At 47.6% G+C, this 144,179-nt stretch overlaps 3 protein-coding genes and 1 pseudogene across 3 annotated transcripts; 2 read left to right on the top strand and 2 right to left on the bottom strand.

Annotated features, from left to right (window-relative positions):
- The first annotated feature begins 688 nt into the window (after positions 1–688).
- On the top strand, positions 689–3,944 carry LOC149337772 (uncharacterized; annotated as a pseudogene).
- A 10,995-nt stretch (positions 3,945–14,939) lies between these two features.
- LOC149337771 (uncharacterized) lies at positions 14,940–44,267 on the top strand. The gene is made up of 4 exons (XM_089554516.1): positions 14,940–14,944; positions 15,025–15,145; positions 41,260–41,541; positions 44,097–44,267. Exons 1-4 carry the CDS (start codon positions 14,940–14,942, stop codon positions 44,265–44,267), a joined length of 579 nt encoding a protein of 192 aa, XP_089410642.1.
- Positions 44,268–65,229: 20,962 nt separating this feature from the next.
- Positions 65,230–109,628, bottom strand: LOC149337770 (uncharacterized). Its single transcript, XM_089554945.1, has 6 exons — positions 109,505–109,628; positions 85,292–85,398; positions 83,769–83,840; positions 72,823–72,891; positions 72,676–72,729; positions 65,230–65,316 (listed from the first exon to the last, which is right to left on the bottom strand). The coding sequence occupies exons 1-6, from the start codon at positions 109,599–109,601 to the stop codon at positions 65,230–65,232; spliced, it is 486 nt and encodes a 161-aa protein (XP_089411071.1). The 5' UTR covers positions 109,602–109,628.
- A 28,287-nt stretch (positions 109,629–137,915) lies between these two features.
- On the bottom strand, positions 137,916–138,797 carry LOC149337769 (uncharacterized). Its single transcript, XM_089554515.1, has one exon. The coding sequence runs from the start codon at positions 138,786–138,788 to the stop codon at positions 137,916–137,918; it is 873 nt and encodes a 290-aa protein (XP_089410641.1). The 5' UTR covers positions 138,789–138,797.
- Between the last annotated feature and the right edge of the window lie 5,382 nt (positions 138,798–144,179).

Here is a 144,179-nt window from a genome sequence, read left to right as displayed (position 1 = left end):
TTCTATCAAGGCGGAAGCCTTTAATGCCTCATAGTTGTGAGCAGGAGTTGACAGAAATGTCACGCTTTTCAATTGGTCGAAATGGTTGTGGCGTCACTGTGCGCGAATTTCAAACGGGGCGAATTGTACTATGGCTAGTAACCATGCAACCAATTAAAGGGATGGTATAGTGATGCTCCAAGTGAGACTGAGTTTAGTTAATTAGTTATTTCTCCAATTAGCCTAATTAATCTTTCTAGACAGACAAGATAAATAAATAAAACCGAGTAAGAAATTGGTCGAGTTGTGGAATCGAACCAGGGTCTCCGGAGTGCGAGACGAGCCAACATCCTCTAAAAACTCTTAAGGCCTCTCCAGGCCCTCCTTTCCACACGTGCTACGTCACGCCAAGTGTCCGGCGGTCCGGCTGCTCGCCGAGCGCGGCTCCGCTCGGTTGTCTCCCTCGATGTGCTCGCGCTTGCCCGGTCAAGCACAGACACGAACGCAGTATTGCAGTGAGCGTCTAGCTGCTGCCAGAGTCTTTCAGTCTGGTGTTGATTTCATTTGTTTTCGGTCCTCGCATGACTGTATCGGTTCCGTGTGGCCGTTCCTTGTGTGGCGTGCGTACCAGTGCTAGCTCACGAATGGAAAGCTCGCCTGGAGTTAATCGCTGAATGCCTGCCGTGTCGTGAGTGCAACTTCATGAAACATGGGCCGGTTCTGTGTTCCCGGGTGCCGCGGAAACTACCAGAATGGCCCGAAAGTACGTGTTTATTGCTTCCCAAGAGACGAAGCACGAAGCAAATCTTGGTTGCGAGCCATTCCACGGAAGGATTTCACACCTACAGTGCATTCGAGGGTAAGACTGAAATATTGCTTAGTAGGCGCTCGTAATTATCTTAGTTGTGAGCTTTCGTGATTGTTAAAGGCTGTGACTCCTGGAAAGGCATGCTGGCTTTATAGGCAATGATAGCACTTTAACTTATGTATTAATTATCGAGGAAGCATTTATTTCTGTGGATGTCCATTAGGCTTGCGATGCATTTGGTCAGGGATGTGAATATTTTCGCTGCCGAAGCTCAGACGAACGTCATTCTCATGTTTTAGCTCGTACAACTTGATGTTTGTCCTTCTTAGTATAAGTTTTCCTGTTTTGGCCTCCGCGCTGCTATTTTTTCTTGTTTGTGTGGCAAATGTGTAAAAGCTGTGCACTGTTACTTTTTCCTTAGTGTTTTACTTAGTGTTTTAGGCAATGGAGAGTCATGGCGAATGGCATTGCGTCATTTTCTCGTGCAGGTGTGTGAACAGCACTTCCACGCATGCGACTTCATTACGACGTTGTCTCACCAAGATGAATTGACAGGGAAGACAATAGAGGTGAAGCGTGATAGACTGCAGCTGAAGAATGATGCCGTGCCTTCTGTGTTTGCAAACTGTCCAAAATACTTGTCCTCAACGCCAGGACGGAGTGAATCGCCAGAGACAAAAAAAGCAAGAAGGGAAAACGCTGCTTTGCAGGAGGCTATGTGGAAGTCACTTGTGTCTAATGAACTTGAACAGAAAAAAAAACAAAGTTTCATCTTACGAAGACTTCAAACCTAAGCTGCCTGCGATCTGCAACACGAAATTCTGGACCGTTTCTTTCGATGAGCAGTGCGTTAGGTTCCTTCTCATCGAGAATGATCCTTCACCGAATGTGGAATGCGCCTTCGTAGTTCTCCCTGATCTGTCACTTTCTGTTTTCCTGAACGGAGAGAAGCTTCTGTCGCTTCCTTCGGGCAGGATTCTGCCAATTCAAGTATGTGACATCTCCAGCCTGTCCTTGCTGCTAGAGGAACTCGAGAAAGGCTTGTGCAACATACCTGAGGTGACGAAAGCGTCGAAACATACTAAAGTATTGCAGTTTGCCAGTTCACTGCTTGCAGACCTCATTGAGGACAGTGATACGATGAAAGAGCACTCTGCTTTGCTGAAATTTCTGGTTAAGTAGATAGATCTTCTCCTTGCGAAACAGCCTGTGTATAGCGCAGAGCTACTGGTATTCGCCAGTATTCTGAATTCAATTTCTCCTCACGCATATCACTTCACGAGAGCTGCATCAAGAATCATTCTGCCCCATCCTTCAACACTGCGCCGTGTCTGCTCAAATTACAAAGCTGACCCTCTTCTGGAGCAAAATCAACCGCATTCTCTCTCCTACATCCGAGAACGAGTCAAATCAATGAAAGACCACGAGACGACAGTGACCCTGATGATATATGAGATCCACATAAAACCATACTTCGACTACAAAGGGGGCACAATCGTAGGATAGTCTGCACATTCCACGGAACCAGCGACAACAGCCCATGTGTTCATGGTACAGTCACTCCTTTCTGCAAACAAGGATGTCATTCACATATTACCTGTGAGCAAACTGAGCGCAGAAATTTTGCACGAGCATGCTAAAAACATAATCATTAATGTTGATAAAATGGGGCTTAAAATTATCGCTGTGATAACCGACAACACTGCTCTGAACCGCAAGATGATGTGATTTGCTGCAAGTCCTCAGGTGAGCATTGTCTATCCCCATCCAGCCGATAACGCTCGCCCTCTTTTCTACGTGGTCGATCCTGTGCATCTGTTGAAGTGCATCAGGAACAATTGGATTAACCAGAAAAACCTTCGAACATGCCTCTATTTCCCTGAAATGGACTTGAGTGGAGCAATGCCTGAAGGGCATTGAAAGCTGCTTTTCGTATGAAAGCTGCTCCTTTCGCAGATGTGCGGCAGCTTTATTCTTCAGAGAAGAGGTCCCTTGTGAAGGCTGCTTACAGACTGAACGCAAAAGCCGTGAATACAACCGCAATGGAGCGGCAAAATGTAAAGCTCGTTCTCGACGTCATTTACCAGTTTGTGTCTAATTGCCTCAGAACACATGGTTCCGCATTCAAGATTCCTCAAGCTGAGTCGACCGCTCTCTTCATTGACATCATCCTCAAATGGTGGCAAATAGTCAATGTTAGGACCCCTTGCAAAGGCCAGAGGCTAAGGGACAGCATGCAAGACCCTGTAAGGTCTGTTGATGACACACAGTTAGCTTTCCTGAGTGGCATTGTCGACTGGTTGGACGCTTGGGCGAGAATCAACATCACCAGTGGCTCGTTGACGAAAGAGACACACAGTTCTTTGCGATTGACATGCTATTCCCTGGTAGAACTCTCGCGCTACTGCTTAGAAGAGCTTCACTTCAAGTACGTGCTGGTGGGCAAATTTCAGACGGATGCGCTAAAAGACCGGTTCGGCCGCTACCGCCAGCTGGCAGGATCACAGTACCACATTTCCGTGCGTCAGCTCTACGAATGTGAAAAGAAGCTTCGTCTTCAAAAACGTTTGACATTTCCATGTGAGGAAACAGAATGTGAAGACGTAAGTGAGGATCCTGTGGCGTGCAACTTTTCTGTGGCTGTCGGCGACGACGATATTACACGCGCCCACTCTGACATGGATGTTATTGTTTCTATTGCAGGATATGCTGCTCATGCTGCTTTAAAGAAGCTTTCACGTTCTGCTTGCTTCAGCACACTGGTCATTGAAAATCGAGAGATCGAAGCGGAAAACACTGCCATGATAGCTAACCTGTCAAGAGGAGGGCTGAAGTTTCCAGAGCCATGCACAGTTCACATGGTACTGATGACAAAATTACTTGCAGAGAAGTTGTCTTTCGGAGCAAACGCGGAAGATTTCCTCTCATGTAGGAATCAACGTGGTGTCGTGATTTCACAGACGATTTCCCTCCTGAAGATCATGACATTGAGAGATGTGAAAATGGCCACACTGCACAAAATCTCCTGCTCTTGGTGGTTCGCGTTGCAACCAACGTTGTTTTAAACAACTTTTGCAAACTGAGAAATTACGCCATACAAGACAATGCGCATAAGAAGGCTGCAGCCCGGAAAGCAGCAACGCTTAAAAAGAAGTAAGTTTTATTCCCGAAGCAATAAAAATGCTTTGCGAACACTTCATTGCTGGTGTCTCGTCGTTTGTTATTGTAGGAGTCAGACTAGCTGTACAAATACTCTTCAACAGGGCAACTTTATTGTGAGTATCATTATACCTGTGTGTGGAAGTTTTAAGCAAAACATAATACATAATAAAACTATCACAATGCGCAGTAGACAGTGTTGTTTTTTTTAACGTTCACAAACTTCTACTTTAAAAACTAGATATATGCATGTGCGGTCTGTGCAGATGGGTGTCACTGCACGGTAGACATCACGTACGTGACAGAGCGTAATGATTAGATGATTAATTGAAATTAACTAATCAATTTTTTATTATAATGACTAATATTATATTATGAAATTGGCGGCCGTATGCTAAATTCTTTGTTATAAAAAACGATTAGAAGCTCGGACGTCCTTGACAATAAGGTGTTGTGCAATAACAAAAATATATAAAGGTGATCAATGATAGCCTAAGGCGCGCACAAACTCGCGCATTTCTTTTCTACAGCAACGACAAAAATAAAAATGAAGGAATCACTTATAACTCAGCTAGCAACTTCTTAGCAGCTACGTGCGGCAGTACCCGAATAGTGCAGACGGGCGCGGCCGCGGCGCGCGGCCCCGCTGAAATCGCGGAGCACAGCGCCGGCACGGTCCCTTGGCGTGACGTCACGCGGCTGGTGGAGAGGCCTTAGTGTATTGAGAGGGTGTTGGACGAGCACGCTAACTACTACGCCATGCCAGCTCGATGGTTTGGAGTTAACAAAGGCGTGTCTAATGATACATATGTATCAGCAGCGCGAACACCACACAGGAAGAAGAAGGTAAAGAGGGCTGAACTTCCAACTTTTATTTGAGCAAAAACTGAACCCGCACTTTTATACACATACCAGGTAAAATACCACCAGGGGGGTAATCAAGGCGCGCAATCGAATTGGGACCAACACAATGTCCAGGGCATCAATATGATAACTACTATCGCACTATACAAAGACTTCCATGAAATGAAGCACAAATGACATGCGGAAAAACAAGACAATGTAAAAACAGGGTTGAGTGTGCGCAAATGGAAAAATGGAAAAACGGATTTGAGGGCGCGAATTTTGCTAAAAGCAAAAAAAAAACATGAGAAGGCGAGACACGGTAAAAACGTAAGCGATGCGAAGGGATGAGCGCCAACAATTAACACGGCTAGAACGAAAATGCAGTGTGCCCCTAAAAACCAGGTAAAATCAGGTAAAACCAGAGAGCAAGATGATTTCTTTTTCCGATAATGACATGGAAGGGGTGCTTACGCAACCTTCCTTGAGCCCTGAGATGTAGGTAGCTTCAATGATTTCGCGTGTTAGTTGGTTTTTATGTTTCTTTAAGACGGTTGCTTTCTTAAAATGAGGAATGCACTTCTTTTGGCTATCACATGCGCTGCAATGGGCGGGCAGGTTCCTCAACGGCGCCCCAGAAAGGTTAAAGGGTCAGTCTACTGAATTTTATCGACCATATTTTCTTTGCGGCAACCGATAGCTCTTTACTGAAATTACCGTTTAGCCAGCTGTGGTGCCAAGGAGTGCGGTAGAACATTTTAAAATAGAATTTATTAATGTGGTAACACATCTGTATGAGATGGTAGTCTCATCTGGCAACCATCTGGATTTCCGCCGCGCGGCGACAAACATGGCGGCACCCGTCGAAGCCGGACCTCTCGCTTCGGACTGAATTCTCGTTGTTGCTGCCTTTTTCAGTGCGTTCACTGGCCATAAATGGGGCGCCTGTCTTTCGCTTCGTCTCATCTCGCCTATAAGAAAACATATAAGAGATAAATTTGCTTTATTTTAATAATTAGAGTGACGATTCTGCTGCTCCTAGGCTTAAGTGGAGAGTCGGTTTGTTTACAGCAATGGTTCCCGTACTGACGACCAGATGGCGCCACTATAGGCTGAGTTTATTTTTGCGTCTCTGCTAGCATACGCTGAACTAAAAATGGGGATGTGCCTGCGTTTTGCGTACGTGTAACTATAAATATTCATGTGATTTACAGAAAAAGCGAGCGGTACGCCTTCTACAGTTTACTAGAACAAAACGTGCGTTTCTCTGACATTGGGGCATACAAATGGTACGTAGTATATTCACTTATGCTTCTACAAAAAAAGACTACCACTTTCTTGAACAAAATGAACGTTTGGGGTCGCCACCATGCTTTTTTACGCGACTTTTAACGCCGAAATAAAATATAAATTCCTGCCTAAACCGGGCGCAGACCCCTCGTTATTGATGTTATAGGGTGCCAACTACCAGAATATGCCATTATTTATACACTCATCTCGGTGAGTGACCCTTTAATGGAACATAGGAACGATCTAACTGGGGCGCCGTTGAGGAACCTGCCCGCCCATTGCAGCGCATGTGATAGCCAAAAGAAGTGCATTCCTCATTTTAAGAAAGCAACCGTCTTAAAGAAACATAAAAACCAACTAACACGCGAAATCATTGAAGCTACCTACATCTCAGGGCTCAAGGAAGGTTGCGTAAGCACCCCTTCCATCTCATTATCTGAAAAAGAAATCATTTTTCTCTCTGGTTTTACCTGATTTTACCTGGTTTTTAGGGGCACACTGCATTTTCGTTCTAGCCGTGTTAATTGTTGGCGCTCATCCCTTCGCATCGCTTACGTTTTTACCGTGTCTCGCCTTCTCATGTTTTTTTTTTTTTTGCTTTTAGCAAAATTCGCGCCCTCAAATCCGTTTTTCCATTTTTCCATTTGCGCACACTCAACCCTGTTTTTACATTGTCTTGTTTTTCCGCATGTCATTCGTGCTTCATTTCAGGGAAGTCTTTGTATAGTGCGATAGTAGTTATCATTTTGATGCCCTGGACATCGTGTTGGTCCCAATTCGGTTGCGCGCCTTGATTACCCCCCCTGGTGGGATTTTACCTGGTATGTGTATAAAAGTGCGGGTTCAGTTTTTGCTCAAATAAAAGTTGGAAGTTCAGCGTTCTTTACCTTCTACTCCTTCTTCTTCCTGTGTGGTGTTCGCGCTGCTGATACATATGGATCGCAACCAAATAGCCCGACAGATGGTGTTATTGGTGTCTAATGAATACGGTGTCTTCGTTCAATCTCGTCTTTCTCCCTTCCCTTACGGCGAGGCTCAGGTGTCCACCGAGATATGCGGCCCAGATACATTTTCTTTCCTCAAAAACCAGTTTACCGACGAGCAAGGCGTAAGCCGAATGGGCGATGGCGTTCTGTGAATTCCCTGGCAGCGTTGCAAGACGCTGTCGCGTTCCACTCAGAGGCGAAGCTTAACATATCAACCACACATCAATGACACAAGCAGCAACACCGCGCCTAAGGCTTTCGCCTCACCGTACTTTAGGTCAACAAAGTGCCCCCCTGAATTTTTGTTTCTTAATTAATCTACTGAATTACCGTAATTATCTGATGCTTTAATTAAAGACCGATTGATTGTTCTCATTATACAATCTTTTATCTCAATAAACCAATTTGTTTTTTGTTTTTCAAATTTGGCACCGTGATTGCTTTCCCGCCCACTGACTACATCGCCTTCCACCCTATTCAACCGTCCAATGGTTTTTGCTGATAATTAACAAATTAATCTGTGTTAATCAAACTTTTCGTACGTTTGATTATCGCTCACCAAATACATTTGAATTCATTTAAAAATATATTTTCACTCCTTTGGCTACTTTCCTTTTGTTTTGCCGTCCACGACTGTTTTTCTGTCCACTCACTATATCGACGTCCGCGCATTTTGACGTTTTTTTGTCATTTCGGCTGTAATTAATAAATAATCATCCTATCGATACATTTTTTTTGCGCACCATCCTCACACCGTCCTCTATGGATAAAAGCATTTGTTTGATGCCAATTCTTCTGAGAACGTCACAACTGCTGCGGGCACGTTATCTGGGCAAGTTCTTTGGACCCGTCTTGGTGACACGGCCCTGCCGACATAGCCTAGAAATGCTTTCGCTTTAATCACACACTAAAACGTTCAAAGAATAAAAAGAAAAGGCTCTATCGCCTCGTTAGACAAACTAACCTGTCTCAAGCATGGAAAAAGTACCGCTCCATTTATTAACTTTTTCACTCCGAAGCTGTAAAAAGTAAGCGATCATTCTTTGCAACTTTAGTCGCTGATATGTGGCTTAATAAAACTCGTCGATTGAGGAAGTTACTCTGTGCCTCATGATGGTTTGTTCGCGGCTGTTAGAGAACAACTGGAAGAATACGGGGAAGTAAAGTTTCAAAATGAAGTGGGGCTCACAGTAGAGAACTTTCTAGAACTCTTAGTGTTCTATCTTAATTCCACAGCTGTTTGTTTCGAAGAAAATTTTTTTGTGCAAAAACAAGGAATCTGTATAGGGTCGTCAGTTGCTCCAGTTTTGTGTGAAATTTTTCTGGCTTCATTTAATCGACGACTTGAATCCAGTTTGTGCGGAACAGCGGTCTCATGCATTTTTAGATACGTTGACGATTATCTTGTTCTTCTTGATGTACCGGCCCAGTGTGAATCAGATTCGCATATCGAAAATGTACTGACCGCTTTTAACTCGAAGTCAACGGCCCTGAAGTTCACGCATGAAAAGGCAGATCATGATTGTATACAGTTCTTGGATTTACAGATTTCCTTTACCAACAACCACGTCTGTTGGATGTATAAACCTCGCTCAAAGAAGTCTCTGTTAGCCTACGATAGCGCCCACTCCAAATTAGTAAAACGAGGAATATTTTCTCTTTGCATTAGGTCGGCCCTAGAAAAATCTTGTCCACACAAGATCAGTGAAAGCTTCCAGTATCAAATCAGAAGAGTTATGTCAGCAGGTTACCCATTGCAACTGGTCACCAGTGTGTCTGAAAGCCTCCTTCAAAAAATGAAGAAACCGGGCTACAAGCGTGACATTGGAAACAAACCTGTGCAGGTCATACCTTACCTGCATGGGTTTTCGCACAATTTGAAAAAAAGTGGCTTCCAGGCACGGAGTGCGGCTTGTTTTTTCAGCCCCCTGCAAACTGGCAAGCATATGTCCGATGGTGTCAGGAAAGCGGGTCAAAAAGGCCTGCACTGTCAAACATCAAACAGTGTTCACAAAATGCACCACTAATGTGGTATACGAGATCCCTTTGACGTGTGGCAAAGTATATGTGGGGCAAACGGGACAGTGTTTCAATGAGCGTGCTCGACAGCACAATGTGACCCTAAAAAGCAAGACGGGAAGCAATCTAGCTTTACATTGTAGCAGGTGTAAAGATTGTTGTCCGAAATTTCAAGAGACCAGGTTTCTAGCCAGGGCAAAAGAAAAAATCGAAAGAGAAGTCATTGAGGCTTTTTATATTCATCAAAGAAAAGACAACTGCGTTAGCACGCCTTCTGTTCTCCTCACCAGAAACGAACTAGCTTTTTTGGACGGTTTCGTTTAGATGCTATTTGTAAAGTCCGCTTCCTTCCTTCAATCGGTTTCATGATTATTAATATCTTAGCTGTGGCTCTTATCCTTATTTATAATCGTTCAACCTGTGCTTTCGTTCACACTCGGATGAGTTATCGACATGCTTTTTACAATAGCGACCTCCCTATGACTTGCTGTGCTGTGTTGTTGTGTTGTTATCACTCGTCCACCACCGCATTTGTTTTTTAGTTCACGCACCCTCATGTAGCTCAGCGGCTATAAAAGAGCGCCTGGTTTCCTTTCTGTTATTAAAGTTGGAAGTTGCGCCTCTTTCCTGTTCTGTGTTTTTCCTTCCTGTTTCGTCCTGTTTTGGCGTACGACATTCTTTCAAGACGATGTACCAACTAACCCGTCAAAACGTTCTACCTCAGACTGTCACGCTACACGTCTACAGAAAAACTCATGGCTCTGGGATTACATAACACCTTTGAGGAGCTACGAGAGGCGCAGCTTGAGTCGCAAAACTCAGGCTGTTGCAAACAACGACTGGAAGAGCGCTCCTGCAGAGGCTCGGAAAGCGCGAGCAGATGCGAGAAATGTCGAGGACGGCAACGATCCCCGAAGAGCTTCGCAAGACCCTCAAGGTAGCTCCAATACCAAAAAACATGGATCCCAACCTCCATCGAGGCAGAAGAGAAGCGAGGGCCGAATTCATTGAGAAAACATACGCTCCTCAAGCCACGACCGTGTATACAGACGCTTCTTGGAGAGGAGATACCAAAATTGCTGTAGCGGCGGTGGTCGATTCGTCTTTACGTGAAATGACCAGCGCGTCTCTCGGAGGCTGCACAGCTGCAGAGTCCGAGGAAGTAGCCGTTGCTCTAGCGGTGGCGGAGGGCTATAGAACCGGGCGGTCACTAACAATACTCACGGACTCTCAAACAGCCTGTCGAAATTACATGAATGGCAGGATAGGTCGTCACGCGCGCCGTATACTCCTTGCAGCGAGCGACAGAATTAAAAACCAGGAAGAACAAAACGACAAGATCCCACACAAAATTGTGTGGGTACCGGGGCACACGGGGGTGGCAGGGAACCAAGAGGCCGACAGGATAGCTCGAGGATACATTACTTTCCGAGCATCCGACGAGACCGCAGAACTCGCGCCAGCACCCAGGGAATATTCGGCCATACTAAAAAACTATAGAGGCAGAAGAATGCGATATCCCCCGCCGCACAAATCTCTCAGCAGAGAGGAAGCTGTCACTTGGAGACAATTACAAACAGGCTCTTTCCCAAACCTACATATACTAAACAAAATGCACCCTACGATATACACGGACAAATGTCCCTGGTGCGACGAAAAACCTACTCTATACCACATCACATGGGCCTGCCAAAACATACACGTGGTCCCCAAAATACACAACCCGAGTGCGGAGCAGTGGGAGACTCTGCTGTCCAGCGACCGCTGTGAAGACCAACAAGGTCTGGTACAGCGAGCTCAACGGGCGGCAGTGGCCAGCGGAGCCCTGGACTCATGGCAACCGACCACTGATTAGAGGCGGACGACTTCGACAGAGAAGGCTCCTGGGGGTAGAACCAAGACGTCTCTGAAGATGCCCCCAAACCGCAGAAAAAACCATTAGTGTAAATAAAGTTTTCCCTTCCTTCCTTCCTTCCTTCCTTCCTTCCTTCCTTCCTTCCTTCCTTCCTTCCTTCCTTCCTTCCTTCCTTCCTTCCTTCCTTCCTTCCTTCCTTCCTTCCTTCCTTCCTTCCTTCCTTCCTTCCTTCCTTCCTTCCTTCCTTCCTTCCTTCCTTCCCTCCTTCCTTCCTTCCTTCCTTCCTTCCCGCGTTGTTCTCTTTCCCTTGATCTCGCCTCAGGCGGCGGAGAGGTGGCTAAGTGACTGATCACTGTCGTTCGGCCACAGCTCCGCCGCGGTTCTCCAAGGGCTTCTGCAATTGGCGCCTATTGGCGTGATTTAAGGACTTTCTTGGGCGGCCGCGCGCCGCGCGACCGTCTGAGCGGTGGCGCCAGAGAGAGAAATTTCCAGAAAGAGATTCCTCCGAGACAGCGTAAGGTTCGTCGGCGGACTGTTTGTCCGTGCCGTCCTTTGCCGTTCGGACCAGTTGCTACTCGAGCTCACCAGCACGTGTCCTCTGACCTGCATCGGCTCGAGCCTGTCTAGCGGGGTCCAGCGACCTCCGACAGGCGTACCTTGCGTTGATTGGCCACTCTCTCTCTCAAACGGCCCAACGGTCGACACCAGAGAGAGATCACAGCACTGCTGCGGGGACATCCTCCTGCAGCGGTGTACTAGCGGCGAGCATTGCTCTGGTCGCATCTTGCGCGAAGCGGAGCCTTGCCCCTCGAGCGCCCCCGGGGACGGGGTGAATGATGAGTGTGTGTGTGTGTGGGTACCTGCTGGTGGAAGACGTCAATAAACGTTTCGTTTGTGAACTGGAGGCCTATTTATTTGCGGCGAATCGCTCTCCTCTTTGCGGAGGTTGAGTGCGTCGCATCGGTGCCCAAGAGTCCGTGCGGTGACGGCTGAACGGAGCCCTTGCCTGTCGCGAAGCCCGACCCGCGGTGGTTGGTGGCCTATGCCCACTGAGAAGCTCAGAACATAAAACTCGATCTGTGATAATCATGTGTTTGTGCGTGCGTGACTGTTGAATATGCTTGATAGCACCTTTCACCCTTTTTTTTCCTGTTCCTCTCTTTTTCTCCCTCTTACTTCACCCTGACCAGGAGTTGCATGCTAGCCTAATAACCAGGCAGACCTCTCCTTTATTCATGAAAGTCTCAGTCTGTCGCGCGCGGAATTTGTGAATAATAGAAACGGTAAAATTAACATCACCTGCTGGAATCGATATTAATAAGAAAGTATTTAAAAACACTAAACGAATTGCCAGTGTCATTCTGTCGCATATCTTTGAACAGTAGCTTTCGTCTGGAGTGGTGCCGCTAGAGTGAAACAGGTAAGAGCATTGCAGTCCCCGAAAAAGGATCTTCGACATCTTGTATTGACTACCGGCCAATGTTAATTACAAGTGTATGTTCTTTAGAGGCGGAGCATGTCATCTTTTCTCAAATCATGAGGTTCCTTCTGTCTAATAACTTCTTTCATCCAAGTCAGCTAAGAAGTTATCTGTGATACACGAATTACACTTTTTATAAACGACATCAATTCCTAATTTGACCTTAACATACCTGCAGATTAACTGTTTTCAGACTTGGAAAAAGCTTTGGTAAGCTTCCTTATATCTTTTTTAAAACTTTCACAAATAAACTTTAACCTCTTAGTCCGCTACGGGTGACGGAGCTTTAGACCGGCCGTCATCAGTGTTTCTACAAATCGCCACTGCTGCTCTTTGTCCCCTGTGATTTGTAGTCTATCTCAGCGTTCCGTTGTTGGCCCTCTTCTCTTCTTAATTTACAATACTGATCTCCCTAATGATACAACTTCTAAGATACGCGTATTTCCTGATGATGGTGCTATTTATCTACCCGTTAGCAATAGCTCAGAAGTTCTTATTTCACAACGGGACTTCCAAACAGCATAAAAGTGGCGTAATACACGCGTAATACACGGAGTAATTTTTGGAGTAATTTTCGACCAGCACTTACTGTGGAATGACCAGTCAGATTATTTATGCAGTAAAGTATCGCGGTCAGTGGGCATAATAAACAGACTGAATGCTTGTACCTGTCAGATGGAAACTACAGCTATACTACTCTTTAGTTCACTCCTATATACATTACGGCCTACCTGTGTGGGAAACAACAACACTTACTAATATAGCAAAATTATTTGCGCTGCAAAGAAGGGCTATCCGAGCAGTATTCAACCTTACACTCAGCCAAGACACAGGGGAGGTTTTTAGAAAACACAAGTTACTTAAAATACAAACAATGTATGACAAAAAACTGGCTATATACATAAAGAATCAAATAAAATACAGTAAAGAAACGTTTCAGAACACATATCTGCACATGCCTGGACTATATAACTTCCGAACAGCTAATTTCCATGTTTCAGAGTCCCGTACAAATTATGGCCACCAAATGTTGACATTTATGATACCGCGAGTTATAAATGCTTACGCCCCGCTACTTTCTATGGCAATGGAAAAACGAAGTGACCAAAGCTATAAAAGAGCCGTGCATGATATGCTACTTTCGTGACAGTGCTGTATAAGTAAACACCGTTGTATCTTTTTTGGCATCAAATCTGTATATTACTGCCAATTTAATTTTAACCTGCGTTTTTTTTTCTGTTCGAAGTCGGTTGCTGTCAAATGCTTTGAATGTTTGTTTTAATTTGTTGTTTGTTTTTGTATAGGAGGGCAGGCCTTAGTCAGGTGTTGTTTAACGCCTTTTGCCTGCTCGTCCTTGGTTTACGTATGCATTGTAAACCAAAAATAAACCAATAAACCAATAATATCTTTAAATGTGGATGAAACCTCAGTATTATCTTTTCACCGCTGCCTCTCTTTCCGCAGCACGTTTTATTTTTCGCAGCCCCTTCTTAATCTGGTGTCATTGCGCTTAAATGTAATGAGAACCTTCCCCGACTGGAAATAAGACAGAAAATAGCGAGATTCATTCTCTATCATAAGTTCTTTCATGTTCCAATTTCTAACATGTCGTATCACCACGCTCAGCGTCTTTCATCCCGGACCAGTAGTTCAAAATCAATATGCCCCACGCATGCGCGCACATCGCCGCATCTTTACTCCTTTTTTCCACGCACAGCGAAAGACTGGCATCACCTGCCTGAAGAATCAGTGCACCATTCCAATACGACAAACGCCAGAACAAAAATCTAACACCTACTCTGAAGCCCCCCCCCCCGCCCCCTTTTGATGCAATACCCTTACCCAGGGGCATATAAGGAATAAGTATACAAACAAATAAATACATCAATAAATAAATTTATTAACCGCTAGTGACTCAAACAGCATTGTTAAGCTATAGCCTCAATGGATGAGGTTCTAAAGTTAAAAAATGTCAGGTTCAGTTTCGAGTAACGGCTTGTCCGAAGCCAGATTCTCACCTCCATACGCGGCGTCACATGTCTGACCGCCGCCTTGGTCAGTTGCTCCGCAGCCGCTGGGGACTGGGGGCCATTGGGGTAGTCATACAGGAGGTTGTGGCTCAGTACTACACCACAGTGGCGAAATCATGTTCTGGTGATAGAGTGCATTGTTGGTGCTTGTCACCAAGATCAGGCCCCTGGCCTAGTTAAGCAGTTCCACTGACACGCAGAATTTTGGATTTTTAGTCCTGCAGAGAATTTCGCGGCAGGGGTATTCGAGCCCCGGTGCTACTGCACGCGAGGCGGATGGTATATACCTTTACGTCATCGCTGCATTCCTTTGTGGTTGGTTCCCACAGTGCAATAGTGTGATTCTGACGACGACAATGACAGAACAGATTGATATGCAACAATCGGGCGAGAGTATTTTCTATCGTTCTTTCGTTAATAATTGCTGTGTTATTGCTCTTTTTCTACATTGAGCTATGCTCCAACTTGCCTCGTAGCTTGTTTCACTGCAATGGCGTTAGTAATTTTATTATACTCCTGCCTCCTGGCAAAGCATCTTGGCAGGTGTCTTAATCGCTGCCCTATCTGTCACGCAGGGTGAAGCTGCTGGTGTTGGTGACGCACAATGCACAGGACATGGGGATTTCTAACTGCGCATCGCTGCCTGTCAGCTCGTGGTATGAAAGCGTCTACCAGGATCCCACAAGGCCTGCGCTGGTAAATGCGCCCTCTGATGCACTTCTCAGGCTACTGGGACGCTTGATTAAACATTTAAATTTGACCAGTGTGCTTGGAAGGAAAGTTTACATGAAACAATGGCGCGACAAGTACACTGAGACTGTAGAGCGCTAGGTTCTACACTAGGCAACAGCACACACAAAGGAGCAATACGAGACACGAGCGATAACTTAACTGAGTCTGAGTATGCACGGCTAACTAGAAAATTAATTTAAAAAAATCCCCTGTGCCCCTTGGTTTCAGTGGCTGTTGGCTTCTCTCATATTTATAACGAGCCCCTCCTTCCCCTTTCCTTGTCTGCTTAATTGCTTAACGAGGGCCTCGGTTCTGGCAGCCTTGATGCCTTAGGAAGCATAAGAGTGTTCTCACACAGCTTCCACCCCCGCCGTTCTGATGACGTTCTACGTCACATCAGCGGTAACTTAGGACGTGCTACGTCCGCCGCTTAAGAGCGTGGGTGGCGCTGGTGAACACTCCCAAGGTTTGGTTATTTGTAAACATAGATACCCCCGAAAGCAGAAGGTTTGACAGCCGTCGCCGTAGCTCAGCGGTAGAGCACCGGACGCGTAATTCGGCGGTCGTGGGTTCGGATCCCACCGGCGGCATGTGGTTGTTTTTTCTTCTCATTTTCTAATCAATTAGCTTTAAGCGATAACATATTCAGTAATATCATAAATTGATCAACACCACAAAATATAAAATTAATTAAAAAAAATCCCCGGTGCCCCTTGGTTTCAGTGGCTGTTGGCTTCTCTCATATTTATAACGAGCCCCTCATTCCCCTTTCCTTGTCTGCTTAATTGCTTAACGAGGGCCTCGGTTCTGGCAGCCTTGATGCCTTAGGAAGCATAAGAGTGTTCTCACACAGCTTCCACCCTCGCCGTTCTGATGACGTTCTACGTCACACCAGCGGTAACTCAGGACGTTCTACGTCCGCCGCTTTTGAACGTGGGTGGCGCTGACGAACACTCTCAAGGTTAGGTTACTTGTAAACATAAATACCCCCGAAAGCAGAAGAATTGACAGCCGTCGCCGTAGCTCAGAGGTAGAGCACCGGACGCGTAATTCGGAGGTCGTGGGTTCGGATCCCACCGGCGGCAGGTGGTTGTTTTTTCTTCTGCTTTTCTAATCAGTTATCTTTAAACGATAACATATTCAGTGGAACGAAGCGACTATGTCGGGCTGAGTGGGCCGGCTTCCGAAAAGTTTCTATCGCTAACGTGAGGAACTACGCTTCAAACCAGCGAGCGGTTTTATTAATAAACCTACGTGCACGTGGCGAAACATTGCGCGCTTCACTACACAATTAAAAAAATTCTTGCCCCTTCATGAAGAGCAACCGAAAGGTTCTTTTACCGCGCACTACCTTTCTGGCCAGTCGAAAATGCCTCTGTAAATGCGCGACGTTCTTGACAGCTGCGACCTCTTTAGCGCAGGAAGTGAGATCTGATTTTCTTACAGCTCTAGCTGTTACTAAGACGTATGAAAGCTGAAGCACCGTCGCCCCATCCGAGTTAGTCGTGTGACGTGTCATGTCAGGAAACATGGAACAACGGAACGACAAGTGCGACGTCACATTTGGTGGAAGAATATTTCTGCAGAAGGATGGGCAGTTATGTTTCGCTACTGTCACGCCGTTGCATCTCGTTTTGCCGAAAGAAATAAATATGAACAGCGGTGCTGACCAACAGCTGTCGCAGAGTTCAGCGTCGCAGCCACCGAGGTGGAGTATTAATTCGGAAGCCTTTAATGCCTCATCGTTGTAAGCAGAAGTTGTCGACAGAAATGTCACGCTTTTCAATTGGTCGAAACGGTCGTGACGTCACAGTGCGCGAATTTCAAAAGGGGCCAGTTGTACTTTGGCTACTAACCATGCAACCAATTAAAGGGATCGTATAGTGATGCTTTAAGTTTGTGGGACTTACTTAACCAGCTAGCTTAATTAACCTTTCTAGTCAGACCAGATCAACAAATAAAACCGAATAAGAAATTGGCCGAGCTCAGGAATCGAACCCCGGTCTCCGGAGTGTGAGACGAGCACGCTACCACTCCGCCATGCCAGCTCGATGGTTTGGAATGAACAAAGGCGTTTCTAGTGAATACGGTGTCTTCGTTCACTCCCATCTTCCTCCCTTCCCGTTATGGCGAGGTTTAGGTGTCCACCGAAGGAAGGGAAGGGAAAACTTTATTTACAGTAATGGTTCTTCTGCGGTTTGGGGGCTTCTTCAGAGACGTCTTGGTTCTACCCCCAGGAGCCTTCTCTGTCGAAGTCGTCCGCCTCTAACCAGTGGTCGGTTGCCCTCAGTCCAGGGCTCCGCTGGCCACTGCCGTACGTTGAGCTCGCTGTACCAGACCTTGTTGGTCTTCGCAGCGGTCGCTGGACAGCAGAGTCTCCCACTGCTCCGCACTCGGGTTTTGTATTTTGGGGACCACGTCTATGTTTTGGCAGGCCCATGTGATGTGGTATAGTGTAGGTTTTTCGTCGCACCAGGGACATTTGTTCGTGTATATCGTAGGGTGCATTTTGTTTAGTATATGTAGGTTTGGGAAAGAGCCTGTTTGTAATTGTCTCCAAGTGACAGCTTCCTCTCTGCTGAGAGATTTGTGCGGTGGGGGATATCGCATTCTTCTGCCTCTATAGTTTTGTAGTATGGCCGAGTATTCCCTGGGTGCTGGCGCGAGTTCCGCGGTCTCGTCGGAAGCTCGGAAAGTAATGTATCCTCGAGCTATCCTGTCGGCCTCTCGGTTCCCTGCAACCCCCGTGTGCCCCGGTACCCACACAATTTTGTGTAGGATCTTGTCGTTTTGTTCTTCCCGGTTTTTAATTCTGTCACTCGCTGCGAGGAGTATACGGAGCGCGTGACGACCTATCCTGCCATTCATGTAATTTCGGCAGGCTGTTTGAGAGTCCGTAAGTATTGTTAGTGACCGCCCGGTTCTATAGCCCTCCGCCACCGCTAGAGCAACGGCTACTTCCTCGGACTCTGCAGCTGTGCAGCCTCGGAGAGACGCGCTGGTCATTTCGCGTAAAGACGAATCGACCACCGCCGCTACAGCGATTTTGGTATCTCCTCCTCTCCAAGACGCGTCTGTATACACGGTCGTGGCTTGAGGAGCGTATGTTTTCTCGATGAATTCGGCCCTCGCTTCTCTTCTGCCTCGATGGAGGTTGGGATCCATGTTTTTTGGTATTGGCGCTACCTTGAGGGTCTTGCGAAGCTCGTCGGGGATCGTTGCCGTCCTCGACATTTCTCGCATCTGCTCGCGGTATCCGAGCCTCTGCAGGAGCGCTCTACCTGTCGTTGTTTGCAACAGCCTGAGTTTTTGCGACTCATGCTGCGCCTCTCGTAGCTCCTCAAAGGTGTTGTGTAATCCCAGGGCCATGAGTTTTTCTGTAGACGTGTTGCGTGGTAGTCGGAGCGCTGTCTTATACGCTTTGCGTAGCAGGGCATCCGCTTGTTGTATTTCATTTTTGTTGAGGCACTGGTAGGGTAGGCTGTATGTGATTCGACTAACTACTAGGCTTCTGACTAGTTTTAGTGTGTCTTCCTCACGCATGCCATGTCGCCTGTTGGTGATGCGGGTGATCATGCGTGCGACTTGTAGCGTTGTTGCTTTCAGTAGGGTAAAAGTGTGAGTACTGCGCTGGTTGGATTGAACCCACATGCCCAAAATTCTTATTGTTGTCTTTTCGGGTATGGGCGTCCCATCTAGGTAGACGTTGAGTTTTAGGTCCTCGTTGGTTGGGACAGTCCGGTTTTGCTTGCCTCTCCAGACTCTCAGCAGTTCCGATTTATCGGTCGAGCATGCGAGTCCTCTTTCTGCGAGGTATTGCTCTACACAAGAGGCCGCTTGCTGTAGCCTTTGTTCCTTCTCTCCGAGACAGCCCGTGTTTGTCCAGACTGTTATATCGTCAGCATACATTGCATGCCTGATGCCTTCGATGTTCTCTAGTTTTCGAGCTAGGCCTATCATAGCTATGTTGAAGAGTAGGGGTGAGATAACTGACCCTTGGGGTGTTCCTTTGTTTGGAGTGCGAATTTTTTCCGATCGAAGGTCTCCTATGCCGATGGTGGCAGTTCTAACGGACAGGAAGGCTTTGACGAAGCCGTGGATTCTGCGTCCGCAATCCAGGTTGTCTAGGCCCGTAAGGATCGCTTCGTGGCTGACGTTATCGAATGCCCCCTTGATGTCCAGGGCCATTATGACATTTTCTCCCGTCCGAGGTACGTTTCGCAGGACATCTTCTTGTATTTGGAGGAGAACGTCCTGCGTCGAGAGCTTCGCTCTGAAGCCGAACATGGTATGTGGTACACAGTCGTTGTCTTCCATGTAATTTTGCAGTCTGAAAGTTACAACCCGTTCGTAAAGCTTGCCAAGGCACGACGTGAGTGATATAGGCCTGAGGTTTTCAATTTGTAGCTTTTTACCAGGTTTAGGTATCATTATTACTTCGGCGTGTTTCCAATCTTCGGGAACCGTCTCCGCCTCCCAATGTTTGTTAAGAAAGGTGACGAGCTCTTTTATGAGGTCGTCGCTCAGGTTGCGGATTAAGGCGTTGTCGATTCTGTCCGCTCCGGCTGCCGTGTTTCTGGTGGTGTTTCTTATGGCCGCGTAAACTTCTTCCACAGTTATGGGGCGGTCGAGTTTCTCGTTTTCGGCTCCTCGATACGTTCCTTGGTATCGCGGGGGGTTGTGATCGCCGAAACATTTTTCTCGTGCCTTCTCCAGTAGGGCGATGTCTGATCCCTCGAAGGAGTGGATGAACCGGTGGATGGCTTTATTGTTCTCTGATTTTATTTTGGTCGGATCGATTAGTGCTCTTAAGAGATTCCAGGTTCTGGCCGTGCCTAGAGTTCCCCTAAGTGAGTCGCTGAGTTGTTTCCAATTTTGTTTCGCGAGTTGCATCGCGTATTCTTCCGCCTTTGCCGTAATTTCTGCTATCTTTAGTTTTAGTTTCCTGTTGTGTTTTTGCTTCCGCCATCTTTTGGTGAGACTGCGTCTCGCTTCCCATAGTCTGAGGAGGTGGGCGTCTACTTCAGGCGTTGCTGTCGTTCTCCTTAAACTTTTTGTGCATCGTTGTCGCGTTTCTCTCAGCATGCCGCTCCATTCCTCCAGTGATTGGATACCGCCTTCAGATTTGTTGCAAGCCCCACGAAACGCGTTCCAGTCAGTGATTTTCGCCTGTCCAATCTGGCGTCTTATGGTGTCGGATGCTATTCGTGTCCGGAGGATAAAGTGATCGCTGCCTAGATTTTCCATCATGTTTTCCCACTGTGACTCCCTGCTGTTCCTTACGAAGGTGAGGTCCGGGCATGTGTCCGTGCTCACGCTATTCCCGATTCTCGTGGGGGTCGCAGGATCTGTGATTAGACTGCAGCCAAAGTATTCCGCTACTTCCACTAATGTCCTTCCCTTGATGTCTTGTTTCTGGTATCCCCAACTCCTGTCCATGGCGTTGAAATCTCCTACGATGATGAGTGCATTTTCTTTGGCCAGCTTGTGCGCTCCATAAAACAGTTCGAAGAGTTTGGCTTTTCTTTGTCTCGGCGGGCTGTACACGTTCAGTAAGAACGTGCTGCGTCCCTTTCGCTTTTTCGGAATAAGTTCAACAAGCGCGTGTTCAACGTCGGTGTCGGCGATGGTATCGTGCCTGATGGCGGTAATGGTTTTGCTGACTAGGACGGCCGCTTTACCTTCGTTTTGACTCTCGTAAACCTCGTACCCTTGTAAGGTCGGCTTGATTCCGGTCTCTTGGAGCGCAATTACATCAGGAGGTGTGAGTTGTGTGTTTATATATTGTTTTAAGAGGGCCTGCTTTTTGCGGTAGCCTCTGCAGTTCCATTGCCAAATATCTAAGTATTCTTGTTCTTGAAGATACGTATTGATCATGTTTACGCGTTACTGCTGTTGCCTTGTTCGCTTGCGAAAGCTGTTAGAGCTGGACGGTTGTACGCCCTTTCCCTAATGTTTTCGGTATGTTTTTGTTTTCGAAAAGCGCTTCTCATCTCTGAGATTTGCCCTTGGAATTGTACTTGCATCTGTTGCATTTGCGATTGGATTTGCTGCATCATATCCTGCATCATCTGCTGCATCATCTGTTGCATTCGTGTTTCAAGGTCTCCTTCGTTCGATGCCTGTGGTTGTCGTTTTGGAAGGGCTCTAGTCATGTCGAGTTCCCGCTGTTGTTCCTTTAGTGTTTTTGTGAGTTCCTCAACTTTGCGTTCGAGCTCGTTTTGTTTGATTCGAGCCAGTTCTAGATCGCGTCTGAGCGCATCGCTGTTCGCGTCCTTCGGTTCTGTGACACGACTGTCTTTGTTGTTTGTGTTGTTTATGTCACTACCCTTTCCTACCGAGTGCGAAGCAGTGGTAGAAGCCCAGCTCACCTTGCCGCCGCCTGTCTGGGAAAGCTTCTTCTTTTTCTTTTTCTCTTGTTTCTCCCCCTCCTGTGGGCCGGCTGGTGGTAGAGGCGGGAAGGAGTTGGACCTCGATCGGCTCCTCGATGTGTCTCCCTCTGAGCTGAGCCATCGCTTGGGTGGTCGCCCGCGTTGGTCGCTCCGTCCTCTTCCTCCTGTGGGTTTTGGCCTTGCTTTTTTCAATCTCTCTCGGCACTCCTTGGATCCGGTCCGGTGTGCCTCGCCACAGATTATGCACTTGGGCGCGCACTCGTGGTCGTCGGGCGGGTTTGAAACTCCGCACAGTCCGCACACAATAATGTTCGGTGTGGGGCAGACGTCGGAGCGGTGTCCTTGCTGGAAGCAGACGTAACACACTTGCCTAGTGGGGCGGTACTGGTAGCATGGTACTTCTCCTCCGTAATATATGACGAATTTCGGCAAGACCGGGCCGTCGAACGTGAGCACTGCCGTCTTGGATTTTCCGAGCATCCTTGCCTGAAGTATGGTCACTCCTTGAGTTCTGACTCGTAAGTGTGCTTTGAGTTCTTCAGGAGGGGTACCTGGGTCTACACCGTGGATCACGCCGCGCAGGACGTCTTCCGGTGCTGCCACGTAAGCGTTTACATCATAAGTCTTTCCGTCGAATTTGAGACGGGTAATGTGCCGCACTAGCTGGGCCGTTTGCTCGTGCGGGGTGCTAACGATAATGATATTGGATCCGGTGCGAAGCCTTACAAGTAGGTCATCGTCCTTGCATTGCTGGCCGCACGCCATGACAATGGAGCGCGCTACTTGGTGGGTGGTGAGGGACTTCACCATGAGTCCTTTCTTAGGTCGAATAATGATCTTGTAGTCGCTTCTGGGGAGTGGCGGCATTCTTCGCCTAGGCCTGCTCTGCTCCCTTGATCCATTGTTGTTGCAGCCGGTCGCATCACCCGGTAATTTTCCATCTTGAGGTTTGGCGGCCGGGCCCGTTCCCGTGCCTTTGCGTTCTTTTCGCCTTTGAAGTTTTCTCTGGCGCTTGGATTGTGCAAGCTCCCAGCTGGCATCGTTGTTGTACCCGGCTGGCCTCGACGAGGAGTCGGACGGGATCTCGTCCTCACTTCCGAAGTCGGCGTCTCCGAAGTCGCCTTCATCCATCGATATGAGAGACAGATACATTTCCTTTCCTCAAAAACCAATTTTCCGACGAGCAAGGCGTAGAACCTTTCCTCAAAAAGCGTTGCATTCAAAGGGCAACGCATCGCGCCGAACGGGTGGTGGCGTTCCGTGGGCTGCCTGCAGCGCTACAACACGCGGTCGCGTTCCACTCCTAAAGGCAAAGATTAAGCGTCATTAATTGGCAGTTAATTAATGCACCAACAGAATGTGAAGTGAACAATCGCGTAGCAGGATGCAGCACTCAGGCTTTCGCCTTTTACCACTTTAGCCGCTAAAGTTCCTCGTAATTTTAAATAGTTTTTAGGCGCAAAAAACAGACGAGAGACATAGGAAGGTAACAGGATGAAGCGCCAATCTTCCTACGTGTCTCGTCTGTTTTTTGCTCCTAACAACTATTTAATTAAGAACCAAAACCAACTAGCCCAGCAGCAAGTGCTCTTAGAGGTGGAGTAAATGGCAAATTGTTAAAAGAAAAAGCCAAGAAAACATGGCCGCCGCGATTACCCGTCTGCTCGGCTTACACGTTCCTGCAAGCTGGAGAAAATTCAGTTACGACCACAGATACGCACATCACGAGCTGTTTCGCACTGTTAAAAATTTTGCACCCTCGATGGTGCAAGGTGCATTTTTGTGTCTATAACTCGCACCCTTGCACCCTACGAGAGGGTACAAAGTTTGGTTCTGAAACCCGTGAAGTGGGATGGGGTAGCTACAATTGCACCGTTTTCCGACTGCTTCAGTTTCCTATGCCTTGACGGCGTTGAGGGGCGCTGGTGAATATTTTTTTTTTTTGCACGCACTCTTCGATGGAAGCTGAACAAATATGTGCGAAGAGAAATGCGCTCGGACGGGACAGAGAAATCAGACACAAACGAAGCGCTGACTAGTGATCCAGTGTATATATTGGCGTTCCGTGGTATGTATATTGGCGTCATGGTGAAGAGGACCACGAAGATTTCCGGGGAAGAAGTGCACGGCTCGTGATTTTCTCTCAGCCGTTCTTGCTGCATGCAACTCCTTTGGTGTTCGTTCTTGACTCACCCGCAAGGATATTTAGCTACCCAACATTAGTGGAGGTGCTGGATGCGCCTTTCATGTACCGGATGCGCCCTACAAGCCGGGAATCGAGCCCAGGACGCACCTCCACGGTAGAGACACCAGTTAATCAAGCCAGTCACCGACTGAAATGCCTGCCTCGCTAATTCGGACCTCTCCCTAACCGCAAGGTAACCAGAAGCTTCGGCGTTGAGACATTGAATCCGCCAGCATTATTAACGCCATTTCTGCTTCATCACCCGCGGAACCCACCTCGTTCCCACTTCTTGTAACATCAAAACTCCGCAGACTGGTTCCAGAAGTTCGACCGGGTGGCCGTCATCAATGAGTGGGATGCTGACTCTAAGCTGCGCCTTGTCTAGTTCGCGCTCAAAGACTCTGCGAAAACATGGTTGGAAAATTGCGAATCCATCCTACACGCATCAGACATATTCACGGCGGGATTACTGTGCAGTTTCAGCAGCGTATTTCGCAAGGGAAATGCCTAACTGCTTCTCCCGAACCGCATCCAACATTCAAACGTTGAAGAGATGAAATGGCTCTTTCCCTGGCGCGGACCCGGGCATGTCGGAAGACAAAGAAGTGCATTTTACTGATGAGGGGTGTGAAAGAACAGCTATAAGCGCTCCTGTTCCCAACAGTTCACCGCCTGTGTCTTGGCCACTCCTCCGTAGTGGGTACGTGCCATTTTATTTGAGGCTGACCAGCCAATGTTCGCTGGCCTAGTGCGACGTCCTCGGCGACAGCAGTAGACTTCGTCAACGAAGCGGCCACAATCGAAAAGTCTCTTGACATGCGAGCCCGGCAGTACCAGCGCGCAACTGTATCAACGATCGCCGCCAGTGCTGAGGGGACTGCGACCCTTCGGCAGAATCGCTGCGTGTGCTTATACAGGCCGTAGTACGGGAAGAGGTGGCGAAGTACGGGCCGACTGCTGCGCAGCCACAGGTCGCTCCGTTTTTTGATGCTGTACTTGAAGAAATACAGCAGGTACTTGGCGTTTGGCCCCTCGTCCCAGCCACTCCACCGCCCCAGGCCTTCAGTTACACCACCGTCGCAAGCCGTTATGGGCCACCGCCAAGCCCTCGCTGCGAGCGGCGAGTTCTTCAGAAACTTCTAATCAGAAAGTCGTGCAGCGCCGGCGTCCTCGATGAACTGACATGTGGCTAACCGCAGACCGCCGGCCGTTGTGCTACTACTGCGGCAAAGCTGGCATATCTGTCGCCGCTGCCGTGCAAGAAACTCGCTCTTCGAGGATACCCTTTCGATGCACGGCGTCCGCTGCCTAGTCAGAGGGCGCGGGAGATCGCGGATTACATTGTACAGTCCGTTCCCGGCCCCAGCCGCTTCTCCTGATCCCCCTCGTCTCGCCAGTACTGCTCTCCTGGGCAGGAAAGCGCATCCCTATGTCACCGTAGGGTAAACTAGACGCAGCAGCCTCTGCAGGTACAGCTTCCCTACGATGAAAAGTAAAAGGTCCTCCAGCGCTGCAAGACCATTCTCCGCTACTGCCGCAAAGGAAGAAGCTCCAGACTACTCCGCAACCAATCAATCAAATCTTTATTTCAGTTTGTACACGCAAACTGGGGATGGTGAGAAAAAAGCAGTGAATGATACACCGCTTGACGGGTCTCACCATCCTTACAAGTCAGCAGTTGGCACGAAGCAAAAAGAGAGAGAGAAAAAAAAACACTGTTGAAAAGAGGATACAAGTGCGCTTATGAAGAACAATGTATTATAGGAAACAGATATCTAGCAATTGGCAGTAATAATTATAATAAAAGACAGTGAGGTTATTACACAGAGTGGCATAGTACACCCAGACGCTTCGCATCACTGTAGCACAGATTGCTGAAGAAAGCTTTTCCGGATGGCAAAGACAAAATATTCACTTAGTCACTGAATGAGGTATTGAGGAACTTTGGCACAATATACCTTAACATACAGAATCCATAGTTAGTTCTGCATTTTGGTAGTACAAACCTACATTGCAATCGGATGTCGTACGATGATTGGCGATATGTCATTGGCACAATCTGTCGATCAGACGCCACGACGACTCGATAATCTTCGCCGTCACCTCGACAACAATCGCCGACACAGCCCCCTTTGACGCACAAAAGCGGAGACCGAACACTAAAGCCACCATCGAAGCATGACGCCTCCCACTACGGACCTACAAATCAGTCGACCGTACCGAACTTACCGCCCTTGTAGACACTGGCGCCGTCTATTGAGTTCTTAGAGGGGCAATTTGCCGCGACGCTCATGCATTTTATAACCAGTTGAGATGGTCCGCGGATACGTGCCGCTGGCGGGCATTTGTTTCAGCCCACGGGTATGTGCACGTCATATATCTCGCCACAAGGGGCAACCTTCCTGGCAACGTTCGTCGTTTTAGCGCAGTGCTCCCGTGATGTTATCCTCGGTATGCGGTTGCTAACGGATATGGCGCATGGGCCTGCAAACGAAGTCTGTCAGGTTTTTGGCTGAGAATGCTCTCCGATTCAACAGCACACTACACACTGCACTACACATTCTTCACGAGCACGTGAGCGTGCCGCCACGCTCTAGAGCCACGGTTACTGTCGGTACAATGGCGCTCAGTGCAACAGAAGCTGTCGTCGAGAGCAAGCAGGTTTTGGTTCCAAAAAGAGGCATTGCTGCTGCCTGGCCAGTTCCCCTCGCTGATGGGAAGATTGATGTCTTGCTTACCAACTTCAGCAATGAACACCAGCAAAGCATAAGGACGTCTAACTCCATAGACAGAATAGAACGCGTAGAGCTGTCGAAGTTAATAAATAAGCACAAGGTAGCCGACATCAGGAAGTTAAACATGGAGAAAATCGAGTATCCTCTAAAGAGCGGAGGCAGCCTAAAAGCAGTGAAGAGAAAACTGGGCATATGTAAAAACCAGATGTATGCGATAAGAGACAAAGAGGGTAATTTCATTACCAATATGGTCAGGATAGTTAAAGCAACCGAAGAGTTTTACAAAAATTTATGCAGTAGCGATGGAAATCAGAATGTTACTGACAGAAGCAGTAAAGCACAGCGATGGGACATCCCTCCAGTAACAAAGAAGAAAGTAAAGAAAGCCTTAGGAGCAAGGCAAAATGTGAAAGCAACTGGGGAGGATCAGATAACAGCAGATTTCTTGAAAGATGGAGGAGAGATTGGGCTCGAAAAACTAGCCACCCTGTATACGCAATGCCTTGTGACCTCGAGCGTAACTAGAGCTTCGAAAAAATGCTAACATAATCTTAATTCATAAGAAAGGAGAGGTCAAGGAATTTAAGAATTACAGACCGCACAGACCTTGTCGGCAACAGACAGTAGTCTGTTGCCGACAAGGTATTTACTAAGCAAATCGCTAAAAGGGTCAAGGCAGCCTTAGACTTCGAACAACCAAATGATCAGGCAGGCTTTCGTGAAGGATACTCGACAATAGGCCATGCTCAGGCTATCAATCAGGTGATAGAGAAATGCGCAGAATATAACCAGTTGCTATATAGCGTTCATTGATTACGAGAAAGCATTCGACTCAGTAGAAACGTCAGCAGTCATGCAGGCACTGCGGAATCAGGGTGTAGAAGAGTTTTATGTGAAAATATTGGAAGATATTTAAAACGATTGCACAGCTACCATAGTTCTCCATAAAGTCAGCAAAAAAATTCTAATAAGGAAAGGTGTCTGGCAGGGAGACACGATCTCGCCTATGCTATTCGCTGCCTGTTTACAGGAGGTATTTCAGGGCCTCAAATATGAACAGTTGAGGATAAGCGTTAATAGAGAATAACTAAGTAATCTGCGATTCGCTGATGACATTGCCTTGCTAAGTCACTCAGGACATGAACTGCAAAGCATGATCAATGAATTAGAAAAGCAGGGCAGACCGATGGGGCTAAATATTAACATGCAGAAAAACAAAGTAATATTGAACAGTATAGCAAGAGAACAGGAGTTCGCAATTGATGGCGCGGTGCTGGAAGTAGAAAAAGAATATGTGTATTTAGGGCAGGTAGTGACAGCTGATCCGGCTCATGAGAGGGAAATAGCTGGAAGAGCAAGAACGGGGTGGAGCGCATATGGCAGGTTCTCTCAGATCATGAATGGCAGTTTACCAATATCCCTCAAGAGAAAAGTATACAACAGTTCTATCTTACCGGTAGTCACCTATGGGGCAGAAACGTGGAGGCTAACAAAGAGGCTTCAGCTTAAGTTAAGGACAACGCAGTGAGCTATGGAAAGAAGAATGATAGGTTTAACGTTTGGAGCAAGGAAGCGGGCGCAGTGGGTGAGAGAACAGACGCTGGTAAATGACATCAGTTGAAATCCCTCTTTTCGGCTGCGCCAGTTGAAATCCTCTCTTAAGATCTCGTAGAGGGAAATGGGGTTGAAGATGATTGTTGTAGGATTCTTGACGTCTTGGAGATTCGAATTGCTCAATCACATTGCAAGAGGACACTTCTGGAGAGGTTAACTTTTTTTAACAATTAAAAGCACAAAGAAAGATACAAGCAAGGAGAAAACATATTTACAGTTGACTGGCTCACGAGTAGTTCTACGTGACGAAACCAGCCCTCGGTCCTGCCGAAACAGCGGGTTTTAAACGCTATGTCCTCGCCCTCGGTGAGGAGAATAACCAATCAGGTACTGTACAAACATCCACCCAATAACTTATTGGAGAAAGGAAAACACAACCAATCAATGATTGCGAAAAGAAGGTAGCTTATCGCGAAACCGCATACATATCGTATGTGCACTTTCCACCATCACGATTTTGCTTTCCTGCTGCGATCTTCGCGAACACTCTCACTTTCCCAACGTCCGGTTGCCCCAAGTTCAAGGAAAGCCACTTCAACCCATCTGTTTCTCATCGTCGCTCCTCATGCCTGCAGCTAGCGTGACAATATGTCAAAGCACGCCGCTGCAGACATTGCACAAAAAGCCACGCACTGTGACGCGGGTCAGCCTCGCCGTAAACACGTGCACACAGGGTGCGACCTAACGACTTCATCCATGAGGGGAGTTTGACCTTTGGCGACGCCAGAAACACAATAGAAAGCTTAAAGCTCGAATTGCCGAGCGTACCCAGAAAGCGGCAGAGTACGCGGCCCAACTCGCCGACTCCAACTGGTTAGATAGATGCAACACGGCCGCGCGACAAATGTCCAGCCGAAACACGTGGCGTCTCTTTCGAGCCCTAATCGACCCAACCCAAACACGAACCGAAACACAAAAACATTTGCTGCGAGCCCTGCACGCTTTTCCTGGCAACACGACTCAACTGGCACAGAAACTTCGGGACCAGTATCTGTGTACAGCCCAAGACCCCCGTGGATCTGCGTACTCTTATGCAGGCAGAGAGAACACGGAGCTGGATCAACCTTTCTAGCTCCATGATCTGCGGGCGGCTCTCGCCAAAATGAAACGGAGCACTGCGCCAGGACGGGATAAGGTCACCGTCAAGCTTTTGTCGAACCTGCCCGACTTGGCATACCAGTTCCTCCTGGAATACGTCATTGCGATTTGGCGCGGGGACACCCCCCTGCCAATCGAGTGGAAAACGGCTTTGGTCACTTTTATTCCTAAAGCTGGCAAACCAATTGACACAGATAACCTCCGCCCCATCTCTCTCACCTCATGTGTGGGCAAACTAATGGAGACGATGGTGCGGGATCGGTTTTCTACATATCTTGAACACAAACAAGTCTTTGCGAGCACCATGTTCGGATTCCGCCCACACAGATCCGCACAGGATGTCCTCCTGCAACTCTATCGGGAAGTCCTTGACCCCCTCGAATGCCCCCATAATGGCCGGGTAGTACTCGCCTTGGATCTTAAAGGGGCATTTGACAATGTAGCACATGAGATCATACTCACTAACCTAAGTCACACCGACTGTGGCCTCAACACATTCCAATACATAAGCCAATTTTTAATGGATCGTCAATCCTACATTCGAATTCAAGATAGAGACCATGGTCCTTACCTACTCGGCACGCGGGGAACCCCTCAAGGCGCGGTACTTTCCCCGCTGCTCTTCAATCTGGCCATGATGCACCTGCCGGCCCAGCTGAGTGGTGTCGCCGGCGTGCAGCACGCCCTGTACGCCGATGACATCACTCTGTGGGCCACGCAGGGCAGCACAGGAGACATTGAAACCAGCCTGCAAACAGCGGCGACGATAGGAGACCGCTACGCCCGCCGCTGTGGTCTTCAATGTTCCCCTCAAAAATCGGAATTTGTGCACCTCCGCCCCTCACAGAAGTGCACAACTAAAATATCTCTCTCTCTTGAGAGTGGTCCCATACGCGAAAGTGATGAGATACGGGTACTAGGACTCTACATCCACAAACACAGGCGGCCAGACACTACATTGGCAAAACTCCGTAAGGTGGGGGACCAGGTGGGCCGCATGGTCCGCCGGGTTTCCAACAAACGCGGAGGGTTACGAAGTAAGGATGCCTTGCGGCTGGCAAACGCCTTCGTAAGAAGTCGAATTCTCTATTCGACTCCTTATCTCCACCTACGGAGACAAGAGGAGGACGCCCTTGAGGTCATCCTTCGCAAAATTGTTAAACGTGCCCTTGACCACCCCATCACTACTTCAAACAGCCGGCTTATGGCTCTTGTGGTGGTGAATACTTTCCGGGAGCTCCTGGAGGCGCACCTTACAAACCAGTACACGCGCTTGTCGCTAACGGAGTCGGGTCGCCGCCTTCTTGCTCGACTCCATATCCAACACACCCCTCCAATGGAAGACAGGTTTCGCATCCCGGAACTGTGGAGACGTGCCCTCCACGTGCGGCCTCTTCCAGCAAACATGTCACATGAAGACCATATTGGTCGGCGCCTGGCACGAGCGGAAGCGCTAGCCCGATATTATGGCAACAAAACAGGTGTATACTACGTGGACGCCTCCGGCCCTCACCACGGGGGATAGTACACGGGCGCGGTAGTTCACAACAGCAACACAGTTAACGACCTAACTTTCAGAGCCCGCAGTGCAACACAAGCAGAAGAGGTCGCGATCGCTCTCGCGGCCTCACATTCCAATTCAAAATACATAATCACCGACTCGCGAGGGGCCTGTCGGAACGTCGAACAAGGCTGCACTCCCTTCTTAGCCTATCGAATATACCAAAATTGCATACGGGATACGGACCCCGCACACCGATACCTCATATGGGCCCCTGCTCATCTGGGGTTGGCAGGAAACGAGGCAGCAGACGCAGCCGCCCGCGCGCTCTCTCACCGGGCTGTTTTCTCCTCCCCATCCGATCAGGAACCCGATTTTAATCCGGTATATACATTCAAAGATATTACAACATATTATCAAAATTGTCATCGCCTTTACCCTAGCCCATGTAAAGGCCTGAAGAAGGCGGATGAGCGGCTCCTTCTCCGCCCTCTCACCCCCCCTTGTATTCCCCCTTGTATTCGCCTTCTCACCAATACACTGCTGTGCCCGGCAGCGCTAAAACATTTTGACCCCTCCATTAGCGGCAGCTGCCCACACTGTAGTGCAGTGTCTTCTGACACCTATCACATGGTGTGGGCCTGCCCCTCCAACCCCGCTATTCCCCCCATCCCCAACCCAACCCGGGAGGACTGGGAGGCGACCCTGCTCGGCTGCCACGACTTACAGGCCCAACAAGCCTTAGTCGGGCGAGCCCGGGCGGCGGCAACCGCCACTGGGGTCCCATACTAGGGACCTCCACCTAGTGTTTGTAAGGATCGGTCCCTTACGGGCTGATCCAAACATACCTCCTGTTCATTCGTAATAAATGTTTTCACCACCACCACCACCCCCATCTCCCGCTGGGTTGACTGACCCCTTTCTGTGCGGTTGTGTGGAGGGCCCAAGAAAAAGAAAGTAATGGGCATTCCACTATCGCGAACCGGATGCGGCAAAACAAAATACAGCACCGCGAACTTCACTACATCCTAGTTGAAATCAAGAGGAATAAGTGGGCTTGGGCGCTGGTCCTTAAGGGTAACGGAGTGGATTTCAAGAGAAGGCAAGCGTAGCAGGGGGCGGCAGAAAGTTTGGTGGGTGGATGAGATTACAAAATTTGCGGGAATACGGCGGCCGCAACTCGCGAAAGAAAGAGTTAATTGGAGAGACATGAGAGGGGCCTTTGCCCTGCAGTGGGTGTAGTCAGGCTGAAACTGATGATGATGACCAGCACCTGAATAAGGGGAGAACTTGAAGCCATCAATGAAACTGCGTGCGCGCATGCCAGCGCGCCGCTAATTGCTTTTGACGCATCTACCGACCTGAACTACGACTTGAATCCGAACCTGTCTCACAAGCGTCAACAACTCCGTACCCTGCTCAACAGCTATCGTAACTCCTTTGCGTCGTGGGCACACGTCATACGCGCACATCTTGCAAGGCACCGCATTGCTGCATATGGCACTGCTCGGCCTCTTCTCCAATCGCCATATTGCGTTTCCCCTGAGAAGCGCACCGCTATCAGAGCTCACGATCAGCAACTGTTGGTTAGCAACCTCGACCGCCCATCTCGAAGCCCGTGGATAACCCTGTGGTCCTTGTAAAGGAAAAAAGTTGGGACATTGCGGTTTTGCGTTGAACTATCCACTGAACAACGACACAAAAAAAAGTTGTTTAAACTCTACGCCGAATCGACGACGCCTTGGATCGCCTCTGCGATGCCAGATATTTCTCTTCCGTGGACTTCAAGGCGGGGTATTGGCAAATCGAGTCGACGAGATGGACCACGAGAAGACGGCTTTTACCACACCAGACCGATTATATGAATTCCAGGTCAAGCCTTTCGGTATTTGCTCCGCACTAGCCACTTTTCATACTCATGGACAACATTCTCGGCGATCTGAAGTGGCACACTCTTCTGATATACCTGGATGACGTGATTGCCTTGGCCCAAATTTCAAGGAGCACCTTCGTCGCCTCGACGAAGGCTTATGTGCCGTTCACCAGGAGAATCTCGCAGGACCGGGCATTTCAGGAACTTCAGCGTCACCTTCAGACCAGACACTGCTCTTTCTGGAGGATTTTGAAGAAAATTCCGACAGAGAGGTACACATCGCTGCGAGCAATTTTGGTATGGGTGCTATTCCGGTTCAGGTGCAGAAGAGACAACAACGTGTGATCGCCTACGCAAGTCGAGCTTTGTCCAAGACGGAAGCCAATCAGCCTACCACGTAAAAAGTATGTCTCGCCATCGTATGGGCAAATTCGTAGTTTCGTCCGTACCTTACGGGAGGCGTTTCAAAGTCGTGACCTACCATCACGCGGTTTGTTGGTAGCCAGCCTCGGGAATCCCTCGGTGCTCCTCACAAGAGTGAACCTACGGCTTCAGGAAGTAATTACCATGACGTACCAGTGCGGCGGTAAACATTTACACCCCGACTGCCTTTCCCGCGCACCCAACTCCGCAAGCCACGGTTGACGACGGCACCTTTGTGAACGCTCTAAGCTCCAGCGACTCCGCTGACCAACAGCGCACTGACCTGGATATCCGAGGCGTACTTGACTTTCTTCAAGATGCCCGCGCTGCGCTCCCTAACGCTTTCAGACGCGCTTTGTCTTCACTCTGCCTCTGCGACGGCGTTCTTGCTAAGAAAATTGAAGAAGCGTAGCTTGTTGGGCCAGTTGGTGCATGGTATGTAGAAAACCAGCGAAAAGGACGCATTCACGAGGAGGAGAAGTACACAGGACAACGCTGGAAACACAACTGAAAATTCTTTACTTGGTAGATCGCCAACATCAGAACAGGGCGCACATGCGCGAGAGCACCACAAACGCTATGAAAACAGCAAACACAAAACTGATTAGGCGAGTGAAGATTGCATGTGGCAACCTATGTCCCATTCATGAAAGTGTACTCTTTTTCCGTGAACTTAACAGAGCTGTCGCTGACGCATTCAGTTCCTAACTGCTTGATGTTAAAAGCTTCTAAGATTTCTCGTTCTATCTGTGTTTTACCGCGGCCGATGATTTTGACATTGCTAAGAAAAATTTTGCCTCGAACAGCCCATTCCACCCCCGTCCAGTTCATTCCAATAAATTGGTATGGACTTACTTGATCCGTTCTCTACATCAGCCTCTGGAAACAAGGTAATCACAAGAGATTACCTGAAGCGCTACGCGTAAACGGGAGCTCTCCCCAGTGGCACCTCCATCGAGATCGCCAAATTCTTCGTTCATCACATTGTCTTGCGGGACGGCGCACCAGAGGCTCTGATTACAGACCGAGGGCCTGCCTTTTCCACTGAGCTCATGTAACTCATGTAACACATTCTAGTACTGATTCGCATAGGGCACCGCGGGACGATCCCGTACCACCCGCACACAAACGGACAAAAGGAACGTCTCAACAAGACATTTGCATACACACTGGCGACGTACGTAGACGATGTCTTACCTTATGTCACGTTCCCGCACAATACCGCCGTCCAAGAAACTAACAACATGACACCATTCTCTCTAGTTTAAGGACGCACGTTGGGGACACTCGACACTATGCTTCCCGATTTAGACGACCACATAAGTGTCGACAATGCCGCTTTTCTCCAACACGCCGGAAAAGCCCGCCAGCTAGCAAGGGTACGAATTCGAGATGAGCAAGGCCGGGATGCGCACCGCTACAACCTGCGCCGACAAGATGCCGAATTTCTGGAAGGCGATCTTGTCTGGGTTTGGTACCCGTTGTGATGCCTTGGTCTGAGCGAAAAACTCCTACGCCGTTATTTGGGTCCCTACAGAGGCCTTCGTCATGTCGCTGAACTCAACTATGAGGTTTTTCTTCACTAGACACCCGAACCCCGACTATGTGGTCCACCTCAAATATCGCCACGCCAAGACGCATTCACCTTGTGCCAGTGAAAGTATTCGTAGCATCGGGTCGATTGTTCCTGAACGGGGGCTAATGCCGCCAGTCCTGATGAGGACAACGAAGATGTCCGAGGAAGAAGTGCGCGGCTCGTGTTTTTCTTTCGGCCTTTCTTCTGAATGTTGCGGTCCCTAGTTTCTGAGGCTTCGTCCTTGACTCACCCGCGAGGAAATTTACCTACGTGACAATATATACACCGTGCCGAGAAGAGAGGATGATGCGAAAACAAGCAGTAAAAATACACAAGAGAGCAAGGCAACATTCATTGACATGCAAGCTACGCCAGCTGAATTTGACGGAGCGTGATAGATGAAGAGTTTACGCAGTATTCGTTTTATTCTTTAATCATAAGTGCTTCAAAAAGCTCCCTCTCCCTTTGGACACAGAATCTGTTTAGGAACTTGGAAGATTCATATAACGGACTACATTTGGGTTTGACACGTTCTTCGCAAACGAGGCAGTGATCATGGAAGTTATCTCGATTGAATTCTTTTATCTAGTTCGCATTCTAAGCCGATCATTCATGCAACTTCATGTATGACTAACACTGCAGAAAACGCATGGCGAGGGAATACAGAACACAACTTCACTGTAAATCGACATGCATGCTTCTGACACTTGCGCCTACAGTTTTCACTGGCATTCACTCGGCTGCGTAGGCCAGAAAGTTACTCAGGGGCCGAGAACACGCCTCCACTTCGACTTTCTGCACGGTTTTTTTTTAATGCTGTGGGAGAGCAGCTGTATATGCGGGATGATCGACAAAGGGGAAGGAAATGACGGAATGATTGCTCAGAAAATCAGGTGACGAAAATCACAAGACAGTTACTAAGGGGTAACGCGAATGTTTCAGCATTAGCTGTGGTGTGACGAAACAATTGGCTGTGGCTTAGCTAAGGTTAAGCCTCGATATCTCCAAGCGAAAAGCTGCGGCAAGGCGGAGGAGGAGCCGCGCGTGTGGTGAATGTGGTGCTGTCTTAGAAGGTTGCTTTAGAGACATGTACTGTGGCGTGCATTCCTCTCGGGTGTACACCAAGATATGAGAGACAGGCATTCGCTTTCCTTAAAAGCAATTTTCATTTCATTTCATTTTCCTTAAGGCCCTTACGGCACGGTTCTGGTATCCACCGAGATATGAGAGATGCAGGAGTCGTTTCCTTTTCTTAAAACGAATTCTCTTTTCATTGTCCTTTCCTTACGGCGCGGTTCGGGTGGCCACCGAGATATGCGAGGTTCCTCACGGACTGCTTGTCTTTTCTTTATTTTTATTTGTGCAGCGTGTGACGTCACTCCTCTCGGGTGTACACCAAGATATGAGAGACAGACATTCGCTTTCCTTAAAAGCAATTTTCATTTCATATCGTTTTCTTTAAGGCGCTTACAGCGCAGTTCTGATATCCACCGAGATATGAGAGAAGCAGGAGTCGTTTCCTTTTCTTAAAACGAATTCTCTTTTCATTTTCTTTTCCTTACGGCGCGGTTCGGGTGTCCACCGAGATATGAGGTTCCTCACGCACTGCTTGTCGTTTCTTTATTTTTTTATTCGTGCTGCGTGTGACGTCACTCCATTCGGGTGTACACCAACATATGAGACACAGGCATTTCCTTTCCTTAAAACCAATTTTCATTTCATTTCCTTAAGGCCCCTACGGCGCGGTTCAAGGTATCCACCGAGATATGAGAGAGACAGGCGTCGTTTCCTTTCCTTAAAACCAATTTTCTTTTGATGAAAGCGGCGCTGTCTCTTTCCAAAATGCTGCTGGTATCACGGTAGATACTTTTTTAGCCCTTTTACAATTTTATCTTAGTAGCACTTTTATCTCTTTTGACGAGCAACCTTACTTGCAAAAGAAAGGCATCTGCATCGGCTCTTGCATAGCCCCTATACCTTGCAACATCTTTTTATCATTTATCGATCGCTCTTTACACGATCGTTTTAACCATACTAACAATGACAAGGTCCTTAAAGTTTTCCGTTATGTGGACGACTTTTTAATTGTTTTAAACAAGCAACAGACTCAGTCGACTGAGACAATGGCGAATAGTATTTTAGATGATTTTAGAAAACTGGGTAAAGGGCTAACTTTTACTTTTGAACTACCTAATAACGGCATGCGTCAGTTTTGAGATTTAAAGCTAAAGTTTTTAGATGGACACGTTTGCTGGGATTATTCCCCTCGTGCTCAAAAGGGCCTCGACATATAATTCTGTCCACTTAAAGGTTGTGAAGAGGGGCATCGCAACCCTCTGCTTGGAGTCCTCCTTCCGGAAATCGTGCGTGCATGAGATGCATGCTAGTTTTAAACAATCAATTGGACAGGCTTTTTGAAGCCGGCTTCCCTGAGTCGGTCCTGCTCCCTGTGGCAGAAACGCTCCTGAAGAAGATGAAGGCTGGCGCTTGCAGAAATGAACCGGCGGGAAATGAGAGGCCTGTTGTGGTACCTTACATCCACAAAGTCACTCACGGCCTGAAGAAAGTGGCAAACCGGTTTAAAGTAGCGGTTGCATTCTCTGCCCCCCGCAAGCTTGCGCAGCTCAGCCGTCGCATAACTTGCGAAAGCCAAAAGATCGGCTGCCAGAAGAGGCATGGCCAGCGTTTCCTGAAGTGTGCCACCAACGCTGTCTACGAAATTCCGTTGTCCTGCGGAAAATACTATATTGGACAGACGGGGCGATGCGTGAATGACCGACTTAGGGAACACGCAAAGGATATTGAAAGTAATGAAGGCCAGCGAATTGTTGAGCACTGTAGGGCTTACAAAAATTGCAAACCACGGTTCTGCGAGGTGAGAATTTTGGGCAGAGGTAGACATCAGACGGCTCTAGAATTTCTAGAAGCCTTTCATATAAAAAAATGCGGATCTGAGCTGTGTTAGTGGCACTTCTGTTTTTCTGTATCTAGCTGAGCAAAAATTTTTGTCGCGCCTACTGTGAAAGATTGATGCATGGTATAGCTGGGTGCCTTGTGGTGGTGGTGAAAAACATTTATAGTGCAATAAATATTTACAGAGAGGTGATTGGGGTAGGCCCTATTGGCCCTATCCCCTAACAATACTAAGTGGAGCCCCTATTCCGGGGCCCCATTGGCAAGCAACGCCGCCCGCGTCCGGTGAACCAAGGCCTTTTGGGTCTTTAGGTCCTGACAGCCGAGCAGGGCCGCCTCCCAGTCCTCTCAGGTGGGGTTGGGGTTGGGGGGGATAGATGGGTTGGATTGACACGCCCAAACCATGTGGAAGGTGTCAGCCACCTCCCCACAGAACTGGCACGTGCCATCAAAGGATTCGTTGAAATGTTTAAGTACCGCCGGGCACAGTACAGTGTTAGTAAGAATTTTGATGAGGAGGCGCTCGTCAGCGCGATCCAGTCCCTTACAAGGGGCCGGGTAGTGCCGGTGCTCCTCCTTGTAGTAATCGGTGATGTGTTTGAATGTAAGGGCCAGATTGTAAGGGCCGTATACCACACCCTGTGGTGTGGGCCGGCAACGTCGACGTAATACACATGTTGTTCGTTACCATAGTATCGCGCCAACGCTTCCGCGCGCGCCTGGCGACGACCGCTATGGTCTTCTCTGGACATGTTGCGGGGAAGGGGTCGGACCCGGAGGGCGCGTCTCCAGGGTTCTGGCACTCTCTCCCTTTCCTCATTATGGTAGTCATTTTTGATGTGTAGCCGGTCCAAGAGGCGGTGACCGGACGTGGTCTGTGCAAGACGCGTGTATTGGTTGACTAAGTGGGCTTCTCGAAGCTCCCGGAATGTGTTTACCACGCCCAAGGCCAGAAGTCGCTGGTTGGACGTGGTGACCGGGAGGTCGAGAGCCCGCTTGATGACTTTCCGGTGGATGACCTCCAGTTGGTCATCATCATGTATGCGCAAGTGCGAGTAGGGGGTTGAGTAGAGGATTCTACTCGTCACGAAAGCATGGGCAAGCCGCTGTGCATCCTTGCTTCGTAATCCGCTCCGCTTGTTGGAGACCCGGCGGACCATGCGGCCCACCTGGTCTCCCACTGTGCGAAGTTTGGCTAGGGTAGTGTCGACCCTGCGTTGATGGTGTATGAAGAGACCAAGGACGCGGATCTCTTTGGACTCCCGGATCGGTCCCGAGGGGAGACTGATGCAAAGCGGAGTTGTGTCCCGAGTGGAGGGACGTATGTGCACAAATTCTGATTTAGATGGGGCGCACTGGAGTCCGCAGTAGGACGCGTAGTCGTCGACTAGGGTCGCCGCTGCTTGCAGGCAGGATTCCATGTGGCCCAGGTTACCTTGCGTGGCCCAGATTGTAATGTCATCCGCATAAAGAGCGTGATGTATCCCGGGCAAAGAAGACAATTTGGAGGGAAGATGAAGCATTGCCAAATTGAAGAGGAGGGGGTGCCTTGTACGCGTGCGCATGCGCTGGGAGGGCTATATATTTCGTATGCTGTCGCCTGATTAAAGAGTTGGAGTAAGCGCACGTGTTGTCGTCTTTCTTGTGTTGTGTTTCGTTGTTGCCCTAAAAATCCTTTATTATGTCTGGAAACCAACTAGCTCAGCAGTTAACCCTCTTAAATTTTCTTTTCATTTTTCTTCCCTTACGGCGCGGTTCGGGTGTCCACCGTGACGTCACGCAGTTCGCGCAGGCGCACCTATGGCTTTTTCTGACGACGGGGCGCCGCCTGCTAAACCGCTTACACATCCAACACGACTGCACTCCAGAGGAGGCGGAGCGTATCCCAGTACTGTGGCGCCATATTCTCTGGGTCCCCCCGCTCCCCCGTAACATCGACACCGACATGCACGTAAACAGGCGACAAGCGCGGGCTCGGGCTTTTGAGAGACAACACGGCTCCCGACCCGGTGTATATTATGTAGACGTAGCAGGCCCATCGCCCACGGGATTTTACACGGCCGCTGTGGTTCACCAAGAAATGCACGTTGATGGACTCTCTTTTCGAGCCCCGAATTCAATGCGAGCCGAGGAAGTAGCGATAGCGCTTGCTGCCGCCCACGCCAATTCGAGAATCATCATTACGGACTCCCGAAAAGCATGTGATCATTACTTGGCAGGGGAGATGTCCCCCTTAGCTGCTTGTATTCTAAGACGGACTGCCATTGATCCAATACCCAAAAGAATCATTTGGGCTCCTGGCCACCAGGGCTTACGAGGTAATGAGGCCGCTGACACGGCTGCCCGAGCGCTTACTCACCGGGCTCCTCATCCCAGCTCTTCTGGCTCGGAGACTAACCAGCCGCTGCTGCGATTCAAGGAAATTATAACGCATTATAGCGACATCCACCGCCTTTTCCCGGCCCCTGCAAAGTTGCTGAGTAAGACGGAGGAGCGATCTTTAACGCGCCTGCAGACAGGTACTCTACTCTGTCCTGCAATCTTAAAGCATTACGATCCTAACACGGATGGGCGATGCCCGCACTGTGGGGAGACCTGTGATATCTTCCACATGGTGTGGGCATGTACTCAAAATCCCCACCTCCCCCCTTCCCCTACCCCTTCCAGAGAGGCATGGGAGACTGCCCTCCTCAACTGCTCCTCGCTTGAGTCCCAAAGGGCTCTGGTGAAACGGGCGAGAGACGGGGCATTGTAATGCGGTGTCCCGGACTAGGGACGCCGACCATGTAGCGGGGCCACTGTGTGGCTCCCAAACTCTATTTCAGTAATTAAAAGTTTTCACCACCACCACCACGCTAGCCTCGGTGTTGACTAGCCTACTGAAGCTTTTCGGTTCAAAAAATTTCAGACATGGACATTTTTTTCCACATCAGCCAGCCTGAGGTGATTCCGCACTTTTTCAGGGGTGCATTGATACTCTGAAGGGAAGTGTTTCGAAAGATCGCTTAATGCAGGCACAGTTGACCTGCCAGTCTGTTCAGACACGCTGGTTAAAATGCACGAACATGAACCCCCGTTTTAACACGGCAACACGAGGCGTATGTGGAGGCTTAAGTTCTCGAAACTGGATTTGCCCCGAGAGGGCGCAGCAGGATGGGAATAGCCTTTAATGCCCATCCTTGACTGCCGGTGGGTTTCGAAAAAACCAAATGCCGCAATCGAGATGGACGCCGAAACCACGAAGCCACCTGTCCCCTCCCGCTCAGTCTCCCGCTTTCCCGATCCCTCCTCTCCCCTAAGATTGGAGAGCGGGATTTCCTTCTCTACGATTTGCCACCTGCCATCCGAGCCATACAGCGCTGCGGATGCGGCGCGAAACGGAGGTATGAGCTAATAAGAGCTAATAAACCGGAAAATAACCTCCACCACGGGGTTTCACCTTGCAACTAAAAGATTGAGAAGGACGGCGGGGTAGCCTGCGGAAGTGAATAGCGGTGTAGCCTAGCGTCAGAGATCTGCACCTTAAAAAGAGTACAATGACGCCACTGGGTTTGCGAGTCAAAACAGCAGTGGGTGGCGACATCTTTGTTTCGTTTTTCGACTTTTTCCAGCTGGCAAAGGATGCGTTTTATTTCTAGGTATCCTTTTCATCACTAGAACAGGGTGCTCTGTTGGTATTGGCAGACTTCTGTTTATGTTCAGTGTCTCTTTCGCAGTCTGTTTTCGCTGTACAAACGACTCATCTTGGTACGATACTGATGCGCACAGGAGCACATGTTCAACTTCCTGAAGTTCGCTCTCAAGGGGGAGACGGAGATTGAAGTGGCACTGTCCTCAACCTGCGTCTTCATGGTGTTCCGGATGAAGGAAGCCGTGAGCAGCCGCATAAGGTTCGGAGAAGGCTGCGTGGCCAACTACCCGCTGCCCTTTGAAGCTCATTGCATCAAGCAGCCGCCCAACGAGCAAGAGCATGGCGACAGCATGACGGCGGTGGCCTTCAGTGGGACAACGCTCTACAGCTTTGAGACGGCTGACACAGTGAAGAAGAAGGTAAGAAGCTACTTCATCGCGTGAGAGAAGGAAATACTTCATAAATACTTCATCGCGTGAGAGAAGGAAAAAGTGTCAGCACTTTCTTGCCGCGCCCTAGAACTTGGCGATGGCGATAGTTTTTGCGTGCTTTTGTAAAGCGATCCTTTCTTTCTGGGCACGAAATGACCATTTATGTCTCGCATAGACTGAAATGAAAAAAAAAAGCTTTAACTTCGGGAAAACAGCCCTATAGGCGCTTCGAAAAAACTGGGAAAATTGCGTGCACTACTGTGGATGCAGTGCCGCAGAGCTTTAGCGAAAAATTTGTTTAAGCACATGCCGAAGGAATTTGGCAAATAATTGTATATCTATCAATTCTACGTGCTGGGATTCGAAAACAAACAAGATGCAATTATTTCTAAGGGGAAGAGGAATGCAAATCAATCCTTCACACAGGTAAACAAAACCGCGCAGGAAGTTGCCGCCACATTATGGAAGTTCATTTCCTATTAATTTTCTGTTAACTTTACTAGTGCAATCTATTAAACCGCACCTATTTGTCTGTATACTTAGTAGTTACAAGGTTTCTGTAAACAATTTACCTATGCAGTAAAATACATGACACTTTTCTTCCGGTTATTATTCAGTACGCTCATCTAGTACAGACGCGCTGTTGCTGGTAATAAAGATACTTGCAGGAAAGGCGTGTATCTGATCTACTTTTGTACTCATTTTCCTACTAAACGACTGCATGCTCTCGCAACGTATACCAAGCCCTACGTAAAGCTGATACCATAGAAGCTGTTGCCATAGAAAACTGTAAGGAAGAAAAATGACCATTGTTGCGAATTTACCCAAAATGCACACACGCCGCGGATCACGATATTTTTAAAAACTTCTTCCCGGTCAATTTCATCAAAGAATTTCCAAGAGAGCATAAAAAAGAGGCATTGAAGCGAACGCAACTATTGCCGGAAAAATAAATTTTCTGTCCTTTTTGGGAATTTAAAATCTGCACCCCTCTTAAGTAGGGTATAAGCATATGACGCGATGAAGGTTTTTCGAACAGAGCTGATGTGAGCAGGCACTATAAGAATTCCTGCACAGGGTCACTTGAAGCAGAATGTGCCACCATTGATAATGAAGGATACACGCAAGAGGGTCTTGTTGGCAAAAGGCGACGGTGAGAATAACGGGCAGCCAGTCTTTCTAAGAACCGCGGCTTTAAAGGGCCGCACAACTAAAGGCATCTGCGACCAGGGGGTGCAGTAAATGGAAGACAAGCGTTTGACACAGCTGTACCCAAATAAGTTGGCTAATGCGAGAACATAATGCCACGAATAATGTTGAAGTTTAGGTCGGGTAGTGTGACATGGAGAAAAGATATGGAACAAAGCTAGACGAGCACAGATGACAAACAAAGAGGACGGAGAGCTTGAGTGTCTCCTATATTTTTCATCAGCGGCTGTCTACATTTGCGACATACGTTTCTTCGTATTGACACGGGAGGGCAGTCTAAAAGGGCAAACACAGATCTGAGATTAACGCAGAGCTTGGATTCCGGTCTTTCCAACCGTGTTTTCCAGACACCTGCTCGAATAACCCACATTTCTGACATCGCAGTACTGCGTAAGAGAGCTCAGTTTAGTGGTCGCAGCTGGCACAGGAGAGGGTTAATTGGAGAGGTGGAGAGGTATGGGAGAGGCCATTGCGATGCAGTGGGCGCAGTCAGGCTGATGATGATGAATAAATAAAATATCAGTTACCAACTTAATCTGCACGGCATGCCAGGTTACACATCTTCGCTATTATTAGACGTTTAAAACGCAAAATTTTAGTATTGCGCATAAAACACTAGAACAGGGTGTGCAATTAAGTTAGAGGGAACGTGTCTGTCCTCTGACAGCGTCCCGTTATGCTTCACGAAGTATTGCGCCTTTTTATTACACTTTGGCGCCATACTTCGAAAGCGCATGCGTGAGATGAGCGCCCGCGTCGGCCACTGGCTGTTCACGGTTAGTGCCGCATTACCTCCCATCATGAATGTCTTCGCACTTTCACCACGTGTCCACGCTTTGCTGTTTCCCACCTTGTACATGCGTCCCGGAGTTCAGTAATGTTCACTTTGATCCCTGCTTTGTTTTATGACACTTGGTTATAAGGACACTGCTGACTAATTTCATTTGTTCTGTATCGATAGCGTTCGAATCACAAAGATACCAGTCTCACCGAAAATAGAGCTTTTATGAGCTACAAGAAGTCAAAAGACGAAATACAGCACCAACTTCACCAGAAAATTTTGCGAGCAAAATGCATAAGTTGATAAAAATGTTCGGTCATTGGTACTAGAAGATACGCTACACAGCTATTAATTACAAAACAGTGCGACGTGACCTTTACGTAAGGTTGGCATAATTATTTTTTACTCCAACTTTCTGTGCTATAATTGTGTCCTTTCCAGCGAGACAAATGTCAGCGCAGCGAGAAAGAGCCAGGGAATTTTACTGAAGTTCTTCTCGGTGTTCTTTATACAAATGAGCCACCGCTGACAAATTTTGTTCTGTTTTATGCAGCTGCGCAGGTTCATCATGCCGCTCGATGACGTGGTGTTCAGGCGCGTAGGCTGGGCCTTCTTTGACTTGGCCTTCGAAACATACAAAGGCTGCGGTGGCCAGAGCTTCCCCCGACTGACTGCAGCCAAGGACATCATTGAGGAGAACCGCAACCGGAAGTTCAAAGCTTAAATGCATTGAATACATTTTGGAACAATTTGCCATTCAAACGGAGTTTTGTGGATTTTAATTATATAAGTAAAACGAGTTATACGATTCATCTCCAAATTTTTCTGCGTTAGGTAGCTTTACCCAGTAAACGCTGCCAAAGTCGGCTGGTAAAATTGTGAAATCCGGCCTCATAAGACTACGACCTGGTATTAAAAGCTAACAGCTGCCTTATCATGCGTATGTATTATCCTTGCCTACCATACAATCTCCGGTTCGATCTAACGCGATGATATAGGCCTGTACTAAAAGTGGCATGGTTTTGTTTACCCTACAGGTATTTTGCCATAGTGGTCTCCGGTTGGTCTCCTTTGCGGCGCAGAATATAGTGACACTTGTTGAAGGGAGATAGAGCCCTTTGGTTCATGACGAATTCGTCTTCGTCCGCTGGCAGAGCGTCGTGGTAACAATGTCTTACTTGGCGTTCCGCTTTCTGTGCGTCTGGTTTCATCCACACCATGAAGTTTTGGTGACTTAGTTTAGATTTGGAGGCTGGATCCTGATTACCCGTCGATACTACTCATGACTCAAGGTACCTTCAGCACGGATAGGAGACTAAGTGCCACATTGAATTCTGCTTCCTGAAATAATTGTCCCCAGACCGGTCAAAATTGGTCCCCACCTGTTTATGAAATTCTGTTCTCCAGGATAGCAACTCGCATCAGAAGATTGCTTAAGCTCTTTCCAGTCGATATCTTGTTCCCAAGCAGCAAAAGTAATCTCCTCAATGTTGGGAACGTGTTGGCAAAGGCCGCTCCTACAAAGGACCAGGGCCATGTTACCCCCGGCCGACCTCTCCTCCTTTCCTCTTATTAAAGTTCCTTTCTCTCTCTCTCGTCCCTTTTCAATAATGGGCCGATTACCTGTTCTGCTCGGGTTCATTTCGATTGGGCAAAAATATTCCCGTCGATAAACGCCGCTTTGTCGCAGAACGCAGTTCTTCTGGCTCTGCAGGTATCCGGCTCAGTAGCCGAGCTCCTTAAAGGTGCAGTGAAGAGGAATATGAACTCGTCTTTTTTCCGCGGGAACTCGATCTACACGTTCCGGGTATTCTTAGAAACCTCGATTTATTGCCCTGTGTGACCGATTTCCCTAATTGAATCGGATTAACGTCCGGCTCCCGCAATTTTTTTTGAATTCTCCGCGTACGGTGGGCGGAGTCGACCAACGCGTGGAGTGCCTCTCACCAGTTCCGTGCCGGCTTGCCGCTCTGCCCAACGTTACTAGTTACGTTGGCTCTGCTATCGGCGTTGTAACACGTAGTAATCCGTAGTAGCAAATAGTCCGCGCGTATTTTTATTTATGCGGGCTTATTTTGCGGCTTTATTATCTGCGAATGAAACCATTTATTCACGGAAACCTAAAAAAAAACAAAATAAAGCGAAAGCAAAGCCTCCACGGAGCTGGCTCAAAGGCACTCCACGCGTTTGTCGACTCCGCCCACCGTGCGGGGAGAATTAAAAAATAAAGGCAAGAGCCGGACGTTAATTCAATTTAATTAGGGAAATCGGCCACACAGGGCAATAAGCCGAAGTGTCTAAGGATGTTCGGAACCCAACTCAGCGTGTACCATTCCATGTCACCCCCTTGTATTTAAAATCAAGGTTTGCTGAATTGAATGGTTCAAGCTACATCCAAAAGCAAGGAATCTGCATAGGAACCTGCCTTACCCCCATGCTCTGCGATCCTTTTTCTTGCCATGCATGAGGGGCCTCTCACGAACCGCTTTGAATACTGACGCATTAAAAGAATTTTGCGCTTCGCAGACGATTTCTTGCTCCTTTTAGACTACGACAACCAAGCCCTTTTTCAGGAGGTGCCTCAATTTTTGAGTTTTTAATACACCCTAGCTCCACTCGAATTAACGCACCAAATGCCGAAAAATGATTACATGCTCTTCCTGGAGCTAAGAATCTTCTTTACGCCAATTCACTTGTGCTGGGCTTTTGAACCGAGCAGCATATTGGTCCTTTAAATTTCATATTTTGAGCTTGTGAGAAGGTTTGTATGGTTCATTGTCCCTTGGACACGAATGGTTTAAAATATGTTTATATTGAAATTGAAACCAGCGTAACATTACTAAAACGATCCCTCGGCCTTCAAACACTAGCAACTCGCCGTGTTATTTCCCGTCTATGCCTCTTTCACTCTTTCTTTTATCGCTCACCAAGACATTTGTTGCTGCAGCCACCCCCACGTACGTCATCCCGCCTAAACCACAGTAACCCAATCGCACGCATTAAAACCCGCACCTCCGCAATGAGCAGTTCATTTTTTTCCGACTCCATAGTGCTCTGGAATGGCCTTCCCGACAACATAACATGCTCCGATCGCCGCCTTTTCCGCGAGAAACTGGCTAATCACTTCTCATAAACATATTCATACTGCGACACCGAAGTGCCAACTGTTCCTTGTTTTCTTTTTGTATGTTTATTTCTTGCTTTTAGTTTGTATATTATTGTACTCTTTTTGTACCCCGTGTATTTTTCCCCTTTCTTTTTTTTTGTGTTCTCTGCCACTACCCTCCAACCTGTATGTACGCCCCCCCCCCCCCCTTATGTAATGCCTTCGGGCCTTTAAGGGACAAATAAATGAAATGAAATGAAATGTACTGTTGTCGTCCGATGTTGTGTGTCTAATGTTGTGTAAGGGCTTTTGTGTATCCGGAATAAAGCGGTGTTTTTAGAAGATTGGATTTGTTACTCGTCAAGCGAGACCACGGCTCGCGGACCCGTTCTTTAAAAGGCGGGGCCTTTAGTGCATAGCCGCTCCGCCTGTCTACATCTTGTACTAACATCACCTGAGGATACCATATCACACGTAATGCATATGCGCTGCCTGAGCGATCACGATATCTTGCATTTCACATTTGATTTATCGCATGCGCCATAATTAAAATGCTCCAAGACCATTAGCGACTATAATAAAGCTCATTGAGCAACCCTTAATAACTGTCCTCCTTTTTACATATATTCTTGGCAGTTTATTTCCAGCGCCCAATAGAAACTAAACTAGAGCATGCACCAAAATGAAGTTTCTTATCTTATTTATCGTCTCATCCCTCTTCGGCGTGTGTACTCCAATAGCCATGCTCCACGGTGTAATAGGTACTCAAAATGATTTCCTAACAGGAAGAAAATAATTTTTCGGACTTTGGGTATTGATTAAAAGCTGCCAGTTGCAAAGCATGCAAGACAGGTGATTCAGCATATTAACCAGCATTGAAATCTACTAAATCCACCATTTTTAAAGTATCCCTGCTGAACATGCTGAAGACAAGCCAAAAAGGCTTCTGGAGCATAATAAAACGTGGAAACAAAAATAAAGTGGCGTCATTGTGCCCACCGGCGAACCTGCTCCCGGCCACCCAGTGCTACTGTACTAAATGATACATTCGCTAAGTCGTTTCCTTCTTCGTCAAATGATTTCCAATGTTGCGATCTCCAACTGTAGCGATCATTTCGCGGTGGATTTCACTGTATTCAACTTGCAAGGCATCATACCGATTACCGATTTGAAACTAACATTTTGTACCAGAACTGAAGGTATCAGTTGTAAATTTATACAGAAGGCTAAAGAGTATAGCTCTATCAACATGAAATGCATATTCTCACATTCGCATCATCCTGGTGTACTACTGAACACTGCAAGACTGCTGGGGTCATACCAGTATATAAAGCCACATATAATCAGAATCAATCTAACTGTTGACCCACATATTTGAGATTAATAGTAGGCAAAATAATGGTACATGTATTTCACAGATCTTGATAACTTTCTGTAGGATAACAAATTCTTCGCTTTAACACTGCATGACTTTCGAAAGTTTTTCCCTTGTGACATTCAATTATTTTCCTTCACTTACGACTTTCACTTTTATTTGTACCCAGCTTTTCCATCTGACTGCATATTTCTTGACTTTGCTAAAGATTTCGGTTTTTTGGTTTATTGGGGTTTAACGTCCCAAAGCGACTCAGGCTATGAGGGACGCCGTAGTGAAGGGCTCCGGAAATTTCGACCACCTGGGGTTCTTTAACGTGCGCTGATATCGCACAGTACACGGGCCTCTAGAATTTCGCCTTCATCGAAATTCAGCCGCCGCAGCCGGGATCGAACCCGCGTCTTTCGGGCCAGCAGCCGAGCGCCGTAACCACTGAGCCATCGCGGCGGGGCGCTAAAGATTTCGATAAATTTTGCTCACTGCTATTACATGAACCAATTGTCCTGAACATTGACGCTGTAGTTGTTAAATGGATCCATGGATTTCGTTCTCGGGTTGAATTTGTCAGCATTAATTACGCTGATTCCTCTACTGTACCACTTGGTTCTGGGGTTCCTCAAAAGTTCCTCAATGGGATCCTGGATGTGTTGCACGAGCCGGCACCTGCTGAAACTGACTTCTGCTCCAGCATACCTTGGGATGCCATTTCGATCCAAGTCCCCGCGGCTCTCGCCGAATCGTCCACCCCATCAGCATCGATGGCAGCGGCTCCGCTCTACATAAAAGCCTGGAACCATCCCCACAATTTCAGTGGGCATGGGATCAATGCTGCGATGCAGTCAACAAAGAAGTTCTTCTCTGCCTGTTGCACGTTAGTCCTGCCTTCTTTAAACTTGCAAGCGATATTTTTCTTATTGTGCTTCCATGCCCACAAGTGCTTCTTGAATGTGCGTGAGAGTGTTTTGCTCTGTTCAAACTTTAGTTTTAAGGAGATGTAGAATTGAATACTGGACCTAATATTCGTGCGGCTGAAAAAAATAACTGTTAAAAGCTCATATCAATGCTATATTTGATCTGCTTCGTGCCCTCAAAGAACAGATTTCTAGTATTGAAGTTGGCCAGGGGCGCATTTTTGATTCAATTAAAAATTTGTCAACCAATCAGAACGAATTAAAAACAAAAATTACTGGGGTTTATGGCACACCAGATTCTGCACAAAATAAGCTTGAGGTGTTCGAATGATGTCAGAAGAAAATTGCCTGTCTGAGAAAAAAAAAACACTGGAAAGTATAATGAAGGAGACTCAGACACTCAATGCACGACTCAATGATCTAGGGGATAGATCAGCAGGGATTTCCTATTATTTTGCAGCATATTAGATTAACCGTCGCCGCCGCGGTGGCTCAGTGGTTATGGTGCTCGGCTGCTGACCCGAAAGACGTGGGTTCGATCCCGGCCGCGGCGGCTAGAATTTCTTTGGAGGAGAAATTCTAGAGGCCCGTGTACTGTGCGATGTCAGTGCACGTTAAAGAACCCCAAGTGGTCGAAATTTCCGGAGCCCTCCACTACGGCGTCTCTCATAGCCTTAGTCGCTTTGGGACGTTAAACCCCATAAACTAAACCAAACCATATAAGATTAACCAAATGAGTGATGGATGCAGTCCGAAGAAAAGGTAAAAAACGAAGTACACAATGAAATGTCAAGAAGACTTTGTGCGTGCTCACAGGATAAGGGCAAGCATTTCAGGAAAGCCGAGGCCCATAATAGACACGTTTTCCAGTTATAAAACGAAAGAAAATGTTTTCAACGCTAGGTCGAAATTGAATCAATTGCAGATCTTGGTTACTGAAGATTTCTATCCATCTACCCGGCATGCACGTAAAAATATTATCGAGTTTGTTAAAGAATCAGCTCCCAAAGGAAGGTTTAGCCTCCAGCATAATAAACCTATTTTGAACAGTACGTGCTATATGTACTGTTCAGCCACTGGTAGTGTCCGGGAGATAAATAGAGATAAATAAATAGTGTTGTCACGAGCAGTTCCGAATCTAGCCCTTCTACATAGCTTACCCACCGTGCGCATGAACTCACACGAACGCCCAAAGATATCTCGATTCTTTGTACTAACATACGTAGTGTCATCCGTAACCTCGTTTCTTTGTCTTGTGTATTTGAAACTGCGTAATCTGACATAATCGTGCTAACGGAAACTTTGCTGCACAGCTATGTACGCGACAACGAGCTCTTTTCATCGCAGAACTGCGCTTCAGGCCGTGGTGGCTGCGTATTAATAGCAGTGTCTGAATGCAGAGAATGTTTTCATGTGAATGTTGCCACATCTTTAGAAATTGTTTGGGTGCAGAAAGCAATCAACCATCTAAAGTTTATCATCTGTGCCTACAAGCACGCACCCTCAGCACCGATCGGATTCTGCAGCGATCTTCGTTTTAAATGCAGCGATCTTCTTTTTAAATGCAGATTCTGCAGCGTTTTAAATGCTGTCTATATCAGGCTTCCTAATCTACCAGTGTTCCTGTTTGGTGATTTCCATTTCCCTGATATTGACTGGTCCTGTTCTAGTATTGAAAGTAATGGGCAATTCGAGTCACCAAATTTTGGAATGCTTTTTTCTAATTTTTCGTTGGTCCAAGTAATTACAGACTTGACCAGGTTGGCATGCTACAGGTCCAGCATATTGGATCTTTTGCTAACCACTGCTCCCGATCTAGCTTCTAGCAAAAGGTATATGCCTGGAATGACTGACCATATGTTGCTGCACATTACATTAAACCTCCGAGAAGCTACAGCGCAAAACAAAAAGAAGACAATCTACAACTATTCTAAGTCTAATTTTTCCGCAACTAATCATGCTCTCGAAGTTTTCCTTGGCCGTTTTGTTGACACATTTTCAAAGCGATCGGTTAATGAGACTGTATGGTATTCAAAAATAAGGTTCTTGACCTAGTAGGACTACACATTCCTCGTAAGAATATGGTGACTAACAGGCACGCCCCATGGTACAACCAGACGCTGAAACGTCTCGCAAACAGAAAGAGAACGCTCTTCTCGAAAGAAAAATATTCCAAAAGGCTGGAGCTCTGGTCGGCCCTAAAGACAGCCGGCTGTATTTCTGAGAAAGCACTGAATGACGCGAAACAAATAGTTTTAAATGTAACACAGCCATCGATACTATAAAACCGTCCCCAGAATTCTGGAGCATTCTCAAGGAACCACACAACTCGGCAATATCACTCCTGGACTCAAAGTCCAAAATTGTGTCTACCAATGAGTGCGCCAACTTTCTAATTGAGACCTTCGCTGAGGCCTTTTCATACGACCCTAATTCCCCTCCTTCAATCTACAAAAGTTTTCTAAATTTCCGATGGATGCAACAATATTTCACTATGAAGGTTTGTTCAATGCGACAGACCGCTTAAAATTGTCTTTTTACTGTGGCCCAGAGAGCATCAGTAGCAAAGTGCTAAAAAGCACAAATTAATATTCCGGAATTGCATTATCCAAAATATTTCAACAGTCACATCTTCTTGGGATGTCCTGAGGAGTGGAAGATTGGCAGCATGGTTCCGCTTCATAAATCCGGTGATAAACACATGGCAACCAACTATCGGCCAATATCTTAACTTAATATATCTTAACAAAAATCATGGAAAACGTCCTCTTCTCTAACTTAGCAAGCTTTCTATTATCGATGGCATTTCTCTCTTCCTATCAGCATTGGTTTAGAAAACATTTCTCATGCGAAACTGAACTATTGGCGTTTACAAACGAGATTCATTAATTACTTGATGAGCGTTTTGAAATAGAATCCATATAACTGGATTTTATGCGAGCTTTTGATCGTGTGTCCAACAGGCTTCTTTATTTATTTATTTCAGTATACTGCAAGCCAGAGTTGGCCCAAGCTGGAGGGGCATACAACTAAAAAAAATTTCTAAAAGAGCATCAGCTACAACACCGCGAGTCAGTAAACAGGACACAAATCCAGGGTCACCAAACAAGGTACTAGGAGCCATACAATAAGTTCTTTAGCTCCTTCTCAAAATTCCTAGACTTACATAGACCCGAAGGAAGACCATTCCACTCCGCGACAGTGTTCGGAAAAAAACTGTTCTTAAACCCACTAGTTCGTGCGAAAATTGGTGCTAATGATTGCTCATGTACATGACGTGTTCTCCTAGTGCTCGCCAGCTTCACACAATCAGGAAGATCTGCCTTCAGATTTCCGGACATGTAATTATGAAGCAGTACTAGACGGGTAACTTTTCTTCTTATTGCCAAGAACTGTAAATTACTCTTTCGAATTAATGCAATTGGAGAGTCTATCCTATATTTCCCATAAATAAAACGAACTGCTTTTCGCTGAACACGCTCCATTTGAGCAATGTCTTTATTGTTATGCGGGTCCCACACTGCTGCCGCATATTCAAGTCGGGACCTAACACAAGCCTTGTATGCAGTGATTCTGGTACTCACGGGAGAGTTTCTCAGTTTCCTTTTAATAAACCATAATTTCTTTACTGCTGATGAGCAGATGTCAGCTATATGAGTGGACCAAGTAAGTTTGTTCGTGAGGGTTACTCCGAGGTACTTATAGCTTTCTACTTCTAAAATGGGATGATTGTGAAGTATATAACTGTGAAATCTGGGCGCTTTTTTTCTTGTGATTCTTAATAATACGGTTTTTTTTGGGTTAATATCCATGCCCCAGCGCTCACACCAGTCTGCAATTGCTAGTACAGTTTTTTGAAGTGACAAGTGGTCAGAATCACTTACTACCTCTTTAAAAATTATACAATCATCGGCAAACAGCCTCACCTCTACATCCTTTTCGACAATATCCACTTGGTCATTCACATAGATTAAAAATAACAGGGGTCCCAAGACACTGCCTTGAGGAACCCCTGAAGTCACAGGCAGCATGTCTGAACAAGAGTCCTGGATTGCTACAAATTTCTGCCTATCTGTAAGATAGGCATCCACCCACTGAATTATAAAAGAGGGAAGTCCAATCGATTCAAGTTTAAAGAATAATTTTCCGTGAGGCACCTTGTCAAATGCTTTACTAAAGTATGTACCTTGAGGAAAACAAAATTATTTCACCCTTTCAACACGGTTTCTGAAGAGGCTTATCAACTACCACGCAGCTCGTGACCACTCTTCATGAATTTGCTTCATCACTAGATAAGGGCGAACAGATTGACGCAATTTTCATGGATTTTAGTAAAGCGTTCGACCGCGTTTGTCATAGTAAACTGATATTTAAGCTTCGTAACATTGGCCTTCCCGATAACCTTGTTAATTGGATTCGTTCTTATCTTTCCAACCGACAGCAGTTTGTTCAGGTAAAGGGCTGCTCCTCTCACATTCTACCGGTGTCCTCTGGAGTGCCCCAGGGTAGCGTCCTTGGCCCGGTTCTCCTTCTCATCGACATCAATGACATCGTTTCGGCCATTGACACTGCAGCTATAAGTATTAGGTTATTCGCAGATGACTGCATTCTCTTTAAGTGTATTAATAGTAACAAGGATCAAGCACGCTTACAGATAAACCTTAATGCAGTTGCAGATTGGTGCGCGGAATGGTTAATGGAAGTAAATACTGATAAAACTGTTCTCCTACGGGTCACGAAAAAGAAGAATCCCTTCCAGTTTACATACACACTGAACAACGAAAACCTACTGCAAGTTAACAACTACAAGTACCTCGGCGTAACATTAAATAAGCACCTTAGTTGGACTAGTCACGTCGACAAAATTTGCGCTGCTGCTGCAAGGAAACTTGGCTTTCTCCGCCACAAATTAAAGTCTTCCCCACAGTCCGTGAAGCTATTAGCATACAACACGTACATTCGACCTAAACTTGAATATGCTAGTGTGTCATTTGATCCATTTCTCAAAAAAGATATACATTCACTAGAGATGATACAAAGAAAAGCAATCCGGTTCATTTTCAACAGTTATCATAGGAATGCTTCACCGTCCGCCATCATGTCTGTAAATATTATTCCATCCTTGGAAAAAAGAAGAGCACTCGCTAGGTTAAAATTTCTTTTTTTTTTTACTTTATCACCAACAGTTTAATTTCTCTTCCAAGGACTACCTGCGCCCACGCTTAACCCGGCATACTAGGAAGGTTCATGACCACAGCCTTACACCGTTCTTTGCCCGTACAAACCTCTTTAAAAACTCTTTTTTTGTTCGCACTATCGCTCAGTGGAACAGCTTGCCAGCTCTCGTCTTTTCCGCGCGTAATGTTCATGATTTTGAAGAACGCTTGTCCCCTCTCATCTGAGTTCTGTCTGGAATCCTACGTCTGGTGTTTTAGAATACTTCTTCCTGTTTTTTTTTTCTTTTTGACAATGTTGTTCCTACAGCAATCCTTTTACTTCTGACTGCCTTTATGTTGATCATACAAGTGTTTTGTAGTGTTTGTCTGTTTTCTTTCTTTTTTTTTGAAGTTTGGTGTGATCTTTGGTTATTGTTATATTGCCCACTCTGCTTGGCCCTCGGGCTGCAGTATTTTGTAAATAAATAAATAAATAAATAAATAAAACGTCTGTTTGTCCGGAAGCATCCAGCACTCTTGAAAATTCATGCACTACAGATAAAAGTTGGGTAACAGTAGACATACCTCTCTTAAAACCATGTTGGTAAGCTGTCAAAATATTACGGTCCTCTAAAAATTTTACAACATAACAAAAAATAGCATGCTCTAACAACTTACAGCAATTGTTCGTCAAAGAAACAGGGCGATAATTGGTAACTAGTTGGCAGTCACCTTTCTTAAGAATAGGGACAACTCGAGCCTTACGCCAATCAGACGGTATAACACCTGTTGTCAAAGACAAGTTAAACATATCAGTTAAGTATTGAGCTATTTGTTCCGCGTAGCGTTTAAGAAATGAATTCGGAACACCATCGGGTCCGGAAGATTTTTTTGTGTTAAGTTTAAGTAACATTGCTAAAACTTCTTCGCGACTAATTATCAGTTCGTTACTACAAACTGAAGAATAATCATTACTACAAACACACTGAGGTTTAAAATCATCTAGCTTCGTGAAGACACTCTGGAAGTAATCGTTAAAATGCGTTGCAATCTCATTAGCGTCTGTTATAGTCACCTCGTCAATTTTTATCTTCGTGATTTCGTGCCTGGAAGGATTCAAATGGCGCCAGAACTTTGATGGGTCCGACCTCATGAACTCTTCAAGCCTGTTTTTGAAAAAGCTATTTCTGGCTTCTCTTACTTTGTCTGCCATCTTGCTTTTTAATGACTCAAACAGTGGAGTTCCTGTCCTGTGCTGTTTCCTAAGTCTTTTAAGTTTCCGTTTAACAGAATTATCTCTCGATTAATCCAAGGATTTTCACTGCGTTTAACGACTTTCTTGAGCGGAACAAATTTGTCAATACAAAACTTAACTGCATTGCAGAATTGTGTCCAACAACCCTCAACATCACTGGTAACAGAGCGAAGGTGACATTCCAAATAATCAAGAATCGCAACATCATCAGCTCTGCTAAAATCTCTGAAGCTGATCACTTTAACGGTTTTATCGGTCTTATCACCAGTGATTTTCCCGCAAAAGCATATTAATTTGTGGTCGGAGATGCCGCGCTCCACGTGAACAGTGCCATTACTGAACGACTCGCTCATAAACAACAGGTCCAAGATCGCTGATCCCCGTGTACAGTCATTCAAAACCTGTTCAAGATTGAGCGAGAACATCATATCTAAAATGAAATCATTAGACGAAGAGAGGCCATAGTTCAGGTCATTCCAGTTAACAGACGGCAAATTAAAGTCACCGGTAATAATTATATTCTTACCACGAAATTTCAGCAAATAATCGTATAGCTTGCCCAAAACAAATCATCCGAGTCCGGCGCGCGATAAACTGCACAAAGAACAAACGTGTTCCCCCAAATAGAAACCTTCAAACAAAAACTTTCATGGTCTTCTAACTGGTCGATTTCAAAGACATCGATACTGTTTTTTAGAATGATCGCTACTCCCCCACCACGGGAAGCCCTATCTCTTCTTTGCATTTTATATCCTGGTGGTATAATCTCATCATCTCTAATCATATCGTGCAACCAGGTTTCAGTTAGCCCGCAGATGTACGGATCATACTGCAATAACACGTGTTCAAGTTCATTCACCTTATTAACTATACTTCTAGCATTCAGAGAAATCATACGGAGCTGGTGTGACTTTCGTTGCTAGCTTTGGGAAAGCGCACTGCACAAATCAGGAACCAAACGGCGAAAGCCTGTCCTTTCATCCCACGTGTAAACTTTGGCATCAATTCGGAGCTTATCGTGTTTCAGTGACACCTTTTTCCCGGCTGCCTTATCTGCTCTAGCACTTTCCCACAGTTGCTTGCGTTTGCGCTGCGTGTCAGCGGTGTAATCATTCTGCAAACTTATTCCAGTTCCTTTCAGCTTCCTGGCATTTCGCAAAACTTCTTGTTTCTCTGCATAGTTGTGAAAACTTAAAATAACCGGCCTTGCCAACGAACCCTTTCCTAGTCTTTGAATTTTTGCAATAGAAGAACAGGTCACTCCTGTTGAGTAAACTAGATTGAGTAAACTAAATACTGACCAGAATGTACTAGCCTGGATTGAATGATTTTTAACTAACCGCTCGCAGTTTATGCGCGCTAATGGTCACATGGCGTCATCACTTCGTGTAACCTCAGCTACAATCTTAAATCTTCAGTCCGGCTTTTTGCTGATGATTGCGTCGTCTACCGGGAAATAAGAATTACAAACCATATCTGTACTTCAAGGTGGGTTTAATGTTATTTCCAATTGGTGTTCGACATGAAATATGTATGACACTTAACACGACAAAATATAAACTAATGCGTTTTTCACGCCGCGGAATTGCATGACCGAACTCTTAATGCCTCAATCATGCTTCACTAACATCAGAACGATGTTATAAGTATGTCGGCGTTGTTCTAACATCAAACCTGACCTGGAATGAGTACATTATTTCTATTATCCCAAACGCTAACCGCTTCCTAGGCTAAACTAAACGTGTATTTTGTATGGCACCATCTTCTGGGAAACTAATGCTTTATAAAACACTTATTTGCTCTAAACTCGAATGCGCCTCATTATGAAATAAAAACTGGTATGGCGCAAGAAACGGGGACACAGAAGGCACACAAAACACAGGACTGACGTCAGTCCTGTGTTTTGTGTGCCTTCTGTGTCCCCGTTTCTTGCGCCATACCAGTTTTTATTTCATCATGAACCAACTCGCCCAAACTAGAGTTTTACTGCGCCTCATTAGTATGGGACCCACATACCGACAGGTTAACCAATGACCTTGAAGCAATCCAAAATCGGTCCGCACGTTTTATTGTTGGAGACTGTGGTCAGTTATCAAGCGTAAACCCATGAAAGGGACTTTATCGATAGCACTCTTGTCGCTGCGCAGAAAAATTTCCCGTTTTTGCTTTTCCTTTAAAATTTACAGCACCAATATAATTTTAAAAAATTCAGGGGGGGCACTTTGTTGAACTAAAGCGCGGTGAGGCGAAAGCCTTAAGCGCAGTGTTGCTGCTTGTGTCACTGATCTGTCGTTAAGATGTTAAGGTTCGCCTCTAAGAGTGGAATGCGACAGCGTCTTGCAACCCTGCCAGGGAGTCCACAGAACGACGGTAAATAGCTTTTGAGGAAATGAATGTATCTCTCTCGCATATCTCGGTGGACAACTGAACCTCGCCGTAAGGGAAGGGTAGAAGATGGGAGTGAACGATGATGCTTTATTACCGAGACGCTCTCTTTGTTAATTCCAAACCATCGAGCTGGCATGGCGGAGTGGTTAGGGCGCTCGTCTCGCACTGCGGAGACCATAGTTCGATAGAGCATTGGACGAGTTGGGGAATCGAAGCAGGGCCTCCGGAGTGCGAGAAAAGCACGCTAACCATTCCGCCACGCCAGCTCGATGGTTTGAAATGAACAAAGACGCGTCTAGTGAATACGGTGTAGTCTCAGACGGGTGCTTTAGAGACGTGTGAGTCGCAGTAAATCGAGTAGGAGAAGTACGTTTCTGCTACTTTTCCTCTTTGCTTGGCGCGCACAAAGCGCCATCAGGCGGCGCCCACTGAAATCACTCTCTCCTCCTCCTTCTCGCAATGTAAGAACTGCCCCAACATATAGCGCGCCATGCACAGCGCCTCCAGCTCGTCTCTTTCGGGCGCAGTGGGGCTGTGCGGGGTCTCAGGAATCACGCGGTGAGTGGCCAACAACGCAGCGCACATCCAAAGCGCGTTCACCACGAAGCTTGCGGCTTGCTGCGATTTCTACAACGGGCAAGGCGTCGCGCCGAACAGATCATGGCGTTCCGTGGACTCCTGGCAGCGCTCCAACACGCTGTAGCGTTCCACTCTTCAAGGCGAAGCTTAAGCGTCCTCCATTTTTTTTTATTGCGCAAGCAATATTACGCCATGTCTCAGCCTCATGGCGTGGCCACGGCGGTAGGCACGATTGACTTTTAGAGCGACCGCAGATGGGCCCCCCACTTCAAGCCGTCGGGTGGTCGTTGCGGTAGGCACGGCGCGCAACAGATGGAGCGTCGTTGCCATAGCAACAAGACCGGCTGCAGGTGCCCCCCCCCCCCCACCCCACTTCAAGGCGTCAGGTGGTCACGGCGGTAGGCACGGCGCGCTCCAGCTGCCGTCGCTATCGAGTGGAGGCGCTGTTGAGCTGCTCTCACGCCAAATGTGAGGGAGAGGGGGAAGAATGGGTATAAGCGTGTTCGCTTGCTTGCAGAATTCATTCGGCTTTCCCCTTGCCCGATGCTTGCACACCATCCCAGTGCATCGTGGCTCCTCCTCCCAGCCCGGCGCTTGCACACAATCCCAGTGCGCCGAGGCTGCCCCTCCGCGAGCTGTTGTTGCGGCGGCGGCGCGACTTCAAGACCCCTCCCCACATGAGGACACGGACGCTCCGGTCCCGGCGGCGACCATTCCCCCTCCCTCCCCCTCCCCCTACATCCCTATACCTCTTCCCCTGTTCCCCAAGAGTGATGCCACCAACTGGCCAACATACGTCGTGACCAGTATCCCCCCCCTCCCCCAAAAAAATACCACATAGTAATTAAGGTCATTCGGCTTATCTGTTTTCCCGCCAGCGCCCGCTTCGGCGGACGCGGTTGTTGCAACGCGCGTCTATTCATTCTTTTTCTTTCTTTCCACTTTGAACTCTCTTCTATTTGCACGTGGCAGCGGTAGTGACTCGGCCTGAGCCAGTCGGCAGGCCCGTGCACATTCCTTTTCATCCTTCTCTCAGTCGCAACAACAACAACAACACTGGATTCATTCGACATGCTATCCGATAAGCAGAAAGAGAAGCTACGCCGACTTGCAGCAGCCAGGAAGCAAATGCGGGCCCAAGAGACCGATGAAAAGCGTGAACCGCGGCTTGCTAAACGGCGAGCTCAGAATGCTGCTGGAGGGGCGCGCTGTGCGCTATGCTTACGCAACCTACCAGGTTTGATGTTTCGTTCAGTTTTTAGATTGTTACCCCAGCGTGCTTTTCAGACGAGAATAATCCCTTGTTCACGCCTGTATTCGGTTTTGCCTGTTTATTTTTTTGTATATGTTGTTTTTTCTTCATTGTATATACCGCCTTCCCGAAATACTGTATCATACTGTTAGCCTCTGTTACATTTTTGTCGCGCTGTTTGTTGCATCAGTCCATTGTTTTTTTTTGTACATTATCACTCCCCTCTGGGCCAAGAGGGTAACTGAACGAAATAAATAAAAATGTAAATCAGTACCTGCCCCTCTTACCTTTTTGTCTTCCACATTGCTGTGAATTGCCGTTCCCCTCTGTAATGCATTCTGAGAGTAAAATAAACAAATAACTATCTCTTGCCAAGAAGCCATGCCTAGAGAAGGGGGAGAGTGCGAATGAAAAAGAGAGAAGGCGCTAACTAGGCGGCTGCACCGCCCTCCCCCCGGGAGATTGAAAACTCGGCGCCCATTGCTGACATACTCGAAAGGTATGTCGAATCGGCGCACGAGAGCTTGGATGGCATCCTGCCTTGCATCCTCTTCGCCTACAACACCGTAGTGCAGGAGATCGCCAAGATGAGGCCTTTTAGGCTCGAGCATGACACGGAGGCCACGATGACGCTGGACGCCATGATGTCCAACCCTACCGCGGAAGATAATGTCGGTGTCGCCGTCTACCTTCAGCGCGCAGAAGCTCGAAGACTTGCCCTATAGCGGATCAAAGGTTACCAGCGAACCGACGCCAGACACTAAAACCCACGAAAATGCAACGTGGAATACAATCCAGGAGACCGCCTCTAGGTTTGGAAGCCCATTCGCCGCCGCGGATTGAGTTAAGAGCTTTTGCGCCGTTATTTCTGCCCGTACAAGGTCCTTCGTCGGCTAGGAGAACTGGACCATGTAGCCGTCTCTGAGGAAATGACTGCATCCCAGCGACGCCGCTTACGTCCAGAAGTTGTCCATGTCGTTCGTGTAAAGCCCTATTAAGCGCGGTAAACGCCGCTGTGTTTCGGTACTCAGTGTTTATATATGTTTTATTTGTTTTAAAGCATCGGATCGATGCCTCTTTGAAAGGGGCGTAATGCCGCGAATCTCTGTAGTGTGTTTGTTGATTTTTCAAAGCTGCTGGCATACGGCTTCATCGCTACGTTTGGGATGGAAGACGCCAGCAGAATTTTCTCGGTAGATCGCACCCGGTGGAGAGGATTTTACGTTTCTCCAGAATGTTTTACTAACTTTTCAGGCTTACTCTACATACACTGCCCTGACTGCGAAGAATCTAAAGAACGCCGTCACTTCTTCGAAAGAACCACGATAGCTCACAAATGCAAGTGCCGAGGGAGATTGTAGAGGTTTATGAGATTCCTGGGAGAGGGACGATTGTGTCAGCATGCCATTGGTGTATTTAAATGAGAAAGAGCTCCAGTTTTTAGGAATGCCACCTGCAGAGAGTCAGAAATATACGTATTTAGTTCTGTGCCTCTGTTGTTCTTGAGTTATAGTTTTTAAGCCTATGTTTTTCGTTCCTGTTCACGGGAGGGTGGGTCCTGGTGCAATGTTATGCCGGTGCCAGATAAAGCTTGACATCTTTCATTTTTTTCCTTTCGTTGCTATGCATGCGCGCAATACGGTATATGTATACGCGGCGCGGAGCAATAAAGTTTTGTTGAAGTCAGCGCTTTTTGTGTTCTGAAGTTGTAGTGGAAGTTTATTTCCATTTCAGTAAGAAATGAGGGACCCGAGACAAAAAGTGAACGATCATTCACTTGACGGCGCTCGGGCCCCATTACATGAGAAAACAGCGAGGTGTCTGTAATAAAATTTGTACCAGTACATTTACCAGGCATTGCAGCTCTTACTACACATAGTTCAGTTTTTTTTGTGTATGTGTTTTAAGGGTAAAGGCACAATGTGAATGATAAACCAGATGAGCGAATAGCAGCAACTGTGTATAGCAACAAACCCACAAGAATACAAAAAGACATAGGAGGAACACACCTCAGGAAACCAGAAAAAATTACAGTTGCGAGAGAAAGAATGAATGCATTAATTTCTTAATAATATTTTCAATGTTAACTTTATTTTGGCAAAAATTGTTTAATTGTGTGGGCAGAGTATGGGCGAGCATTTGCTGGCCAAACATCGTTCGTACGAAAGGTACCGTCCAGTTATGAGCAGAACTTACTTGTCTTACTTGTCCGTGTTTGCCGTTGCACTGTGTAGTTGTAAGCACGATTTACCAACAAGCCCAGCAAATGGTGTTAAGCAACTTTATTATTTGTTCTCTTGGTTGCCTTATGTCAACCAGCGTTTTTTGGCTTCATTGATCTCCAGTGATGACCCTGTGCTCTCTTGGATACAACATAACTTTTTGAATCTCCTCCACTATTTTGCCGCGAAGGCTAGCGCCCGGCAATCCATGGATAAGTCAAACTTTCCATTTGGCTCCTTTTACCATGACACCTTGTCACCGTGGCCATCGGAAATTGCGACAAATATAGTTGTTATTAATATCCTTAAAGGTGCAGTGAAAAGGAATCTGAACTCGTCTTTTTGCCGTGGGAACTCAATCTACACGTTCTGAGCATTCTTAGAAACTTCGACTTATTGCCCTGTGTGGCCGATTTCCCTAATTAAATCGAATTAACGTCCAGCTACCGCCTTTCTTTTTTTGAATTCTCCCCGCACGGTGGGCAGAGTCGACCAACACGTGGAGTGCCTTTCAGCCAGCTCCGTGAAGGCTTTGCTTTCGCTTTATTTGATTTTTTAGGCTTCCGTGAATAAATACTTTAATTCGCAGATAATATAGCCGCAAAATAAGCCCGCAGAAAAAAAAAATACGCGCGCACTATTTGCTACTACGGATTACTACAGAATGCTCAGAACGTATTATTTCGCCGATGGCAGAGCGGCAAGCCGCCACAGGAATGGGTGAAAGGCACTCCATGCGTTGGTCGACTCCGCCCACTCTACGAGGAGAATTAAAAAAAAAGGCGGGAGCCCGACGTTAATTCGATTTAATTAGGGAAATCGGCCACACAGGGCAATAAATCGAAGTTTCTAAGAATGCTCGGAACGTGTAGATTCAGTTCCTGCGGCAAAAAGACGAGTTCAGATTCCTCTTCACTCCACCTGAGGCGTGTTACAATGCAAGCTAAAGAATATGGTGAGGCATAAAGTTCGCAAGATAGTGCTACGGGTCGACTCATAGAAGATGAGGGAACGAAGTGAGAGGGCCTGTGTTTTGGCATCCGGTGCGCCCTGCACTGCGTGAGTGTACCAGTGTTCTGCGTGGTGTGTACGCGTCCTGCCACGTAACATCTTGGTGGAGGTGAGGGCTTTCCCCTTCCCCTCGTTGTGGCCTATTCCACCACGGAGCTTCGCAGCGGTCGCTACACCGGGACCGCTGCAATGACGCAGCCCGGCGACTCGCCAAATCCCAGTGCCACTACATTCATGGTCATGGCTCATCCCCGTGACCCCGACATCTCTTCCGGTGCCTCAACTGACAACGTTGACAGATGGATCTCGATGTATGAACTTGTCAGCACCCATAAAAGGTGGGACCCCACCGTAATGCTGACAAACGTCATTTTCTATTTGTCTGGCCCAGCGAGGCAATGGTAGGACACCCATGAGGACGAATTAACGAGTTGGGACATCTTCACAGAAAAGCTTCGCGCTCTCTTCGGACCACCAGATGCTTCGAAGTTCGTAGCCCAAAAACACCTTGAGTCACGTGCGCAGTCCTCCAGTGAAAGTTACATCACGTACATTCAAGACGTGCTTGCCTTATGTCACCAGGTTGACACCGCCATGTCGGACTCCAAAAAGGTGGGCCACACCCTAAAAGGGATTGCGGACGACCGCTTACAACACCCACAGTAATGGCCTCACTGTGCGACTCAATCGCACGCTTACTGACATGCTCACCATGTGCATACGTATCCTCTGTTCAATGAGAGTGGGACGTCGTACTCTCATATGTTACATTTGCGTATAACTCATCCCGCCACGACACTGCCGGCTACTCTCCTTTCACCTCTTGTAAGACCGTGAGCCTCAACTGCCGCTTGACACATTGTTTCGAACATCTCGTCCCCCACATTCTGAATACGCCCGTGAAGCCATTGCCCGTGCTGACCATGCTCGCCAAGCCGCCCGTTCCCGCTTGCAAGCCTCCCAAGCTTCTCAGCAAGAGCACTATAAGAGCTGCCACCTGGACAGCTCCTTCTTGGCTGGGTCCCTTGTATTGCTCTGGGCGTCTTCTCACCGTGTAGGGCTCTCGGAAAAGCTTCTTTCTCGATATGTGGGCCCGTATCGTGTGCTGCGCCAAGTCACAGCCGTCACATACGAGATTGAGCTTGCCTTCCTCAAGTGCACTTCCCGTACTCCCCTCTCCGATATTGTTCACGTGTCGCGCCTTAAGCCCTACAATCTACATTCTTCTGACCCTCGCTAAGCAGCACCGCGACGGTGCTTTTGCGCACGGGGATCATGGTACGGGTCGACTCATAGAAGATGAGGCAGACGAAGTGAGAGGGCGCCTGGCGCGTGCTCGGGCTCCGAATCCTGTGCAGTGGCCTGTGTTTTGGCATCCGGTGCGCCCTGTGCTTGTGTTGTGATCGGCGTGAGTGTACCAGTGTTTTGCGTGGCGTGTACGCCTCCTGCCACGTAACAATATGGCTGACGACGGTCTCCGTTGGGGTAAAAAAAAATGCTCTACATTCCGACAGTGACAGCAGATTTAATGTCACTATCCCGCCTTCTTGTCACGGCCTTTGCAGGTCGTACACTTTCCTAGAAGCCTACAGGAATCAATGAGCCAGCCGGTTCCACGCGTGGTAGACGCAGATCTGTCAAGTGCGAAAGAACAGCTGCTCCACGCGTGGTAGACGCAGATCTGTCAAGTGCGAAATGGAGCAGACGGGCGTCGTAGTAACCGACACTCTGACATAGGACTCTCTTATAAAGTACCCGCAGTCACTCTATCGTCCAGGCCGACGTGTGCTCCCCTTCTCCCAAACGCCCTCTCACTCCTTGTTCTCCCTGGCTGCCCCCATTCCTCCCCTGCCCTTTATTATGAATGATATGAAATAGGCAAGGCACGATGCTATCCACCACAATCATCACGCTGTGAATGTTTTCGGTCCTTTCTAATCTCTAGCTCAAAAGTTTTAAGGAACGTAATTTGTGAACTACGTATTTTTTTTCTTTGGAAATCTCTGTTGTCGATGCTTGTGCAGCAGTAAAAGGCACATTTATTGGAGAAAATATTGAATTGAAAGATGGAATTATTTTCCCCACTTTACAGAAATTCGGCAGGAATGCAACGGGCGTTTATTCTGGCCTCAGGGATCGGCGCAAAAAATATTTGCTCTACATCACAGCAGTTCCCTCGTATAAGCGGCTTATGCTGCGATAAATTTTTTCCACGTTTTAGCTTTTCGGAAGCTTTTATTTGCAGCTGAAACAGCTTGTTCTTCGTCAGAGCATGGTTGTTATCAATACACTTCCTTTATCCTCAGAGTATTTTTGAAAAATGACGGCAGTACGGCGCTTCTTTATTGTTTACTAGGCTGCCAATGGAGCGTAGTGATTTGGCGGCGATGTTCTCATAGCTGTGCAGCTGGCCGAGGTCTGTTTCCATCTCCTAGAACACAGTTGATCGCAACCATTTTATGGTAACGAGTGCAACGGTGAGGTCGTCTGTGTAGACGTCGTTTGCCATCATGCATGCCTGGAAAGGAGACACGAAAATCTCAGTTTTCTAGAAACAATATGGCTGGGGAAGAAGCGAAGTGTTGAGTTCACTAAAAAAACAACTTTGGCGTAGGCCGGCAAATATACCAGGATAAATTACTTTTACTAATGCACATCCTGAATAATATACACAAACCTTCAGCGCAGGTTTACTGGAAATTGTCCTTTTTTTCTGTGAAGTATATTTTGTCCAGCTCTCTCACTGCCAACTGTGGTGTCTAGTTAACAGCAATTGCGTGCAGTGATCACCGCTTTCAACACGATTTTGTCGGAAGAACTCAGACCATATATGGGACCATGTACTGTCAAACAGGACGTTGCAAACACAATTTCAAAGACAATGTTGGAAGGCTATTAAGCGTCTTAGAATATCTGAGGCTAAAAACAGCGCTAACGGGGACGAAACAAAGAGAGGGACACGACGCTGTCCTTCTCTCTGCTTCGTCCCCGTTAGCGCTGTTTTTAGCCTCAGATCATGCCCCAACCAGCCCAAATTTCCACCCTTTTGAGTGTCTTAGAATAGTTGTAACGTAATCATAGAATTCCTTACCAGAGAGCGCAGAAAAGAAGGAACAGATGTGCGAGGGTTTGAATGCAAAAAAAAAAACAGATCGGACGAAAAGAAGAATTTACACGTATTCCTGGCGCTTTTCCTATTTGGAATTTTATGCAAAGAGCCACACATCTCCAGTTTTTTTTCTAGTTCAACGGAGACTTGTGGGTGCGCTCCTTCTTTGAGCCCGTCAGTCTTTACATAAGCCTCATACCTGTACACTTGTGCCGGGGACGTTGCTGCACGATATCAAGCGAAATGCCTTACGTACCCCTGAAAATGTGACTGCTTTTCAGCGGTCCTGGCTCCAATTAAAGCACCGAAAGGAGGTTGTCGCATCCTCGTGCCAGGAGCATGGAGGCAACTGCGTTGCTACATTGGTTGTCTGATAGTTCTTCCCTCGCTTTCGTTAACCACATGCACCAAAGGCAAGATAATCTTTCCCGACGTCCGAACTGCTTCCACTGGTGATAAGGTTCTTTGGCGTGGTATCTATTTACAGCCACCGTGAAAACGCTCCTCTGTGAGAACACCCCACCAATAAATAGCTCTCATAGTGAACGCCGTTCAATAGCAGACTGAGAATGTTATGGCTATAGCTCCCAAGTGCTGTGCGCCCCACAGCGTAGACATGCCTGATTTGCTTGGGCTCGTGAAGAGTGTAGCACAGAGCGCTAAACCTAAACCTTTAAACTTTCCACCTTTGAGTTTGTAGAGAGCATTTCGAACACTAGCTAGACCTAAGGCACGGGCTTTCTCCAGTTGACACCGATAGCATTGCAGACAACTACAGTGAAACTTCCACTTTCCTATAGGGAATGTAGCTTCGTTATCATCTATAAAGAAGCTCACACAATAAAATCAAAGCTAGAATGCATCCAAGAAAATGTCTTGCTATGTTCAGACTCGCGAAAGTAAAAAGTCAAGCTTCGAAGTGGTCGAAATAGGCCGGGGTCACGAGAGTGATAACCGCTGTCAGAGCCTGCAACCGTAAAAGCCTGGTAGTGTTCTACATCGTGAAAACACCCAGGCTGCCTTCCCCTTTCCGCGTCGTCTTGTACGAGTGCAGCACATATCGACGTCGCTTAGGCAGTTACTTGAAAAAGCGCTAGTCCGCAATGGAGGCGGATGACCCATGCTTCATTACATAACCCGCGACCTCCCCAACTACCTTCACCTCGAGCGTCTTGCTGGTGTTGGTGCGTTTTGTGCGGACGTCACCTACGTACACTACTCCTTACTGCAGGAGAAGGTATGAGGCTGCACCGACTGCCATATTGCACCGAATTTTCAGATCTCTTTAGGAACAAACATTCACAGATATCTAGAACTGCTCAGTTTACTTACGCTGCACCTATGTGAACAATGATAACTCACAGTTTTGGCGTAAAGTGAGTATATAATTCATGTCTCGCAGCCTCAATAAGTTACCTTTTACTTGCTCGTTTTGATAGAAGCTTGATGGTTATGCTTTATGAAAGAAGCGCAGCGAGATTGTTTCGCTGCACAAATTATTAGAGAGTTTCGTCGCACTGACAAAAACGAACTCTATGGGACTAGAGAAAACATTGTTGGCACTTTCTGTTCGGAATTAGAACCGCTCAAGCAGATCATGGAACACCGTGTTGAATAAAGAGGATCTGAGATGACTATGCTCCTTTCAAGATCCCGTTTTTTCTATGAATTCGCTCTGTGGTCCCGCGAGAATCTTTTGACGTTCGTCTCTTGAAACTTGAACATCAACAGATATATTATAAAGCCCAGCCTATCAGCTTCTCTAAACAGACAGTCTGCCCACCTTGGTGAAGGCAGTTTCTGCTGTCAAGTAAAAAGCTGGAAGATCGTGGCTATCTAAAAAGACTCCTCGCCAGTGTTGCCGAATCAACCACCACGCTGAATGGTAGTATAGTTATGAATGGCAGTTTACCTATATCCCTGAAGGGAAAAGTGTAAAACATTCGTATCTTACCGCTACTAACCTATGAGGCAGAAACGTGGAGGCGAACGAAATGGGGTTGAGCGTAAGCGAAGGACAACGTAGCGGGCTATGGATAGAAAATAATAGCTGTAACGCTAAGGGACAGGCGAAGGGACAGGGAAGAAACGTGGTTAATGAGATGCTAGTCGACATCAAGGGGAAGAAATGAGCTTGGATAGAGCATGTAATGCGAAGGCTAGATAACAGATGGTCCTTAAGGGCAACGAAAGGGGATTCCAAGAGAAGGCAAGCGTAGCAGGGGGCGCCAGAAAGATAAGTGGGCGGATGAGTTTGAGAAGTTAACGGGGATACGGTGGCCGCTGCGGGCACTGAACAGGTTTAATTGGAGAGACAAGGAAGGAGTCTTTTCCCTACAGTTGGTTAGTCAGGCTCATAAGGAGCACGGAATAAATTTGATCGTCATCATTTTGAAATTGCACTGGCGCCATCTCCTGAAAGCGGACTTCCCGGCTGCTATGCGAGGCGACACGACACGACACAGGGCGCACGTGGGAGTAGTGGATAAATAGACTATGTAAACACTGCATGGTGCCATAATTGAAGACATAGTTTGCAGTCATCAAGTTTATTATCCTGTTACTTTCAGAGAAGCCGTTCTGTCCACTGGCGATGCGTTTTCCAGGCCCCTTGTCCACCACCGGGGCAAATGCCGCCGGCGAGAGCAACAATTTAGCGTGTTATTTTACCCAACAATGTCTTGAAAGTCCGCTGAACGGAGAGGCGTGCCTAAGAGCCTGGGTCGTTTTGGGACCCCATAAAACCAAACAAAATAGTAAGGCAGGGTTCAATTACGCAGCGAGCATTGCTCCGAACAGTCATCTGGATGCTTCTGTCGGAGTTTGTTGTCTCCTCAGAAGAGCACTCAGGTGGAATTTTTCGATACTACAAAGCGACTGTAGCAAGCGCTAAGATCATTTCTGCGCGTTTTCTAGCGAGTATTTGTGCAATACTAAAGGGAAAACTTCTACCATTATCTTTGTGATATTGTTTTCCTAGAACCCTGTAGGGCCCTGTACAGTGGGGGCGCGGGAAGTGATGTTTTAATAAACAGAATCACAACAGCGCTACGGAACAAGGACAGAAGGAACACGAAAAACACAGGACGGGCGCTGTCCTGTGTTTTAAAAAGGGCGAAGAAAATGGAGGTGCCACTAGTAGTAAAGACTTTTTTTTTTAAATTACACGCCAGGACGCTACCAGTTAAATTTGTTTTAGAGGGAAGGATTTCTTTTCACCATGGGGAAAGAACTGCTTAATTTGCAAACAGCCCGAAACAACAAACCGTGTTTTTGCAATGCTGGGAAGGGGTTTATATTTGGGATGTGTTACAAAGGACAGTAAAAAAAAACTACCACTTCACGCGCAGGGAATTGATTATTTAAGCATCGATAATGAGGATGGGGTACCATTTGACCTCATAATGCTCTTGGGCCTCCACTGTATATGGCGCTCAAGAATGGTGGCTATAATTTTGATACAGACGCACGTCCTGTCCGGATTTACTTCCGGGAAAAAATAGACTGGTTGCTTGCCATCCAGAAAGCTTCTGCGGAGACTCCCGAGTGGATCTCCAGACTAGGGCCGTTGTTTTTGCTGCAGGAATTTGAATCTCGCGAAGCCAGACTCGTGCTGACTGGCCACGACAGAGTCGTAGGTACATAGCGTTTTGAGCGTTTTCTTGATTAGTGGTTTTGGTTAAATGTTATGGGCCAAAGCTAGGCAATAAATAAAACAAAACCTGGCATGGCGGAGTGGTTATTGTGCTCGTCTAGCACTCCAGAGGGTGTGGCTCGATTCCCCAACCCGACCAATTTCCTACTCACTTTCATTTATTAATGGTTCTAGAATTTTTCTTTCACGGCCAACGCCACCGACGCCGACACCGGCTTTTCTGCGACACGAGGCCCTTATCGCCAGCGCGTTAAAAGGAGCCATCAACGCGCGTAGATATCTATCTCGATAAATCAAGTCGTGGTACAACTTCAAAATTTCTCCTATCATCGACGGTGGTATGACCACGCGATCTTCTGCTATAAGCTTCTCTTGTTCCGTATCCTAAGGGTGCCGTTCCGGACGGTATGGTAGCAACCGCTGATCCTGCCTGCGGAATTTTTGTACTCCTCTATTTTTTTCTATAGGAAGTGGTCCTTCCTTTGTTCATCTTGAAGTATAGCTTCCTCGATCGAGGGAAACAGATCGGACGCGCCAGCTGCTCTCGCGCTGCTGAGGGCACCCGCATTTTGTTTTGTTTTTCCTGCGCGATAGATGACCTCGAAATCATACTACTGCAGAAGCAGATTCCAACGGGCTAACCTCGAAATGGGGTCTCTTACATTCATGAACCATTTCAATGGCTGGCACTTTGTCACAGTCTTGAAATGGCGGCCGTATAGATAACAACGGAAGTGACGCACTGCCCACACCACTAATAGGCACTCTTGCTCTGTTGCGCCGTAATTTTTTCCAGCTGCAATCACCTGCCTGCTCGAGTAAGCAGCCGGGCATTCTACCACATCGAGGATCTGGGACAAGGCTCCTCTGACTGCGGGAATCGGTTGCGAGTGTGAAAGGTTTAGCAAAATCAGGAACCCGCAAAATGGGGGCTTCGGTTAGCATTCTCTTCCACGCTTTGTAAGCGGCCTCCGTCTCTGGCGTCCATTCAAAGGGTACCTTGCTCGTTAGCCTTGTCAATGGTCTAGCTATCATAGTGAAGTCTGCTATGAGGCGGCGGTAGTATGTGACCAGCCCAGAAATTGGCGGACTTCGGTTTTACTGGTGGGTGCTGGGAATTCCTCCACGCACTTTACCTTTCCGGGTGAGGGTGCAGGCCGTGAGCTGAGACAATGTGTCCCAGGTATTTGACTTCCGGCTTCAGAAATTGGCATTTCGCTAGTTTTAATTTCAGGCAGGCTGCCCCTACTATCTTGGACACTCGTTTAATGCCCTGCAAGTGCTCCTCGAAAGAGTAGCTGTAGATAATAATGTCGTCGAGGTATATGTGACACAGCTTGCCAAGCCACCCCGCCAGTATTACATCGGCTGTCCTTTTGGGCCTGTCCCGTGGGCCTGCCGGAGCGACAGCAACACGGGCGAGTGTCAGAGGTGTCATCGGCGTTGTCTGTAGGAAAAGTAACTGCGCGCTGGTGGAGATCGATAATGGCCTCATACTCAAGAAGGAAGGGGGCACCGAGGATCAGGTCACCAGAACAATTACGGAGAAGCAGGCAACTGACACCGAGCTTAGAGTTGCGGGTCTTGAGTCGAGCTGTACACTGGCCAAGCGGAGTGACGATATGGCCGCCAGCCGTGCGGAGCGTCGTGCCAGATCATGGTGTCGTAACTTTTTTTTTAGAAGAGCTGCCAATTTTTCGCTTCAAATTGAAAAATCGGCTAAGGTGTCCAGCAGCGCGCTAATGCTGTGACCATCAATAAGCACAGGTATGTCGAATGAAAACCGGACCTCATGTTCAGAAGCTTTGGTCGTGGATGTCATCACGTTACTGGCAGCCGATGTCCGCGTCGTGCGAGGGACTGAGCATGTCGAGTTCCAGTGACCCCGCCCCAGATGTCGCTGTCGTTAGTTTTCCCGGCGAGGGCTCGGCGACCGTCCTTGCGCCGGTCGTGAGAAGTGCTGGCTTGCCGGTGATGGTGGCAGTCGACGAGGTGACGGCGATCTTGTCTGATGTCGTTCGGAGGATGGCAGACGCTATTTGCATGGAATTTGAATGTCAACATGCTTTTCTTATTCTTTGGAACCGTTTGTTTTTTGCATTTACTTCTGTATCTCTATTTTTTTACCAGATGTATTTCAACCATCTTATACGGCAGTGTAAGTTCGTGCACGCTTCTCTATGTTATGTGAATAGTTTCATTACCTGTATATCTTAATGATGTATGCACATCTTGGACTAGCGTATGTTTCACTGTCACTTATTAGTCTGCTTTATATATATATATATATATATATATACCACTGCAGCAGTAGCTGCAGATTGTTTTCCCAAAATCCAAGTGCTGTGTTTTTTTCTTCTTTTCTTTTTTCGTTTCTTTTTCTTTTTATTTTTACTATGCACTGCCTATGTTCGCCATGTATTGGGGTGCGGGCCTAGTCAAACCTTTATCAGGCTTTCCGCCTGTAGTGCAAGCATCCTTGAGATTGTATTGTATCGGGTGTATAAAACCCTTGGCGAAAATAATTGTATTATATGTAACAAAAGCCGACACTTTTACGCCAAGCATGCATGAGTGCATCACGCTTCTATACAGCGAGAGGGGTGTGTGCTAACCTGAGCGCACGTAAAAATGTGCACCACCTTTGACACTGAACGCAGTTCTATTTCTATGCATTCTGGCGTCCGAGATACCGCCTGCCATGAGAACTCTAGCTCTTTTTTATATCAGTTTCCCTCTGCATACAGCAATTGCTATATATGTTTCCATCGCCGACCTCTCGACCTTTACTGCCATTAAAGTTCTCTTTCTCAATTGGCATGTTTCTACAGGTTTGTTAAACATAGTGATCAGAACCCATCGCATTTATTTAGTACAAGAAAATAAGATGAAAATTTATGATATTGTAACAGGAAAGAGCCTGCATATGGGTCTATGCATCATGCTTTATAAAGAGCTTGGGTGTTTCGCCTGTTCCGGCTCGCGAGTCTCAAAAGGGTTTCACGAGAATCATAAAACCTAGCGTAGATCCCCGAAGGCGCGTTGACTGACCACTGCAATGAGAGCTTGAGCGCGCTGATGGAAATGAAACAGCTCAATACCCGTATACTCACACCTCCTTCCCTGATTATCGAAGCGGCCGCGGTCATATTGGACGTCACAAATTGCTGAAAGAGAAAGAACAATGGTTACTCCGCACATCTTACCTCCAATCCGTTGGAACCGCAATATAGATGTCGAAATACTGCTGCGTGACTCACCGGGTTCAGCTTCATTGGCAGGATTGTCATGTCGACAACGCACGCGGGCATCTTCTCCTTGAAAGCATCCTACGAATAATAGGTGTCTAAAATGAGCACCACTCATATGTAACGTATCCTCAGCAGTCGCGTTTACATGCATCGTGACAAAGCTATCCCAGAGCTGTGTCTCGTCTCGTCCTCACCTTTTGGCCTCGGGCCGCTGCGCTCGTCCACTAAGAAAAGAGGTGGCTCGCACTGTCATAAGAGTTGTCTTTTGCGAAAGCTACGCTCATGATATGGCAGAAAAAACTATCATTTTCTGAATGATTTCTATAAAATTTTCTAGAATGTCGAGTGAAATGATTATAGCATATCAATATTATTGATGCTGTTGCTAGTCTTGTTATTTGAAAATACAGGTTTAGAACAAAAAAGTACAAGTTAACTATATATTCCACATGAGCTCTCGGTTTCTCAACGTTATAATCAATATCTGCTGCTTTTCAGTAATTTTTTATTACTCTCCGTACTTCTGCACTAGATTAATGCACGCATGGTAAAACCGTTGGCCCTATTGTTTTCCATGCGATTCCGCCGCGCTATAAAACCACGGTTACCATTTAAAAAAAAAGTCACCAGGGGCAATCAAGGAACTACCTGCGAGTAATGCGAACGCATTAGAATTCTATCCTAATTCTGTGCTATTTCTATCCTATTCTTCGGTCGTTTGTTGATTACTCATCAACATTTCATATTTTCCGCGCTATTGAAGACATCACACCGTTTCAGCCAATCACGAGTTTTGTAATGCCATCGCTTTTGGCGCGCGGGTGGGTTGTCTCGATAAAAGAGAGAAAGAGAGGCAATTTTAGTAAAACAGGAATTCGGTGCACGCCCCTGGGTCCCCGCATTACCGCACTGCACTCAAGTGTTTATGTTCCTAACGTCCATAACACTGGCAGCCCGGCCGGCGGCGCTGGTCTGCACGGCCGGGCCACCTAGCGCAGCAGGGTCTCCCAGTCCTCGCAGGTATTAAGGTTCTCTAGGTCCCGCGGGGGAGTGTCCGCTGGGAAGAGGGAGAGGATGTGGAGGGAAGAGGTGAAGGGTTCTGGACCTAGGGTGCAAGCAGGAGTTGGGAAGGATGGATGATAGTGGGCTAGGGTAAGGGGTGAGGGGAGAGTGTGTGCCTGCATTCTGCTCCAGACTGTTGCGTGTTTGTTATCTAATTAGGGGTGCTGCGGTGGTAGAACTTGCATGAGGCTATGTAGGCCTGCGTCAGTTCGCTGAATTAGTGCATGCGCTCCTTCGTCAATCCTCGATCTGAGGCCACCGAATTCCGGTTTATAGAACCTCGGGCTAAGGGGTTGGCAGCCTAGTTTCTGGAATTCCCAGAGTGCACCCATATCAGCTCCACTCTGCGAGGTGTAGTTGCATCGGGCGGGTCCAGTATGCTAAAAGCAGGGACATAGAGTAGGCCTCGAGAAAAATTTAGAATCGCCGTTAAAATGTACTGGGCTTTCATGCGGGTGACAGCAGGTGCAATGGCGGCTTCCTCTGCAGCCTCAGGGGAGGTGTCTGTGGGGAGAGGTAGTGTGAGGAGGGTGGATGAAGAGGAGTGCACCACAGCTGCTGTCGCTTCATCACCCGTGCAGGCAGCGTCCACCCATACGGCGTCCGGCTCGGAGTCGTACGCTCGGTGGCGTGCTTTCGAACGGGCTCTGTGGCGCTGCTCATGGTGGGACGAGTGCATCAGCGGCTTGATGAGGAGCTCCAGGGAACAGCTTGATGGACTGCAAGGAGGGTTGGGTCGCTGGCCAATATCAGAATCCGAGAGAGTCCAAGATATACCGGTCTGCGGAGGTTTGTGAGCTCCTGGTGTATTGGGCCTGTCGATGAGCCTCCACGAGTTTCTCGATCGTGTTGTAGATGCCGAGGCCTAGTAATACGCCTGTGGGTGTGTTGAGGGGAAGATGTAGTGCTACCTTGAATGCCTCGCGGATCAAGGCATCTAAAACGTTTTTGTCGTGTTTGTGTAGTTGTAGGTATGGGGTGGTCGTGAAAAACATTTATCGTCGATTAAATTGTTACAGAGAAGTGACTGGGATAGGGCCATACTGCTACTTTCTCCTCACAATACTAGGTGGAGCCCCTATTCCAGGGACCCAGTGGCAAGCAAAGCCGTCCGCGTCCGTTGAACAAAGGCCTTTAGGTCTTGAGGTCTTCACAGCCGTTCAGGGCCGCCTCCCAATCCTTTCTGGTGGATTGTGGTTGGAGGGTTTGAAGGGTTTCATTGGCACACCCAAATCATGTGGAAAGTGTCAGCCGAATAACTGAGGATTGGGCGAGTTGGTGGTGATCCATCGTACAAAAACCAGCGCTTACGAACACGGACAGAGGACAAGGTGAAACAGACTGACGGCGCTGAACTTACAACTGAATTTTATTCATACGTAGGCAGTCAATTTATACATTTACACACAAATGCGCAAAGACATCCTGTCAAACCCGGATACACTGTTGCCACTCACAAGCGTAAAAATAGAGAGAGAGAGCGAGAGAGAGAGAAAAGGACGGAAAGGCAGGGAGGTTAACCAGGCGATGCCCAGTTGGCTACCCTACACTTGGGGAGGGGAACAAAGGGGAAAAAAGGAAAAAGAGCGGCAAAGAAATGAGTCTGTCAAGTGTCCATCGATCACTATGTCACAGGGACAGAGGGCGCGCACTGAAAACATAAATATTATAGGCGGGAATGCAACCCCGAGTCCCTTAGGAAATTCAGGAGCGCTTTCACCGCTTTCCGTTGTCTGGAAGGTTGTGTCCAAGGCCCCAGAACGTTAGACTCTGTTAAAGGACGCGAGTCCAAGCGGAGCAGAGAAGCAACTAGGCAACCGCGCTCTCGCAAAAAACAGCAATCATCCACTCACGGCACGTGTGTCATTACCTCACCCTCCCTACCCAGAATGAAGCAGGCTCATTTCCCTCCCTGACAAGCTAATCGAGGATTTGCTTACGCATCCATCGCCCTTCCTGATGATGTGAAATGCTTCCGCGATCTCCCTCGTGCGCTGATCGTGATGAACAAACAACACTTCCGTTGTTTGATTTGAAGCAGCGCAAGGCCGAAAGCCAAAGAAGAGAGCAGAGAAAGAAACGGACAACACAGCGCTGAACTAACAACTGACATTTATTTGGCACGCTGCACATATAAATACATTCAGGCACCAAAATAGAAAACAAAGCAAAGAGCTCATTCATGCACTGGCATTCTGCACGCCAACACAAGCTAAGATGTGCAATTCAGGAAGCGAAGTTCTTTTTGAGATAAAGACACTGATGGAGCGCTTACACATGTGTCACCATACGTCTTGATGTTCGAAGCCTCGATTATTTCACGGCACATGTTATCTCTGTTCCTATCCACAACTCTGCAAAATTCAAACTGTGGGGTGCACTCGCACTCACGGCAGTGCATGCTGAGGTTACGGGACTCTTTATTATCAACATTGTTGCGGTGCTGCCTAAGCCTATAATTTAAGCGCTGTCCTGTCTGGCCAATATAAAACCTATTAGAAGTGAGAGGAATAGAATACACGACATTTCTTTGACACTTCACGAATTTGCACTCATGATTTTTCGAGCAAACGGGGATAGTTTTCCCTGGATTGTTGACACGCATGCACAAGCTTGATAACTTATCAAGCTTGTGTGTTATCTGCATAACGAGTTTATGAGTGAAAATTATGAGTGAAAAGATCTCTGCAAGACTAAGCTACAGATCGAACCAAAATATATCGAAAGAGCCCATCGTGTTGGCCAATACAATGAAATGGGAAAACGACCACTTATTGTCAGATTTGCTTCGCAAAAAGAGCAGCAGAACATCATGATAAATGCTAAGAAGTTCAAAAATACTCCGTATAGCGTAGGCCAGGACTATTCACCGGAAACCCGCAAAGTGCGAAAGTAACTATGGGAATATGGTAAAGCAAAAGCGACTGACAAAAATAAGGTCAAGCTCAACCATGACAAGCTTATAATTAACGTCAGGGCTTTTGTATGGGATGCTGAAAAAGAAGAGGTTGTGCCGATCAAAAGAACATGACACCGTAACGAAAACCACAGATGTGTACGCCGGGGCCTTGTTGCGCTAATTGTTAACTGTCGCAGCGTAGTGAACAAGACAGACGAATTGGCTGCACTTATCGACTCCGCAAAGGCTGACATTATTTTTGGGACAGAATCTCGGCTGAAGCCAGATATAGCTGACAGTGAAGTATTCCCGAAGGAATTTGCTGTTTATCGCAAAGATAGGCAAAGCCTGGGCGGAGGTGTTTTCTTGCTTGTTCGCACTGATCTGTCGTCATCAGCGTTAAATCTTGGCCACGACGACATCGAGTCTGTTTGGTGCCGGATAGCCATGCCTGATTCCACTGCGCTAATGGTTGGAGTAGTTTATCGCCCACCAAATTCTGACTTCAAAACATTACAACACTTGCGTGACATAATTTCCGAGGCTTCCGCTCAGACTTTGCTGCTCGGGGGAGACTTCAATCTTCCCGATTTGCTTTGACACGATGGCTCATGCGCAAGCGGAACTCGCGGTCGTATTAACTTGGAAATGAAAAATATAGCTGATACGTTTGGGCTGCTACAACATGTAGATAGGCCAACTCGCAATAAACATACTTTAGATGTACTGTTTTGCAATTCACCAAATCTTGTGACTTCTGTGAACGTGATTCCGGGCATAAGTGATCACCTTGCTGTCATGGCGAATGTAAACTCAGAAGTGTACCGCCGGAAAACATGTGCTGAAAGGACTGTATATTTTTTGAAAAAGGTGACTATCCCAGTATGTCTGAAAAGCTTCTTGATCGCTTGCCTGTATTTGAGTGGTTTGGTTTGGTTTATGGGGTTTAACGTCCCAAAGCGACTAAGGCTGTGAGAGACGCCGTAGTGGAGGGCTCCGGAAATTTCGACCACCTGGGGTTCTTTAACGTGCACTGACATTGCACAGTACACGGGCCTCTAGAATTTCTCCTCCAAAGAAATTCTAGCCGCCGCGGCCGGGATCGAACCCGCGTCTTTTGGGTCAGCAGCCGAGCACCATAACCGCTCAGCCACCGCGGCGGCGTTTTCTAGTGTTTTAATCATGTCTTTGAATTCTATCTTGGTGCTCCGAAGCTTTATGTCGAAGTTCTGAATAATTGCTGATTGCCTAGCATGAAAAAGTACGGCTTTAGTTTTTTCAGCATTTAAAAGTAGTACATTATTTTCACTCCAGGTTTTTAATCTATTCATTGCGTCATTTATAATTGGAATGAGAAGCTGTATTGAGGTGCCTTGAAAAAATAAACTTGTGTCATCTGCGTAAATGACATATTTTGGCTTATCATGTATTGTAACTATATCATTTATATATAATATGAACAGGAGGGGCCCTAAAATGCTGCCTTGCGGTACACCGGTACAAACTGCTTGCGATGATGACAGATGGGACCCTATTTGGACTTTCTGATAACGATTTTTAAAGTAGGACTTTATAAGGCTTAGGGGTGTCCCGCGTACGCCATATAATTCCAGTTTCTGCAGTAAAACAACATGATTGAGGCGGTCGAAAGCCTTTGAAAAATCTATAAAAACTCCGATACAGATTTCCCGATTTTCAACTGCATCCAGTATGATTTCTTTTTGCGTTAATAATGCCGTTTCGGTTGATTTCCCGTGGATACAGCCATGCTGGGAAGGGGAAAGAAGATTGAACATTAAGCAAAAATTAATTATTCGTTTGTAGATTATTCTCTCTAATCCTTTTGAAAAGACAGGTAATATTGAGATTGGTCGATAATTAGACATATCATAAAAGAATATGATGTGCATGAGTTGTGGTTAATGTTTAAAAATATATTACTCGAGCTCAACGATATGTTTGTACCAAACACCAAATCATCAAGGCTTAAGAAAACAAGGAAACAATGAGTGACAGGACAAATCATGTCGCTTATTAGGAGGAGAAAGCGTGCACTTCGCGCATTCAAAAGAACTAAATCAGTTCTTAACTTTACAAAACTTTCTGAACTAACCAGTGAATAGAAAGTGAGTATAAAACAGGCAAGGGACGATTAATTTTCCAGACTCAGCGAAAACATGAAAGAAAACCCCAAATTATTTTGTAAGTATATTAGGGAACGAGGGTCTGAATCACTAGGAATCACTGAATTAGTTTATAATGGTCAGGTCCTCTCCGACGATGAAGACAAGGCAACGTGTCTTAATGACTACTTTCTATTTATTTATTTATTTATACAGAATACCCCTAAAGGCCCTCAAGAGGGTATTACATAGGGGGGGGGGGGCACAGGCAATTGAACAGAATAAAAGAAAAACCACAAATATAAAACAAACAACAAAAGCACAAATAATACACACTGGATGAAATAAGTAAGCAAAAGAATCAATCAAAAGCACAAATAGGACACTTTGCATGACATATAAGTAAGCAAAAGAATCAAAAGAATGGCAGCGCGGCAAAGAACGAAGATTACTGCATTATTAAAATTATACAAACAGAACACTAATACAATGAATCTTTTTAGTAACAAACCCTGCAAAAAAGGAAGCCATGAACAAATAAAATAACAATGTATGCGAAGAGTTAAGCAGTAGTTATTGAAGATATAAGTTTAAAATATTTATCAGGATCAGTGGTGGTTGCGATATGTGAAGGCAGAGTGTTCCAGTCAGATATTGTGCGTGGTAAGAATGAGTGCGCATAGATCAATGTTCTGCACGTGAAACGTCTAACTTTAAAGGGATGATCGCGGCGGTCAAAAATCGAAGTAGGCAAAGAAAAAAAGTCGTTATGAAGTGATGGATGATGATAAAGTTTATGAAAAAGTGACAGTCGTGCAATTTTACGGCGGAGACATAAATCCTGGAGACCTGCGCGTTTCTTTAAGGCTGTGACGCTGGTGTTACGTGAATAATCGGAGTAAATAAAACGAACTGCGCGGTTCTGCAATGATTCAATGTTATTTATTAGGTAAGATTGGTAAGGGTCCCAAATAGCCGAGGCATATTCAATCTTTCAATCTGTATATTTACCGATACACGACTTAAACACTGTACCGCCTGTGAGCAATGTCCCTCCAATGCAGTCAGTAGAAATTAGTGTAGGTGGTATTCAGAGGCTGTTAGAAAATGTTGACGAAAGTAAAGCTATTGGGCCTGATGGTATTTCACCACGTATTCTTAAAAGGTGCTCGGTATCCATTTCACGCTATCTCTATTTGATTTACAACAAATCGTTGGCAACAGGCAATTTACCGGATGACTGGAAAATTGCTCACGTGGTTCCTGTTCACAAGGGTGGTCCCAAAAAAGAAGTTGGTAATTATAGACCCATATCACTAACATCAATAGCATGTAAGATTATTGAACATATCCTATATATAGAGGTAATGAGACACATAGCTCAAAACAAATTGTTAATTGAAGAACAGCATGGGTTTCGCAAGGGGTTGTCTTGCACGACCCAGTTGGTCGAGTTTTATCACGACTTAGCATAAGGTGTTGACGCGGAGGACAAATTGACTGTACTTTTTTAGATTTCCACAAGGCTTTTATACAGTGTCACACTCACTCCTTGTTCACAAGTTTTATTTATTAAATATTCACTCTTCTGTACTTAAATGGATTCAAGATTATTTGTTTCAGCGGCGACAATGTGTTGTTTTAAATGGGAAACGTTCAGGCTACGTAAATGTTACATCGGGCGTTCCGCAAGGCTCGGTTTTGGGACCACTCTTGTTCTTCGTTTATGTAAACGACATTTCAGATGGAATTTCATCTTCTGTGCGGTTATTTGCTGATGACTGCGTTGTGTACAGAAAAATTGTTACTGACAACGATATTTCATGCTTACAAACAGTCCTAACAAGAATCCAATCATGGTGTTCCACTTGGAAAATGAATTTAAATGTCAAAAAGTGCATTCATGTTTGTTTTACTAGAAAGAAAAAACCAACTGATTCCCGATACATGGTTAACAACGAACTAATACGTAAAGAAGCAGTGAATAAGTATTTAGGCATAACGCTGGCATCTGATTGTTCCTGAAACGCGCACATTGATGACTTGGTGCGCAGGGCAAGTAGAGCACTGAATTTTATACAACAAAATTTGCGATGTTCGCATGTCAATTTAAAAAACACTGCTTATCTGAGTTGCGTCAGACCTACTTTGGAGTATGGCTGTGCGGTTTGGGACCCTTCGAACTAGACGCTCACTGAGCACATTGAACGAATCCAAAACCGTGCAGCCAGGTTTGTCTTAGGACGATTCCGAAGGCGGGATAGCGTAAGTGCCATGAAGAATGAGCTCAACTGGGAACTACTTGCCTCTCGCCGAAGGAAACTAAGACTTAAACTCTTATACACAATATTTCATAATAAAGCGGGTATCAATAGAGAAACCTATCTGAAAGAGCCCCACTATGTTTCCAGGCGCACAGACCATAGCCTCAAAATTCGTGAGTATCACTCAAGGACTGGCACTTACGCAAACTTTTTTGTTAAAACAATTGGCAAATGGAATCGACTCAGTGAAATGCAGGTGTGCTGTACTCACGAGGATGTATTTTTTTCAATGCTGTAACCCCCCTGCTGTAACGCCTATGGGCGCTGCAGGGTAACCTCTGAATAAAGAATAAAGAATAAATGGAAGCACTCAAATCTGGATGAAAATCAACAAACTACTTGATCGCAAATCAAGTTCTGCAGATGTTACCAGTTTAACTCTCGAAGGTCATAATGTAGAAGGAATCGAGCTTGCAGAAAAGTTCAATAATTTTTTTTAAGGATGCTGTTTCATGAAACCCCCCCCCCCCCCCCCCCCCTAAAACTGTAAATCCCAATATAAAAGCCAATGATCACAGTGTCTTTTTAGATGAATACCAATGAAAATGAAGTTTGCAGTATTTTTGCCTCCTTAAATAATAGCAGAGCTTGTGACATAGATAACATTCAAATTGCGGCGATAAAATACGTAATTGACTGCATAGCTTCTGTTCTCACCCATATTTACAACATCGCCCTATCTACTGGTCTTTTTCCATAGTTAATGCAAGTGTCAAAAGTTATCATTGTCTACAAAAAGGGAGATAAAAGTGATATGTCTAATTATCGACCAATCTCAATATTACCTGTCTTTTCAAAAGGATTAGAGAGAATAATCTACAAACGAATAATTAATTTTTGCTTAATGTTCAATCTTCTTTCCCCTTCCCAGCATGGCTGTATCCACGGGAAATCAACCGAAACGGCATTATTAACGCAAAAAGAAATCATACTGGATGCAGTTGAAAATCGGGAAATCTGTATCGGAGTTTTTATAGATTTTTCAAAGGCTTTCGACCGCCTCAATCATGTTGTTTTACTGCAGAAACTGGAATTATATGGCGTACGCGGGACACCCCTAAGCCTTATAAAGTCCTACTTTAAACATCGTTATCAGAAAGTCCAAATAGGGTCCCATCTGTCATCATCGCAAGCAGTTTGTACCGGTGTACCGCAAGGCAGCATTTTAGGGCACCTCCTGTTCATATTATATATAAATGATATAGTTACAATACATGATAAGCCAAAATATGTCATTTACGCAGATGACACAAGTTTATTTTTTCAAGGCACCTCAATACAGCTTCTCATTCCAATTATAAATGACGCAATGAATAGATTAAAAACCTGGAGTGAAAATAATGTACTACTTTTAAATACTGAAAAAACTAAAGCCGTACTTTTTCATGCTAGGCAATCAGCAATTATTCAGAACTTCGACATAAAGCTTCGGAGCACCAAGATAGAATTCAATGACATGATTAAAACACTAGAAAACGCCGCCGCGGTGGCTCAGCGGTTATGGTGCTCGGCTGCTGACCCAAAAGACGCGGGTTCGATCCCGGCCGCGGCGGCTAGAATTTCTTTGGAGGAGAAATTCTAGAGGCCCGTGTACTGTGCGATGTCAGTGCACGTTAAAGAACCCCAGGTGATCGAAATTTCCGGAGCCCTCCACTACGGCGTCTCCCATAGCCTTAGTCGCTTTGGGACGTTAAACCCCATAAAAAACCAAAAAAAAAAACAAACACTAGGAATGCTTTTCCACAATCACATGAGCTGGAACGCCCAAGTTGATTCTGTCATCGCTCATCTGTCACGGTGTGTTGGTATTCTCGCTAAATTTCGAAACTTCCTTCCTGTGTCAGTCAAGCTAAAGATATATAACAACATTTTTTTGTCACATTTAAACTACTGTTTTTTTGTGTGGGGCGCTACAACAGAAACAAATATGCATAAAATTTACATGCTGCAAAAGAAAGCTGTCCGTTACGTTGCCAATGTTGACTACCATGCCCCTACTGGTCACTTATTTTCACACTACCAGATTATACCAGTCCATAGCTTGTACCGATATTACTTAGCAACCAGACACAAGAAATCTCTACAATATAATAATCGAGCGTTTCTAGACTTGACCTGCCTCACTCAAACTGTACCGTCTTATACCCTGCGCAATACAGAAAAATGGTCTATTCCTTTTTGTCGCACCAACTACGGCAATCAGATGCTACGATACAATTTGCCATACTTATTAAACCAATTCCAGTCCATGAATATCGATATTTCCAAAAACAGCTTGCGCGAAATTAAAGCTGCCTTTAAATAAGCAACAAAACGTTGTTAAGTATATTATTTTTTTATGATGTATGAAATATTTTGTATGCATGTATAACTTTGTCTGTGTAAAAAGTTTTGCGTTTGAACGATCTTGCGTTGTTTGTTGCTGTATGCCATGTAAAGGGGGATCCGAAGGTCCCTCAAGTGATCTGCGATCACTTTTTACCCGGACCTACCCACATCTATGATGTAAATAAAACAAACTTCAAACTTCAAGTACTTTTGCCGTACCTTGTTCGTTGTTTTGATGTCGGCGTATTTTGCATGGCACATGCGAAACGCGATACAGATCTTGACAGCAGCCTAAAAAAACGTAAGATTAATGTTAACAATAGTCCGTACCGCATGCCTGCTCCGTTTATGCCACTGGAGTCTTATTAGCGCCCCGGGTAACCCTGCTGAAAGCCTTGTGACGTCACGAGTTGTGCTATTGTGAACGGACCAATGAATCATTCGCATTCTTGCTAATGAGCGTTGCGCATTGTCCCGATGTTCTTTTATTTACATATATATTTAATTAAGGGGACCCATAACTTAACTTGGCCTTTATGAGCGGAGTGCATTCGTTATCAGTGCACTGATAGGTTTATTGAAAACAGTATATTTGCAAGGTCCAAACTAGAATTTGCGTCGCCCATCTGGAATCCTCATCAAGCATATCTCATCAATGCCCTCGAATCTGTTCAGAATCGCGCTGCTCGTTTCGTTCATTCATCCTACTCTTATGACATCAGCCGCCGCGGTGGCCCAGCGGTTATGGTGCTCGGCTGCTGACCCGAAAGACGCGGGTTCGATCCCGGCCGCGGCGGCTGGAATTTATTTGGAGGAGAAATTCTAGAGGCCCGTGTACTGTGCGATGTCAGTGCACGTTAAAGAACCCCAGGTGGTCGAAATTTCCGGAGCCCTCCACTACGGCGTCTCTCATAGCCTTAGTCGCTTTGGGACGTTAAACCCCATAAAACCAAAACCATCTTATGGCATCAATGTTTCGTCCTTAAAAACAGCATCCGGATTATCACCCTTATCGCTCCGCCGTCGCATTGCCAGCATGTCTTTATTTCACAAATTCTTCCACAGCCCTATGCACATCGCACCTTATATTCTTCCACCCGCACGCATATCTCACGCACCAGCCATCGCCTACAAGTTGCCCGTCCACGATCACGCACCGTCACCTTTTCTAATTCCTTCTTTCCTCGTGCAGCCGCAGACTGGAACGGCCTTCCGAACAACGTTGCCATCATCACTTGCCCAAGTCTTTTCACTGATAACGTAGAAACTTTCCTGTCATTGTGAATTTGTGCTTTTACTCTTGCCACCCCTTATGTAACACCCCTTTTAAGGGGCCTTTAAGGTAATGAAATGAAATGAAATGAAATATAAAATGTGAATAAATAAAATACGTATACCATCAGCGCAAGCCACTTTCGCGAGGACACTGCGGTGACGTGAAAAACGCGTCTTTCGCCTTCACACCGCCACAGTCACACATGTAGTTGAGAATTACGTAGTCACTGTGTGTCTTGAAGTCACGATTTTCAGTCGAGAGGCGGTAAAATATTTAAGTGCTAGTTTTCCGGCAATAAATGCGTCTTTTGCGGGCTAGAAAACATCAACAAAGCCGGGAAGAGTGATGGAATGGTATGTACATAGGATGAGAACCTCACAGAAAGGGCCTGAATGCCCTTTAATTATTTCAGCATTCCTTGCACCGACGAAGATCAGCGTTAAAAATCGACCTCACACCCACCCACCTTCTGGACGCCGATGGCGTGGGGACCGTAGCGGGAGATGAGCTTCAAGGCGCAGCTGTCAAGCATCTTGGCACCCAGGCGGGCTCCCTTGGCCATCTGGACCACCTCTTTGCAAGGAGGAGGGAGAAGGGAAGAGACATCAGTAGGGTAAGAATAAAAAAAGAAGTGAAACCAAGGAGCACTGTTTGCATGAATAAACAGAACACTTTATTTTCAATTCAGCCGTAATAGTGTGATAGCTAGGAGAAAAACGACTCCTGAGGAACCCAGCCGGGGAGACTTCCCTCATTTTGCCAGGTAAAATATTGTTTGGAATAGGATGCAGATGAAGATAATTGAGAATTTAGGGAAGATGTGGAAAAGTTCCCGTCGCCGCCGTCGCCATAGTCAAGGCTACCGCGTCTCCGTTGCATCTTTCGTAGTGATAACATTGAGGAAGCACCAGCGGCGTAAGCCTTATTCCACCGCCTGCTGGCGGTGGAATCCTAAACCTGAGCTCACACACAGTGTAAATGCAGATAATACAGGGCAAAGTGCTCGTCCTAGCAGCTAACGCTTACAATGCGCCCTTTCCCTTTTTTTCTGTTTCCCGACTTTGAGTGCGCTCTCAAGCATAAAAAAATTGGCTGATGTTTAACTCGTCTAAACCTAGTTATCAGAAGCGAAAGCTGTATTTGGCTTGGTTTTGCAAAGACTGTGAAAATGTGTTTAATTCATGTTTGGCAATATTTCAGATTTGATGTTGTGTCCTTTTCAGTTTTTTTAATGCTGAGGACGACAGACTTGAGGCGCATCTCCAAGGGCCCATCCGACGCGCACGAGCGCAGCGCCTACGCGCACCAGCGTATGCCGGAGCCGGTCAGCGCATGCGCGAGGCGCAGATGGGAGCTGTCTCCTCGCTCGCGCCGTCCTCGCAGCGGCGCCGTAAGTGGCTCGCCGGTTTGCGGTCGGTGTAAAAAATCAGAGAACGCAGTTCTGTCGGCACCGGTACCGCCCTTCGCACCATTTTCTTCGCCGAGCTGAGCTGAGCGCGAGTACCAGTGACAGCGTATGTTTTCGATGGTTTTCGCGGCGCGGCGCTTGGTGCGTAGGCGCTGCACTCGTGCGCCTCGGATGTGTCCATGGAGATGAGCCTTCATTGTGTGTGAAGTAGTTAGCAATGCTGGCAACTTTGACTTCCCACACTGCGGAATCAAGAGGTGCTCGCTGGAAGACAAAGTCTAAGTCTGTGTTCCATTGCGTCGTGGACGTTGCAGGGTCAAAGGCTAAAGAAGAACTCTAGTTTGGGCTAGTTGGTTCATGATTCAACAGGAAAATGGCGCAAAAGACGTGGACAAAAGAGACAAACACGACAGGACCAGCGCCAACTTACAACTGAATTTTATTTCGCACCAAACCCGCCTTTATGTAGGCCAACACGCCCTAACATCCGTGTAATCAAGCACAGGCAGTAGAAAAGATAACTGTAAGATATCTACCACACGAAGCGCAATAGCAACCACGTAACATACTATCATGGCTAAAAAAAAAACCAACAAAAAAAACCCAACAAAAGTATAGCAAACAACACTAAACGTCTTTTGCGCCATTTTCCTGTTGAGTCAAAGGCTGACCTGAGGTCGAAACGTTCTTCCACATTCTTAAGAAAGCATTGCTCGGTACTTGCGTTCTTGTAGGAGTCTCTCAGCGCAAGGTATAGCCTTCGTCTCCTTGTGGTTGTTCGTGTTGCTGAAGGACGGCGGCGCTTGCAGTAGCGCCGATCTTGGCACGCTTCAGCGCTGGGTAAGCTTCTCTATAGCCTGCTAACCTGGCCTCCTTTTGCTCCGGTGACTCAGCAGCCAACTTTGCCTTTGCTTCAGATTTCGCAGCCTGCCGTCTAGCTATGTCTAATGGATGATTCGATCCAGCTTGTCGCGTGCGCCGATGCGCACCTACAGACGGCCCCTTCGACGCGAAATCCGTGGCGAGACTTAGTGACCAAGTGACGGCGAAGCAGCCTTTAAACCTTTGGTGCGCTACCGCAGCAGCGAGTTGAAAACTTATTGAGATGGAAAATAAAAGGCTCCGAGCGAGTGCAGCTCCCTGCAGCTGATCACGTGACGTGACGTCGCACCTGCCACACTTGCGCTGCGGCGGCTCAAGGTCATTGCGACGCGATGAATGACCTTGCGAGACATGGCGCAGGTGAGCTTTCGCTCGAAGACTTGGGGGCCGCTTAAGCATCATCTTTAAGAGTAGAACGCGGGAGTTTTATATCAGGCTCCGGCCCCTTTTTGTCAGCCGCTCAGAGCAGCCGCGCGCGAGGATGGAGCAAGGGGTTGTACCGGTTAAGAGCGTTGACCGAGCAGCTGCGCAAGGCCTCTGCCACTGGTGCTTCTTGAATGTTATCACTACGAACGATGTGATGGAGACGCGGTAGCCTTGACTACGGTGACGGCGGGGACGCCGCCTTTTCCGCTTCACAAGTTTCGTGTTAAGACGCAGGGGATCAGTTATTCCTTGTGGAGAGTGGTACAAGAGTATATTCGCGGAAGACCGTTGCAGAACTCAGAGGTAATGGGACTCTGGCAGAGAATGGGGCTGCGGAAGACCAGTTCGAGCTGCTCTTCCTGTCGCCTCCAACCCACTGCACGCGCCACGCATGCTTTCTCGGAGCGCTGGTGGGTGCGCGCGCTTAACGATGCCAGGCGTTCTCGGCCTTAAAAGCGACGCTGTTAAGCCGACAGTGACTTCCACGCCTTTGTGCAGGTTTGCAGGGGACGCGCGGGCATGGTGCTCCGAGCACTCGGAGCGTAAACCGGAGGCATAGAAATTACCTCAAGCTACAGTAACTACTAAGGTGACGAGGCCTTAATGAAGTGCGGTCTTGCACCTCCTCTTGTGCCGCTCATAATGCAGCTGCGCTACAGTGGTGTGCGTCGATTGAGAATGTGTACATGAAGCTTTATACTGATTCCTACATTGTGCTGTTTCAATAAAAGAATTGCAGAATGTTGGCGCAATTGTCGAATAAAATGCAACATTCGCTCAGCTGGAGTGAAACCACAACATTAACCGCCGCACATCTGGGCAGGTAGTGGTATGAGGACTCACCGCAATCTGCCATCATCATCATCATCATCATCAGCCTGACTACGCCCACTGCACGGAAAAGGCCTCTCCCAAGTCTCTCCAATTAAGCGTGTCCTTTGCTAGCTGCACCCACACCGTACACCCGCAAACTTCTTAATTTCATCCACCCACACACCTTTCTGCCGCCCCCTGCTCCTCTTGCCTTCTCTTAGAATCCACGCCGTTACCTTTAAGGGCAAGCGGTATCTTGCCTTCTCATTACGGGCCCTCCCTAAGCGACCTTCTTCCTCTTGATTTCGACTAGGATGTCGTTAACCCGCGTTCGTTCCCTTACCCACTCCGCCCGCTTCCGACCTCTTAACGCTACACCTATGATTTTTCTTTCCAGAGCTCGCTGTGTTGTCCATAACTTAAGCTGAACCCTCTTTGTTAGCCTCCACGTTTCTTTCGCATAAGTGAGTACCAGTAAGTCACAGCTATTGCATACTTTTCTCTTGAGGGATATTGATAAATTGCCATTAATGATCATGATTCATGATCTACCAGTCGGATAAATATGGCGTAGTTGCGTCGTTGGATTTCCAATAGGATCCGAACTGAAGAGACTAGCGAGTGAAAGACAACAGGATCAGAATTGGATGCAATCAGAACAGGAAACGATTGCAAACTGAGAGAAGAACGCTATTGCCTCTCCTCCGCATCAAAGCAGTTTATCCTTCCTAAATTTTAGAGCTAAAAGCTCCTCACACGCCCAGCCTGAGGGTCATCTGGCTCGTAGATTTGATCTCCAGCGGGAGGCGCGCCGCCTCAGCAAAATCGAGCATGGCAGGTGCCTCTATCTGTGTCTTCATCTTCATCTTCGTCGCCACAGCGAAGCGGTTGGCAGTCACGCTCGCCGCTGCGGTGGCTGCTGCTCGGCCGCTTCTGCTCGCCAGTTGTGGCATATTGTGTGACGTGATTCAGTAATGCGCTTGGCAGTCACGTCCGCCGCTTCGCCGACCGCCTCTCTGGACGCTCTGTCTTGCATTTGTTGCCCGTGATACACACTTGATTTGCTCTCGCTGAGGCAATTCGCTCTCTTTGAAGTCTCCAGACGATAGAGAAGAGCCAAAGCTAAACCGTGTCTAGCCATGCTTAAGAGAGCTTTCACTCTGTATGTCCCGGGTCAGCCGAGTAGAGCCACAGCAACTTTTTTTGCTGAATCATTCTTCGTCTGGCGTTCGTCTCCTCTAATCTACCTGTGAAGAGGGGAGGAGGGCAGGAGAAGAGGAAGAAAGCTGACAGGTGTTGTTGTGAACAATAGCAACAACAAATCCCCCTAGACAGCACCAGGCAGGCAGGCAGGTGGAGCCTGCACACAGATGCCGATGCCGACGCCGGACAGCTTTCGCCTCCTCGGCCCTCCTAATGCTATCGCACTAAATAGCATCATCGCACATGATTACTGGTAAGACAGGCGGCCACTCCAGGAGTAAGGCGATCATCTTGAAAGCATGAGACTCACATAGGAATGGTGACTCTACTCGTCCTATGGCCTCTGGGGGGTGAGACGAGCGGGAAGCAAAATTTAATGTTAGCCTCGACAGAGAAGGTAAGGCTGACAAATTCGATTCTAAAGAATGGAACAGCCGCCAGAATCTAGAACTAATGTATTCGTGTAGTGTAGTATGCGCCGGTAAGAGCAGTGAGAAGAATGCGCTCGACGGACAAGAGTAACTAGCTGGCACGCGAGCCAAGAGGCTGAGGCAACAAACACTAAAGGAGTATACAATGGTTGGAAGAAAGATTTGAGGATAAAGATAGCATAGTGCAGTGGGTGAAAGAGAAATGTGCCGGCGGAGAAAAGCTGCAAGCCTCGCAGTCAGCAACTCGGTACTGTAGCGAAAGCTACACTAGGCTAGCAGAAGCGATGCCTGTAAAAGACCACTACTGCGCATGCCCCGCTACCAAAGCAATCAGTGCCATGGCAAACATGGCGCTGCAGCCGCTGCGCCGCACTGCGCATCCGCAGAGTCGCGCCGCACAGCCGGAAGCGATGCCCTCTCTCCTCATGGTGGAAAAAAAACAGTGCAAACTAAAACAGAAAACACAGAAAAGAGGGGAGACGCAACACAGAACTCTCTCGTCAGACGCGCACCACGGAAGAAGGAGAGCGGCCGTGCTCGGCACGGCAGCAGTGCAGGCTGCGTGAAATTGAGTCTTCCGATCCAGAATTCGTCGCATGGTACAAGGCTGGCCGACAGCGTGAAAACGAGGCGAGAAAGGCTAAACGGGCGGCCGAGACACCCGAATAACGAGAGGAACGTCCCGCGGAGAGACGCCGCCAAGGTGCTGAACGTCAACGACGGTGTCGCTACCGAAATGTCAGCACACGAAACTGCTTTCGCTACGAACGTCCTGGCCTAGCTGAGCTAAGCCACCATCAAATTTTGTCTGTTAACCGAGAAGGTGGTCATGGAAGGTTAGTTTACAATCAAAACAAGTTGCCGGAATCCGACTACAAAACTGGAAGTGATCAAGATTTCCCTAGCAGCCAACAATAGGCTTAGGGCGGTCCAAGAACTGTCATTCGGAAAGAGCAGGCAACGCGAAAAGTTGCATATTATTAAGGCGAAAGCCTTTAATGTCTCATCGTTGTAAGCAGCAGTTGTCGACAGAGAATGTCACGCTTTTCAGTTGGTCGAAACGGTCGTGACGTCACAGTGCGCCAATTTCAAACAGGGCCAATTGTACTTTGGCTAGTAACCTTGCAACCAATTGAAGGGACCATATAGTGATGCTCCAAGTAAGTGGGACTGAGCTTAGTTAATTGATTAATTACCCAATTAGCCTAATTAACTTCTCTAGTCAGGCTATATAAATAAATAAAACCTAGTAAGAAATTGGTCGAGCTCGGGAATCGAACCCCGGTCTTCGGAGTGCGAGACGAGCATGCTATCCACTCCGCCATGCCAGCTTTTTTTTTTCTTTATTGCCTGTCTTTGGCTCATGACATTGCACAACAAAAATACACATAACGCTATATACATACGACACTGTCGTGGTCAGCCAGCACGAGACTGGCTTCGTCAGCTTAAAATTCCCGCAACATACACAACGGCTCTAGTCTTGAGAGCCACTCGGGAGGCTCCGCAGCTGCTTTTTGGATTGCAAGAAACCAGTCCATGCTTTCCCGAAAATAAATTCAGGCCGGTCGTGCGTGTTTGTCACAATGGTAGCCTGCCATTCTGGAGCGCCATATACAGTGGAGGCCCAAGAGCATTATGAGATCAAAAGGTACCCCATCCTCATTACCAGTGCTTAAATTGCGAATTCCGTGCGCGTCAAGTGGTAGCTCTTTCTTTACGGTCCTTTGTAACACGTCCCAAAAATAAACCCCTTCCCAGCAGTGCAAAAAAACATGGTCTATTGTTTCAGGCTGTTTACAAATTAAGCAGTTCGATCCCCACGGTAAAAAGAAATCCTTTCCCTCTAGAAACTTTTTAACTGGTAACGTCCCGGTATGTAACTTAAAAAGCGTTCCCATGACCAGGCCAGCCCTGAAGGAGACAAAGTGGTAGCACCCGGCGTCGAGGAGCCCCCTGCAAAGACGACTCAAGCCCGGCGTTCGTCGTTACGGCCACGCCCAAACCATGCGGCTGACAAACGGTACTCCTCCGCAGGCAAGGTCCTACTCGAGCAGACTGATGTTCTTGCGCCGGATGATACCGGCGGCCACAGTGGCGTCTAGCGGCGCGCTAGACGTGGAAGGTAAGCACCATGCTGTTGGTTCCTTCCTCTTGCGTAAAAATGGCTCCCGCCTCCGCCTTTACAGTCGCTACATTGAATGTGAGGGGCCTGGCGGCAAGGAAAAAACAAGGTCAGGTGTACCGACTTATTACGGAGCGCGAGATAGATGTATTGGCCGTGCAGGAGACGAAAGTGGACGGCAACGAAGGAACCGACAGCATGGTGCGACGTTTCACGACTAGATTTTATGCTGTCGTCAGTCAAGCAGTGGGAACATCGGCTGGATGCGTGCTTTTTGTAAAGAAGATGCCGGGGCTAGAGGTGCAGGCTTATTTTTCGTGTGTGTATGGCCGGTGTATTGTGCTTGATTTTTGTCTGAACGGCAATGAGTGGCGCATTGTTACTGTGTACGCGCCGAATGTGGTTGAGGAAAAGGTTGCCTTTTTCCAAAGCCTCCAAGAGCGCCTTTGTACGGAGAGGCGGCTCATTGTATTAGGCGACTTCAATTGTGTTCTTAATGCGCGCGATAGGTCAAGCATCCGGGGGTTTCGAGACAGGAGCACTGAAGTGTTGATGCGAATGATCGAGAACGGAAACCTTGAGGATGTGGCTGAACTTATTGAGGGTGCGCGGACAGTGCAGTTCACTCATTTCCAGGGCTCAAGCCATGCACGGCTGGACCGCATTTACGCATCAGTCGACCTTGCCCCTGTTTGCAACCATTATGAAGTTGTGGGAGTCTCCTTCTCAGACCACTGTTTAGTTGAGTGCTGCCTGGGAAGTGTGAACCGAAGCAAGGCATTTTCGTGGGAAATGTGGAAGCTAAACAACACGTTTCTTCAAGACGAAATCTACTACAGAGCAGTAAAGGATGAAATAGGTAAAATAAACCCGCGCAAGAACCTGAAGATTTGGCAACAGTGGGAGCTAAGTAAAGAATCTTTAAAAATCAAAGCAATAGAAAGGGCGACATGTATCCGTTATAAGGAAAAACAAGACGAAGCTGAGCTAAGGACACTGCTTCAAACGCTGATGAAGCAGGAATGCAAAGAGCCTGGGAAATGGATAGAAGATGTCAGGAAAACAAAACAAAAGATAGAGCTTATGGAAGAACGGCGTTATCGCGGAGCACTAGTGAGGGCAAGGGCGGAAGACACAGCTGCTGGCGAAGCGCCATCGAAACGTGCTCTTGGTCTAGAAAAAGCGCGCGCTGAAAGAAATCACATCGATAAAATAGAATGGGGGGGGGGGGGGGTATCTTATCGGCAGACACTGACCACATCAAAGAAGCCTTTAATGAATACTACCAGAGGCTTTTTTCATCGACTCCTGTAGACGCAGTAGCCTTTACGCATCAGTTTCTTGGTGCAATGCCACGGCTTGACGAAGAAAGCAAAAAGAAAATGGAACTAACAATAACTCACAGCGAGGTAGAGCACGCGATAGATCAGTTAAACCTAGGAAAATCACCAGGACCAGATGGATTCAGTGCGGCATTTTATAAAGAATTTAAGCACGAAATTGCCCCAGTGCTGTGTACAATTTTCAATGAAGCCTATAAAATAAACGTATTGCCTCCGTCTTTTGGGATCTCCCATACAGTGCTCATACCTAAAACGGATGATATAGAGAAATTACAATTGGTTACAGCGTATCGACCCATAGCACTCACTAATGTGGACTACAAAATTTTTATGAAGGTATTGGCGCGTAGACTGCAGACAGTGATATCGGATATTGTTGGACCCCACCAGACATGTGGAATCAAAGGGCGCTCAATTTTTTCCAACATTCACAAAGCGCGCAGTGTGCTTGAAAGCTGTGACGACATCAATGGGCGAGTAGCGATGCTTCAGATTGACCTTGAAAAGGCATTTGATTGTGTTTCTCATGAAATTTTGTTTACCGTTTTAGACCATGTGGACGTCGGTTCAGTTATCCGTAAGGGTGTAGCCCTGGCGTATCGAAACTGCACGACGAGACTGATTGTTAACAAGAGTTTGGGGGCCCCCATTAGCGTGCAGCGTTCGGTGCGTCAGGGCTGCCCCCTCAGCCCTCTCTTGTTTTGTATTTACATCGAAACGCTGTGCATTAAAATCATAGAAAACAATAGTATTAATGGCTTTAGGTTACAAGCAGCTGAAGTTAAGCTGCTGGCCTATGCAGATGACGTTGCAGTATTTACGGTTGATCAGGGGAGCATAAGTGAAGCTGTCGGGTGTGTACGCGCGTTCAGCGAAGTCACAGGTAGCGGGGTTAACTGGTCCAAGTGCCTTGGCCTCTGGCATGGATGGTGGCCATCCCACCCGGACCATTTCGCCAACGTACCGTGGGCGACGACCCCGGGCAAGTATTTCGGCGTTCCGCTCGATGCTTATCGCGATAGCGAGGACTATTGGAAAGAGCAAACTAAAGACGCACGTGACCGAGCTGGGAAATGGAAAGGCACCAGCCTTTCAATTTTCGCCAGAGCTACAGTCTGCAATCTTTTTTTTATTAGCAAACTCTGGTATGTGATTCAGGTTTCGCATTGCTCGCGTGTGAACGTTCAGAAGCTACACAGGATTTTTGCAGTTTTCATATGGGCGTCCGAATGGGAACGTTGTAGCAGAACGAACCTGTTCCGGAGGGTAAAGGATGGGGGGCTAGGGCTAGGGCACCTCTTTTTAAGGCAGCTGGTGAACCGTTTTTTGTTTTTTCGCGACGTCACAGACCCGTTCTTGCGCACCGTGTGCCAAGTGAAGCTGCGGCGATTGCTGCCGGAGTTTGTGGTATCCACAGAAGAACTCTCTGGTGGAACTTTTGGTTACTACAAAGAGATTGTAGCAAGCGTTCGGTTTCTTTCGGCACGTTTTTCCACTGATTATTTGTGGAAAAGCAAAAGGAAAAAGTTGTACAATGATCTTTGTGATATTGTTTTTCCAGAGCCCATGTACAGGGCCTTGTACAGTGGAGGCCCGGGAGGGGATGTTTTAAAAAGGGTGAAGAAAATGCAGGTGCCACCAGGAGTAAAGACTTTCTTTTTTAAGTTACATCTCCGCCATGCCAGCTCGATGGTTTGGAATGAACAAAGGCACGTCTAGTGAATACGGTGTCTTCGCTCACTGCCATCCTCCTCCCTTCCCTTCCGGCGAGGTTTAGGTGTCCACCGAGATATGAGAGAGAAATACATTTCCTTTCCTCAAAAACCAATTTACCGACGAGCGAGGCGTAGAACCGTATGGGCGATGGCGTTCTATGGACTCCCTGGCAGCGTTGCAAGACGCTCTCGCGTTCCACTCTTAGAGGCGAAGCTTAACATCTTAACCACACATCAGTGACCACACTTTAGGTGAAAAAAGTGCACCCCCCCCCCCCTGAATTCTGACGGGTGTCCACCGAGATATGTGAGACAGTTACTGTGTAATTTTCTTTCCTCAAATACAATTTTCATCTTCTTCATTACGGGCCATCTTCGTCTTTCTTCTTTCACTCCCACTTCCTCCGTTCCTCTACGGTGCGGTTCAGGTGTCCACCGAGATGACAGAGATTTACTGCGCCATTTCCTTTCCTCAAAAACCGTTGCGTTGAAACGGCAAGGCATCGCGCCGAACGGGTGGTGGCGTTCCGTGGACTCCCTGACAGCGCTACAACACGCTGTCGCGTTCCACTTCTAAAGGCGAAGCTTAAGCTGAAGCTTAATTAGCAGTTAATTAGTATTCAGGCATTAATCAGTAATTAACTATTAATTAGTGATTTGTCATCACTTAGTAATTAGTACTCAATTACATGTGACGCCACCAGTGCCACAGAAGCACTGAAAGTGGTGCGGAAAACGCTTTCGCCTCTACGCACTTTAGACAGTCAAAGTGCCCCCTGAATTTTCAAGTCAGCGCCCAAGTGGCCCCATGAACCACCACCTTATGCACGGCCTTCAAATCCTCCATCAAACTCGAGGTCAAATTCAGTTCTGAAAGCTCGAATGTGGTATACCTTTTTAACTCCTAATTGGTTAACTAATTATTTGTAGTTAACTTTCCAGCGTTGTCCTGTGTACTTCTCCTCCTTGTGAATGCGTCCTTTTCGCTGGTTTTCTACATACCATGCACCAACTGGCCCAACAAGCTCCGCTTCTTCAATAACCTTTTAAATGCTATAGACAGGCATCAGGCTGAAATTAAAATTTCGTAGCTGTTTGTTAGGAAAAGCATATTAGGTTTTAGAGTTTCGCAAGCGCAGTTACTCTCGCTGCTGTGGTTCAACAATCTTTGTCGATTTATTGCGTAATTCGAAAACCACGCGCCTGCAGTGCGCGACTGCGACGTCCTTCAAACCACGTCTCTCCGTGTTGCTCATGCATTCTCTGCTAAGGCTTGGCTGGAGCAAAGAGGCGAAGATAGCACTGCAGTGCAGGCGCCACAGAAAATGTCACGCAACATTTGCTCCATGGCGGGACACAGGCTGATGGACTTTGATGTGCAAGCGCAGCTAACGCACTTTTCGAATTTCACAAATGACTTGCAAATTTTGTCGAGCTACAGCACCCGTGGTAATTGCATTCGGAAATTCCGCAAACTTATATGGCCATTAGTCAGAGCTACTTACAACTGGGTGGTTTCAACCAGGAGCCTATATTTAATAGTTAAAAAGTTCACCATTCGTATGTGCTTAGTTACTTTACTATTTAACATAATTCGCCTCTTCTCTGGTGTCCACTAACAATAGTACTACTATGCCAGCAGAATGTTTCTTCTCTACAAAAAGCCTATTTTTAAGACGTAGCGGCGAGATTTTTTCAAATAGCTGTTAGATACAGGGTGTCGCTGCGAACTTTACCTAGGCTTTAAAAATATATGGAGGCACTACATTAGCCCCCGACCAAACGCATGTTGCTGGCTTTTGTATGGAGTAAGTCTCACTACATTGCATTAAACTTAATTAAACCTGCGCACGCAATGATGTTCAGCAGAAAATTCAGGCTAGAGAATTGTAGAATGCTCCGCAAAGCGTCCGATTAAAACGTTACTAATATTCAATCTAACACGCATTTCTTTTATGTTCAACATTCTATGACAAAAATTTTGAAAATTGGAAAATTGTAACATACCGTAAAGGAGATATTGATGGTAATGACCCATTCTTGTCACATCTAGGAAATCCTTCTTTTAAAATATTTCAGTGACGTCGGAGAGCTAAGACTGTTATACAGAAGTAATAATTAACGCTTTTGACGATAAGAAAAACGTTAAATAAAAAAATTAAAAACAGTCGTCAGATGATCAGAAGATATATTGATTATTGTAGTGGAATCTAATATTATATGAAAAAATCGCGTTCATTAACTGTTTCCCGTTAAAAAAAACTTATTATTTTTTGTAAACAATTGTGGGGTATATTTCAGCTCACTTCAGGCGCCTGCGAAATACAAAAATATACCACTTGACATGCCCCCTTGCCCGTCGCGATTACAGTGCTCTTAAAACCTTCGGTGCGCAGACAATCAGATCATTCCGACGAGTGTGCTGCTGCTTGAAAGGTTACAGGTCAGCCACGCAAGCGCAGACTATGCGATTTACGCCAGCGATACACTTCCCGTGTGGCGGTTTATGATAGCGATAAGCAGAAACAGCGCTTATCGCTTACTCGGGAGCTACCCGGCAGTTGGTTCCTGTGGGAACTATCCACCGCTTACCTATTTCTCCGCTCACGTGATACCTTCCCCTTGCACAGTAACGACCCTTCGAGTGGTTCCCATGGCAACGCACCCACCGGATACGCCGACGGCAATGACAGACTACGAGTGACGTCGACATTGTATAGCGAGATTGTCTAGCTAAGTCTCTCAAGTGATGAACTGCAGAGCATGTTTTTTACTTATGCAGGCAGCGCAGTGCGGCGAGTCTAAAAATTATTATGCAGAATCCAAAACTTATGTTGAATTCCTGCGAAAGGGAAGTTCACAGTTCGTAGTGGGGTGCTGGAAGTCGTACGCGAATACTTCTATTATGGCAGGTAGTGGCCGCTGATCCGGATCATGGGAGGGCACTAACTGGAAGAATAAGAATAGGGTGGAGCGTGTATGGCATGTTCTCTTTAGTCATGAATGGAAGTGTGCCAATATCCTTCGAGAGGTAAGTACACAGCAGCTGCATCTTGCCAGTACTCACCTATGGGGAAGAAACGTGGAGGCTAACAAAGGGGGTTAAACTAAAGTGACAGAGAACACAGCAAGCTATGGAAAGAATACTCATACCTACAACGTTAAGAGACGGGAAGCTTGCACAGTGGGTGAGGGAATAATCGGGGGGGGGTTATGAAATCGTGAACAGGGTGAGCTCACGGGCTAGTTGGTTATTCATAATAATTTTTCAACAGCGCATGCTACACAAGGACACAAGACGAGATGTGGGAAGGTGTACATCGGCCAAACAGGCCGATGTATTAATGAAAGATTAATGGAGCATCGTAGGGATCTATCTGGTTCATCACTCAGGAACTTGCGAGTGCACTGTAAGAATTGCAAACTTAAACTAGGTTCTAATGAACAATGCACCCCTATGTTCAAAAAAACAACCATTCTGAAGTAATGCCCCTACCAGCTGACTCGCGAAATAATAGAAGCAGCCAAGATTTGTAACCTCAAGAGTGAATGCGTTAGTACGCCTTCTGTTTCTCTGTCAAAAAAAGAGATAGCGTTCTTGTCTGGTTTTATGTGATTTTGACCTGGTTTTTTCCGGTAGTTCTTCCTTCGTTTTTACTTTTGCTTTTACCCTCCTTTTTGTACCTCTGTTTTATCTCTTTTAGTCTTCGTGTTAGCACTTCTTACATCTCATTTGTCACCACTTTTTTAGCCGTGTTAGTTGTTGGCCCTCATGCACTTCAGATGTTTTTTCGCCTCGGTCATCATCATGCTTAGTTACCGCGATTTGTGCTTTTACCACTTTTAAAAACGATTTCTGCCCACTGTTTGTTACGCAAAAAAAAGGGCAAGTGAAATAATTTCTTCTCGCTGCTTCTTGTAATCTTTCTTCTTTTTTGCGGTCTTGGTCACCCTTGTATTGTATGCTTAACTCTTGAATATTTTCTCTTGCTTGTGGCATGACACGTGCAGTGATTTTAGGTTTTATCCTAGTGGGCGGTTCCTTGAGGGTATATATGTAGAGGTTGGCGCCTTTTCTCAAATAAAGTTGCAGTTCAGCGCTCGTGTGTGTGTTTCCTCGTCTTGTGTCCTTGTGTAGCATGCGCTGTTGAAAAATTATTATGAAATCGTAATGGGAATCAACGATGGCGTAGAGGTAGAGCCCCCGCCTCACGTGAAAGAGGTCTGGGGTTCGAATCCCGGTGCTGGAAAATTCTTCACCGGGCTAAAAAAAGATGGAAAGGAAAAAAATGGCAGTGGTTTAGCTCTGGTTAAACCGGATAAACTGCGTAAGCAATGGTGTGCGCGTTCTTCTGGCGATTCTTCGGCGCGTTCCCTTCGCCTGGTAGCATTGCGGCGTTCCTGAGCAGTCGCGTGTTGAGATTCATCGGTGACCGATGGCGTGGAACCTCTCTGCGAGGCACAACGTTGACGCCGAGCTGCATCCTTAGCACGAAGCTTTGCAAGACGTTATTCACGCTGTTATGGCGTCCCTTGTGCACGTTGTCGCTTTCTCGCTTCTTGCTGTCGTTGTCGCTTCTCCTTAGAGCACTGCATATCAAGCTATTCGCGCAAGGCATGCGCGCATTTAGAGACGCTTAACAGCGCAGGAGCATGGGCGCCGCCATATTTGGTCACGTCACCATTTCCGCCATGCTGGCAGGGAGTCCACAGAACGCCATCGCCCGTTCGGCTGTACGCCTTGCTCGTCGGTAAATTGGTTTTTGAGGAAAGGAAATGTATCTGTCTCGCATTTCTCGGTGGACACCTGTACCTCTCTGTAACGGGCAGGGAGGAAGATGGGAGTGAACGAAGACACCGTACTCACTAGACGCGCCTCTATTTCTTCCAAACTATCGAGCTGACAATCCTTACCGGCCTTTTAGTTCTAATATGCTTAATATCATGTTTGCGCCATGTAGGGCCTAACTAGGTTCAGTGTAAATAGTTTTAATGGTGTGTGTGTAAACACACACACATCTGTTCAAAGCCATGTAAATAAATACCATGAAAAAAAAAGCTCGCATGGCGGAGTGGTTAGCGTGCTCGTCACTCTCTCCGGAGACCCTGGTTCGATTCCCCAACTCGACAAATTTCCTACTCGGTGTTACTTCTTATTTATGTAGTCTGACTAGAAATGACGCTAATAGCTTAACCGATATGATTCGAATGCCATCGATGCACTGTGCGCTAATGCTGCTAACGGCAACTTCGAAGCCCACTAGTTGCGGACCTCCTAGTGGCGCCATCTGTCGTAGACAGAGCAAACTGCTCGGCGTCGCTGCCGCGCGGCGCACCGATGGCGCTGCCATCTGGCGGAGCGCGGCTGAAGCAACGCTGTTCAAGGTCAACCGTGGCCACCGCCGGGGCCCACGCGATGGCTCGAAACCTGGCGCAGTATTGCTTACGCAATAAAAAACCGCGTGTTGAAGAAATTGCGTAACAATGCCTGGGGTGCGGCCTGACCTCGGTGATCAGAACCGCTAACGCAGACCCTCACCAGATCAGGATTTGGCCACACTGGTGTATTACTTGGCCGCAACCCTCTGAGAACAAACCAATTAATCGTCCGAACTCAGTAGCCAGCGGCTGCGGAGCAACTGACCAAGGCGGCGGTCAAAGCTGTGACGCAGCGGAGGGTGCTAAGAATCTCTGTTTCCGGACAGGCCGCCATTGGAAAGTGTACCTGGCCACATTCAACGCTAGAACCTGATCCTGTGAGGCTAAAGTACCAGTAATGGGGTGTCATAGGGCTTGGTGAAGTTCGGAGGACAGGTAAGGCGTATACAGTACTAAAGGGCGGCCACGCACTGTGCACTGTGCACTGTGCTCCGTGAATCCGTGAATCCGTGATTCACGCACTGTGCGGTAATCACGGATTAACGGCGAGACGAGAATTAGGAGTGGGATTCCTTATCATTCAAGATATAGCTGGCAACATAGAGGAGCTTTGAAGTATTAACGAGAGGATGGCAGCTGTCGTAATTAAGCTTAATAAGAGGTAGAAGATGAATGTGGTGCAGGCCTACGCCTTACATCAAGCCGTGATAGCCAGATCGTCGCAAGGTTTTACGAAGACGTGGAATCGGCAATGACCAAAGCAAAATCACAGTACACTGTACTGATGGTAGACTTCAATGCGAACGTAGGCAAGAAGCAGGCTGGAGACCAGGCGGGAAACTGGCAATGGCATAGGTTCTAGGAATATATGGGGAGAGTAATTAGTAGACTTCGCAGTTATAAATAGTTTCCGGATCATGAGTGCCTTCTTCCGCAAACGAGAAAAAAAGGAAGTTGTCTTGTAAGAGCCCCAATGGTGAGACAAAAAATAAAATAGACTTCACACTGCGCGCTCACCCTGGCATTGTAGAGGGTGTGGAGGTCCTCAGAAGGTCCGTTGTAGCGACCACAGAACAGCAATATCTTGTATTAGCTTTGATTTTAAGAGAGAATGGAGCAAACTAGTGAATAGGAAGTCCACTAACGCGAGAAGAATTCAGGATTTCGCTCCAGAACAGATTGTCCGCTTTAACATAAGAAGACGACAGTAATGTTGAAACAATGAATGATAATCTCACAGCTATCCATACGGAGTGCGCCTTGGAAGTAGGCGGTAGGATGGTTCGACAGGATAACAGGCAGCTATCTCGAAACGAAATATCTGATTAAGAAACGCCAAAGCATGAGACGTCTAGCTCCACAGACAGATTAGATGCAGAAGGTGCATTAGATGCAGAAGCAGAAGGTTTTAAAGAGGGCTTATAAATTAAAAGGAAGTGATGTCAGTATTTCAGAGGACTTTTCTGAGGAAGTACGTAGAAAGAGAAAGTTTCTATGGCAGTTCGCAAAATCACGTGAACAAAGTGGCGACAAGATCAGCCTCAGGTATGACACTCTTATTATAAACGGCGAGAAGTACTTGTTTGATGATAATACAAATGAGGTCGTACCGATAGTAGGTGATAAGGCCAGTGCTACAAGGGAGGTAGGAGCGGTTGAGTGACGGTGTCGGCGTAATGCAACGCTTATTTCCTTTCTCGTAATTAACTGCCGTAGCATTAAAAACAAGGTTGATGAATTTGCAGCTCTAATTGATATGGTGAAGCCGTCCGTTATTCTCGGCACTGAATCATGGTTAGCAAATGAAATTGCAGATGGTGAAGTATTCCCAGATCGTTTTAAATGTTATAGAAAGGACAGACACTTGCATGGAGGAGGTGTATATATTCTTGTGGATGCTTCAATTTCTTCTTACCAAATAAATGTTGCCGATGAATGTGAAGCTGTATGGTGTAAACTGGTGCTTAATAACAACAAAGTTATAACTGTGTGTTCGTTCTACCGCCCGCCTGATTCATCAGTTGATGTGTTTGCGCAGCTGGCGGGGACAGTTGACGCAATTCAAACAGATTTTATGGTGATCGGAGGTGATTTCAATCTGCCTAGCATTAACTGGACTCATCAACCTCACTTCCTGTCCTTTACGAGTCGCTCCTGCCAAGAACTGATCAACTTGGTTGAACTTTATGCATTGCGTCAAACGGTTCTGGAACCGACACGTGGGGATCACATCCTAGATTTGTTGTTCACAAATCAACCTGAATTCGTCAATTCCACTCAGGTGCTACCTGGAATAAGCGATCACAGTGCTGTGCTTTGTGAAATGAAAGTTGAACATGTAAGGAGCGCTGGTACAGTACATAGGCGAGTATATAACTATGAAAAAGCAAACGTAAGGGAGATAAACGAAGAGTTGAATAAGTACCGATCGATCTTTGAAACGCATGCCGATAACTCTGGAGTGGTTGAACTATGGTCTAGATTTAAGGATAAGATGTTTGAACTGAGGCAGTGCTTTGTTCCGGCATGGATATTAACGAAGAGGAGGAGTAAAAGCAAACCATGGTTTACTCGGGAGCTACGCAGTATTACGCGCAAAAGGCAACGTGTTTACGTTAAATTTAAAGGAAATCCGACGCGTGAAAATTGGTTCAAGCTTCAGGAAATTGCCGGAAGAATGAAAGTTGCTGTTGCAGCTGCAAAGAATTCGTTTGGCATTTCAATGGAGACGAAATTAAAAGAAAATCCAAAGGAATTTTGGAAACATGTAAAGAGAAATGGAAAAGACTCTGTAACTATACCACCTCTTGTTTCTGGTGACACCTTTGTTGAGGATGATGCACAAAAAGCTGAGTTCTTTAATAAATATTTCAGCTCTGTTTTCAGCTCTGAAATCGAACATGCTGATATGAATACCCCGAGTTTCCAGCCAGTGGCGAGTGTTATGGATGATGTTGTGATCAGCATCAACGGTATACAGTCTCTGTTGCAGAATCTGAAGATTGCTAAGGCTGGTTGTCCTGATGACTTGCCAAACAAATTCTACAAACTGTGTGCTGAGTCGGTTGCACCCTACTTAAAGATAATTTTTGAAAAATCGCTTGAAGAATCCTGCCTTCCAGATGACTGGAAAATTGCAAGTGTTGTGCCAATCTACAAATCTGGCCCTCGCAACACTGTATCAAATTATAGACCGGTATCTCTAACTTCAGTTGCGTGCAAGACACTCGAACATATTTTGTTCACCAGTATAGCAGCACATATGGACGCACATTCATTGTTTAATACTCGTCAGCATGGTTTTCGAAGGGGCCTGTCGTGTACTACGCAGCTGACTGAATTTGCGCACGATTTGGCTGAGGCACTGGACAGGCGACTTAGCGTGGACTGCGTGTTTTTGGACTTTAAAAAGGCCTTTGATACCGTGACGCACTCTTTACTAATTCAAAAAATGTCTTTTTACAATATTAGCCCTCAAGTGGTATCATGGGTAAAAGATTACCTATGTTTACGGCAGCAGTTTGTGGTTATGAATGGCGCCGAGTCTCAAAGAGTGCACGTTGTGTCTGGTGTTCCCCAGGGCTCCGTGTTAGGACCACTATTGTTCCTGCTCTACGTGAATGACATTGGTGAAGGAATAGTATCTCAAATGCGGTTATTTGCGGATGACTGCGTTCTTTATAGTGTTGTCACTAGTGATCGAGATGCGGAAATGTTCCAAGAAGATTTGAACAGAATCTCAGAGTGGTGCGTTAAATGGAATATGAATTTGAATTTGTCCAAGACAAGACTGTCCATATGAAGTTTACAAGAAAGAAAAACCCTGATGTGTATTCATATGTTATTAGGAACACAATGTTAGAACAGGTATTCGAATTTAAATACCTAGGCGTTTATTTTACTCCTGATTTGAGCTGGCGCCGTCACGTCGATTATATCTCTGCTAAAGCATGCAGAAACTTGGGATTTCTTCGCCGAAATGCAAGCACTTTTCCACTGTCATGTCGTGACATTTTATTCAACACTTATGTCAGGTCGGTTCTGGACTACGCGTGCACTGTCTGGGACCCGCCTACTGCTAGAGATAAAGATAAGTTGGAGAGGGTGCAGAACATTGCCTCTCGTTTCGTGTCTGGCACACGCGGGGCTCGTTACAGTGCATCGCGTACGAAGGATGCACTCAACTGGGAATTGCTTGACACGCGCCGAAAGAAGTTGCGTCTGAAGCTGTTTCATGCTGTTTATTATTCAACTGTTCGGGTTGAACGCGAAAGGTATGTGCAGGAGCCTTTTTATAGATCCAACCGTGTTGACCATGTTTTTAAAGTCCGCGAATTTGCGGCAAAAACTGAATTGTTTAAAATGTCTTTCTTTCCGAAAACCATTAGAGAATGGAACAGACTACCGAGCGATGTTGTGAGTGTGACATCAAATGATGCGTTCTTTCGTTCTTTAATGATGTGATGCGATTGTGATGTGTTCTTTTGAAGTGAGATGTACATGGTGAAAGTTTTGTGCTTGTAACTCTGCCTGCGAGCGGAGGTGTCATGTGTGCTTCTTTGTTGTACATTCCCCCCCCACTGTAATGCCACGGCGCTGTGGGTTCCTTACTAAATAAATAAATAAATAGATCTAGCAGAGCTATCGAAGTTAAAAAATAAAACCAAGGTAGGCTACATAAGGAACTTTAATACGGAGAGAATCGAGCATGCTCTAAAGCAGGGGTTCTCAAACTGGGTTCCGCGGAACACAGGGGTTCCGCGGGCTGTCTTCTTGTGTTCCGCGAGAACCCTCACCGGCCCTGACCCGGCAGCTGATATGAGGCTGGCTTTGAGTGCTATTGAGCCATGCTTTGACTTGCTCTTAAAAGGGAAGCAGTACCACCCATCACATTAGTATTTGTATTAATCTGTGCAATAAACATTTAACTTTTGCAACTCTCTCTTTGCAAAAATGCACTCGACAACATTGCTGGTATGTGAAAGCAGGGGGGGGGGGGGGTTCCCTGGAACTTATTGAAGGCTTTTGGGGTTCCTCCAAGCAAAAAAGTTTGAGAACCCCTGCTCTAAAGAATAGAGCTAGCCTAAAAGCGGTGAAGAACGACTAGACACAGGTAAAAACTAGATCTATGCTTTAAGAGACAAAGAGGACCATGCCATTAGCAATCTGGGTAAAATAGTTAAAATAGCCGAAGAGTTCTACACACATCTATACAGTAGCCAATGCAAACAGAACATTAATGAGAGACACTAGCGCACAGCAATGGGACATCCCGCCAATAACGAAAGAGGAAGTAAAGAAAGCCTTCGGAGCATTGCAAAGGGGAAAAGCAGCTGGTGAGGATCAGGTAGCAGCCCGCAGTGCCTTGTGACCTCGACCGTACCACAAGCTTGGAAGAACGCTAACATTATCTTAATTCATAAGAAAGGAGACGTCAACGACTTGAAGAATTATAAACCGATCAGCTTACTGTCCATTGCCTACAAGGCATTTACTACGGTAATCACTTATAGACTCCGGACAACCTTAGACTTCTATGAACCAACTGATCAGGCAGGCTTTCGGAAAGATGTTAGAAAAATACGTGGAATATAACCAATCACAATATACAGCTTGAGTATATGAAGCACACAGAAGAGGAGGACACGATACAGGCGCTTCTTCTACTCAAGCTATGCACCAACTTGCCCCAGAACATGTTAGTAATAATAATAATAATAAAAATAATAATAATATATTTTATTGCACATAATAATAATAATAGTAGTAATAATAATAATAATAATAATAACCATTGTTATTATTATTTTCATCGCCATACAGCGTTGGTGATGCAATTCCTATATATATAAGTTTCATTTAGGATGAAAAATCACTTGACTAAGTGCAAGCCTAAGCTGCCATGCAGGCAGTGCAGAATCACGGTGTAAAAGAGTGTTAGGTGAAAATATTGGAAGATGTTTATAACGACTGCACAGCTACCACAGTCTCCCATAATGTCAGCAATAAAATGCCCATATGGAAAGGTGTTAAGCAGGGAGACATGATCTAGCCAGTGCCATCTGTTTACAGTAGGAATTTCGGTGCCTGAAATGCGAACAGTTGGGAATAAGAGTTAATGGAGGTTGCCTAAGTAATCTGTCATTCGCTGATGAGATTGCCTCGCTGAGTCACTCAGGACATAAACTGCAAAGCACGATCAATGAGCTAGAAATGCAGAGCAGAACGGTTGGGCTCAAAATTAACATGCCGAAAACCAAAGTAATGTTCAACAGCCTAGCAAGGGAACAGCAGTTCGCAATTGGTAGCCATGTGCTGGAAGTAGTAAAAGAACATGTCTATTTAGGGCAGGTGGTGACAGCTGATCCAGATCTTGAGAGGGAAATAACTAGAATAATAAGAATGGAGCGGAGCGCATACGGCACGTCCTCTCAGATCATTAATGGCAGACTGTCGCTCAAGAGAAAAGCACAGAACAACTGTATCTTACCGGTTCTCACATATGTGGCACCAACGTGGAGGCTAACAAAGAGGGTTCCGCTTAGAGATGCAAAATTTCAAGAAATATTGAATGACATGAAAAAAACCATTCTTTTCAGGGTTTTTTTCATGAAAAATTGGAAATTTTGCGAAACGTGTCAAACAGATTTATTTGCAACAGCACAACGATCAATAATAATGCTCCGAAGTTCACTCGAATATGCAGTTATAGATGTCATATTGTGAAACTAACTTCATGTTCTGTTGCACCGAGAAGATAAATAATGATTTGCACTTCAGGCGAATATAGAGATATAAATATCATATTTGTGGAACGAACTTCTTGTTCTGTTCCACCGAGAAGGAGCACATGAAAACTGATCTGTAAGTCACTCCATATCGGACTCAGTCACTGCCGCTGGATGCGGCACTACGCGCAGCAGCATGGATTGAAGTTGTGTCCACAGCTAGGTTCGACTCCACATACACAAGCTTTCGAACGCGTTCGCCTGAAAGCCTGTTGCGAATCCTTGGTCGCACGTTTCCGAAATGTGACCAGTTTCGTTCGCAGCTGGAGGTTGATTGTGGTATCTGCAGCAGTCGGCAAGCCAGAGTAGTTAGCGGCTGGTTGGTGCAAAGGCCTTGCCACCAAGTAAATGGGGCCACGTGCTTCGCTGAGTCTCAGACCTTTGTCCTGGATCAAATTCCTGCTGATGTCCTGTACTCTGCTACGTTAGAAATCAAGAAGTTAGGCTTGTATATGGCTAAAACCACTTACGTGCACAGCAGCATATGGTATTTATGCCGTGTGTGTCGCGCTGTAGCATTTGCAGCCATTTTGTTCTACTTCAGCCGTGAGTTCAAGTATTAGTGTGGTTTTAAGTCAAGCCTGGATGTGCCTGGCCTTCAACCCGCGTACTCGCAGCACGAACGTTTTAAAATCACTACCTGGAACCGGCAATGACGACTGCTCTCCAATCGTTCAATGATGCACACTGTAATGGCTTTCTAAGCAAAACAAAAACCCCTAAACTGAAAGCAAGCAATCATAAATCCTTGAAATTGCATTGTGAAATTTTCGATGTTTCTTTCCATTTTCTCTCGTCTGAAAAAAACGAAAAAAACCAGTTTTTTTCCAAAATTGCAGTGTTTTTTTCAGGCCTTCGCATCTCTAGTTCCGCTTAAGCTAAGGACAACGCAGCGAGCTATGGAAAGAAATAAAAAATGGCTGAGGCTTAGCTAAGGTTAAGCCTAGTCAGATGCGAAGCATATTGATGGCTAGGCTTGGTAAAGTTCCTCGCTTTGTTCTTCAGTTGTTGTAGAAAGTTGTCGCCGAGCCGCATATTGAGCACGCGGCTTAGCCAGACGTTCATCCCGCTCTTCATCGGTCTCTGTGGCACGCTGAAGCTTTCGCTTCTCGTTCAAATCAGCCCTGCTTCTAGGCAGCATCCCAACACCTGGCCGCCTCGTAAGTGCCCGGAGAGCGAGGCAAGCTCAGCTTTATACCGCTGCTGTAGCGTCACGTGGTCAGCTGCAGCGCTTCTGATGTGGAGCCTCCACCGCCGCGGCCGACTGCGCGAGCCGGCAGCCCATTTCTCATCTGCTGTGACGTCATGTTGTCATGTGGTCAGCCGCCGCGCCTCTGATATGGAGCCTCCACCGCCGTGGCCGACCGCGCGAGCCGGCAGGCCATCTCTCTTCTGCTGTGACGTCATGTTGTCACGTGGTGTCACGTGGTCAAGCTAAACGTCACGTGGTCACGTGGTCAGTGGTAGCTGCACCGCCGCGCTCGACGGGCTGTAGTGTAGCTCTAGTAATATGCTTCGCATAAAATGATAGGTGCAACGTTAAGAGATCGGAAGCGGGCGGAGTTAGTGAGTTAAAAAACTCGGGTTATTGAAATCCTAGTCGATATCAAGAGGAAGAATTGGGCTTTGGCAGGACATGTAATGCAAAGGCAAGACAACAGCTGGTCCTTAAGGGTAACGGAGTGGATTCCAAGAGAAGGCAGGGGTCGGCAGAAAGTTAGGTGGGTAGATGAGATTAAGAAGTCTGCGGACATACGCAGGCTGTTACTGGCAAATAACTGGGTTAATTGGAAATACATAGGGGAGGCCTTTGCGCTGCAGTGTGCGCATTCCTGCTGCTGCTGATGATGATGAATCAAATTCTAGAGGTACAAATATGCTTGGGGAGGACATGCGATGCGAAGGCAAGATCACCGGTCCTTACGGGTGACGGAGTGGATTCCAAGAAAACGCAAGCTTAACATGGGGCGGCAAACAGTCAGGTAGACGGAGGATGAGACTAAGAAATTTGCAGGGATATGGTGGCCGCAGCTGGCAAAGGACACGGTTAATTGGAGAGATACGGGTGGGGCCTTTGTCCTGCTGTTGGCGTAATCAGGGTAATGATGAGAACACTGACGAAGCAAGTCACGCTGGTAAAAATTTAGAATGGAAAATGACACTTACTGAATTTTTCTTCGCACGGATCAAATATTTCCGCATCTTTACCAAGAAGGAAACTCTTCTCCGGTGTTGCACTCGGGAAAAACATTGCGACAAGCATGAACAAGATAATGCTTCTGTACGAGGGTTTCCTATGCGCCATGACTGGGTTGCTGCAAAAAGTTAAAGATAATCCGTATTACTACTGCGGTAACCCGAGCTCAAATCATGTCATTGCATTTTTGAAAAAAACTGCTTTTGCGCTCAAAACGGGCTATGCTTGCGTCTACCAGCGGACAATGCAGATGTGTGCCATAGAGAGATGAATTTTATTTGCATCCTCTTTCAGTCTGTGTGGTGTCTTACGTGACGTTATTTTGTCTATTTAAGTGGAGGTTGTTTATTATATACTTTTTTTAAATTTTCGGCCTCATTGTGATTCTTTGCTACTGCAAACAATTTCCTTCACATAGCTAAGGCTATATTACTTCGATTTGTTTGATGGTTTCTGGAATGTTCGCATCGATTTTTTAAGAAAACAGTGCCCTAGTCTTGCTCATCTCCGTTTCTAGTGCGTTACTTTTGCTTTCACTGCCTAAAACCCAGAGCTTTACGCAGACTGACGGCCGGCGATGACCTTGTCAGTCTATCAGACCACTTTTAATGTTCCCGACGCTGGCTGCAAAGAATATACAATATTCTCTTCTGGAGATCACCTCGTGGCCTCGCTGGAACTCCACTTCATGCATTCCTGCAGAGGCCAACTCCCGAAAGACACGGCACAACTTAAAATGGTTCCTTGCCATTTACCGGTAGCTTCATCACATTGAAATGATCTAACACGCAGCACCAAACCAGTGACCTTACTGAACACGAAGTGGCATTGCCTCTGAAGCAAACGAGCACTTACTGGTGGAGTGACGACTGTTTGGTTCTTTTCATCAACTCGGCTGGCGCTGGAGTCCGGTTTCACTGCGGTGCGGCTTGAAATCGCTAAAGAAGTGAACGCTAAGCTCTTCTCCCAACTGTAGTGCTCCGTCGATCCGTCATGTTCTAGGCAAACAATATTTCATCATAGGAATGTTTGCCCACTGCGCAATGTGTATACAAAAGGGAGAAAATATGCAAACAGAGATAGCCAGTGTGTGTGCACTTCTGTTTTCAGGTGCCGATGACCAAACAATGCGCCACGTTTTCCTGCACTCATCCATCGTACGGCGATGACGTCGACGCACGGATAACGGCTCAGCCAAACATGTAGACTTTTGATATTTTATATCGTCTGCAACGTCCAACTGCTACACACGGTATATGCGATTCGTCGGATTCAAGGACATCTAAATAGTTTCGACCACATGGAATCATTTAACTTTCACTGACATCGTCCAACACAGGAACGATTTTGCACATTACTGCCATTGACATACTGTCGCCGCATCTTGGATTGGAGCTCGCTTCCTGTGCCAGAGCATCCCAACGCCATGGCCACTAAGTCGGAATCCCGGCTGCTGTGGACTCCTACGAGTATGATTTATTAAATTTTCGACGCACTGCTTTTGGCCTCACGCATGAGGCTGTTGCGGGAAAGGAAACCAAGATGCGCAATTAGTTTCTCTTGGAGAAATGAGACATCACCAAAAAAAACAGTTACAATAATAGAAACATAAAAATAACATAAGAAAACAAGTCGACATCACGACATTGACTGCATTGAAGCCATATGAAAAGTATCTAAACATTTGCAGTTGACATCTTTCGGCAGAAGTTTAGAATTTCTGACGGTCTGGAAGAGAAGGAAAATTTAAGCTTTTTACTCTGAAATCTGTATTCGTAGAAAAGGCTTACTATATTTTGTTCTTGAATCAGCAGGTTTTATAAACGTCATGTAGTTGTGTTATTCAATCTTAGATGCGTGGTTTAGAAGAACAAAAAGAAATTGAAGACACAGGAATATAAGCCTTATTTTGAGTGCTGGGAAGAACAGCTTTGTGGAAAAGTTCTGTAGGGGATTCGCAGCAACGGCACTTGTTGTAAATGAATATTATCGCTTTCCGCTGAAAACTTATCAGTTGTGCAATACACTTTTTAACAGACGAAAACAAACAGACGACGCTGTAGTTGACATCCTGAACATGGAGCGCTGACAGACGAGGGACGAAAGAAAGACGAGACACACAGGGCGCTGAACTAGCAACTTTAAATTCGAAGGATGGTGATCCGCAGGTTTTATACAGCACCCAAAAAGCCACTTATTGTAGGGCACTGGCTTTTTTGGTGCAGTATAACATGTGCGCATCGTCTGTCAGCGCTGTACGTTCAGGATGTCAAACCAACTTGCCCAGCAACACAGCCTGTTGTATTCGATTTGTAATATGGGCTTGTTGGTTTGCTGCATGACTAGAGGGAGCAGCGCGAAATGATGGGGATGAACACTGAAGCTAAGAGAACAGGTGCCGTAATACCAAGAATAAAAATATCCTAATCGCTCTCAATGAATTGTCCGTAGTTCGGCGCCTGTCCTGTCAGCTTCTGCGTTCGTCCTCAAATTTTCGCACATCTCGCTCTAGCTGTGCTGCATTCAACTACAAGGGAATGCATGAGAGGTAAGCTAATGACATGGTGTGAGGTGAAGCCGATTTTAGGGGAAAAAAAGTGCGGGCAGTGCTTTGGATGTTGCACTCGAAATATTCCCGTTCAATTTTAAGTCCGATGATATTGCCACGTATCATTGCAGTGTGTGTTCGTTCACGCTCAAGGCAGCAGGAAAGGGTCGTTATCACTTTTGTCCGTGGCGCGAGAAGCGACCAGACTAATCTCGATTGTTCGCAGCCATGAAAGGCTGCATCTAGGTTTTTCCAGATTACCGTAGATGATCTTGACCTGTTATCTGGAAGTTTCCTTGCCGGCTTTAAATTGAGCGATGCCGCGAGCGGCGGACATTCATAGTTCGACGACCGACGAGCACGTTTGTTGCTTACGCCGCCGCCGAGTGATTCAGTTATTTTGCGGGCGCAAGTAAGCCCAAATAAAGAGCCCTCTGAGTCATCAACCGCAGGACCTGAGTCCAGTCCACCGCGCTAGCCGACGCCTGCAAGGGGACGCACCAGAGTTCGGGAATCTGCCAGACCCTACCCGGAAGCGGAAGCCAGCCGCAACGTCTACCATGAGCTTGCCGCAGACGACGACTCCAATCATTCTTCAGCAGCCCCGGGTGCCACCAACCTTCGACGCTTCGCCTGGCGCCGACCCCGAAGAATGGCTGGAGCAGTTCGACCGTGTGGCTATCTTCAAGAACTGGGACGATACCACGAAACTTAGGTACGTCTTCTTCGCCTTGGAGGGACCAGCAAAAGTCTGGTTTGAGAATGAGGAAGCTAACCTCACGAACTGGGAAACCTTCAAAGAGCAGCTTCTAAAGACCTTCACGAACGTCTTGCGAAGGAGAGAGCCCAGCAGCTGCTACAGTCTCGCATACAACACCCAAACGAGACCGTTGCTGTGTACACTGAGGAAATGAAGCGCCTCTTACGGCGTGCCGACGCGAGCATGAAGGAAGAAGAGAAGGTGAAGTTGCTTATGCGAGGAGTTAAAGAGCAACTATTTGCCGGCCTCGTTCGCAACCCACCGAAAACCGTCGCGGAATTCGTAGAAGAGGCATCCACAATGGAGAAAACTCTTGACGCCCGAGCCCGCCAGTATGACCGCCAGCAGCGCTTTTTGTCAGCAAGCTGCATAGACACCGCTAACAACGATAACCTGCGGGAGGTTATACGTGAAGTGTTGCGAGAGGAGCTCCGACAGTTGCTGCCAACGGGAACGCAGCCGCAACTTTCATCTCTCACTGACGTCATCCGGGATGAGGTTAAACAGGCCTTGGGTGTGACGCCGACACCCACGCAGCCTCTGCAGCCCCCAGTCATGACTTACGCCGCAGCTGTGCGCCGTCCTGCACCTCGACGACGGGACCCAAGCCCCTATCGCCCTCAGCCAGCTGCGTTGGACCGCCGCCCACTCGCCCCAACCCACCCATCCTACGAGCGACGCGCGCAGCCGAGGAATGCGACGAGTGGAGAACTCCCGACCAGCGCCGCCCACTAAGCTTCCACTGTGGCGAAGCCGGTCACGTCCTCCGGCACTGCACATACAGAAGACTGGGCATCCGAGGGTTCTCTTACGACGCCCCACGACCCCGACCCGGCCAGCGACCAGCCGAAATCGACGAGTTTTTACGTCGGGAAGAATACTCATCGCCGAGCCGCCTATCACGTTCCCCGTCGCCATCATCCCCGCGCTTTGTTTCTCCTAGCCGAGGTTACGCCGTGCGTGGACGCTCCCCAAGCCCCCGAAGGTTAAACTAAATAAAGCAGCCTCTGGAGGTGAGGTTGCTTCTAAGCGCAATGACAAAGATCCTCCATCGGTGAGTACTCAAGGCCATGCCTCAACTACGACGACAACACCGACGACGACAACACCAACGACCACAACACCGACGATCACAACACCGACGACGACGACACCGACGACGACGCGGCCAGACTTGAAGCTTTTACCGCTGCCCAGTGAAGTAAAGTCGCAGTACGCCACCGCAGCCTCACTACTCGACGAAGCCGAGATCGGACACCGAAGACAACGTACAATACGAGAACGCGAACAAGTGACCTTGAAGTTACTTTCGACGGTCACGCGGTTACTGCCTTGGTGGGCACGGGAGCTGACTACACTGTCATGAGTGACCCATTCGCTGTCCGACTCAGGAAGGTAACAACAACCTGGGATGGCCCGCTGATACGCACCGCAGGTGGCAACCTGATTACGCCGTCAGGACGCTGCACCGCGAGAGTTACTGTAAATGGGAGGACCTATGCGACAACCTTCCTGATCCTACAGCAATGCTCGAGAGACGTGATTTTGGGAATGGACTTCCTGAACGAACATCGGGCGATCATCGACCTTCGATCTAAGTCGATCAAGCTTTCCACGGAAAAGGCCATACCTGTTGCGACGGGCGCGACTCATCACGTTGCCTTAAACGTCCTCGATGAAGCATTGAGCGTGCCGCCCCGATCAAGTGTTCTCGTCGGCATAGGTACTGGAGACATCGAAAATGCCGAAGGCGTTATCGAGGGGAACACCCAGTTACTCCTGGATCGAGGACTGGGCGTCGCGAGGGGAGTCGCCGAAATCCGAAATGGCCAAGCCCAGGTGTTGCTAACCAACTTCACAGAAGAATACCGGCATCTAAACAAAGGTACGACGATCGCTTTCCTCGACGAGCTGGCAGACATCAGAGACATATTTGCCCTACCCGACCAACCCGCAGAACCATCTGACCAAGGCCATCAACCCACGTTCGACATCAACCCGGCATTACCCCGGAGCAGACAAGACCAAATACGCAGTCTTCTTCAAAGGTACACCGATTGCTTCTCATCAGCATCGAATGTGCGACGAACCCGGCTTGCCAAGCACCCAATTGTCACAGACGAACACGCACGACCACTCCGACAGAGCCCCTACCGCGTATCGCCGCTAGAACGCCAAGCTATCCGCAAGCAAGTTGAGGAAATGCTTCGTGACGACGTCATACAGCCATCGAGGAGCCCCTGGGCAGCACCGGTCGTCCTAGTGAAAAAGAAAGACGGCACCCTTCGCTTTTGCGTAGATTACCGCCGCTGAACAACATTACGAAGAAGGATGTCTACCCCCTCCCCCGCATCGACGATACACTGGACCGGCTGTGCAACGCTAAGTACTTCTCATCGATGGACCTGAAGAGCGGCTACTGGCAAATTGAAGTCGACGAAAGAGATCGCGAGAAGACTGCGTTCATCACGCCAGACGGACTCTTCGAGTTCAAGGTGATGCCATTCGGCCTCTGCTCTGCCCCAGCGACGTTCCAGCGAGTAATGGATACGGTGCTCGCAGGCTTGAAGTGGCAGATTTGCCTAGTCTACTTAGATGACGTTGTTGTCTTCTCCTCAAGCTTTGAAGACCACCTCAGAAGGCTTCGGATAGTGCTGGAAACGATCAAGTCTTCAGGCCTGACACTGAAACCAGAGAAGTGCCACTTCGCCTACGAGGAGCTGCTGTTCCTTGGTCACGTCGTAAGCAAGGATGGAGTTCGCCGAGACCCCCAGAAGACGGCTGCGATCGCAGAGTTTCCACAGCCTAATGACAAGAAGGCTATACGCAGATTCCTTGGACTGTGCGCTTATTACCGACGATTCGTCAAAAACTTTTCGCGCATCGCTGAACCTTTGACTCAACTTACCAAGGCTGACGTGCATTTTAAATGGGAAACACCACAACAGGAAGCTTTCAACGAGCTGAAGCGCCGCTTACAGTCCCCTCCTGTGCTCGGGCACTTTGATGAAAACGCCGAAACCGAAGTTCATGCCGATGCAAGCGGGGTGGGCTTAGGAGCGGTCCTCGTTCAGAAAAATGGCAGACAGGAGAAAGTTATCGCGTACGCTAGCCGTTCACTGTCGAGAGCCGAAGCCAACTATTCGACGACAGAGAAAGAATGTCTCGCCATTATTTGGGCCACGTCCAAATTTCGCCCCTACCTATACGGACGACCATTCAAGGTTGTGAGCGATCACCATGCTCTGTGCTGGCTGGCCAATTTGAAAGATCCCTCCGGCCGCCTTGCTCGTTGGAGCCTGCGTCTTCAAGAATTCGACATAACTGTAGTCTACAAATCTGGCCGCAAGCATTCCGATGCAGACTGCTTGTCACGAGCTCCTGTCGACGCAGCACCCGAAGAGGAAGACGACGACGCTTTCTTAGGACCGGTAAGCGCCAGCAGTTTCGCGCAGCAGCAGCACTCGGATCCTGACTTGCAAAGCCTAGTTGATTATCTGAAAGGCAAGACCGCATCGCTTCCCCGAGGGTTCAAGCGGCAACTGTTGTCCTTCGTCCTTCACAATAATGTCCTCCTGAAGAAGAACTTCGCGCCGAACAGTACAGTGCATCTTCTTGTCGTGCCCAAAAATCTCAGGCAAGAAATTATGCAGGCATGTCATGATGAGCCGTCTGCAGGACATCTCGGGATTGCTCGTACGTTGCACCGCATCCAGGAGACGTACTATTGGCCACGGCTAGCTACCGACGTTTCCCATTACGTGAAAACGTGCCGTGAGTGTCAGCGACGCAAAACGCCTCCGACTAGACCAGCCGGACTCCTGAACCCCATACCACCGCCAACTAAGCCCTTTCAGCAAATAGGGATGGACCTCCTCGGCCCCTTTCCGACCTCTTCATCAGGAAACAAGTGGATCATCGTGGCCACCGACTACATGAGCCGCTACGCCGAAGCAAAAGCGTCGCCTAGTGGTACCGCAACAGAAGTCGCAAAATTTTTTGTCGAACAGATTCTCCTGCGACACGGCACCCCGGAAGTGCTCATAACAGACAGAGGAACGGCGTTTACAGCGGAGCGGACGCAAGCCATTTTAAATACAGCCAGACAAGCCATCGGAGGACCACTGCCTATCATCCACAAACCAACGGACTCACAGAGCGTCTGAACAAGACCATCGCAGACATGCTCTCCATGTACATCGACGCCGAACACAAGACGTGGGACTCGATTCTGCCTACGTGATCTTCGCTTATAATACTGCCGTCCAGGAGACAACCAGGTTTACCCCATTCCAGCTGGTATACGGCAGGAAGCCCACGGCAACACTCGACGCAATGCTCCCGCACGTTTCTGACGAAGACAACCTCGACGTCGCCGCCTACCTTCATCGCGCCGAGGAAGCCCGAAGACTTGCGCGGCTTCGCATTCAAGACCAGCAGCACACCGACGCCCGGCGCTACAATCTGCGCCGACGAGACACGCATTACAAGCCAGGTGATCGTGTTTGGATATGGACGCCAGTCCACCGCCGTGGATTGAGCGAAAAGTTGCTGCGACGCTACTTTGGCCCGTACAAGGTTCTCCGTCGGATCGGTGACCTCGACTACGAAGTCATCCCCGACGGCACGACAGCATCTCAGCGACGCCGCAGACGCCCGGAAGTCGTACATGTCGCACGCCTGAAGCCATATTATGAACGCTAAATGACTGGAAGTTTTCATTGTCCGTGTTTATTTTCATTTTAAAGCATCGAGACGATGCTTCTTTGGAAGGGGGGTAATGCCACGTATCATTGCAGTGTGTGTTCGTTCACGCTCAAGGCAGCAGGAAAGGGTCGTTATCACTTTTGTTCGTGGCGCGAGAAGCGACCAGACTAATCTCGATTGTTCGCAGCCATGAAAGGCTGCATCTAGGTTTTTCCAGATAACCGTAGATGATCTTGACCTGTTATCTGGAAGTTTCCTTGCCGGCTTTAAATTGAGCGATGCCGCGAGCGGCGGACATTCATAGTTCGACGACCGACGAGCACGCTTGTTTCTTACGCCGCCGCCGAGTGATTCAGTTATTTTGCGGGCGCAAGTCAGTCCAAATAAAGAGCTTCGTTTCCAAGACTGGCTGGTGTCTTCCTGACCACTGGACTGCCATCACTACAACGTGACAATATTACAGCACCGAAGTGTTTTTGCTCATTTACACTTGCAATGAAGAAGGCAGAGCGCCAGCACCAACGACGACGAAGCGATTTGTGCGTCCTCCGATTCCGGCGGCCGCGCGCGTGGAGAGCTCGAGCTCGCTCTTGGTTCTGTTCTGGTGCCGCCGCTACTCGAACAGCCTGTGCCATCGTTTCGCTGCCAGTCCTTCGAACTTGCCAATAAACCCCTCTTCATTTGGTGGAGCGTGCGGGTTCGCCTAGTACACTACCAACGTGGAGCTCTGCAGCCGCACAATTCCGATGGCGACGACCAACGAAAGCCAGCAGCCAGCAGTCCCATTGCAGCCCGTCATTTGCTCCGGTGCCGTCCGGCAGAGAGACCCCGTCGTTTTCAACGGACACTGCGACCAGGATGTAGAGGATTGGCTGGCTTCGTATGAGCGGGTGAGCCGTCACAACAACTGGGATGACCGCATGAAACTAAACAACGTAATATTTTACCTGAGCGACGTCGCGAATCTCTGGTTTCGCAATCACGAGGCTGATATTCCAACATGGGCTACTTTCAAGACAACGTTTGCCGAAGTTTTTGGCCGTCCCGCCGTGCGTAAACTTCGCGCTGAGCAATGCTTGCGCGCTCGTGTTCAGTGTGCGGGTGAAAGTTTCACCGCCTACATCGAAGATGTGGTCGATCTATGCAAGCGTGTCGACCCGTCTATGCTTGAGGCCGACAAGATCAACCATATTATGAAGGGTATCGACGACGACGCTTTCCATATGCTGGTGGCCAAAAGTCCCACAACCGTCGCCTCCGTGTACAACCTGTGCCAGAGCTTCGACGAGTTGCGCAAGCAGCGACTTAACGCTCGTCGCCCGCCCGCACCTGCTGAGTCCATCTCCGGCCTGGCCGTCAATAGTGACCTTTTGGATCACATCAAAGACTTCGTGCGTCATGAGGTGGCCCGGCAGCTTTCGCTCCTCTCTGGCGCGCACTCTACGCCCCACACCCTGACCCCTGAGATACGGCAGACTATAGCACAGGAGGTAGCCGATGCGCTTCCCGTTCGTCGGCAGCCGGCTCCGGCTCCGGCTCCTCTGGCTCCTGAAGTCAACCTCCTCTCGATGCAGACCGCCCCCGTCGCTGCACCTTTGAGCTGCGGCGCTCCTATTGCTACGCCGCCTGCCCCTATGCGTGCGCCTCTCACGTATGCCGAAGCCGTCGCCCTACGACCGCAACCGCTGGCCTTTCCATACGTCCGGACAACGCCGCCTACACCTCGTGCTCCCCGGCTCCGACCGGCGCCTACTTCCTACAGTTCTTGGCGCACTGCTGACAACCGGCCGATTTGTTACACGTGCGGTCTCCCAGGCCACGTCGCCCGCCACTGTCGTCAGGTTCTGGCTGCGCCTGTGCCCGCTGTGCCGAACTACTACCCGTCTCGCGCCGCTCGCACACCTTCTGGGCTACCTGGGGAGGCTTTTGCTGACCACTTGCCACGCCGGCCCCACGTCCCTTCTGATCGGTCACCTTCCCCTCGTCGTCGGTCCTTGTCACCTATGCGGCGTCGTAACATGACCGACAACCCGGAAAACTAGGAGGCCGCAGTTCTTGGGGCACGAACTGCGCACACTTCGACCTGCTCAAGACCTCGCCTTTCACCACCGAACTTTTTAGACGTGTTAGTTGACGGCATTCGAGCACTTGCGCTTGTGGACACTGGTGCTGCCGTTTCCGTGATAGCCGAAAACTTCTGCCGTTCACTTCGTAAAGTCACCACTTCTACTTCTGGACTCTCTCTTTGCACCGCTAGCGCCGAGCCCATTCATCCTTCTGCCGCTTGCACGGCACGTGTCGTCATCGCGGACGTTTTATATGTCGTCGAATTTTTAGTGCTCAGCTCTTGCTCCCATGACCTCATCCTTGGCTGGGATTTTCTATCCCATCACCATGCCGTCATAGACTGTGCCCGTGCTCACGTCTCCTTTTCCATGCTCTGCGATGCGCCCGTCGACGAACAGCCGCCTTGCTCTGGTGCCAAATGCGTTGTCGCCGCCGACACCGATGTTCCCCCCGGAAGTGCCGTGCTCGTTCCCCTTTCCTCAATTTCTGGTTCTTGCGAGCCTGTACTCTTCGCCCCTTCGCCTATCTTTGCTTCTCGCCGACACCTTCCTCTTCCGTTTGCCGTCGTCGACATGCGCCAAGGTGCCGCCGAGATCGTCGTCTCGAATCCCTCACCCTCTGGGTTCAGGTTGCTCCGTGGAGAGTGCCTTGGACATGTTGAACCCGTTGACCTGACCGCACCCTTCGACGATGATGCTCTTTCCGAAAGTATACCAATCGCCGCCCTCACGCTGCCTAACGCTACCTGCGACCCGCTGTCCTCGGCGATTTTTCACCGCTCAGTTGCCAGCGACCTCGACCCACCTCACCGCGAGCAGCTCCTCGCCCTGCTTCACAAGTTCCGCTCATCATTCGACCACCAGACAACTTCCCTGGGCCGCGCGACCACTATCGTCTACCGCATCGATACCGGAACTCATGCCCCTCTACGCCAGCGGCCCTATCGTGTGTCGCCTCCGGAGCGCCGCGTCATCGCTGAGCAGGTTGATGACATGCTGCAGCGCGGCGTTATTCAGCCCTCTTCTAGTCCTTGGTCGTCTCCCGTCGTGCTGGTCAAAAAGAAGGATGGTTCGATTCGATTTTGCGTTGACTACCGCCGCCTGAACAAAATTACGCGCAAGGACGTCTACCCGCTACCACGTATTGACGACGCCCTCGACTGTTTGCAAGGAGCCGAGTTCTTCTCTTCCTTGGATCTCCGATCCGGCTATTGGCAAGTGCCCATGGCTGACTCTGACCGCCCTAAAACCGGTTTCGTCACACCTGACGGCCTTTATGAGTTTACCGTCATGCCATTCGGACTCTGCAACGCTCCCGCTACGTTTGAGAGAATGATGGACAATATCTTGCGTGGACTAAAGTGGAATATTTGCCTATGCTACCTAGACGATGTTGTCGTTTTTTCGCCCGATTTTCCGACTCATCTCACGCGGTTGCACAAGGTACTGACCTGTCTCACCGGCGCCGGTCTCCAACTGAACCTCAAGAAATGCCGATTTGGCGCCCGCCAGCTGACCATACTCGGCCACGTTGTCTCCAAGGATGGCGTCCTGCCCGATCCAGAGAAGCTACGTGCTGTCACGCACTTTCCCAAGCCGACTTCTGTTAAAGAGCTGCGAAGCTTCGTGGGCCTGTGCTCGTATTTCCGCCGTTTTGTGCGCAACTTCGCCTCTATCATTGCGCCGCTTACAAAGCTTTTGAATGGTCCCACCAAGCTATCTGCTTGGAACTCAACCTGCGACGATGCTTTCAATACGCTCCGTCGTCTTCTGACTTCACCACCGATCCTTCGCCATTACGATCCCAGCGCGCCTACTGAGCTCCACACCGACGCCAGCGGCATCGGCCTCGGGGCAGTCCTTGCGCAGCGTAAACCGGGCTTTTCCGAATACGTTGTTGCTTACGCCAGCCGTGCACTCACCAAAGCGGAAGCCAATTACACTGTTACAGAAAAGAGTGCCTCGCCATAGTGTGGGCGTTTAACAAAATTTCGTCCCTACTTATACGGCCGCCCCTGGACGTTGTTACTGATCACCATGCCCTTGCTGGTTGTCTACACTGCAAGACCCTTCTGGACGCCTCGGTCGCTGGGCCCTTCGTCTGCAGGAATATGACATTAACGTTGTGTATCGGTCGGGCCGCAAACATTCCGACGCTGACGCCTTGTCGCGCTCACCTTTGCCATCTGCGCCCGTTTCGTCCATATCCGACTCGACGCTGGCCGCTCTCACCGCCACGGATCTCCCTTTCGAACAACGACGAGACCCATGGATTTCTTCGCTCCTCGACCTCCTCAGCGCACCGTCTACGGCTTCGTTCCCTCGGTCACTTCATCGTCAAGCTTGCCATTTCACAATTCGAGACTCTCTACTGTATCGCCGCAACTATCGCCCGGATGGCCGCAAATGGCTCTTGGTCATCCCTCGCCACCTTCGCTCTGATGTTTGTATGCATCACCATGCCGACCCACAATGTGCACATGCTGGATTGCTGAAAACCTACGAGCGTCTGCGTCAGCGATACTACTGGCGCGGAATGTACACTTTTGTCCGCCGCTATATACGCTCGTGCACTGCCTGTCAGCAGCGGAAATCACCTCCTCGTCTTTCCGCCGGCCCGTTACAGCCATTGCCTTGCCCAGCTCGTCCCTTCGATCGCGTGGGCATCGACCTGTATGGTCCGCTCCCGTGCACGCCTGCCGGGAATCGCTGGATTATCGTAGCCGTGGACCACCTCACAAGATACGCGGAGACGGCCGCCCTGCCCTCGGCTACTGCTCGCGACGTCGCATCCTTTTTCCTTCATCACTTTGTTCTACGCCACGGGGCCCCTCGGGAACTACTCAGCGATCGCGGCCGCGTTTTCTTATCCGAAGTCGTTCACGAGGTTCTGGCTGCGTGCCACACCGTTCATCGCACGACCACCGCCTATCATCCCCAAACGAACGGCCTCACTGAAATATTCAACCGGACTCTTGGTAACATGCTCGCCATGTATATTTCCTCTGACGCCACTAATTGGGATCAAGTCCTACCATTCGTAACTTATGCATACAATACTGCTTCCCAGGCCACCACCGGATTTTCCCCTTACTTTCTTTTATACGGTCGTGAACCTTCCTGTCTTCTGGATACTATCCTGCCTTACAACCCCGACAGTTCTGAATGCACCTTTTTCTCCGACGCTGCCCGTCATGCCGAGCAGTGCCGCCAGCTGGCTCGCTCGTTGACATCCGCCACTCAAAGCCTCCGCAAATATGAGACTGACCAAGGCAAGCCCACCCATGACTTTCCAACTGACTCGCTCGTCTGGCTGTCTGTGCCGGCTGCATCCAAGTTTGCGGCTAAGTACCTCGGTCCCTACCGTGTCGTGCAGCGCACTTCACCTGTGAACTACATAGTCGAACCGGTCACGCCTTCCTCGGACCACCGCCGTCGCGGCCGCGAAATTGTTCATGTGAGCCGGCTAAAACCGTACTACGACCCCATCGTCACCTGCTCGCCCTGAGTCGCCAGGATGGCTCCCTGTTTTCGCCGGGGCAGTTCCAATGAAGAAGGCAGAGCGCCAGCACCAACGACGGCGAAGCGATTTGTGCGTCCTCCGATTCCGGCGGCCGCGCGCGTGGAGAGCTCGAGCTCGCTCTTGGTTCTGTTCTGGTGCCGCCGCTACTCGAACAGCCTGTGCCATCGTTTCGCTGCCAGTCCTTCGAACTTGCCAATAAACCCCTCTTCAAAATTTTTCTTTTCTTATGTACAACTTCGTAGATCTAAATTAGGGGAGGGTGGATAGCTAGGCGATTTGGTTATAGTTCAATGTGGGTGGTACAGCGTGAAACTGACAAAAGATAAAGTAGAAGATGACACGTACGAGCGCTGACTGGCAACTTGATAACAAAAGCACATTGAGAAAAACACGCAATTTATACACCACAGTCATGTTGTGGTGTTGTGGTGTTCGTCAAAAACCGCGCCTTTAACCCCACTTCTCCTGTTTCCGTCTCATGTGACCTTCATGAATTATCAAGAATAGAAACCTCCTTATCAAACAGGGATAAAGAAGGTTCGCTTTCGTATTGCAGCAGTTTCTGGACGCTTCTTCACTTCACTTCACTTTATTCTCCTTAAAGACCCCCTTCAGGCGGTATTACATAAGGGATGGGGTAATATATTCAACAATAATAAATACATGCCATTGCAGTATGATATAAGTGGTTACAGCGGATAAGAATGAAGATAGGCACGTGATGGCGGCAACATCGGCGGGGAGGGCATTCAAGTCAACAATGGTGCGGAAAAAAAAAGGAACCTGAAAACGTTGCAGTGCGCGATAGATGCCGGGCGATCTGAAACGGGTGTGCAGTGCGGTGAGATATGCGGGTGGGATGAGAAATTTAAGGTGTATAATTCAGAGTGCTATGGGAAAATTTGTGGAGCGAACACATGCAGGCGACGCGACGGCGAGTTTCAAGGCTTTCAAGACCGGAATTATTCTTTAGAGATGAAACGCTGATCGTATATGAATATGCAGAATGAACGAAGCGAATGGCGCGGTTTTGAACTGATTCGAGTGCATTTGTTAAGTATATTTGGTGTGGATTCCAGATGGGACTGGCGTACTCGAGTTTAGGTCTAATAAGGGTTTTGTATGCTAGAAGTTTCAGGTGCTGCGGTGCATGACGAAGATGATGTTTTAGGAATCCTAGAGATCTGTTAGCAGATGATATGATTGTGGTAATGTGTGTTCGCCAAGAAAGATCGCTACAGAGTGTTACACCGAGGTACTCTAACGATTGGACGCTTTCTATTGATGAGTTGGCAGCTGTATAGGAAAAAATAAGGGGGTTGCGTTGACGGTGAAATGAGACGAGTTAGCATGTTTTAGCGTTTAGTGATATTAGCCAGAGGTCACACCATTCATGGACGCGGTTGAGGTCATTTTGAAGAGCCACTTGATCAGAAATGTTAGTAACGGTACGATTAATTACACAGTCGTCGGCGAATATGCAAATTTTACACGATACTGGTGGCGCCAGATCGTTAATATATATTAAGAATAAAAGCGGGCCGAGCACAGATCCATGCGGAACGCCGGATGTTATAGGGAGAGTGCTTGAGTTGTTATTGTTAATAGAAACAAACTGAGAACGGTTAGCTAGGAATTCTTTAATCCAGTCTAGAATATTAGGGTGCAAATTTAAAAAGGATAGTTTAAGTAATAGGCGTTGGTGTGGTACCTTGTGAAAAGCCTTCGCGAAATCTAAAAATAATGCATCGGTCTGTAGGTTACGGTCGAGGTTAGCATGCAGATCGAAAGTGAAGATTGCCAATTGGGTCTCGCAGGAGAGTCCCCTACGAAACCCGTGCTGAGCTGCATGAAAAAAGCTGTTAGAATCTAGGAAGTGTATGACATGGGAATAGATGACATGTTCCATGATTTTGCAAGGCACACTGGTTAAGGAGATGGGGCGATAATTCAGTGGCGAGTCCTTTAGACCTGATTTGTGGACCGGAATGACCCTCCCAACCTTCCAGTGATCCGGTAGCATTCCTGCTGAAAGTGATTGCGAATACAATAATGAAAGATATATATGACTGAAATGTGTTGGTGTTATTCAGTATTTTGGAGTTGATTTCGTCTACTCCAGCAGCTGATGAAACCAGCCAGGACAGCAGCTTGGGCATGTTGGTTATTCATTCTTGATGGAACAGCGCAAAACATCGGGACAAGAGACAAGCGCTGACTTACAACTGGTTTTTATTTCGAAGAAACATTTCTTCTTATACCTTCTTCACCCTCTCAAAAAGCACATGCGTCGCAACCATATCGTTCAAGCGTCCACAAAAAAGCATAAGACAAATAATCACAGATACTTATAATCACATTTTTAACATGTCAAATTCTTTCTTAGTCAAAGCTACAGACGGCGTGCTGACACAATCGTCGCGCAGACTCGCTATCGAAGCTGCCTCGATTATTTGGAGGTAGTCAAGTTTAAGTTCTTTGCATAGCTTCATAGCAGTTACCTTAGCTTTCCTAACAGCTGATGTCTTGTGCTCGTCAAAAACAGAGCTGATGGTTTCTAACGCCTTAGTTTTGTACAAGTCCTTGGAAATCACAGCAAAGCCCGATATACTCGATAGCGAGTCTGCGCGACGATTGTGTCAGCACGCCGTCTGTAGCTTTGACTAAGAAAGAATTTGACATGTTAAAAATGTGATTATAAGTATCTGTGATTATTTGTCTTATGCTTTTTTGTGGACGCTTGAACGATATGGTTGCGACGCATGTGCTTTTTGAGAGGGTGAAGAAGGTATAAGAAGCAATGTTTCTTCGAAATAAAAACCAGTTGTAAGTCAGCGCTTGTCTCTTGTCCCGATGTTTTGCGCTGTTCCATCAAGAAAGAGCTGATGAAAGTTTTATTCTGTCAATATGGTTAGTTATGCCTTGCACTGTGATGTCAAAGGGTGGCATTGTTCGTAGTGCTACAGTAGGCGGAGTGGGTAGTGATGAGTTTGTTTCGTCTGTGAAGACGGACGCAAAAGCGCGGTTAAATATTTCAACACATTCATCATCAGTGGCTTCCTCACCCGCGGCGTTTGTAATAGTGTCACGGCTTGACGTACAGGCCGGCGGCGAGAACGGGAGAAGACAGGGAGCACAGAAAAACAGAGAGGTCCACCAGCAGCAACGTCGTCGTCGGCGCGCGGCAAAACACTCCTCGTCTTTATCTTCCACTCGCGACACTACCTCCCCCTATAAAAAGCATCGTCCCGATGCTAACACGAAAACAAGGGCACAGGGCGGAAAGCCGCACACGCGCACAAAAACTCCTGCTGGCCACTGTAGAAGGAGGTGGGAAAATCAGTTCGGGGCAGACGATCATCGCGCGTAATACGGCTTAAGCCGCACTACGTGCACAATGTCAGGGCGGGGTGAACGACGTGATGACGGTCGTGTTCCTTCCGGCAGCACCTCGTAGTTAAGTTCACCGATGCGGCGAAGAACTGTATACGGGCCAAAGTACCGCTTTATGAGTTTGTCGGAGAGACCTCGACGGCGTACTGGCGTCCACACCCAGACCTTGTCTCCAGGGTAAAAATGTACGTCGCGTCGACGGAGATCGTACCGACGAGCGTCGGCATGCTGTTGGTGTTGGATGCGGAGTCTCGCGAGTTGCCGAGCTTCTTCCGCGCGCTCGCATACTATTCGGGCACCATCGTCTACGTCGACAGGCGGCTCGTGCGGTAGCATAGCGTCAAGCATCGTGGTGACCTGTCTGCCGTGGACCAGCTGGAAAGGCGTCATACTGGTCGTCTCCTGGACAGCGGTATTATAAGCGAATGTAACGTAGGGCAGTACCGAGTCCCAACTGCGATGGGCGACATCCACGTGCATGGCGATCATGTCGGCCATGGTCTTGTTCAGCCGCTCCGTCAGCCCATTCGTTTGCGGATGGTACGCAGTAGTTCGGCGGTGGCTGGTGCAGCTGAGACGGAGGATCTCCTGTGTGAGCTTGGCCAGAAACGCGGCACCCCGGTCAGTGATCAAAACGGCAAGGGCACCGTGACGGAGCACAATGCACTCGATAAAAAATTTGGCTGCCTCAACAGCTGTCGCAGACGGAAGTGCTCGGGACTCCGCGTATCGCGTTAGGTAGTCCGTCGCTATAATAATGCACCTGTTGCCCGACTGCGACGTCGGAAATGGACCAAGAAAATCCATTCCGACGGTGTGGAACGGAACAAGCGGCGGTTCGAGTGGTTGGAGAAGACCAGCTGGTCGTATGGGTGGTGTTTTGCGCCTTTGACACTCTCGACAAGTTCTGACGTAGTGACGCACGTACTTAGGAAGTGTCGGCCAGTAGTACCGTTCTCGAATACGTGAAAGCGTCCGGCTGTAGCCAAGGTGACCAGCTGTAGGATCGTCGTGGCAAGCTTCGGCGACCTCGGAGCGCAGGTCCTCCGGCACAACAAGGAGCCACGACCTCGGGCTGCTGTCGAAGTTCTGCTTGTACAATACGCCGTGCAGCATGCGCTGGAAAACGCGAGGCACCGCAGCTTCGTGGCCTTCCAAGTGCGCCATCAGCTGACCAATCTGAGGATCATTGCGTTGCCGAGCAGCCATATCTGCCGTGTCCAATGCCCCAAGAAAGCCGTCCTCTTCGTCATTTTCGCCTCCCGGTGCCGGCTCCACAGGGGCTCGAGACAAGCATTGAATAGGTTGGGGCAACCGAAAAGGAAATAAAAATAATAGGCCCCTGCGTCAGCATCATGATGTTTGCGGCCGGACTTGTAGGTGATGGTGACGTCGTACTCCTGTAGCCGAAGGCTCCACCGAGCAAGGCGGCCTGCGGGATCCTTAATATTGGCGAGCCAGCACAGCGAATGGTGGTCGGTGACGACACGAAAAGGGCGACCGTACAGATAGGGCCGGAATTTGGTGATGGCCCAGATGACAGCGAGGCACTCTTTTTCAGTTGTCGAGTAACGCGCGTAAGTAACATCTGGAGATTGCCTTCCAGAACGCCTTCTCCACATGCTGTTGTATCGGCTCGGACCGGCAGGAAAACTGTCGACAACGGCGGCATCAATTTTCATCGCAAAGCCTGTGGCCCGGGGCGGTACTGGCGATGAAGAACGTGCGCGGAGGGTCAACCTGTTCTGCCCTATGTCGATTACGGCGCCATATTCACGGAGAAAGTCCATGCCTAGAATAACATCTTTAGAGCAATTCTCCAATATCACGAAAGTGGCGGGGCACGTCTCACCGTGGATCTCGACGCGGGCAGTGCACTTGCCAACAGGGTTTACGATGTGGCCGCCCGCGGTACGTATGGGCGGTCCGTCCCACTGGGTGGTAACCTTGCGAAGACGCCGAGAGAAACTGCCGCTGAAGACCGAGTAATCAGCGCCGGTGTCCACAAGCGCCGTTACGCCGCGCCCGTCGATCAGAATGTTCACATTGCTAGAGGTTACAAAACGGTTTGCGTTTCCAAGGATACCATCGGTCGAGCTGGGACACGCTAACGTAGACGGAGGTTCTTTGCTTCGTGCGACTCCGGCAACGCCACCTCCAGGCGTCGCCGTACTCAGTTTTCCCGAAGTGGCGAAAGGCTCTCACGGCGAGACCAGCGAGAAGGGGATGGTGGGCGGCGAGGTGGCGGCGACCGAGAGGTGCGAGGAGCAGCTGTAACCGGTGAGGGAGAACGTCGAAGGTAGTCTTGTATGTCGCGGGGCTGCTCACCGTAGCGGGGGCACGGATCGGCCCGGTGAAAACCCCTTAGGCCGAGTTCGCGGTATGGACAGGAACGATACATGTGATCAGGCTCACCGCAGTGAAAACACAGTGGGCGCCGGTCCGCAGTCCTCCAGATGTCGGTCTTCCTGCGTCTCGGCGGTCCCAGGCGTGCATCAGACGAGTGCAGGAACTCACGGCGTCGAAGGCCGGAATCAGGAGCGCTCTGGTCCTGGCGATGGGCGGGAGGAGGACGACGAACTGCGGCGGCGTAGCTCAGAGCTGGTGGGTCGGCTGCAGCTACAATTGGGACGTCTTCTGGCGCCAGTGCGTGTCGCAGTTCTTCGCGAATGGCCGACGCGATGGAGACAGAGGCGGGCTGCTCAGGAGTAGGGAAGAGCTTTTTCAGCTCCTCGCGGATGACGTCGCGAATTATTTCTCGAACATCGGCGAGACCAACTCCGCCCAGGTCAGACGAGGCAAGACTTGAAACGACAGGAAAAGCTCTCAGTCTCTGAAAGTGACTGGTTCTTGTCGCCAATGCCTGCTCGATGTTGGTAGCTTCGGCGACGAATCCGGCCACTGTGGTCGGAGGATTGCGGATGAGGCCTCCAAAGATGTCATTCCGGACACCCCTCATCAACGCCCGTACCTTTTTCTCCTCAGTAGCCCGCGGGTCGGCGCGGGCACTCAGACGCAGCACGTCTTCGACGAAGCTCCTGACGCTTTCGGTAGGTCCCTGGATGCGAGCGTGGAGCAGATCTTCAGCTTGCTGTCGCCGATGCTGGTTCGCGAACGTGCGTACCAGTTCGCTCTTGCACGTCTCCCATGATGTTAATGAAGCCTCATGGTTCTCAAACCAATACTTTGCCGTGGCTTCCAGGGAGAAGTACAGGTTTTGCAGGCATTAGTCTGGAGTCCACCCGTTATGTCGCGCTACTCTTTCATAGTTTTGGACCCAGTCTTCAACATCGTCAAGGCCATCGCCACGGAACGGCACGACAGATCTTGGAGTGAGAGGCACGTAGACGATCCTCGATGCAATCGCGGGGTCGGTTTGTTGTGACTGGGACGCCATGGTGACGTTGGCTGTCCTAGATGTCCGCGATCCCTCGGGCAAGAGTCCGAATTCCGGCGCTTGGCCTTGCTGGCGTCGGCTAGCGCGAGTCTCAGTTTCCGCCGAGGGCTCCTCCAAGAAAACTCGACGGCCAGGACTTAGGACGGGGCTCGAACTACGAGGCGGGGTGCGCTGCATGAGATGCGTTACCCAGCACCTCCACCAAATGTCACGGCTTGACGTACAGGCCGGCGGCGAGAACGGGAGAAGACAGGGAGCACAGAAAAACAGAGAGGTCCACCAGCAGCAACGTCGTCGTCGGCGCGCGGCAAAACACTCCTCGTCTTTATCTTCCACTCGCGACAATAGGTGTGTTGCATGTTGCTTGGGGGTTTATTATTTCCCAAAACCTCTTGGGGTTATTGGTTAGGATTTTTGGCACGTTTGGTGGAGCGGACTGCAGCATAATACGATTCTTCAACTGTATAGTAGCGTTCCCATGCATCGGCACTTCGATTCCATTTCGCTGTACTATAAAGTCGTTTTTTTTTTCCTTTTTAATCTTTTAAGATGATGTGAGAACCACGGTTTTCTGTTCTCACGTGATGCATGTTTCATTCGAAGGAAACAGCTACAACTCCGAAATCGAGTAGAGTAGGTTTACTGCAGACCACTTCGTGCCAAGACGTGATGCCGTTATAGGTGGTGCCTTTCGCCATCTGTAGAAATAGTTTGAATGAATGTAAGCGTAGACCTTATCTTCATTACTGCTGTCACAAGGTGAGAAAACTAGTAGACTTTAACTGATGCTTACTTAAGAAAACCTTTGATTTTCCTGGTCAGTTTTTATAACATTCCTTTAATTACTGCGCTCTCGGTCCCCGATGCGCGGTCACATCAACCTCAGATATCCTGTCTTGCCATGGTGGCGTTGGAATTTACATTTCTGCAGAGCACGTTACATTTCTGGACGTCTTCAGCTTGATCCTTTTGGATGATCTTCTGCACAATAAAAAAGTACGCCGTCAAAATCACTCATGAAAACAGCGCCACAAGACAGAATTCACAAAGCATCGAGAGAAAATTGTCGGTTATTTCACTCTCCTAAACATATTTATACAGAGGTAAAGCTCCATTACACTTCGCTACGTTGGGCTAGACGCTCGGAACGCATCCCAGGCCTTTCATGCACACTGTCAGCCGTGCTCTCATCCGTGGCGAAACTGCATGCGAGAGCGGCGGCGCATTCATAGGCGAGGGCCGAGTCACGTGCATATTCACATGACCACATCTCGCGAAGCGGTGGTCGGCACACCGCTGTCGGAGCAGTGGCACAGCGGCTGCAGCGGTGGCGGCGGTCCTCCTGCTGAATGTAAGACCGCGGACCCTATGACCTTGGCGAAACTTAGCGTAGCTTTCACTCCAAGACAGCAGCAGTAGTTTTTTTTTTGTTTCATCCGCTGATGAGCCTTATTTTGTGCATGAATAAAGCGCCGGGTTATTGCAATTATCCACATCAGCCTGACTTCGCCCACTTATTTGGTCCAGTGCAGCCTCTTCGGTTAATTTTATATTAGCCACTTACAAAGCCAGCCATGGCTGCTCTTTACTCCGTATATCCTTCCTCCAATTTTAGCCGATATCGTCACTTGAAGTTTCTTTTTTACTAAACCATGCTGCTCTACTGTCGGTCAAGGCCTTTAGTATCACCATCCACTCGTTAATATCATGCGCGCTCCAGAACCTGATTTATTTGCTTTAAGAATTTACTGTTCGGAGCCAATAACAGCAGTTTTGCACTCAGAGCAGCGAAAAGGAAAAGAACCGTGGAAAGAAACGATTGTCTTAGCTTAGTAATGTTTAGAGCTAATGGTAAATAGTTGCATATTCTGGCCGACTGCCACACAGCAGTTTATTACATGACAATTCCTTCCAAATCAAGTCCATTTCATTGTGAGTCTTTTGCTGCCTCATTTTGATAAGGGTATAAGGTCAGTACTTCACCTAGACAAATGCAGTGATGAGCCACCTACGGCAGCTCACTGCATAGTGTGAACGGTTGCTTCCTTCCTCCACTGTTCTTTATTCGAATTCCTTTTGTTTTACCCGTAATGTTTGACAGCCGTTGTACTTGGCATCGTACAATCCTGTGCAGATGTGGATGTTGTCGTGAAGGTGCGGTGTAGGCGCCACAGAATGCTACAGTCTCGAATTAGACTAGACTTGAAGAAAGAACGGTAGAAACTATGATACGGAAGCATATTAACTACTTAGCGGCTTGATGGTAAGTAAAGGAGATAAGCGTCTCATTTCAGAAGAGATATTAGGGTTAAACCAACGAAATTTTTATCCAAAAACAGGGCGTACGTATAGGTTCTTCTTTTGCTCCAATTTTAAGTGATTTCTTTTTAGAAATACATAAGAGAGCACTAAAAGGCCGCCTTGAAGACAAAGCTGTAGGTAAAGTTTGTCCTTTTGCACGTCAATATCTTGTTTTGCTTGCCTGCGACCATGAAGTTTTCAGCACGGAAGTGTCCCATGTTCATCCTAACTTCTGCGATGGTCTTGCCCCTCTAGAGATAACCCACTAAGTTCCTGTAAATGACACCATCAAATTCCTGCATTTGAGTTTACAGTTTTGTCCTTGCAGTATGTGGTGGTCTTTCGAGCCTAGAGGCAATAAACCGTTTTTCCCGAGCAGTTCCTCGCACTAGAAGGTTGTAAAAAGAGCAATTGCTATGTCGCACTTCAACAGTGACGTCACTAAATACGGTGTGTATAAAGGTGTATGTTCAAAGCTCACGTCGGTGGACATTGATCAAAGAGCCTCCCGACGAGCACACTCCCAAGAGTCACTCAGGATCCCCAACTACATTTTGGTGACCTCTTTATCCTGCCGCTTGAACTGCTGCCGGTCGGTCCCATTACAGTTACTTCCCCGCCAAAAAACTAGCCATCCTGGCGATTTATTTGGAGGAAAAAATCATGGTGACAAACAGCGCAGAAAGACGAGGAACCAGAGTAACAAAGACACAGGACAAGCTCTGACTCGCAACTAAAAGCTTTATTTGCTGAAAACCTTCATATATGAAGGAAAAAAGCAGGAAGATACGCACAAACACCCACGAAACTAAACACTAAAAACGCCTTTGAAAATTCGCACGACAATCGAGCGTTATGAAAAAAATCCATTTCCTTATCAATTAAGGAAACTGATGCTTGTCATTTTTATTGTTGAAAGCCTAAACCGCTTCCCGTGTTGTCTGATCTTTGTGCGTGTACAGCACTCGTACGCGATGAATTAAAGCAGTGCACTTTTTGTTTTTCTTCACATCCTACACAATGTTTCACTAGATATGATAGGGCGTCCCGATTTCCTAACTTGTTCGTATGCTCTTGTAGGCGCTTATTTAGGCACCGTCCGGTCTCTTCAATGTATGCAGGAGAGGGGAATTGTAGACACCGCACCAGTGCTACAGGCAACGAACTTGTCGCTGTGTGCGACGCCACTCCCATAACTATTGCCTGCCTCTTTCTTTCTTTGAATAGCTGGGCATACTTCCTTTAGCTCGATTGGGGCTAAAATAAAAACACTTAATATAGTCCGACGTAACGCAAGCGAGCGCGCGCTTTACGTCGGGCGTTACGTCGGGCGCGCGTTAATTGCGTGCCGGCGCCGCCGACCGCGTCGACCCAGAATGCATCGCGCGGAGAAAAATGGCGGATGCCAGCGCGAGCGGCGTGAGTGCGAAAATCTTTCGCACATACATTGAGCGCCTGCGCTTTCGCCGCAAGAGGTGGACTAGTAACACGAGAGCAAGTTTCTGTCGCGCGGATAACACCCTAGCCATATTTCATATAGTAGCCGCAATGGCGTGAATGGAGCGAAACGGATGAGGCGACGCAGAAAGAGGCGCGAACGGAATTCAAACTACCCGCCTGTCGACGATCGGCGCGCGAGTCGGCGGTCGTTCTGCGCATGCTCCGAAGCGGCGCGCGGCGTCTGGACGCATCGAAGTATAGAGGGGGTGGCGCTCCGGCCGGCGCAGCGAAACCGGCGTAGCGCGACAGACTGCTAGCGACGCTCGCCCGCGCGCTGAACACGTCGGACTATAAACGCGCCTTTAGATTATACCTGCTAGCCGATGTGGACGATGTGAGAGGCGGTGTACGTATGGTAAAACGGAACCTCTTTACTTTGAGGCTAGACGCCCAGAACATGTTGAGCGGCCTGGCGCTTTAATGGTTGCAGCAGCCGGGAGCAGGCCTCATTATTTCGTCTCGATATCCGGCATTCATCATCCTAGACAGCTGGGACTGGAAGCTGTCCCCGACGGCATGATGGCATGATTTGGTCAAAGCACTTCGCAGGCACGAACTAATTATGCTGTTTTTTTTAACCATTTTTGAGTTTCCTGAATGAGAACTGAGAAGAGCCCTTGTCGTCCTCGGGTTATACTTCCAGCATACATGGTTCTTTTCGAAAAAAAAAACAAAAACATGCACAGCCAAGCCCACTTATAGCGACCTCAGATATAAGCAAAGCACATTTATTAGACACCAATGCGGCTCTGCACCCAAAATACCTGTTAGGGCAGTGTCAATGCATCTGAGATGCAACGAAGAACTGACCGCAACACTAGGCTATAGAGAAAGAGGAGGCGCCGACAACACTGACTTGTAGTCAGAAAAATTAGTTTCAGCAAGCGCGAAGACAGAAAGCTTCCTTGACACTACCCCAGCTAGAAAATGGTGAACCGAATGTGTTATAAAAATTAAAAAAAGACGGCATCAAAACCATAGGTATGAAGAGGATGTTACAGCACTTTATAAGGGACATGGGAACGAGACATTCACTTGCACTGACTAGCAACCCAATTGGTTATTACAAGCTGTGAGACAACACATGAAGGGAAAAAGTTGAGCAAAATAAAAAGAAAACTTGCAAGTCGGAGAAATTACTCAGCGTTACGGATTAAGAAATAGACATTCATCTGGGAAGAAGGCTATCCACGGGCTGCGGTGCCCTTGTTATTAGTTTTGCGAATATTGTAGGCCTTGGAAGTAAGCCTCGAGGTCTCGTCTTTATACCTTGGCTAGTCAACGCAAGTTTCGGTCTCGCTCTTTTTGTCCCTGTCTGAAGCGCTCTTAAATCCTGTCCATCAATACGTACGTACCAGCTTGCATCAGCACTTTTATGAAACCAAGCGCGCGGCGATGGTCTTCAAGGCCGCTCCTTCCATGAATATGGGTAAACTGTGCAAAGAGCCAACGAAATGGCGTGAATGGTGCAGCGTCGGAAGCGAATCAGCAAGCGCATGATCGGGGATCAACCAACGGGAGCGACTTGAGAAGTTTGAATGCCTTACTGGCCCTGCTGATGAATTGTAGGCGTCACTTCCCAAGCTGGCTCTCCACACTTAGGGCTGCTACCGCGTGCAGACAGAGCGCAAATCTCTGCAAATGTAGCTGATACGTTCAGGCGTATCTAAGCGGGCCCACGAACGACAGATGATGCTCTCGTAAAGCCACGCGATTAGACGCATGTGGATTTTCAGCAATGCGTCGTTGATACATGGCTGGTCGAAAGCCTCCTGGGATGATCTCACTGGTGCGGATGTCGACGTCGCAGATAAATGCTCAGACGAATCTGGTGTACTCTAAGCACGAACACTCTCTTATGAATCGGATTAAGAAAGTCGACTTGCCACTACCTACCGTTAGCGCTTGAACCGTGTTTAGATATATCGCGTCTATAAAGCAAAGGTCTCGGCACGAGAGCATCGCGTCGTGAGCTTAGAAAATACCACGAGAGGGTTTGCTGTGAATAAATTGACGCACAGAACTCCCTTTTTTTTAAAGAAATAAGCGAGACTTTTGTCTGATTTAGGTTTTTGAGCGGTAGTGCGGGGATAACCTTTTACGACTAATTTCGGGTACAACGAACGCCGTCCACGTAACCTTCAGATTTGTTTAAATGGAGTCAATGGTATTTCAATTACTCTCTCAGTTTCGTTCTAATCGGAGCAGAAAGCAGTCTACTAACAATTCCACACAATCTCTCATCTCGCGCAGCGAAAGTTCGCGGATTTCACTGCCTACTGTAAACAACACTCCAGCTTTCCGGGCGCTCGATGAGCTCCCAGCCTTACCTTCTGTACAAGAAGCAAGTCTCATATTTACTAAAAGGAATTCCAGACCTTTGGTGCGGTGAATTCGTCCTGGCAGAAAAATTTGAGCTACCTGTGACTCCGCTACAAGTGGCCCTTTCGCTAGTTCCGCTCCATTCCGTCACCCGCTCACGGCCAAGCGAGCAGCTTATCCGATGATGCGTTCCCGCCCGCTGGCTGAGCGGACTGGGCCCGAGGTTCAGGGCAACCAAAATTGCATAATATCCCTTATTAGATGTATATCGTTCAGGTGAAACTAAAGGGCGGTGGTCAGGCAAGAATTTAGGTTGGCTTAAGCGCTGCACGTTCTCCCCTGCGCTTGGTCTGCGGAGAAGAGTCTGGCGCATGAAGGGCCACTGGCATACTTGCTGTGCTATTCTCTTGCGGTGGCGTGTTTCTTCGGAACTGGTTGCATGCGGAAATGACGGCAGAGACACCCGCATGGATCGCTCTTTTGTGCAGGTGCTTCGGCCTGAAAAGAACGCGATGCTGCGAAAATAACCCAAATTGCGTACAGTGCCACACCCCAGAGACTATTGGGCACCTTCTTTGTGAGTGCCCGAAATACACAGATGAGAGGAGAACATTGGAAGTGACCGTGAAACAACTGGACTCTCGCCGTCTCTCTGAAGAAACTCTTGTAGGTGCCGAGGAGAAATGTTCCGATTCGTGTTGTGTGACAAAGGCTGTGCTCACTTTTTTTTGTGTGAAACAGGCTTGGACACAAGTCTCTGACCGCCTGTGCACTATCTACTTCGCTTACACAGTTTACATGGTTTACATTTGTCTTCATGGTGCCCCTACTCCAGTACCTGTCAATGGAATGTGTCGGTGCGTGTGTTCAAGACATGAGTTTCGCGTGCATCTACTTACCGCGATGTGAGTGCCAACCAGTGTGTGTGTGTGTGTGTGTGTGTGTGTGTGGATATCACCCATGAAACTCATTGCATTATGCAATCATCAACCTTCATTCGTACTTTCCCTTTCCTCCTCTTCCCTTTCCCCAGTGTGGAGTAGCAGGCCAGGGCCATGTTACCGCCGGCCGACCTCTCCACCTTCTCCTCTCATTAAAATTCGTTTCTCTCTCTCTCTCACTCACAATGCTGCACGCCCCACAGCGATGGCGCCTTTGACAAGGAGAGCCCTTCCAGGAACGAGGTGGGCTGACACGACTCGCCGGAGAACCGCCAGAGCAGGAATCCGGATGGCTTTTTGAGGAGAATGGACGGTGGAGTGCGTAACGAGCGGCTGCAGAGCGATGAAGCACCACGACACTCCGCGAAAAAAAAAAAAAACCGACACAAAAAGAAGTGAGCAGCGTAAACAAGAGAGATTCAGGGCGAAAGAAGAGGGAAGAAGAAATTTTTGAACCTCTAGGAGTCGAGGGCTGAGTAAATAACGCCTGTGTAAAATTCCATAGGATTCGTGACTTGTCTTGTTTCATGCGCACCATGGACCGAAGTACCTGAAAAGACCAGCAACCTTTTTCTGGCTTTGAATGAGGAAAGATGGCGTCGCGCCTTAAGCGGATTACGTGGGAACGACGAGGGGAGCGTCTCAGCAAAGGAGCCTTGTGGGGAGCGCCGTTAGTTCGTCCGAGGGGACGCGATCCAACAGCTGGTAATCCTACTAATGCGAACCGATTGTTCGTCCACTACTGTTTTCGCCTTATGCTGTAACTAACAAGGTGTAACTAATACGTGATGGAACGCCGCCTGGATATCTCTTGTAATCCTGGTTCAATCACGATTGTGCTGCCTTATCAGACTGAACGTCGTCGATGAGGCCGAGTGGAATTTCGGCTTCGCCTGCATTTCCGGTTCTTACTAGATGCTTCCTAAGTTATGAAGAATAGGGGCGAGCCGCCAGGACGTTCGCACATGTTCCCACGGACTCCTCGGAGCGCTGATCCAGAGGCTCGCGGCTTTAACTGTCGAGCGATGCAACCCAGAAGAGAGCAATAAATCTCCTTCCCTTTTTCGAAGTGGCCCAACTTTCGGCAGAATCTGCACCTTTCTTGCCGCACTGGGCAGCTGCTTCTCGGATGAAACTGACCGGCGCAGAAGCTGCAACACTTTTGACGATAAGCATTCTTCTGTCCGCGTGAAAACGTGCTCTTTCCCCCAGCTTTGCTCGACTTTACTGCACCGACACAAGCTTCCGGGACCGTACAGTCGTTGCCTTTTAGCTCGGCTTGCTGTTTCTTGACCGCTTCGCTCGTACGCGCTGTTGCCAAAGTCGTGTTCAATGTAAGCTTCGGATCCATTTGAAGTTCTTCCGATAAATCCTCATTCCGTAGACCCACTACGAACCTGTCTCTAATTAGGCGGTCCTTCATGTCTTCGAACTCACATCTGTCTGCTAGCCTGTTTAGCTCGGTTGCGAGCTGGTCTACTGTTTCGCCCAGCTGCTGACGGCGTTGATTAAAGCGAGCACTCTCGTAGACTGTATTCTTCGTGTGGACAAAGTAGCTCTGAAACTTAGATTTTACGAAGCTGAGGTCCTTCATTTCTTCATCTTTGACATTTAGTGACCGAAGAATATCCCGCGACTTTCTGCCCATTGTATAGAGAAGAGTCCTTACTTGAACTTCGGCTGGCTTCTCGTGCAATCCGGAGGCGAATCTGTAGTCGTCAAATTCGTCCATCCAGGCGGGCCAGTCCGCCACGTTCTGGAAGTCGAAGGGCCTCGGAGGCTTGATTCCCACCATTCCGAAGTGTTGCTTGTCGGCTGTCACCGGGACGACTTCCTCTTGTTGCAGCAGCTTCTGGTGATCCTCTTGTTGGCGGTGCTGTTGCGGTGCCTCATTGCAGCCGGCCTTCATCCCACTTCTGACCCCATGTCAGACCAGTCACACAGACGTTCGAGAGGGTGACCAAGGAATGACCCCTTTTAATGTTCCGTCGTGAAATATATACAGCCAGAATGGTCACATGACTTATGTGAGAACTGGGTGAGGGAAAGGAAGGCGTAGCGCATACAAGGTCTATTGAAATAGGTCGCGAAGCCGGAGCCCGAATGCGGTCCAGAACCAAGTGCTAGCGACATCAAATTACGGGTGGAACTAAAGCGCCAAAATGAAATGAGTGGACAAACAACTAGAAGAGGAAAATAATTAGGACATATTTTGTGTTTCAAAAGCATTCAAAAACAATTGCAATGATTCCTTTTTAAAATATTTTAGTTGTGTGCATTTTGTTAGAAAGTATAGCGCTTGCTTTGTAAAAATTTTTATGACAGCGCTCGCTCAGAGCAGCGGCAATGGCAGCGGGACGATTCCAAAATTGACGGTGCTCTGATGTCTTACCCTTTTCATATCTTTTGACCATTTTGCTTGCTTTTGTTTGAAACTTGATTCTGCTAGCCCTACTTTTTTCTCGTTGCTTGTTGCTCGAGTTCTTGGTGTGCATCGTTCGTGTACAGTTTCCGCTTTTCCCTTTTGCCAGCGCTTCTGTGTAGTTTCGTTCGGTTGGGTGCGGTTCTGTCGCTTTTGCCCCAAAAGGGCATCGTCTGTGGCCATGGGGCCCCCGTACGCAAAAAAAGAGGTGTGCGGTTGCACGATGTGCGAGCGATAACCTGTCTGGCGGCGTCACATTTCATCGCTTTCCCAAGGACGTGAGAAGGTAAGCTTTGTGTCTGCTGCCCCTGCATGTTTGTGCGGTCATGTCTTGTTTTGAGTGCTGTTAACTGCTTGAGTGCGCTTAGTCTATCGAAGTTGCATGTGCACGATACACAGCCGTGAGCCGGTGCGCACTTTGAATGCATGCCGCTGTGTCATTAGAAGTAATGAATGCTTAAAACAATTAAATTGCATTTTCTGCGTTCGTGTCCTCTTTAAACTGCACCCGGACTCTTGTGTGGCAGTTTCATCATTTGACGAATGCAATGCATGCCGCTATGTGACGAGTACTTAGTGCTGAAGACGATTGATATGCATTTTTTACGTCTATCGTGTTTACTTTTAAACTATGCCCGGACTTTTCTGTGGCAGCTGCAAGAGTTGACGATGGCGCAACTGTAATGCGTCTCGTCTATAACGAACCCTGAAAGCATGTGTAAAGTTTACGTGTCCCGTGTGCTGTCCCTCATTGTCTTGTCACGTTTGTCTCTAACAGCTATTGGTACCGGCAATCTTGTGTAAGCTTATGGATGGCATGGCAGTTTCGCCTTCTGCACAGCCGTTGGTGGAGGCTTGCCCTGCTGCGTCTGCTGCTGCTTGTGGATGTAAGTGACATTACTCAGTAAGCAAAACAGTTACATTGCATATAGAAGTGCGAAATATGGAATCCGTTTGTGTCTGTATTCCAGTGACTTCTCTTCAGCATAGTACTGTCGGAAGTATGAAATATGTCAATCATTTCTGTTGGTGTGCCAAGCGATTTGTTTTCAACGTGGTTTATTTGTTGTGGCTGTTCTGAAGATTGAAAGCCATCTTCCTTGTTGCTTTCTGTGTACAGGTGACCACACCCATGTGCTGCCTGGAAGGGATGAGAAATTGTTGGCGCCTGGGCAACTGCTAGTGGAGGCTTGCACCGGCCCCCTCCACTGTTTTTGTGGTGAACGTAAGTACTGCTACCGATTCAAGGAAACTTTCGCGATGATGTTTTGCTCTTACAGTACTATTCCAAAAGTGAAATAATTATCATAGTATACAATTTTCCACAGCGCACTGGAGTAAGACGCTTAAAAAACTGTGGAGATAGAACTTAGACATTGGGGTAGGGGCATGCAAACATAATTGTTTCGATCAGGCATGGTTATTGAAATTAAATATACTTTAGAGATGTGAATTTTATACCTGTATGTGGAAGATATGTGTTTCCTCTGATGGCTGTGATTTCTCATCTTGCAGCGTGCCATGACCACCGTTGCAAGCACAAGCTACGTGCGTTGAAAGTGAAAGCGGACCAGGAGCAAAGCATGAGGCTGCAACGAAGGCTCCAGCGACAGCGTCAGATGAGGACCGTTGCCGAGATAGTGGAGGGCGTTCGTGCCCACGTTTTGCCAGCCTTCGCATCACTTGTTGAGGCTCAACTGAGAATGAGCCACATTAGCAGGTTTGCCCGCCGATGGTCCTCACAGAACAAGTCGTTTGCCATGGGCTTGTATTTCCATAGCCCAAAAGGGTACAGATACTGTAGAAGGCTTCTTAAGCTCCCATCTGTCAGGTCACTGCAGCTCTGGCTTCAACGTGTTCCACTGATAGTTGGATTTTATCCGTAAGTTTTTGAGCTGCTAGAGCGGCTTGCAGGTTCTGCTGCGCATACTTTATGAAATACACATCATGAAAGAGCTGTCATACAACCTTTCAGCAGACAGGTTTCAATAGTAAAGATAAAGGTGCAAAAATTGCAAAGCCCTCGGCTCCATGATGAAACAGTGCATACTCGATGGAAGCAGCCACGTGTTTTGTTTTTTTTTGCCCCTAGGGCTACAGTTGCTGATCCCGTTTAGAGTTCCGTTTTCCAATGCTTCGATTCCCGTTTACAAGCTGACATTGGGCCATGTGACCAAGGGAGTAGAAACACTTCCACTTTCCAGGGCCTTGTAAGCCCCAAGAAACCATTAATAGATGCGAACGGCAAGCCTTTTTTTTTTACTCTTTGATGCTCCTCACTTGTTGAAGTGCTTGAGGAATATGTATTTTTAAGTATGATTTCTATGTAGCGTACCGCACCACATAACAGAAAGTTCATCCTTAAAAGAAGGTTGCGAAAAACATTCCCAGCAGCCTTCAAATGCTATTCGAGTCCAGTGTTTGTGGTAAAAATTTCAACCTAAATTTTACAACATGTCTGTTAAGCTTGCTGCGCTAGTATTCAGCAACCATTATGCAACTGCAATCTGCGCTGTTCACACATAAATAGCTCTTTCTAAATATTGACAGCTCGCGTCTCCGGTGTTAGGTGGCGCATGAAAGACAAGGACGTCGAAATGTGTCTCGCGCTGGCTGACTGCGGAACGCTGTTTGCTTGAGATCTCGCCTTATGTTTCGTCACACTATATATGTTTCCATAATATGTTTTACACGCCATCACGATCGTATGCAGGAAGGTTGTTTGTTATAACCTTCACATTTCCCACAAGTTGATAGCTCCTTTTTTCATAGCAATAAGCGCTCTGTTCGAAAAGCACTTGTGAAATAGCTGCTCCTTACCTATTAAGTGATTGTGGAGTATGTTTCCTTGCCATCAGGGTCGTATGCATGAAGGTTTTCTTGTAACTTCCACATTTCTAACATGTTGCTAGCTCCTCTTTTCATAGAAATAAACAATATGTACTAATAGTGCTTGTGAAGTAGATGCTCCTGACCTAATAATAATCTCTTGCAGAAATGTTTCCCATGCCATGAGGGTCGTATGCAGGAATGTTCCTTGTAACCTTCACATTTCCCACATGTCGATAGCTCCTGTTTTCATAGAAATAAGCGCTCTGTTCGAATTGCGTTCGTGAAATAGATGCTGCTGACATATAACTGTTTCAGGAATGCTTTCCATGCCATCAGGGCACTATCCATGACCATTCCTTGTTGTGACCTTCACATTTTCCACATGTTGAAAGCTCCTGTTTACATTGAAATAAATAAGTGCTCTGTTCAAACAGTGCTTGCGAAATAGATGGTCATGACCTATTAAGTAATTGAGGGAAATGTTTTCCATGCCGTCAATATAGTAAGCATGAACACAAAGGTCTTTGTCTTCAGAAGGTATTATGAGCAAACAATTGCAAAGTGTTCCTCGTCCTTCCTTGTTCTGGCTGGTGGTGTGTGTACATATGTAGCACTGTAATAGCCTAATCCATGACATTATTTTGGCGTCATCAGGATGCGGCGCATTTTGCAACAATGGTTCCAAGAGGCAAGCAAAGTGGTATGTGGGGTAACCTCTTGTTTGCAAGATGGTTAGGCCTTGTGCAGATGCGAACAGAAGCAAAACGGAGCCTGCAATGACATTGAAGCCATATCTGTTTTGCATGGTATAGGTTTACAGGCATGGCATGCTATAATGATTGCTGGTATTGTTTCTCATCTCATGAACACACACTGCTTTACAACGTTTGCTACGGCGGGTAAGATTGCAGTCGGGCCACAATAGTGGGCTTCATTAACTGATGTCTGCATCTGTACATTTAGGGCAGTTGAAATAAGTTGTTGCAGTGGATCCTGCTTACTTTAGGACGCTTGCATCCCCTTTATTAGTACTTGTTATGCGCCCGATTTGCTCAATTTCTGGAGCTCTGCACTATGGTCTCTGTTATATCTTGTGTGCAGCTTGAACACCTGTAGTGCCATATACACGCTGTCATTACTGTGACTTATGTGCAACACAAGTGAATTATCGACTGTATGTGTGTGACGCGTGCTGAGGTGCTCGGCAGTTTTGTTTGCAGTGATTATGTAATGTGAAATTTGGGAATGCATGAGTGGCCTTGCGGCTTTTTTGTGGTGTGGTGTTTTAGTGATCCACCAATTTTCCTTATCTTTATGTAAAAATATTTTACTTTCCTACCGCTCTGTATGTACCCTTGCTTCATGAAAAATGTTTTCATTCATGCCTTGCCATCAACATCTGCTCTGCAACTGTCATATTGTGTGAGTCATGTTGAGTATCAGTTTGCAGTGCACATACCTTCTGGCAGTGATAATCTAGTGGCAGTACGCCTTTGCTACTGCTTTGCATTGTTCAGGCTGGTCTTATTTGTTACAAACTCATATATCGTGCTGCGATGCTACAATATTACTTTTGTCACTGCTGTGGATTTGTCACTAATTTCCCATGGAAGACAGAAAGTTTCCTCCTATATAATGGTCCGTATGGTGAGAGGTATTGAATGTGCAGATCGGATGGTTAGATGGTAGTTTGTACAGAAGTTCATGCTGCAAAGGGAATACTGCTGATTTCCTAGCGCTTCCAATAGGACAATGGTTGTGCTTGTTTGCTGACTGTTCTAGGGTAAATCGTGCATGAGCGTCAATGGTGTTTGTGGTGTAGAAGCATTGGGATCAATATGCATTTGGCAGTGGGTTTAAGTAAGTGTGCTTTATATCCCTCAGAATGTTAGGCAGCGCTTTAATAATGGAGAGTTTTTCTCGTAGCGTGAG

This window comes from Amblyomma mixtum, chromosome 7, assembly GCF_055824585.1.
Source record: "Amblyomma mixtum isolate Tamu chromosome 7, ASM5582458v1, whole genome shotgun sequence".
Classification (NCBI taxonomy): domain Eukaryota; kingdom Metazoa; phylum Arthropoda; class Arachnida; order Ixodida; family Ixodidae; genus Amblyomma; species Amblyomma mixtum.
This window is presented reverse-complemented; position numbering and strand designations above follow the sequence as displayed.

Coding starts and splice junctions, on each gene's coding strand:
- LOC149337771 (XM_089554516.1), top strand. Junction 15,146..41,259: donor ATCCCACAAGGCCTGCGCTG/GTAAATGCGCCC, acceptor TGATGCGCACAG/GAGCACATGTTCAACTTCCT. Junction 41,542..44,096: donor CTGACACAGTGAAGAAGAAG/GTAAGAAGCTAC, acceptor TGTTTTATGCAG/CTGCGCAGGTTCATCATGCC.
- LOC149337770 (XM_089554945.1), bottom strand. CDS start 109,601: ATGCTTGTCGCAATGTTTTTCCCGAGTGCAACACCGGAGAAGAGTTTC. Junction 85,399..109,504: donor TCCGTGCGAAGAAAAATTCA/GTAAGTGTCATT, acceptor CTCCTTGCAAAG/AGGTGGTCCAGATGGCCAAG. Junction 65,317..72,675: donor CGATAATCAGGGAAGGAGGT/GTGAGTATACGG, acceptor TCTCCTTTCCAG/GCATGCATGATGGCAAACGA.
- LOC149337769 (XM_089554515.1), bottom strand. CDS start 138,788: ATGGTGGGAATCAAGCCTCCGAGGCCCTTCGACTTCCAGAACGTGGCG.